Below are 141,569 nucleotides of genomic sequence, written 5' to 3'. Positions count from 1 at the left end.
GGCAGCTGTTGGGCGTCTCTTTTCGGGGACCACGCGGCTTTGGGAGTGCTCCCTTTTGCCACGTGGAGGGTGCTGGGAGGACTATGTGTGTGTATTTGTGGAGAACTTTATATTATTTCAAATAAATAATAAATTCCTTTCCTTTTCACTGATCTCTGCTATTAAGAGATGTCTTTCCCCTAGCTGGTGTAGCTCAGTGGATTGAATGCAGGCTGCGAACCAAAGTGTCGCAGATTCAATTCCCAGTCAGGACACATGCCTGGGTTGCAGGCCATGACCCCCAGCAACCGCACATTGATGTTTCTCTCTCTCTCTCTCTCTCTCTCTCTATCTCTATCTCCTTCCCTTCCCTCTCTAAAAATAAATAAATAAAATCTTTTAAAAAAGAGAGACGTCTTTCCTCAGGTGGTGAACAAAGCGAACCCAGTAGGTGGGGAGGAACCCCCAGAGAAAAAGGGGGAGTCTTTTATAGCATTCAGCCCCCTCACCCCGTCTGTTCTGTAACAAAATGATAAGGGCCGAACACCCCAGCCTGCCTCCTGCACACACGTCAACCTCTAGAACGGCTAAAGGGAGCCGTTCCCTAAGGCCTCCTGTGCTCCGGCCCGGCCTTCGCCACAGCACGGGTGTCCTTTCCGAAGGTTCTCCCTCTGGTGCGTCTGCTGAAGGCCTGACCCCGCTCAGGGTTCAGCCACCGTGAATCTAACCACTCGTCACCTGGTCCTAAAGGGACGGGAAGGTTGGAGACATTCCTACCAGAACCCAAGAGACTCCGTCTTATGCATTTGTCAGAAACTGGGTTCCCCATACCTGAACCTCACAAAGGCCATTTATGACAAACCCACTGCCAGCATCATACTCAACAGTCCAAAACTACAAGTGTTCCCCTTAAGGTGGGGAAGACAGGGAAAGAAAAAGACGAGTACTGTATGATCTCACTCATATGTGGAATCTAATGAGCAAACTGAACTAACACGCAAAACAGAGACAGACTCAGATGGAGAAGAGATGACAGCTAGTTGGAGGTGGGGGAGGTTGTAACAGGGTGCGGCCAAGAGGGGGACCCCAAATAGGGATTTGGAATGGGGTCCAGAACTCAGGGTGTCCAGGAAATATTAAGATGTCCTCACCCCCTACCCTACAGGTGTGGGTTGGGGGAAGGGACACATGGAGCAGGGCCATTGAGAGCTGTTTTGCATAGCAACAGCTTTGCAGCTGACCTCTGGTGTGGTCATTTAACACATCTATAGCCTTTAACTGGTTGCATAGATATGTTAAATAGCTGTGGCCCTGCTTTGAGCCAAGGGGTTGGAAGTGACTTCCACCCAAGATGTAATTGGGGGGCAGCTCCCCTTGGTTACAGCACCTGTGTGAGAGCTTGGAGATGATTGGCTCCACACCATGGAACCATACCTGCCCAGACTCACTATGGCAGCCCAGTAAAGCTAGAGGATACAGGAATGCTGGCAGGTGTAACCGATTATAGGAGGAATCAGAAATGAGGCCGCAGAGGAAGATTGGCGTGGGGATTTAAACCCAGACGCGGCAGCCATTGAAGAGAGACCCACGCAGTTTTGGCAGACTGGAGACCCTCACAGCTTTGTTGGGAGAGAACCACTCGGCTTTGGCGAGAGTGAGGACCATGTGGCTTTGGGGTGCTCCCTTTTGCCATGTGGCTTAGGCAGCAGGAGAGACTTTGCCTGGAAGAAAAGGGGTGAAAGGACTCTTGCTGGTGGGCCATGAGAAGGTGCCACCTGGCTTTGGATTAGCTGGAGATCATGGCAGTGACACAGCTGATAGAGCCGGGAGCTTGAATCACAGACTTCTGCTTTTTTCCTGAGATACGGTACCCCAGATTAGGGCAGAGGGAGAAGGAACGACTGTGTGCATCTGTGGGTACCCTAAAAGACTTTAATATTTTAATGAAGACATTAAGTCACTACTTTAAGTCTGTATAGCTTTAAATAAACAAATCATTTTCATAAATCTCTGTCATTGAGAGACATCTTTCCTCTGGCAGCGGGTATAACGAACCTAGTGGGGGGGGTCCTTTGGGTAATAGTATATCATACCCCTCCTCCTTGACCCTGTTCTGTAACAAGGTTAGGGAGTGGAGGGATTGAGTAAAACTATGAAAGGGCTCATGGACATGGACAGCAGTGTGGTGATTGCTGGGGGGCAGGCTATAAGGGGATTAAATGGTAATGACAAAATACAGTAAAGATTAAATCTATAGTTTCTTGATCCACTCATTTGCTGATGGGCACTTAGGTTGCTCCCAGCACTTGGCCATTGTAAATTGTGCTGCTATGGACATTGGGGTGCCCTGGAGAGCATTAGGCCAGGTGAAATAGCCAGGCGGTGAGGGACAAATACCATGTGATCTCACCTTTAGCTGGAACCTAATCAACAAAAGAAGCAAGCAAACAAAATATAACCAGAGACACTGAAATTAAGAACAATCTGAGAGTAACCAGACTGGAGGTGGGGGGGGGGGCGGGTGGGAGGACGGGAGAAGGATTTTCGGGAACTACTGTAAAGGACACGTGGACAAAACCAAGGGGGGGGTGGAAGCAAGGGAGGGAGGTGGGTTTGGAGGGGGTGGGGGAGGGGTGGGGAGAAAATACAGACAACTGTCACTGAACAACAACAAAATAATTTAAATTTTTTTAAAAAGATTAAATCTAAAATGAAAATAAAGAAATTGGTTTCCCTTTGTCTGGGCCCAGCCTCCACCTCTCGGGCCAAACTGACAGGGATACAAGTGGCAGTCAGAAAGGGAAATTGTTGAGACTCTGTCTTTTAAACCACATCCTGCCGTTTGGAAATAAAGCTTCTTATTTTTAGAATGCCAGAAGAATTGTTCCGGCTTTGCCCCTGCAGTTTTAGTAATGGCCTTGGGCTCTAAACCCTGACCTTGAAAAGAAAACCGTTTACATTTGTAAATGCTCCAGCACTAGGAAGACTATTCTATCTGGGAATATCCAAGGGAGGCTGAGAGTTCAGAATGGGCTTTCTCCTTTCTTCTGAAAGGCCTAATCCGCTGGGCTTTCACAGCGACAAAATCAAACTCTTAACAGTAATTGTGTGCGGGCTCTAGCTGTGAACTTGCAGAAAACCTGAAATTTCATGCAACCAATCCTGTTCTGGGGATTTTCCCACCGATCATCAGGAATTGGAGCTTCTAGAAGGGCGTGGAGGAAATCAGAGCATACGGGCTCTCAGGTGAGCAAACGCACTAACAGAATGCCTTGGAAGTCACCTCTTCTGCCCACACATGCTTGCTCAGAGTCAAGGTTCGTTGGCCGCCCCTGGAGCTCTACAGACACCCTCAGGGGCCGAGAAAACAGACCCTGTGTATTTCCAGTATCTTATGTCAGCCTAGTACGGCACTCCGATATTCTCCTTGTTCTAGAGTTCGGCTGGAAAAGGAAAGGCTCAGAGTGGCTGTGACCCCAGGTGCTCAGATGGAGTGTCAGGTGGGAACATTTAGTCCCTGCTGAGCCGTGAGAACAACAGCAGTCAGTGGGCGGGAGAAACGGGAGGAAGCTTTCAACTCCCCTGGGTTGGGTGGGGGTGGGGAGGTGGGGGGGTGGGGGAGTGGGGGGGTGTATCCTCTCTAATCATTAAAACTGTCTAAATTTAGAATGAGCCCAATCCAAAGGCCACCATCAGCTGGTCACTGAAGATGCCCAAGGGGTGTGATCTAGTGACAGGAGGGGAATCTTTCACTGACCAGCCCTGATACTGGCCGTCTCTGTGGCCGTGGGCCAGCCTCCAAGCATGGCCCACACTGGCCTCGCAGGAGCAGCTTTGGGACACTGGGTGCGTGAAAGGTCCGTGACAGGGGCATTCACTTCTTGGGGTCTCGGACTCCTTAGGAAGTTCTCCCTTGTCCATTTGTTACAGGGTACAGCCAAGAGGGGGGACCCCAAATGGGCATTTAAAATGGGGTCCAGAACTCAAGGTGTCCAGGGGATTTTTGGATGTCCTCACTCCCACTCCCCAGGTGTGAGTTGGGGGAAGGGACAAATGAAGCAGGGCCATTGAGAGCTGTTTTGCATAGCAACAGCCTTGCAGCTACCCTCTGGTGTGGTCATTTAACATATCTATAGCCATTGGCTGGTCGCTTAGATATGTTAAATAGCTGTGGCCATGCTCTGAGCCAGGGGAATGGAAGTAACTTCCACACCCAGATGTGACTGGGGGCAGGTCCCCTGAGTTACAGCGCCTGCGTGGGAGCTTGGAGAAGATTGGCTCCAGGACACGGGGCCACACCTGCCCAGATTCACGATGGCAGCCCAGTAAAGCTGGAAGGATATGACTTCTGGCATGTGAAGCCGAGTGTGGGAGGAGTCGGAAATGGGGCTGCAGAGGAAGATTGGCGCGGGGATTTAAACCGAGATATGGCAGCCATTGGAGAGAGAACCTGCAGAGAAAATCACGGCTATTGAGGAGGGAGAGCCACGCAGCTTTAGCAGAGTGAAGACTCCCGCGGCCCTGAGGGAGAGAATCACCATGCAGCTTTAGCAGAGAACCGCCACTCGGCTTTGGCAGAGTGGTGACCCCCCCCCTTGCAGCCATTGTGCAGGGGGAGAAGCACGTGCCTGCCAGAGTGGGGACCCCCGTAGCTTTAGAAGGGGGAACACCGCCTGGCTTTAGCAGAGATCCCGGCGACTCAGCAGAGGGTGCCAGGAACCCAGGGAGGTCTCCCAGTCGAGATGGAGTACTAACTGGGAATAACCAGAGGACTGCCCGAGCCATGGACTTCTATTTCCTTTCCTGAGATACAGTACTCTGGACTGGGCAAAGGGGGAAGGAAGGAAGGACTGTGTCTGTTTGTGGGGGTTTTAGGGGACTTGAGGATTTTTGATAAAGACATTAGGCCACTACTTTAAGTTTGTATAGCATTAAATAAACATTTCCTTTCCTTTTCATGTATCTCTGGCATTGAGAGTTGTCTTTCCTCTGGTGGCAGACATAACAGACCTGGGGGCTTCTTTCAGTAATAGTATATCATCCCAGGCCCCCCTTGTTTGTTCTGTAACATTAACATTCCCAGTTTTAAGATAAGGAAACACAGGTACAAAGACCTTGAATTGCTTTCCCTTTCAGACCCTGAACCAGGAACCCCACCAGTCTTGCAGGGGAGAGAGGATGGTGTCCCCAATCCAAGTACTGTTGGAAGGGGTGCAGAAAACCAGATTAATTCAAGCGACGCCACGGAGGGCTAAGTCAGCAGCGTCAGAAATGGGCAGCAAAGGAGAAGTTGCTCATGGAGACGGCTCTGGGCTTCCTCCCAGTCAGCACGAACAGGACAGACTTCCACATGCTTCCTCCCACCCCTTCAGGATCTTGCATGAGCCCGGCACATTTGATACACTCATTAGCCACTGTTGATACATTATTATGAATGAAGGTCCATCATTTACATCACAGGGTTCGCTCTGTGTTGTATGTTCTGTGATTTTAACAAATCTGCAAGGACACGCATGCACCACGATAGTATCACACAGAACAATTTCGCTGCCCTAAAAATTCCTCATGTTCCACTTACTCATGCTTTCCTCTCTTTCTCACAAACCCTGGGCAACCACTGTCCATGTTTCTTACTGTGTCCATACTTTTGTCTTATTTTCAGAATGTCATCATTGGACTATAAGTACATAGCCTTTTAGATTGTTTTCATTCCCTTAGCAAATACGCGTTTGTTTCCTCCATAGCTTTTGGTGGCTTAATAGCACATTTCCTTTAATCACTGCATAATATTCCAGTGTATGGACATACCACAGGTTGTTTATCCACTCACCTACTGAAGGACATCTTATGTCCTTCAGACAATTTTTTGGCAATAATAAATAAGGGTTCTTTAAAAATTTAGGTACAAGTTTTGTATCAATGTCAGTTTTCAATTTATTTGTGTAAAAATACCAAGGAGCATGACTGTTGAATCACACAGTAGGAGCATGTTTAGTTTTCCGAGAAACTGCCACAGTTCCCTGGTTCTTTCCTGGCTCGCGTCTAGTCTACAAATGAGCCCATCAAAGGCACTCTTCCGTTGTCACTGTATGTATATATGTATGTATGTGTGTATGTACAGTATCTCCTTTGGATGCTTTCTTAGAAATCCCATGTCTCTGCTTATATGTCCCATCTTTTCTTCTATGTTGGCAACATTTTCCTGTAACATATTCATAATGCCAGCTTTCATGTTATCTGTGAATCTGGTTCTGATGAGTTTCTTGTCTCTTCGAGTGAGCTATTTCTTGCTTTTGGCATGTGTTTTGAACTCTTTGTTGAACGTAGTGTATCAGGTAATAGGGACTGAGGTAAACGGGCCATTCGCGTGATGCTATATGTGAGCTGGTCAGGATGTGGGCTATGGTTAATGTCTGCTGTGGCTGCAGCTGCCTGAGCCTTCAAAGTCCTCTAGGGTAATGCTTTTCCTGTCCTCTCTTGACTTTGGGCTTCTCTGCGTACTCTTCCTCAGAAAGAATTTGTATCCTGAAGTTATTTCAGCTGTAACTCCCTGTTCTATTGGAGCTCTGTTGGTGTGGTGGTAAGATGTCAGGGCTGGGGGGAAGAGAGTCGTGGGGGGAGGGGAGGGAGAGAGAGAGACCTATAACTTTCTGATTCAGTCTCAGTCTTTTCGTGGGCCTGGGTCTCGGGACTCTGATCTTCCCATCGTTTCTTCAGAGGAAGAGCTGTTTCCTCCTGGCCCCTGCTTCCTGCTTCCATCCCTGGCTACGGCATCCCAAACCTAGTGCCTTGAAGCCCTGTTCCCTGATCAGAATAGACTCGTATCCCCTTAGGTGGCACAGGAAGGCTGGCATGGGGAGGAATTCCATTCTTCTATCTGGACAAGGCTGCAGCAGGGTCCTTTCCGAGGAGAATGGGATTTCGTCTCTCTCAGAACCTTGTGGGATTCTTGGATGAAAAGCCTGTGGAAGGCTGGGGAGCCCCAAAGACTGATGAGCTCACGAGTTTCTTACTGTCACACCAGTCCATACTCTCTATCTGGAAATTCATTTAAATTCTCCCATCAGTGCATAGCTCTAGCACCTTCTTTCTAGGTAAGAAAATCTCTGCGTCTCCACAACTTTTAGGTGGCCGTTGTCCCTGAGTTCACATGTCTCTGATAGGTCCAGGAAAAGTCATGGGTTTTTCCATTCATCCTGTGCTTTCTTAAAAGAATGGGAGCAATGGCTTCTAAGCTCTTCACATGTCTGAGCTAAACTCAAAGTCCTTCCTTAATAGGTTTTTAAAAATGTTCAATGCTTCTTTATTTTAATGCTTTACATTGGCTATTTCTTGTGATGCACACAAATCTTTGGGAGGCTCTGTTTTGCTACAGCTACTTCTGTGAACATTGCAAGCGGCAGACTTTGGCCGGCTCTGCAAGGGAAGGACCACAAGCACCCAGCCTCCAGCTGGACCACGCACTCCTTGTTTCCTGACTCGGAGCTGTTCTGACGTAGCCCCCCGCCATCTGTGGGAACCCACACGCCACTTACACGCAATGTCACAGCCTGGAAGGAAAGGAGACTTAAGACCCAGGGACCATCTTTAACTAATAGGGAGGGCAAGCTGATGGAGAAATGTTTTTCCCTTAACTGTTCCAGGCAGATGAGAATTTCAAAAGTCTCCCGGAAGGTCCTGGGGAGACAGAACGCTGGGGCCTGGAGCAGTGGCTGGTTCCACAGCCTGTGTTCGTATTTGCTTCCGTATCTCCGCTCCAGCGTCTGCTCCCTGGAATTCCGTTCCAGACGAAAACCCACAGGCAGGTCTTCATCTCAGGCTGTGCTTTTAGGGAGCCCAGACTGAGACAGAAGCTGATTTACAAAGACGTTCCAGAGATGAAATGCAGGAGCTCAGAATCACACACAGCTGATCATTCTACTTCTAAAAGATACTATGGCAGACGCTGAAAAGCTAAGTAAAATCTGGTGTTCGACCTCTTGTCTTTGCAGCTGGGTGCCTAGGGAGCATACTGGCTTTTGGCGGGGTGGGGGGTGCTTGTATGAAAAATAAGGGCCTCCTGCATAAATCTGTGTAAAATGGATCAGAAAAGTCAAAGTCTGCTCACCGGTGCCATACAAATGTTAATCTGGAACAGCTTAGAATACTGAATGATACGTTTGAAAAGACCATGTACCCGTGATGAGTGACTATAGCGAGACTTACTTCAGCCACTCAACTCAGTAATAAAGACTTGGTTCAAGCCCTGGCTGGCGTAGCTCAGTGGATTGAGTGTGGGCTGTGAACCAAAGTGTCGCAAGTTTGATTCCCAGTCAGGGCACATGCCTGGGTTGCAGGCCATGACCCCCAGCAACCGCACATTGATGTTTCTCTCTTTCTCTCTCTTCCTCTCTCCCTTCCCTCTCTAAAAATAAATAAATTAAATCTTTAAAAAAAAAAAGACTTGGTTCAAGAACCAATGCATCAAAAGGAAGAAGAAGCAGCTACAATATCAGCCAAGTCTGACACTAGAAGCCCTAAACCAAATCATTTCAGTGAAGGAGGAGAAGACCCCCTTACAAACACCCCACAAGTCCCAGCACTGCAGATGCCCATGACAGTGAACCCCTAGGCCTTCTAGCATCAAGCAACCTGGCAGAGCTGGTGCCTCTGTGTGGAATGCATCATGGGATTCTCAGCCTCGTGATCTCCAGCAGGTGTGTCTGGTGTCCCTGATCCTCCCTGGGCCTCCCCCTGGGACACAGGTCAGTTTAGACAGCAGTATGCCTTCCCTGGGGGTGACCACCCCGGCAGTCTGGGTCAGCACGTCATCCCACAGTGCCCTGGTGGAGGGGTGTGGCTGGCACTGACCTTCCGTGTGATGGCTGCTACATCCACGGCTTTTGAGAAAGGTCTGTGGTTCAAATCCTGCCAAACTGAGAGACATTTCCAAATACATTCTATAATTTGAATGAACTGACTCCGGTCTAACCCGACCAGTTATTTATCTTTTCTAGAAGGAGAGATTCCTCTACCTTTCATCGTTGCCTGAAATGTCTGTCCTCTGAGTCTCCTGAGCCAAACTTCAGCATCAAGGACAGTCATCGGTGCCTTCAGAGGAAGAAGCCAGCCAGTGTTCCTTGGGTCCTCGCTTGCCCCAGCCGAGCTCAGCACCAGGAAGCACCCCAACTAAAGTCCCTGTAAACGTTCCTGTCCCCTAAGGGCCATCTTTATTTCTTACCCACAAAGAAAGAAACAACAAACATTTAGAAACATGGCATCAGCAAGAGTGGTAGACCAGGGGGTCCCATCATTTAAACCTCCAGAAAAACAATGACCAATAGCTACTTCCTGGTGCAAATGGCTCTGAGCGAGCTCTGGAGTGCAAGGCAGGGGCTACCGCCGTGCAGTGGAGCGCAGAAACCCCAGATGCCACATGCAACAGCACAGGCAGCTTCTCTCCGGTGTCGGCCCATCCCCCTGTCCCACAGAGCTTGCCGCCAGAAGGGATCCCCTCAGCTGCGAGCTCCCCGTTGGAGGAGACTCAGCAGCTTTACCAGCAAGGACCTAAGTAGTTCTCGTGGCTGTCAGGGACACCCAAGGCTTCTGCCACTAAGGACTCCCTCAGTCTTTGCCTATGTTAATGCCAGCTGATGGAGCTGCCCAGAATCCATGCCACTGAGCCCCTGTAGAGAAGGAGCCAGCTGGGACCCCACCACAGCAGCCCTGGCCCAGTGCATGAACACCCACCCCTACGATGGTTAGGTATGAATCAAATAGACATTGATTCGGTTTGAGCAAAGGTTTCACTACAGTACTACCCATGATGGTGCAGGCCCAAAGGACCCCCTGCTGACCGCCCAGTATTAAAGAGCCCCAAACAAGTCTGCTGTATTTGTCCTGATTTGGAGACACTTTGATGCAATAGGCAAAGACTATATGTAACGACTATAATGAGAAATCTGACCTGCAGTGGTCCTGAGCAATGGCTAGGGAGATGAATCAGGATGGAAGCTGACAAATGGACCAGGGTCCCTTGATTCCACCCCTCACTGGGGACCCAAAGCCTTTGCACCAGGGTGGGTAAAACAGCCAGGAAGTGGAGGGGAGAAGTTTCTGAACTCCTTGATATGGGAGCCCCATAGACTGCAGTGCCCAAATCCATTGGCAAAGTCCTGGCATGGGCTACAGTTAGATTTGGAGAACACAAAGGTCATTCTCCCAAGGAAGGAGTTGATGGGGTTATGAAAGTTGGAGCACTCAAACAGGCTTATGTAAGTAACTTGTGCCTTCTTACCTTAGTGTTTATGGGAAAGATATTCTGTCTGGCTGGGGAATGCTTAACCCACCAAGTGTTGCAAAACCAAAACTGTTGATAAAGTCAGAGTGGAGGCCATGGTTAAGAAAGAAAAAAATTCTGTAATATATTGGTAAATGGACAAAAGAGCTACTTGCCGTTAATGTCTGATAACTGTCTTTCAGTGACTTTCCGTGGCTTCTCCACCTGCCAACCACCTCTCAGCCTCTCCTCTGCGTCCGTCTTCTGCATCTCGATAGCACACCGTCAGCATCATAGAATCTCCTGCTGTCACGCACCTTCCCCTAGGTTTTCAAACATCAAGAAGAAGGAGCCCTGGCTGGTGTGGCTCAGTGGATTGAGTCCTGGCCTGCAGACCGAAAGGTCGCTGGTTCAATTCCCAGTCAGGGCACATGCCTGGGTTGCGGGCCAGGTCCCTGGTAGGGGGTCACATGAGAAGCAACCACACATTGATGTTTGTCTCCCTCTCTCCCCCTGCTTTCCCTTCTCTCTAAAAATAAATAAGTAAAATGTTAAGAAAAGGAAGGAAGGGAGGGAGGGAAGGAGGGAGGGAGGGAGGGAGGGAGGGAGGGAAGAAGAAAAACGATGCCATTGGCCATGGTTGCTTGGGCTCTGGTGGTGAAGAGGGAGGTTAGGGAGAGTTACAAAAGCACTGCTCGCAGGGCATTTGTGGACCAGCTGTCAGTCTGCAGTCAAAGGCTTGCTTCAGAAGGGAAGCCAACAGCATCACTACATGCAGCGTTTGTTTACGTGACTTTTTAAATGAACTTTTAAAAAAAGTTTAGTTGACAATGGACTCTTTTTGGTAGCGCAACTCCCTCAGTGAAGGAAGCAACAACACGTTGATTTGCATCCTTGTGTCGGCCCCTCATCTCGTGGTGGGCTGGCTCCCCGAGTAACTAACACGGAATGAGAGGAGTATAAAGGTGCCAACTGAGCACTGCTCCGTCTGTGCTGTGCTCCAAAAAATGTTCAATGTTCTGCGTTCAGTACTACCTCCTTTAATTCTCACACAGTCTCCTGTATACGCAGTAGGTAACATCATTGCACTATTTTATTCATGCTCTCTGGGTAAGGCACAGGGGAGGTGCAGTGAAGCCTGACGCGTCCCACATGTCACAGCTCCTCAGTGGCGGTCGTGGCCTCCAGCGTGCCCTCCACAGCGCCCCTGTGACCCTGGCTTCTTGGCGCTCACGCTGTGTGTGGCTGGCCCTTATGTCATATTGACATTAGTGCATGGGACCAAAGAATACAGCAGCAGTGATACGGTGTGACTTTCAAAGTGTTATGGGCTGGATACTTGTGTCCTCCAAATCCATGTGTTGGAATCCTCTCCCCACTCTGCCGGTGTTAGGAGGTGTGGCCTTTGGGAGTCTCCAGGAAGGTGGAGCCCTGGTGAGTGGAATTGGTGCCCTTAGGAGAAGACGGTCCAGAAAGCCCCCATGCCCTCTTTCCATGACGTGAGGATGCACAGAGAAGATGGCCATCTGCAGCCTGGACCCTCACGGACACCCACCACGCTGGCGCCTGATCTTGGACCTCCCGCCTCCAGAACTAAGAGAAACAAATTACCATTGTGTAAAAGCCACCTGGTCTGTGCTCTTCTGTGCATGGCAGCCCAAGTAAAACAGGAGGCTGGGTCATAAAACGTGCTGTTCCTCTCTGAGACCGCCTGCTCTGGGAGAGCCCGCTTCCACGTCACGAGGACCGTCACAGCCCTACGGAGAAGTGCACCTACGTGGCAATGAACCGACACTCCTGCCAACAGCCAGCACTGACCTGCCAGCCACGGGAGTGAGCCACCCTGGGGGAGGACCCTTCACGCCCAGTCGGGCCTTCAGGGGACAGCGGCCCTGGCCGACGCCCTGACGGTCACCTCAGGAGAAACCCAAAGCAGGGCCACCCGGCTTAGCTGCTTCCAGAGTCCTGACCCACGTGACCTGTGTCGGGCAATAAATTCTTACTGGTGTTTTAAGTCTTTAAGTTTAGGCCCGAGTTGTTACATAGCAATCGATGACTAACACAGCATTGGCCCAGTCTGGCTCCAGAGTCTGCTTTCCTTGTTGCCATGGAAGAGCATGGGAGCCGGAAGGAGGACTTCCTCCACCTTACATGCTGTCGTGTCGGTGAAGGCCAAGTTTGGGCATCACCTACCATGGTCTGGCCAACACCCGCAGCTTGCATTCCAAACTTGGGAAACACGGGGGTGGGCAAGGCCATGCGAGAATGTGGGGTTGGGGTTAGATACTCCTGGATTCAGACCCTCCCTCAGTCACCTTTCTCACGTTGGGCCTGTCCGGAGGAGAGGCCGTCATCACTAGAGAGACAAAGGACGACTTCCGAGGTCCAGTCTCTCCAGGCAAGGCCCAGAGCGGCGGCAGCTGTGGCGGGAGAGCAGCATTCAGGGACTGACGGGTTTCTCAGGCCTGTAGCTGTGGGTGCCTGTGTGACACTGTCGCTGCCTCAGTGACTTTCAGCGGCGTAGCTGCCGATGCAAAGTGGTCCTTGATCAATGAGGTCGGGTTTCAGACCAGGCCTGGCGTTTGCTTCTGGCTCTCAGCAAAAATCCAGTGGGACCTTTCCTAGGAATATAAGAACTCTCTGTGCTCCCTTAGGCCATTTCACTCCAATGCTCTTCTCTGCAGAAGAATGAAGATACTGTAACAGCAACTGTTTATTAAGTGCCTACTATGAGCTAGTTGCCATACACCCTCTGTCACAAACACTCAACTCGAGCACGGCAGCACAATAGCTACCACAAAGACTGATGAAACAAGCGAAGGTGGCTGCCTCCCAATAAAACTTTATTTATAAAGACAGGCAGCAGGCGGGGCTGGTGCATGGGCCACACTTTGCCGATCCTGTTCCAGACCGCCTCCAGCAGCAGCGGTGTGGGCCCTTCCTCCTCCCCCAGCTCCCACGTGCGCTGTCCCCGCTGCATGTAGTACGCTCTGCATGTAGTGCGCTCTCCCTGTCCTGGCGTCCTGGTCACCTACCCGTCCTTCGGTTCTGGGCTACAGCATCCCTTCCCTGGGGGGAGGTGCTGTCCACTCCTTTCCCCATCGGATCCCCTGCTCTCTGCCTCCCAAACTGTTTCCACTTTCCTCGCCCTCTTCTCTCTTTACTGTAATTATGCGTTTCTGTGTCTCTCCTCCCCGACACTGTGAGCCCGGGGAAGGCAGAGATTAGGTTTGTCGTCTGAATCTGATCTGCAGGGCAGAGCCCCCCTCCTCACCCATAGTAGGCATTTTGTAAATACAGGGGGAAAGAAGGAATGGTGCCACAGAGAACATCTGAGACAGACTAGGGCCACTTCACACTGTGTCTACCCATGTCACAATTTTTCCCTGAGTCTACTTTGTTCCCAGGAAGTGAATTCTGTGCTCGTATACTTGTTAGACTCACAGGCAGTTCGGTCTTGATTTCCGAAGGTAAGACTCAAGATGAGGGAAAGTCTGTGAAATTTGTGTTTAAGGCACGCTCATTCTCTTGCCGCTATCTCCCCGCGATGCTGACCTTTCCATTGCACCTGAGTGTCAGCGGGGTTGTCAGAACATCAGGTTACATTACATGATGCGGCTATTTGTGCCTTTTAAAGGCAAGGCCGTTTCTGAAGCGGCTGCACAGCGGGAACGGTGCCCTGGTGACGTTCTCAGAACCGCAGCGGCCGGGATCGAATCCGGAAGTGGGTCAGCAGGCAAGAGGCACGGGCTTCTGGGCAATCAGTTGCACTGGAAACAGGTCCTCGATGATCTTTCCAGAAAATAAGGAGCCCTCGGCTCTTGGGCGGCCTTGCCTCTTCAGAGCCTTGTATTTGAGGGAGACGCGTGGAATTCTGCCGTGGGAGTTACTTGCCTCTTTCCGGTGTGGAGGTGTGCACTGGCACTTGCGTTGAATTGTGGGGTCAGTGGTTGCCCCACGTAATCTGAGGCTCAGAGGGCTCCCCGGCTGGAGGGCAGCTACCCCTCCTAGTACGGGCCACCCCAGGACCCTCTTTGCAGCAGTTGGATTAGCCGCCCCCACCTTCTCATTGATACACGGCTCAAAGGTGGAGCCAAGCAGCTCCCAGAGACACGGCCAGCCCAGGTGGAGTTCTTCAGGGAAGTGTCAGAAGCAGATGGAGCTTCTGGAGGGGAAGCACTGCGGCATGGAGGCGGAAGGGAGAGGGGACCCAGCCCTGAAGGATGAGGCAAGAGGCAAGGGCTCCTCCACCTGCTATTTTTTTTAAGATTTTATTTATTTATTTTTAGAGAGGGAAGGGAGGGCGATAGAGAGAGAGAGAAACATCAATGTGCAGTTGCTGGGGGTCATGGCCTGCAACCCAGGCATGCACCCTGACTGGGAATCGAACCTGGAACACTTTGGTTTGCAGCCCACGCTCAATCCACTGAGCTATGCCAGCCAGGGCTCCAGCTGCTATTGTGTTGCCAGGAAACAAAGACCTCTTTGCTGGGCTCCTGGCCCCAGAGAATGTGCGATCAGCCCAAGTGTGGGAAAAGAGATGAGAAGCAAGCGGTGCAGACACACGGAAATCAAAAACGAAAAGAAAGTAACACGGTGCTTCAGTCGCTCCTTGGAGAACTTCAGTGAGGCCGTAATCCAAGGACACCCTCCTGGGCCTTTCCTCCACCCGGTCCAGCGTAAACAGTAATGGCCCCGCGTAAACTCAGTTGCAGAGCCCACTTGTCCTCAGACGGGCTGAACTGTCTAATAGGAAGGGGTACGGCTGGGCGGGGACTAGATTCCAGGCGCTGCTCTCAGCGCTGTCCATGCATTAGGTGGCAGCACAGGAAACCGGCATCTTTCTCAGCCAAAAAAAATGGCTCACTGCCAGCACCTTTAGGTTTCTGTCTCACATTAAGTGCTCGGATGCCTACGCCAGTCCTCTAGAGGCTGCTGTTTGCTGGCGTGAGGAGCTCCGGCTGGGTCATAAGCTCGCATCTGCCGCTGCGCACCTTGCGCCCGGCTCCTCCCCCGCGTGTAAAGAGACGACTGCTGCTCCTCGTTCCACGGGCTCCGCGGAGGACTGCGTGAGCTAGTCCACGTGACAGCGCCTGGCACGTGCGCGGTCAGTAAACACCGGTCGTCACCATGCGCTGTCCATAACGCGGTGTTTAAGGTCTTCACTCTAGACGTGCCCTGAGCAGGGACATCTGATTCCTCTTTCCTGCCAGGCACTTTCTCCCTCTCCTTCTCCTTGTTCTTCTGCTGTGACTGCACCCCAACTTCCCCTTCAGGTCGCTGGTCCGCCTCCCCCTAGCCCAGGCTGTAAGCCAAGGACCCAGGTCTCCCCTGGTTATGGAGTTGAAGGGGAGCAGTTTGCCACCCCAAACCGTGATTCCTTGATATACTGATTTTTTTAAGAAGCCAAAGGCTCAGGAAAAAGCTCTTACCTTCCTCCCAAGTGCCTAAAAAGCAGTCAGCTAGAGAACCTGCTCCAGGCGAGGGTTTTCGTCACAGATAGCTACGGCAGAATATGATAGAGGGTGCGACAGACCGGGAGGGACCCAGCCAGGCCCCTTTGACAGAAGTCCTCCCTGTGCCCCCTTATGGAAGGTGGGCCAGCAGAGATCTGCTTACCAAACATCCGCTGTCCATCTCCAGGTAAACTGCCTTCCTCCCCTTTGAAGTTCCAAAGTACAATCCCCCCTCCTTCTTAGCTCAAGGCGGCATACAAGCCTCAGCTGCCTGATTTGGTCTGGGGTCCCAAAGCCTTACAGAGCCCCTGGATGAACATGCCCAATGCCTTTGGTTAGTTTCTCCTGTTGATTTGTCTTGTGTAAATTTTATTAGCACAGCCGGAAGAACAAATAAGGAAGAGACAGGAAATCGTCCCCTCCCCCACGGACTCCTCTTGTGGGCCAAGTGCGTCAGTCCGTGTCTCCCCTGTGTCCTGTACGTCCCAAGGGCCGGCTCGTCCGCTCTTCCTCTGACTCTGCAGCTATTCTGTGCGCTTCCAACAATATTGTTTCACACAGTTGCAGGGGGAGGGGGGCTGTGGGTATGGGAGGTAATTTAGCAGGTTGTTAAGAAGTTAATTGGCTTTTATTGTTACAACCAAAGATCCTTAACATATATATCATCGGAAAGAGGCATTTTAACCTATTCCTTCTAAATAATGAAACTAGTTACCGTACGCTGACTCTCTGTCTGCACCTTTATCGTGTGGTTAGGGGTTTAACACAGCTCTGCAGCGGTGGCTGCCAGGAGCCCCCGCTCACAGACGAAGAAGCGGAGCATCTAGATTTTGGGGCCAGCCCTCCTGTGGCCCGTGGAAAGGGCAGACCTCCGTGGAGTCACGGGAAAAGCAGCTCAGGGACCCGCGTGTAGGAGGATGACGGGTGGTGGTGAGATTCACTGGAGCAAAAACAAAAGGCTGCCCCAGGTGCCCGAGGTCTCGTCCATGGCCAGGTGGCCCAGCTCTGTCTCGCTGCCAAGAAGTCCTGGGCCTGGTGAGCACAGGTGCCCACCAGGAGGGTCAGGCCCGGAGCAGTGATGCCATCAGTCAGCCTGGGCTCTGGCCGCCCAGCACCGCCCCTGCTCCCAGCTGCACTCCGGCCCCACTGGCTCCACGCCTCAGCCCGCATGGCTGCTACGAGGGAGAGCACACACACGCAAAGCAACCTCAGGCCTTCGTGAGCGTTGATGATACCATCTCGGGCTTAGGAAAGGGGTGAGCTTTCTCTTCAAAGAGCTCATCATCTTCTTCCTCATTTGTCGCAAGCTTGCGCTGGGCACTCCCCCTAACCAAATCCCTTTCCTGGATCTTCTGGGGTTTCGTGCCTTTACCTTATTTCATCTTTTCCTCGAATTGTCCCAGGCTAGGCTCCTCCCTCTCAGGGTTGCCATTGCGGTTTCCACTGCACGTGCCTCAAAGTTCTGCCTCGTCATCTGGCTCCTACCGCGCATGCCTCTGCACAGGACTCTCCCCGTTGCTGGTTCTCCCTATCCCGCCCCTGCAGTGATCCCGGCTAACGGGCCCGTGGTCCCCAGGAAGATCGGAAAGCCAACTCTTCCTGCCCACTCGAGGATTAAGTCCCTCCGGGGGAGCATGCAGCTGCGCCCCCAGGAGCCTGTGAAGCTGCAGCTTCCTCCTTAGTCAGGCTTAACGTCTGATTCCATTTGCCCCCTTTGTGAATAACGAACCGGCGACCTACGCTAACACCCCGAGCCGGTGGCGGTGTGTCCTTTCGCAAGGCCACGAACCTCTCTCTCCGAGTCTCAGCATTCCGAGGTGTGAAGTGGGTGGGGTCGGTCCTGCTGCCCACCCACTGGGTGATTTTGAGAGTTCAACAAGATGATGGTGGTTTAAAAGTCCTTTGTAAATTGGTTAATTACCATATAAATGTAGAAGTGTAGTATGATGTCCTCTGCCCAAAGGATACACTTTCATTCCTCTTTCTGGTGCCTAATTGAAGCCATTTGTTCTTCTTTCTACATCATGACAATAATTTTTTTAAAGGAGGTTTTTACGCAAAAGTCCCAACAAAGCTGTTCCCCAGGTTAGTGAGAGTCTTTTTCTCGAAGGTGGTGTTTCACCCCCGTGGATTTCCCCTTCACCCCCTTGCCGGCCGAGTGTGGCTGAAGCTTGTGTTCTTGGCTTTTCTGAACAAACTTGGAACCCCTTCCTCTCCTTGAACTCTCGTTCCCTTCCTGTCTCTCCCCATCTCCCTGCTCCCCAGGCACCAATAAATGCCAGTGGTAACTACACTCGGCCTTATGAGGGCTTTTAGTAAATTAAGGATTAGGCCCAACTTCCTGTATTAAAACCAGGATTCAGATGAAGGTTTTCCAAAGTCTACTAAGGACTGTGTAAAGAGTGAGCAGGGATCGTGAAAACTAGGAATATTATTCCCAAATGCCGGTATTTTTAATAGACAAATTATGCAGGGGATCAGGCTGCAGTGTATTAGCGAAGGATAAAGGAAAATGAGAGAATGGTAAACATTTTAGTTGGGAGCCCCAGATGAACCTCGCCGTTGGCCCATAGTGCCATCTTGTGGACATTTTTGAAACAGGGCTCAGTTTTTTTCCTGCGTGTGATGACATTAGCTGGACTATTCCGAATCGCGTAAAGCATCCATTGGAGCACGCGCGTGATTTCGACAACCCCGGAGAGCACGGACGATCGCGGCTGAGAGAACGCATCCGTGCGTTCACTGATCTCTCAGACTCGCGAGGCGTGGTTGACCCGTGATCCCACGCTTCAGCTTTTTCCCAGTGGTCCTTGGCGATAGCAGATGTTCACGTTTCTTCTCTCTGACCATCCCCCTCCAGCCTCCTTCGCCAGATCCACGTTATCCGTGGAATTCCCAGGCTGTGACCTTCGCTTTCTTGTCCTACGCGCAGGGAGTGCGGTCCTTCACCTCTTCCCATGTTGCATCGCTCACACAGCCCCCCTGGTCAGCCACGGGCCAGGGCACTTCGTCCCGGAAAACGATGCTCAGACGACCATCCGCACCACGCACATACTCTCTGTCGTACGGACACGTGCACGCCCCCGCACGCACGTGCTCACACTGTGTTGCCCAAAATTTCAGGGCGTTCATGAAGCCCCGGGATTAGAAGGTTGGCCTTACTGCATTCCCTGCAGCAGTGTTCTGGAACCCCAGGCTTGTGCCTGCTGTGTCTGGAAGGACTCAGCCCAGATCCCCTGTGCCTTTCTGCAGGCAGCCCTTGATCGCCATACGCCCTCGCTCCTCCCGCTTTACCCAGCCTGCCCTCGCCTATAGCTTAGGCTTTAATGCTGCTGATCCCCTTTCATGAGACGCCTCTGGGCCCATTTCAGTGCTGTCCCCCTTCGGAGCCTGGCTCACATTCCACCGTCTCTGAGAAGCCAGCCCTTAATGAGAGAAAATCCAACTTTCCCTTTCGTTATCTCTGAGACCGTTTTTTAAAAATTCTTGGCATAAAATATTAAAGACTGCCCTCCGTGTACCAATGACCAAGTAGATGGTAAGCGCATCCTGTTTGTCTCTGCAGCTTCCAAAATACCATGGGGGAAGAGCCTTACCTTGTAGCAGTTCCATTAATGTCTGCGAAATCGAAAGACTTGGCTTAAGGTCGCACGCTACACCTTACTGTATGACCACGAGCAAGGGTAAGCTTCCAGCCTTGACTTTGCACCTGTGCCCGGAAGTCTGACAGCTCCTGCAGGCGGGTCCCTGGGAGAGCCGGCGAGGTGGTGTACGTGATGCACTCGGTGATTTCCTGGCACACAGTCGGGGCAAAGTATGTCTCTTGAATAAAAGGAGATGTTCACGGTTCTTCTCTCCGACCATTTCCCTCCAGCCTCCTTCGCCAGATCCACTTTATCCGTGTAATTCCTAAGCTGTGACCTTGGCTTTCTTGTTCTACATGCAGGGAGTGAGTGGTCCTTCACCTCTGGTGGAGGCGTGTGACGGGGAGGAGTTCAAGTTACTGTTTCCAAAAATACAGATCTTCCTATGATCCTGGAAACAAAGAGCTTGCCCCTTCTTTCTATTAAGAATAATGATTAAGAAGTCTCTGCATGTCAAGAACTGAGCTGGGTAGTAGAGATATTCAGATGAATCAGCATTCCTCCCTAATAGGTCCAACCTTTGGAACATCTCAGTCAATAGTGAGACCTCCCCCGGGAGGCGTTATTATACTAAACACATTTATGAAAACAATTTTTAAGCAGTATTTTATGTAGGCCCATGCAGCCGGCTTTTCAGTCTGAGCTGACGGTTGGCAAGAGGAATCTGCTGTGGCTGGTTTCATTCTGGTGGCAATAACGTTTTCACAGCACCTGCAGGTTGTCCATGGTGCAGTTGGGAGAGCACGCAAGTTCAAGGTCAAGGGCGTAACTCCAAAGGACAAGTCCTTTCCCCCAAATCCTGGTGCCCAGGGAAGGACGATCCCCGACCCCTGCCATTCATCTAGGTGCTCACAACTGTTGATAGAAATGCCTTGATGTCCTTCAGCATGATCTTTGTGCCAAAAATTTTATCCATAAGCTTACTTTTTTAATTACATTATTTTATAACGGGAAAAATACTTTCCTGAGTCCTTCCACTTCCCCTGTCCGGGCCCTCCCCAAATGCTGACCCCACTAACACTCCCACCGGCTGGGATGTGAAGGCTCCAGCGTCCCCACGCCTGTGCCTCCCTGGTCGGACTTGCGTTTCCTAGCAACCTGAGCTTCGCCCCCCCAAAAGGTGCAGTGGGGGGTCTCATCGCTGCTGCAGCTGGGCACCTGTGTGCCCACGAGAGAGGCTGGACTCTGTTCCTGCACTTGTAAGCCGCCCGCGTTTTCTGTCTGACTCCCCCCAGGTTTTGACATTGCAATGCCCTTGCAATTGCCCTTGCAATGCCCTTTTCTTGACATGTAATTGTAGATACTAGTCCCTTTCACATATTCTATTTTTTAGGTAGTTACAGGACAGCCGTGGGGATGTAAAGTTCAGTACAGGAAAGGGAGTAGCCAAAGACCTTATACACAGCACCCGTGGACATGAACAAGGGTGGAGGGATGGCCTGAGGGAGTGGGGGGCTGCTGGGTGGAGGAGGGCAAAGGGGGAAAACCCAGAACAACTGTCATAGCGTAAATAAAATGTAATTTTAAAAATGAATTCTATTTTTCTCATTACCTGACAGGTTTATGTTTCACACTTAAGTCTCAAATGATCTAAAAGCCCCCTGCCCCGCCCCCTCTGTGTACGGTGCGAGGCAGAGACCCCCTTAGCTTTTCCGGGTAACAGAATTCCATCTCCAGCACCAGCGTCCCGGGACCCCGTCCTTTCTCCGCTGGTTTGTCTCGCCGTCTCCATCAGGAATCGAGTCCCTGGGCAGCTGTGGCCCGCGGCTTAACTTCCGTGTGACTCCGCCGCCGCCGCCGCTGCCGCCGCCTGGTTCTGCTCCCACACTGTCTGTGTTGCCAGGACCTGGTAGCTCCTAGCAGCTCCCCTTTATCGGCTCCTCTTTAAAAAATAAAAATCATCTTGGCCGTGCGTGGGCTGTTCATAGTAGTTGCAACTTGGAAAATTAGTCTGCCAGCTTTGTCAAAAAATAATACCGAAATCTTTTTGAATTGCATTTAGTTTATAAATTAATTTTAGGGAATGCGGCCCCATTACAATTTGATGTCACTGCATCTGCGAGCATAATGGAACGGTCCTGTGTTCAGATTTTGGTCCTTTAATGAAGCTCTAAATTAGTCCTTATAAACTGTCAGGCATTCTTGACTGAGTAAAATTTCTGAAGAGTCCTGAATGTGGTGTAAATGTATTGCTGTTATTTTCCATTATATTTTCTGGTTTCGTTTTGTTTTGTTTGGTTTGGTTTTTATTTTACTGCTGGTGTAGAGCAACACTACCATTTGAAAGGTGCCTGCTGATATTAGTGATATCTCTTATTAGTTCTAATAGTTGGTGGCACTGTTTGTTACGCAGAGTACTGTGTCATCTTCGCTGGACGGTCTGCACCAGGAGCGGAGGTGGCATCCAGCCCCGAGCTGCCTCCCGGTGAGTATCAGTGGGACAGGGGACCGTGCTCAGGACGGAGAGCCTCGGGACTGGGTGTCGTCCCCAGCCTTCCCAGCTGCCTGTCCCACCAGGCACCCCTGGCCTCTGCCTTAGTTCCCTGATGCCGCCTTAACAAAGTACCACAGATGCGGTGGATTAAATAAAAGAAATTTACCGTCTCGCCGTTGTGGAGGCACGAAGTCCAAGGTCAAGGTATCGGCAGGTTGATTTCCTCTGAGGCCTCTGAGGAAGAAGGAGGCCTCTCCTTAAGCTTTCGGTGGTTTGCTGGCAGCCCTTGGAGCCCCTTCCTTGCAGAAGCCTCACCCCAGTCTCCGCCCTGACCTTCACATGGTGCTCCCCGCGTGTGAGCCCGTGGCCCGCCTTCCCCTTCATGAGGACACCAGCCACACCGGAGGAAGGGTCACCCCGGCGCCGTACGCTCCGTGGGTCTGGACAAGTGTGCGATGATGGGTGTTCACCACTACAGTGTCACACGGAGCCGTTTCCCTGCCCTAACAATCCTCTGGGCTCTGCCTGCCCCTCCCCCTCCCCTCTAACTCTTGCCTTTTTAAACATCTCGATAAACCTTTTTATTTTGCAATGACTTTAGATGTCAGAAGAGCTGCAAAGATATTGCATGGACTCTCTAAACACCTCTCAATGCGTTTCCCTCACTGGTAACTTCTCCCACTGTCACGGTTCTCTGTCAAAGCGGAGAAAGTGACATTGGTGTGTCGCTCTTAATGAAACCCCAGACTTCATGTTTAGTTCGTCATTTGTGTTAGCGTTCCTTATTGTCCCGGGGTCCAGCTGAGGGTGCCACACTGCATGTGGTTGTCACACCTTCCCAGTGTCCTCTGGTCTGGTCTGAGGCAGCTTCCGGTTTGTCCTTGGCGGTCATGACCTTGAGAGTCAGACATTTGGGTTTGCTGGATGTCTTGTCTCGTGATTAGCCTCAGGTTATGGGGCTTTGAGCGAACGTGCAGATGTGAATTGCCATTCTCCTCATGGAAAATTAGGGAGTGCGTGATACTTGCACAGCACCATAGCCTGGGACACGGCGATGGTCACTTCGCCACCTGGTTAAGGCAGCATTTGCCAGATTTCCCCGTTGTAAAGGTACCGCTTTTTCCTTTCCCTGTGTGACGATTTCGGAAGACTCGCTGAGTGCAGCCTACTTTCAGTGGGAGGGAGAGAGAGGGGAGTGGGTAGCAACTAAGCTCCAACTCTTGAAGGACAGACGATCCACATTGATTATTGGGAACTCTCCTCTGTTTCTTGCTCTTTTGATGTGTGGGTTTCATTTCGTTCTGTTTTGTGTCAGCCACACGCCAGCAGTGGTGCAGAGCAGCTGGCTCATACCCGCCCGACAGAGCCTGCTGTTCCATTTCCCGTTTTACAAGCTGGTGGACATATGTTGGCAGCCTGTAATCAACCGTGGTGGGAGGGTTTACACCACAGACATTGGCAAACACTGCGGATCCGGGCTTCCCACCCCCGCCCCTACCCCACTGCCAGAGAACCGGTTGTTAAACAGATACCAGTGCAGCCCTATGTGGTATGCATGACAAATAAACATGAAATGCCCACCAATGCAAAAAAAAAAAGAGACAGTAATTAAATATCACTGTAGACCCTTAATTTCTATGCGGATTGAAACAGAAAAGGGGCAGAACACGCCCTCACTCTGCCACCTCCCTCCTCCGTGGGACCCTCCACCCACGTGGACAAAGAGCTCAGCTGTCCGTCTAGACAGCCTTCCACTGTTTGCTCCCATCGGTGGGTGACAGAGAACACCCTCACACTCCCAGCTGACAATCACTCTCAGTATCGGTATTTATTCATGGCATCCTGAAGGCAAACAGGAGGCCTCTGGATCACGACCATCATCGTGACTTACTTATTGCAATAGCTCTGTCCATCCCCAGGTCCCCAGTGGGTCCCCATTGGGTGGTGCAATGATAGCCACCACGGCACAGGCAGAGAGGGGCTCACGCCACGCAGAGGGACCCTGAAAACAGGAAGCTGGGGGCAGAGGGACATAGTGCCCCTCCACCCAAGAGAGGGAGAGGAATCTGATCCCCTGTATGTGTATGTGCTCCTCTCAGGAGAGAAGGGGAAGGTCCTGGGGTTTTTGCCATTTGGAATATGAATAAATGTCTCCAGCAAGTAGATACGATGGACAAACTGGAGTTTATCCGAAGGTTTCTCCTCCTCTGAGATGCAAACACATAGAGAGAGGATTTCTGAATCCTACTGGAGGGCCCTGGGCTCTGCAATCCTGCTGTCCCTTCCTGGGCCGGTTCTTCAGTCCAAGTCCCCGACTTCTGTGCTCGGAAAGCCCGGCCCACATAGAAACGTAAAACTGCTTCCTCTGCTGTCCCACACCGTCTCCTGGTAAGAGGCAGGTGCGGTGCAGATGCTGAAGTATTCTTTAACAAGAACTAAAAGGACAGCAGAACTCCTTGGCTGTCCTCAGAGTCTGGGGTCCTGCATTTTCTTTTGCTGTAATCCAAAACAGCAACATTACAGTTTGATCAAAAGAGAGCAGGCAGCTGCAAACTCTAGAAGCCTGAAACGGAGCACAGGGGGACTCTGAGGATAGTGTTTGATCTCGTGAAGACGTAAGTAACGTGTCCTTCTCCAGGAAAGTGACAAGCAGATTTGTCAGACGGAGTTGGTGACGTGTCTGCCAGCGGCCACCCCAGGGTGCCGGGAGCCCTCGGACGGCCCTGATCTCCAACGCAGTCTGTGGCCAACTCTGTCTCCATCACCAGGGCCCTTTGCTGACCTCCTGAGTCGGCATCTCCGAGACTCTGGTGCCCAGGAATCCATATTTGTACAGTCTCCTAGGTAATCCCGAAAAACAAGACGATTTGGTACTCCCAGCTCAAAATATTTTTCTGGAAAAGGTTACAGCTCCACCTACAGGCGACTCGAGGTGAGCGGCTAAGACAGCAGCTGGAATTTGAGCTCCTGCAGCCTGCGTACCTGCTGTCTGAGCCCGGGCAGCCTGGGTCTCTTCTCCCCTGAAGAACGGAATGATGACAGTTCCCACCTCATGGGACAGTCACATACGGGATTATTCGAGACAACCTGTAAGACCCTTACAGCAGCGCCTGATGGTGCGTGCTCAGCCAATGTCAGCTCTCACTTCCCACCTACTCTTCCCCTGTGTTTGAGCTCTGACGACCCCCGTCTTGGCCTGGAAAGTCAGAGACTGGCCAGGGAGGACTGCGTGAGGGGCGGACGCCGGGCAGAGGTGAACACTCCCGTCCCAGGTGCTGGCGTTTGAACCAGTTCGCACACCTGCCCTCGTGGTCCCGTCACGGTGAACTCCGTACCTGTGACTCCACAGCTCTGGAATGAATGGCTACTAGCACTTATTTTGTCCATCAGTTTCCCCACAAGGCATCGCCATAGCTTGTCAAACAGTCTGACCGGGGTCAGTGATAGTAGTGCACCCTTTGGAAGTGAGCAAGTGTGAGTTTGCGTGGCTGTGTACACAGCACAAGTTACTTAACCTCTCTGGCACACTCTGGTAGGTACATTCTTCTTTAGCCAATCCCGTATTTATTTTCATCTCCTGTATCCTTTTTCGTTTTGCATGGCCATGGTTAAAAAGCTAGGTGCTCACTTTCCTAACTTCCTTTGCAGCTTGGTGTAGCCATGTGGCAATGTTTTGGCATGTGATTATAAGTCTTCTGGGATTGGAAGAGGCTTCTGGAAAATGTTCTACCCTTCCCATGAAAAACAGAGTACACATGAATCCATACCACCTCTTTCTCCTTCCTCTCACTTTTGACCACAGTGTGACATGGGGCGACAGACTGCTAGTCCTTCCCAATAACTGCCCCTCCTCCTTCTATAGTAGTAGAATTCTCCCTAGTTTTAAATGAGCATGTGGACCACCAAAGTAAAGATGTAATGCCCAGCTTCCCTTGCAGCTAGATGTGACCATATAACCCAGTTCTCTAAGAGGTGTGCCCAGGAGTGACTTATGCATCTTCCAGGCAGACCGTAAAAAGCTAGGGGTGCACCCTTGCCTTCCCTTTCCTGGAATGCGGACGTGGTGGTGCCTCACCCTGGATCTTGTGGACAAAGGTATTCCCCCTACCCAGGGATGGGGAACAGCAGGCTAGAGGGAGCCTGGGTCTCTGACTTTGCTGCTACGTGATGGGCATAATACATACCCCGATGTCTTGTCTAAGACACAGTTTTGGGGGTCTCGGCTACAGGTGTCCAACCTGTATCCCAACTAAAACAAATAGGTTACTGTTGCTGCCACTTCACAGATGAGGAGCCTGATGCCTGGGAGGACAGACGACTTAGACGCAGCCCTAGTCGGAAATGGGCCAGCTGTGCTGGGCCCCTTGCCTGCACTCTCTGCATTGTTCTGTCTCACCCCAGATGCTGTGTAGGTGGTGTGCGTGCATCTGTGAGTGTGTGTGCATGTGTGCACACACAGGTGTGTGTACATACACTTAGATTGCTTTATTAATCTTCCTTTAAAAATTAAAACTTTAGCCCTGGCTGGTGTGGTTCAGTGGACTGAGTGCTGGCTTGCAAACCCAAGGGTCGCTGGTTCGATTCCCAGTCAGGGCACATGTCTGGGCTGTGGACCAGGTCCCCAGTAGGGGGCACACAAGAGGCAACCACACCATAATGTTTCTCTCCCCCTCTCCCTCCTTTCCTCTCTGTCTAAAAATAAATAAACACAATCTTTAAAATAGTAAAACTTTAGAGATTAAGTAATGTTCTAATTGCAGCAGGGGTACTTGGGATTCAAAGATTTTTTTAAAGCCTCCTTTTGTAAGGCGAAGGCGAGGTCTCTAGTTGTGTTGTGTCTTGTTATGCAACCTCCTTATACTACATCTGCTTTACTTAAAAGCAAGCTGCATGCACAGAGAGAGAGAGAGAGAGGGAGGGAGAGAGAGAGGGAGGGAGAGAGAGAGGGAGAGAAATGTGCCCAAATTGCCTTGCTATTCTGAGACATTCCCTTTGGGCATCATTTGTCATGTTGGGGGAGGGAGTACTGCAGAGAGGGGAGGGGCACGAGATGGGTAATCCACACTGCTGGACGTTTAAATAAAATTCCCCTAGACCGATCACATGTGCAGTCTAGACTGTTTTCCTGTTGCACAAGCGGTTCAGAAACTAAGCAACATTGGAGGGGCGAGGATGGAGCAAACTGAGACGCCGGTTTTGCACCTAAGACGGTGGAGGGTTTCGTGGGAGTGCAGTTCCTTCATTCTGCCGTCTGGCGGGGTTCTCCCTGGGATTAATGAGAGCCCAGTGCACACCATTGCCCGCGGGGAAACGGCAGAGGTGAGCCACAATCACCATGCAAACGACTTCAGTAATGGCATAGAGGGGACTGTCTGGTCGCTACAGGGCAGACGACTCGCCATGCTAATGGGGCTCCGTCTGTCTTCAGAGAGTAAATAATAGGAAAATAAGTCCAAACTAATATTGGGTTTGATGTTGCTTGTAATTAGGGAGAAGGATCTGCTTCTGAAATTACATTTCCGTGCAAAAGATAAACCTCGCTGCCATCTCTACCAGACGTAAAACGACTTCGGATGAAAAACAATGGGATCCCAGTGGTTCTGAGATGAGATGCAGGGTTTGAGAAGACACGTAAGCAGTGGAGGGTCCCCGGGCCAGGAGACGGGCATGGAGATAGACAATCTTTAGTTCCCAGAGCTGCCCAAATACACCCCGGCCGGATGTGGCGGCTCAGACCCCGGTCACTGGGGCAAGGGGGACGGGGCAAGGAAAAAGGAAACTACCAGTAAGTCACCCTCCTAAATCCTTTCTGCACCCCAGCCTCTCCTCCGTGACCCAAGTTGGAACCCGAGCTTGCCAACTACTCCTTGTAATTGTCCTCACCCCGTGCGCTCCTCACCTCCATCCACCCTCGCCTCGTGCCCACCCCAGGCTGCAGCAAAGCGTGAGGTCCCCGCCCCCACGCTCAAGTTCCCCACCTTCCACCTCCTGGAGGGAGGGAAGACCCAAGGTCTCCCCACTTCAGAACCTCCCCCCAACTCCGGGCGGCCCTCGGGAGAGCACGTGACCTGAGCTTGGCCAATCAGACTCGTGGTCTCGAGCCGCGGAGGAAATAGAGGCCGTAGGTCCGGCAGCCACGCCTGGATGTTGAGCTGTGGCACCTCCCACGACAGACAAGCGTCTGCGACACCGCCATTCTCTGTTCGAACTGGGTGTTCCGGCTTCCCTCTCACTCTCACCCTCTCAGCATCACTGCACCACACTCCTCTCTTCTGTGATCTTGGCCCGAGTTATTGTTTTCGCGGCTTTCCCCAGAGAACCCCTGACGGATGCATTTCTCCCGAGAAACTTAAGCTGGATCTACGCGCCACCCAGCGGAAGGGCGCGCTGGGGGAGAGGTCAGGCGTGTCCGGCCCATCGGGGCTGTTTCTGAGGATGGCTGGTGGTCGATGTCAGTTGCAAGCGTCCTGCGAGTAGATGGCGTCATTAGAAGCAGGGGAGGTAGGGGGCGAAGAACCCCGGGGTTTGAACCTCGCCTGCGCCACTCCACAGGTGCGCGGCCTTTGGGCGAGCTGCTCACAAGGGAAATGGGGGCGTGGGAATGTGTTGCACCCATGGCCGCCAGGAGAGGGAGGGAGTCACGCGGGCGGGATGCACAGAGCGGCGTCTGACACCCGCAAGCCCTGGAAGCCCGTGGACTGGGATTCTTCGGAAAAAACGGTTCTGGATGTTTCCAGCATGAACATTTTTGCTGTAAACATCTTTGTTGCAAGCATTTTCTTAGCCAACGTTTTCACTGCACAACTAACTAGCCACGAGGCAATTTCACTGTCAACGGTAAAATGATTGCTTGACGGTTTGGTTTGCACCTGGCGAGCAATGTGCCTAAGCTGGCTGTCAGCTGGGTGTCATCTCTCCATGGGTGAAGGTCTCGCAGGTACTCCCATTTCTGTACGTATTCTATAAACCTGAGCCTTCGTAGTGGTCCATAGAGTGAGGAGCAGACCGGCGGTCTTCAAACAGCCGGTGATAACGATTCGGTGTGAAGCCAGGTTGCACCCAGCACTGGAACATGGTAACACATCAGTCTGCCAGTCCTCCCCCGGGCACCCTCATTCCTGCCACCTGTCAACCGGAAAACCAGCCTTGGCCAGCCCGCGAGAGGTGGCTACTCATTCTCCACCGTCTCGGAGAGCAGTCATGATCGATTCTTTAGACGGAAACTGACACCTGTCTTAATAAAGGAAGACGCGGCAGGGAAAAGAAAACGTGTCACGTCGAAAAGATGAGACAGCCAGCCATGTGAAGAAGCACCGTGAATGGAAGGCCTGGAAGCCAATGTATTTTCATTTTTGCAATAAAATCTTGTAAAATGTGTTACTGTTTTTCATATTTTATTATGTCCTTTCTATTGTCTTTTATTCTTGGTCATTTTTTCTTTTACAGCAAAATTGCCTTACAGCCAATTAGTGGTTCGGTGAAAGCGTGTACAGCAAAAATGCTCACGGCAAAAATACTGAACACACCTGGAGAGCGGCCTGCGAGGGTAGGACCTACACTTTGTCAAATAATGATTCAATCCACCTACTTGACAACCGAGTACGAGGAGCTACGTAGCACCCAGTACAGAACCCATGGGCTACACATATTCCCACAGTATGGCCATTATCCAAGGTCATTTTTTTTTTCAGAATTTCTCACTTAAAACTCTATTGAGAGCCTGCCCTAGGTTGACTGCCCTTGTTCCAGGTAGGAAGGGATTGAGCTGCTAAATACAAAAAAGCTACTAGAGTATGTAGGCTCTCCATGTGTACTGCGTGTATTTTTGAACACCGATTCGATTTCTTTCATGTTAAAAGAGTTTTTCAGATGTTTCTATATCCTCTGGAGTCATTTTTGGTACTCTACATTTTTCTACAAGATTAGTGAGCTATTTTTAATTTTTCGTCATAAAGTTGTAAACAGTGTTCTCTTGTAATCCCTTCTGCATCTGCACTGGTGACTCCTTGTTTCACTCCTCGTAGTAATTACCATTAATCATTGATATAAATCCCATTGCTAGAAATTTGACTATTTTGTTAGTCTTTAAAAATAAAACTTGATTATTTTTGTTCCCCATTTCATTCATTTCTCCTCTTTAGTTCTAACTTCTTTTCTTGCTGGAGGTTTATTCTGCCATTCTTTGTCTAACTTGTTGAATTAAATAGCTTTATTTTGCCACTTTATATCTTTTGTCTAAGAGATATATGAACTCCATAAAGTATTGTGACTGCTATGGCCCATTATCTTTTATTTGTGGTGTTTTTATAGGTATTCAATTCTAAATATTTCGTGATTTTTATTATAGTTTCTTTTTTTGAGACAGACATTAATGTATTCCTGTGATTTTTTTATTTAATTTTTTAAACCAAGGGGATTGTTTGCAGTATTGACTGCTGGGTTGGCTGCACACGGCCAATAGTGTATTGACTTTCAGGTATTTGCTGAGACTTTTTTGCGGCTCGGTACATGTTTGTTCTCTGATGGACGCAGGGTGGTTCTACTGAGCCCTCTTTGTTGTACTGTTCAAATTTTCTAAGTCCTTAAAATAATTCTGTCTGCCTAATAGATCAGATTCTGAAAAAGATACGCTTAAAAAAGAAAAAGATATCTTCATCTATCTCACAGTTAGTAAGAATATACCCACATTTCCTTGAAATTCTCTAAAGGTTTAACTGTTTTGAGAACAAGGCTGTCAGGTGCAGGTGAGCTCGGAACTAGTCTTGTTTCCTGGCAAACTGCTTAATTTATTGTGTGGTCACCTTCTTTATCTTTAACACTGATCTTGCTGCTATGAAAAAATATTAATTTTTAATATAATATTAAGCTATTATTAGTCATTACTACTCGTAGTTAGGCTACTATTAACATTGCTGTAACAGCTGTTTTTTTCTTTTACATTATGTAAAAAAGTGTTTCAGGAGTCAGGGCTGGTGGTGGGGCCGGCCCCATGGGGAGGGAGGGCCGCGCCTACGCACTGCCTACAGTCCGGTCTCTCCTTGCCCCGAGAGTCCAGAGCCAGGATGGCGAGGCCCCAGATCCTGAGTGGCTGAGACTTTGCCCATAACCGCTTTTGGGTGTAGCTGTTAGGTGTCTTCTGTGAAGCGAGGGAGGTGCATTTTTGACGAGACTGAGGTCATTTCTAGCTGAGCCACACGCTATGAATTAAGAATCTTATTGCAACAGTGACCTGCTTTCCACATATGGGAAATTTCAAATGCTAAGTACTTTGATGAGAAGTAAACAAACAAACCCCCAGGACGGGGCACAGGAAGGTGGGGTGAAGGGGGGTGCGGGGGGAGCCTGGCGGAGCAGGACCGTTTTCTCTATACAAACATCAAATTAATCATGACTCCCTTCCCCCCAAAGATTCTCCTTTGTATCTTCTATATCTGTAAAAAAACTGAAGCAACAATTTTCAAAACGAAGCAAGCTATACGAGAGGATAAGGCATTTTTTAAACATAGCGTGACTTTGAATTATATTTTAGTGCTCCAAAAGTATAACTATGGAACTTTTCATCAGTTTAAAAAAACACATTATATAAGCCTCCTATTTTCTCGGAAATCTTACCCATGCCACTGTATTTCTATAATGTTACATAGTTTGGGAGCAACCTAACACCCAAGTTCAGATACAAAGGCACATCTGAATCCCTGACACAGTCCCTCCACTGGCCCACTAGGTGGCAGTATAGGATACCAAATAATGGTAGTCCCAGGTGCTAAAGCTGTGAAAAGCTCCTTTCAATAACAAATGTCAGCTTCACAAAGACTCGAAAGAACAGAAAGAACTTCAGTGCTTTTTCATCTTAACTTTAAAGGATGGTGGATCTAGTAGAGGCATCCCTTCCCTCCAAACACTCTATTTTAAGTAAAAATTCTGGAGACAAAACTGCAATGGGTAGGAGGGTCGGACTTTTTGGGACATCTTTTCTTCATCGACACTTAGCTAAAAAAAAAGGAGAAGTCTCCTCTAAGCAAAGAGAGCTTTCGATAGACACCAGCAACCAGGTGTAACGGAACCTTTCCCAAAATCAGATCTTGACTTTTGTTTGGCAGTTAGTGATCTAGAAAAGAAAATCGAAATTCTAACTCTAGGGAAACACACCAACGCCGCTCAGAGATGCAGGGCCACAGGTGGCAAACTGGTGTTCTGCAAACTCGGGGCGTGACCATGCTCTGTGTGGTCTCAGGAGTGTGCGTGTGCACAGGGGGTGTTTTTAAGATCTGCCTGTATTTTCACATGTAACAAGAGGCTGGAATCGAGTGGTGACTCCCCCCACCCCCCATCACTGAGCAAGAGGCCTCCAGTTCCTCCTGTTCCCTATTCCAGCTCTCTTAGTTTGTAGGACTCAGGACTTGAGTTCTGGCTGAGGAAGAATGCACAGCCGAGACTCACATCCAAGCGCGAGTTTATGTAGCAAGTCCCAGAGGTCTAAGGAGTGAGCTGTGGGAGAACTAAGCCAGCCGGACCGTGGGCTCAGGAAACAAGTTATGGAGGCAAAGGGAGGGCCCTTGGAACTGAGGGGAGAGAAAGCAGGGACCCATGTGCCTGGGGGAGGGGGAGGCTCTGCTGGGCTCCAGAGAGAGAGAGAGTGCTGGGGACCCGAGCAGGTGGGGCAGGGTGAGAGCCGCTGCTGGGCCTCTGTCCTGGGGGGGGGCGGTATCTGCTCTCCAAAGGCAGAGATCTGAGCGGAGGTCCCAGGGGAGGACCTCATGGGAATGTTCGTTAGTTTCCCGGGGGTGCCCTGTCAGGGTCCTGGTCTCTGCTCTCAGGCAGGGGGTCACTGGTCATCGCATCTGGTCCTGAGGCGGCCATGGGGTCACTTCACCTGGTTCTGCTGCTTTTCTGGGCCTGGAGCTAAAACGCAGCTGAGGCCTAGATGTTACCTCCAGCTAGACCCAAAATGACTCTCTTAGCTGACGTAAGGCTTTTTTTGTTAAAGATTTTATTTATATATTTTTAGAAAGAGGAGAAGGGAGGGAGAAAGAGAAGGAAAGAAACCTTGATGCAAGAGAGAAGCATCGATCAGTTGCCTCCTGTGCACACCCCGACCGAGGACCAAACCCACAACCCAGGCATGTGCGCCCCGACTGGCGACCCTTCCATTTGCGGGACAAACCCACCCACCTGAGCCACGCTGGTCATGATGCCGGTCAGAACCGCACTGCTCTGAGGGCTTCATGCGAGGGCTTGAATGGGAGTCCTGTGGGGCTACTCCCTGGCCCATGTTTCTCCTCTAAGGGGGTCTTTGTGGAGAGCAGCACCAATAACATGGCACTGGTCTCGTCAAGAGAGCATAAAGTATGTAAAACAAAGTGGAGTCACTCGTGTCAACCAAGATGGCGGCCAGGCAGCCATGACACTTTGGTTCAAGAGGGAAACTACGTAAGCCAGAGCAGACACACCTGGCAAGTTGACACACCTAAGTTACCTGCACGTGTGCCCAGAACAGCAGTGTCTGCAGAGCAGGACCACCCTCAGATAGGCTCCTGGGGAAATTTCCCACCTGCCAGCAGGGGTGTGAAGACACTTATCAAGAGACCCAGAAGGGTGGAGTGCACCACTCTCAAGGGTGTAACTGAGGCAGGCTCCAGACCACTGCTGAGACAGCCGAGCTCCACACACCAGAGTGCTGCTCCACACCACACTGATCTCCCTTGACATCGGCTGCCAGAGGCTCTGCCCTGCTGGACTGAGGACTTTGTCTGCCCTGCTGCCCACCTGGCTCTAGAGACCCTTCCTCGCAGGACGCTGACAACTCCCCTGCCCACCGTGCTGTCTCCCAGACCCGCAGACACTGAGACTCTGGGGCTCAGGTTCGTTGTCCCCCAATTCTCTCACGCGATATTAGTACTGACTGTTTCTGAGTGATTCCTGTTGCTATTAGGTTAGTATGAATTTGGAGTGAATCTGCATTCACAAAAGCCAAGGGAATGGCAGAGTCACCTGTGTTGGCTCCCGGCTATCTCTCAGTGCCCGTGTCACCTGTGGGACTGGTGGCCGCACAGACAGCTCGCCACTTTCAGTTCGTAAGGCCCGGATCAGACGCCCGAGCAGGGACCGAAGGCTGAGTTACGAGGTCTGTCCGGAAAAAGTCCAGCCACTGTTAGTATAACGAGAACGGTTGGTGCAAAACCTGGCAGCCAAGGAGAGTGGGCTGGAATGCACATGCGTGAACAATGACGACTTCACTCTACTAGTCAGTGGGAGTGGTAGACACCATTGAGTGAGCACGTGCACTGTGTGGCCATTGCATTCAAAATGACTGAGCAAACAGAGCAATGAATCTGCATCAAATTTTGCATTAAGCTTGATCATTCTTCCATGGAAATTATTTAGATGATTCAGAAGGCCGCAGCTATGGGCAGCTGGTGATTGGCAGCTTCAGGATGACAATGCACCCATTCATGCACCATGTCCCGAGCAGAGTTTTTTGGTGAAACATCAAATCACCCAGGGGACTCAGTCGCCCTACAGCCCAGATTTGGTGCCCTGTGACTTCTGGCTTTTCCCAAAACTAAATTCACCTTTGAAAGGGAAGAGATTTCAGACCGTTGATGAGATTCAGGAAAATACAACAGGGCAGCTGATGACGACTGGGAGAACTGTGTGAGGCCCCAAGGTGCCTACTTGGAAGGGGACTGAGGCTCCATTGTCCTGTGTACAGTGTTTCCTGTATCTATCTTCTTCGACAAATGCCTCTATTTTTCACATTACATGTCTGGACACTGTCTGGACAGACCTTGCTCAGGAAAGACTGTGCAGCAAACACAACCTCAAGGCCGTCTACCACGTGACTAGAGCCCTGCCAGGGGAGCAGAGGTCAGGGGAGAGTCCAAACCACATGACCAGCGATACAAAGGGTCTGGTGGGGGGGGTCTAACCGTAGAGCCAGCAATATGCTGGGGAAGGAAAGGTCACCCCGGGGGCGGCCGAGATCCTTGTTTTGCCAGTTTTGCCAGTTTTGCCCATGGCTCGGTCCCCCCCCGCCCACCTCGGGCTGTCCGCCCCAGTGACCTTCCGAACCTGGCCCATCATCCCCTCTGCTCGTGTCCGCCTCACTGCCTGCCACCAATACTGCCATTGTCACACCCTTAGTGCGGGTTCACGGGCGACGGTGGCCACCACGCCCCGTGCTGTCCGCACTGGTGCACAGTGAGGACTCGATGCAAGTGCAGGGAATGCTCACTCTCTCCACCCGCACGCGCTTCACGCTCCGATCTATCGCTCTCCTGTGCATCTGCCCTTCTCCCCTTTCCCCCAGTCCTGCGCCCGTGCAAAGACGCCAAAGCAGCTTTTGGTGAATATACAGACACACACCGTGGGGTTTACGTGAACCCCCCGTCGGCCCTAAGCGCCTAATTGCTATGAAATATTAACTGCAGAGCACGTGGCTTTCTCATTTCTAAAGAGTTCCACTTTCAGCCGATGAGCCGGGACCTGGGGAAGGTGGGAAGATAAGGGGGGACACACAGCAGGGAATCTGGTTGGGGGTGTGTCGGGGGCAGTGGGAAAGGGAATCCGGGAAACCTATTCTTTGAGAGAGAAGGGAAGACGGGCTGAAAATAGAGGTGTTTTGAGGAGGAGACTACAGGTGTGTAGCGAGTGGCCTTTACTCTCTGCATAGCAGGAGGTGAAGTGTACAGAGCAAGCCAGGGCTTTGACAGCCGCCATGCGGGCTGGAAAACACGCTCACCACAGGAGGGCACTAGTGAGTCGGCTCAGGCAGGAGTCACCAGCTCCGTTCAGTCTTGAGTCACAATGTGTCCCCTCTGAGAGTCCTGGCTCTGCTCTCTGCCTTTCCCATGCAGACCGTGGGGCATTTTGGAAGGCAGAAGATATATACATACCCTCACACACACATTATGTACCTCTGGGCGGTGAGAACACAAAGGGGCTACTATCTCCGTGTCACTCTATGTTCCGGACTCTTCGCCTTCCCACTTGACATCTCAGCCTGCAGCTGTTCCTCAAGTAGCAGCTGTTTTGCCATCATGGCAACTTTCTCTTGGGAATAGACAAATAACAAAAAATTAGTAATTCTTCCCCTTACTTTACGTGATCTTTAATTTTATGTGTCAATTGGCTGGGCTACAGTGCCAAGATATTTGGTCAACCATTATCCTAGACGTTTCTGCAAAGGTGCTTTTCGGATGAGATTAACACATAAATTGGAGGGCTGGGGGTGAAGCAGACGGTGGGTGGGCCGCGCTGAATCAGTTGAAGGCCTGGCTAGGAAAAGGCCAACCTCGCCCACCCACGCCGGAAGGAACCCAGGCAGCAAGCTGGCTTTGGACTCGAACTGCAGCTCGTCTCTGGGTCTCCAGCCTGCTGCTCTGCACTGAAGATTCTGGACTCACTAAGCCTCCACAATTTCGTAGCCAATTAATTCCTTAAAATAGATCTGTAAGTGATAGATAGATAGACAGATAGAGAGATAGATTGATGGATAGATAGATTTAAAGATAGATTGAAAGGATTAAAGCAACAGAGATGGAGATAGAGACATCTTGTTGGTGTTATTTCTCAGGGCAGCCTTGGCTAATACACTGCAGAAAGGGTACTTTCACACCAGCTGTCTGGTCGGTAGATTTTGGAAGTCGTTTCTGTGAATCAGCTTATACAGCCTTTTCAAACTTCTTTTCCTTGGGAAGGCACATACATGTTTGTCATACTTTCTTCATTTCTCCTCACCGGTTGTCACTTCCAACACCTAACCCTGCAGAGCCCACTGAGTTTTCATGGTATCTAGTATATCCATGTAGATCTTGAAAGGGTTACACAAAGTGTGTTAAAGCATTTATTGGTAACACTTTAAAAAATAATTAATGACCAGGAGCTTATTCATTCCCTAACTTTCCCACTGTTTAAAAAAAAAGTAACTTTTATGCAAAGAATGCAAGGTTTTAACACATCAGTTGAGAAAAAATATTCCTAAAGTGGATTTGAAATTCAGCATTAAATCTCTTGAGAGTGATGAGGATTTGTCGAAATAAAGATGATTAATAAAAGCCCTGGCTGGTGTAGCTCAGTGGACTGAGTGCTGGCCTGTGAATCAAAGGGTCGCCAGTTTGATTCCCAGTCAGGGCACATGCCTGGGTTGTGGGCCATGCCCCCAGTAGGGGGCACACAAGAGGCAACCACACATTGATGTTTCTTTCCCTCTCTTTCTCCCTCCTTTCCCCCTCTCTAAAAATAGATAAAATCTCTCTTTAAAAAGATGACTAATAATGCATCATCGAGAGCTGCTAGGGCTGATGTAATCTGCAACTCACACACACGTTTCCTAAAACAGGCGGCTTTTCAAACCCATGCTCTAATGCCGGTACTTTTCTCACCCTGCGGAGCTCCCAGGGGGGCGGGGCTGTTCCTTGACGCAGCTCAGGGACAGATCGATACTTTCAAGCAAACCAACCCTTGTCCGCGTGTTTAGGACGAGACACGAACGGTGGTCTCGTCCCCTCTAGTTCGGTAGCTGCGTCAGGTCGTCAGCGCCAACACAGCCGCCCCAGATGTGGAAACAGCGAAGGGCTTTGTGCTTGCCGGGAACCGTCTGCACTCGGCTCCGCACGCCCCTCCCCCTCACATCCCCCCTTGGTTTGTGGGGAACCGGTCGGGCACTGTAACTGGCTTTAGGCTTCGCCCGAAATTCTAAGAAACAGGAAACATCCCATTTTTCATCATGTCTACTTTATTTTTTTAATTTTTTTTCTTGGTGTCACATTCATTAGCCCTTTATGACCTCCATGCACATAAACACTGACCCGTGGATCTGAAGTCTAAAGGAACGGAGGAAGGGTGACAGGGTAGAAGAGTGACTCTTCTCTCTTTATGCTTTTGATACGAGGTGACAGACCTGGATGGACGTTATAACCATCAGTACTGTCAAGCAGTTTGTGGGAAAAAGAGGGCTATCTGGGTGATTTTGAGTTTAAGGGGGGGCGGTGATCATTAATCGCTCCTTCTCTTCAGAGTTCAGAACTAATTCAGACCTAGACTCAGGTGCATGGAGGCCAGAACATCAGCCTCACAATCCAGAAAAGCTGGGTTGGAGAATGCGGCTTATCCTGTAGGTTTCCCACGACTTCCCCCCACTACCGGCTCAGCAAGGCAATAAACCCACCTTTGGAACCCCACCGTTGGCAGGCAGGGGCCGTGAACGCACGCTTATTACAGGCAGGCCGACCCCAGAGAGAGGACCACGCGGCCTCCTTTGAAGGGGTCTATGCACAGTCAGAGAAGCTCAGACAAACGGAGATCAGATTTCCCTGCCTTCCAACTCGGAGTGGACAAAGAGAAGAGAGATGCTGACACCCTTCCTTGCATCTTTTTCCTCCCTTCCTCCTTTCAGTGGAGGTGGAATGGGGGGGTACGAAAATGCCCCTTCAAGAGAAAGAACTGAAGCTATGAACACACAGAGAGAAGAGAGAAGGTCCCCCAGGAGTGGGAGCACCAGCAGCATCGCGGCTTCCGCTTGCTAGGAGGGCTGGCTTTAAAATCAAGAGCTGTGGTGGTGGAAGCCGGGCAGGCAGTCAAAACGCAGCCGGCGCCAGGCCGGGAGGGTCTTTGCTCTAAGCCAGGGAACATGCATGCTGTTTGGTCGCACGCTGGAGGGCGGTCCCAGTTGTTGAGTGGGGAAAGAACATGATTACGGCAGTGCTTTAGGAACATGAGGTGGGCAGCGGGGCTCGGAATACATTATCCAGGGAGCGTTTGGAAGCAGGCGATCAGGCACAGGCTCCTGTTTGAAGCAGAGGAACGTTCACGAGTGTCACCGCAGCAGTGGGCCTGGGAGGCGGGTGGCGCTGGCCTGGTGCTGTGGGGTTCACGCCGTTCCTGCCCCACTCGCTCATTACGTCACTCGGCACGGCTGTTGTGGGAAGCGTGTGGCTCAGCGATACACACACTGTGAGGCAGTTTGCGTCCATAAATGTTTGCCAAACTAGCACAGGGAAGACTCTGGAGAACTTGGTGACTGTGCTCAGGCAGGAAGGCCAAGCGGGCAGCCAGAGATGATGCGTCGTCACCTTCCAGATCTGGAATCATCCGCTCACTCATCAAACACCCACGGAGCCCCTGCTGGAGTCCCGGGACCTGCCCCCCGTGCCAGGCGGCAGCAAAGCAGGCGGCAAAGACCGTAGGGAGCTTCCACACTCAGGGCACCTACTCGCTCTACCTCGATAGATATGTAAAGAAAGGAGAATAAAATATCGAGGGGGGAAGGAAAAAGTTGGGGTAAGAGAGCAGAAGGTCAGGGAGGCGCTGGTTTAGAAAGCGCCCTCAGTGAAGCCCCCCTCTGGAAGTGACTTCCAGGCAGAAATGGGGAGGGAGGGAGGGAGGGACCCTCACCGAGTTCTGGGAGGGTGTTGGGGCAGAAGGAACAGTACGGGGAGTGGGCACCTGTCGGGTGTGTTCAGGAGGCAGCAGGGAGGCCTGGGCGGGCGCGGCAGGGTCCCCAGGTGTGGCGGTGGGGTGGGAATGAGTCCAGAGGGCCAGCCCAAGGCCACATCCCGAAGGGGCTCATGGCCTGGCTGGGGACCTCTGGCCATCGTGCAGAGGGGAAAGGGTGGACATCCGGGGACCACAGAGAAGCCACCATACGGGTCCAGGCAAGAGATGACGGTGACTCAGACTCGTGACTTCGTTAGAGAAGAAGAAAATCGGCCAGATTCCCAGTATCTGGTAAGATAAAGAGTGCAGGGTATTTTATCGTATTTGACGTGGAGTGGAAGAAAAAGAGAGAAGTTAAGGGTGTGCCCAAGGTTTTGGCTCTGAGCACAAGGGCAAACCGCTGTGTCCTTCCTGAGAAGGGAAACGGGGGCCACGGGCCAAGAGCTTTGAGGGGACAGCGGACAACGGGAATCGGAGAGACAGGACAGAAAGCCCGAGCAGAGGGTCAGGTGAAGGTTGGAGACAAAAGACAGAGGCCAGACGTGAAAATAGGACAGGCCCGGGAATGAAGGCCTGGAAGTCCACCTTCCCTGCTTTCTCTCTCCAACCCCGTCTCTGATAAACCTTCTGATGGCTCCAGCCGGAGATGTTGCAGGGGATTCTGGAGTCAGGGAGGAAATTCCGGTTAGAGATAAAAATCTGACGTGGTGTTACCATCAGCAAAAGCAGAGAAGACAGGAGGGAGAAGGTGGTTCTTGGACTTACCCAGTCTTTATGGAGAACCTACTACATGTGGAACATTTTCTAGGACCTGGAGATACAGAGACCCAAGACATGGTCCTTCCCTGCAAAGGGCTCACAGTGCAATCGAAATACAAGCAAGGAAACAACCCAGTCCACTGCAGTGTGGTGAGTTCTAGAGCAGGAGTTTCAGGGTGGGGCAGGCGGGAGGAGGGGACACAAGGCGACACAGAAAGGCACCACCTCTAGGAGTTCAAAAAAGTCTTCCTACAGTAGGTGGTATCTGAGGGAGGTTTTGAGTGTTAAAAAAAAAGGGTTGTCAGGCAGAAAGAAAGAAACCCAGGCCCAGGGAGAGGGGAGTCTCTGGTGGAGGGAACGCAGTGAGGAGCACAGAGGCACAGGAGAGCGTGACGTGGTCACGCAGCAGCATGAGGCAGGCGTGACTGGGACGGAGCGCGCTGGTGGGTGGCGGCAGGGAGAGAGCAGCCAGGCCCCGTAGGCCATCCGAAGGGGTTTGCTGGGCGGGAAGCGGACAGGTTCCGTTTCAGAAACGCTGAGCTTGAAATACAACGGGCGCGTGTCTAGAGGATAACAGAACACGAAAGATCAGAACTCCAGGGAGGGTCCAGGCCAGAGCTGTACCCTTATTCCTGTGTGTGTCTGTAGCATTTCAGAGTCTCCCTCATGGAGATCCCTGCTGGTGTCACAGACGTGAATCAAACGTCTAAGGAATAAGGAATGTGGAGGAAAGAGGAGCAGGAAAGGGGCAGGCGTGGGGGCGATGTGCACAGTTCGCGGGCTGGGGGAGAAGGAGTGAAGACAGAGACCAGGGCAGGAGCAAGCGGGCAGGGATGTGTATGAGCCGGAACCGGGTGCTGTCACGGAAGCCAAGGAAAGGGAAGATTCACAAAGAAACCCGCTGCAGGCAACGTCAAACACAGGTCAAGGTTAAAGAAGGTAAAAAAATGGAGGGCAGGTCATCAAATGTGGTGGCCAAATGGTCCCCTGGTGACCGTTTTAGGACAATTTAGGGGAAGGCAGCGAGGGGCACCTCAGCAGCAAGGAGTCCGAGTGCTTGGGATCGCGGAGAGAAAGCAGAGAAGGTGGGCCTCCAGCCTTCATTCCTGAGCCTGTCCCATTTTCGTGTCTGGCATCTGTCTCTTGTGTATCCAACCTCCACTGGACCCTCTTCTCCTGGCTTTTTGTCCTGTCTCTCTGATTCCCATGGTCTACGGTCCCCCCCCATGACGGCATCTCTGCCAACCGGCGAACTCTGAGCTGGACTGTGAATTCCATCAGACCGGGAAGCAGGTCAAAGGCTACCTTGAAGATGTGTGTGCTGTCATAGATCCTATCTAGTGAACACAACCTCTTGAAGAACACCTTCACCGTGGAAGGGTCCCCACCCACCTGTGCACAGTGGTTACCCCTGCGTCCTGGCCAGTAGGAGGTTGCGAATGCTTGTTGATTTTTACCAATGACAACATTTTATTGTTTTATGCGAATGGTGTTGTTGTTGTTTTGCAACAAAAAAATGTGTTGGTTTTCAAATTTTAAATATTTTGGTTAAAAAAATGACACGCTCTCCATTTCCATTCTTCCAACCCGCAGACGTGCCATTTGGCTAAGACCACCTATACTCCTTCTTTCCCTTGTTTTCTTCCCATCAGTCTTTGGCAGCCAGAGTTAACTCAATGGAAACGCTGGCAGACTCTCAAGTTAGATGTCTGTTCTCTTTAGTGTCGTGGCCGCATCTAAATAATTGTTCTCCTATATTAATTGATATCTAGCTTTTATCATTATTGGATCTTTGCATACCCAAGGACCACTTATGCAAATTAAAACAATGACTCCACTCAATAAACTGGGAACAGGAACCGCAGTCACCAGGAAAGTACGTGCAGCCCATCAAAGACCCGTTTTCATCATCTGCTTTTCAGAGACCAGCAGCTGAAACAAGCGGAATCCGGAAGGGAGGAATGGGCCACTTATTCCAATCCCCGCTATTTATAACAGTTATAAACAGCAGGACTATAAAACAAATTAAGTACTTTTCCCCCTGAGCCAATCCATTACCAGGCCATGACAACTTTACCTCCCACTGCTTGCATCGCTCCCTTCTGTCACGGGCTCATTCAGGCCCTGTCTGTCTCTCCGGGGCCACATCAACAGCCTCCCAAGTCTATCTGTCTTCGTGTCAAATACGTCTTCCACATCAGTCACTGGGATGAGCTAATACAAAAACCAAGCCACTGTCTTATTTAAAATCCTGTTGTGACCCTAAAGCCACTGAGAAACGTGGAAGCTCTTTGTCACAGCATGAAGGACCCGTGGTCTCCTGGCTCCTCCCACCGGCGTGCCTCCTGAACCCAGGCTCACGGTCACACTCCAGTTTGGGACCATGGCGTGGAGCTCAGATCACTGCCAGACTCAACTCTCCGCTTTGGGAAAGCTTCATCTCCTCTTCTGTCCCCGCACCCCGATCAGGGCCACCCCAGTCCACGGTGGCAGGGTTCCTTCACATTACCTCTTGGTGGAGACGGTTGGTGCCTGACTGCCTTCCCTCTCAGATGGCCTTTAGGATCTTTGTGAAAATATATTCATGTCCTCCCCCAAACCACAGCACACTGAGAAGTCTTTGCTAAATTGCAGGATTAAGGAAGAAAAGCTACTTGTACACCATGTTCCAAAGTCAAGACATACTTAAATTCTTATATTCACATGAAGGGTGATGCTCCAATATGATTTCCTGCGTTCACCTCGACATAAAAATTTCTACCCTGCCAGGCACCCTACTGCACACGTATAATTGGGTTTGTATAAAACTCTACTCACTACAGATATAAACACACACATGCAACTTAAATCGCCATCTCTCTGCTGAGAAGGTTACTTTACTTTTCTGATGACATCCCTTGATGATATTACTGCTGTTTTACAGGCGGTCTAACAGACCGTCCCCTCAGGTCAGTAGCACTGAGATCGGGTCCTGTCTGACTCTCACTGGAACCCAAAGAAACGCACCTTGTCAATCACCGTTTATTCCTTTCTTCTGCACCGGACTCCTAAAAAGAAGAACAAAAGGAACTAATAATCACGGACGTCCCGGAAAGCACTTTCAGGAACCGTTGAGAGAGCGGCAGAATCCACTGACCTCGGTCACACGAACGCACCACAAGATGCAGCATCTGCAGCACTTAGGGTCCGCCAACCCGCCAGAAGGCAAGGTGTTCGCGCTGGGCCCCGCCCAGCCCTTCCACCCTGCGCGACCCACTCTTGGAAGATCTTACTCAGGTGTCTGGAAAACGGTGACTTCAGGGACAGGCGTTTCCACTGCGGACCGGAGGAGACAAGACTCTAGACAAATGCAGAGCCCTTTGCAGCACGGAACTGTCGGTGGGGCCACGGACGGAGTCAGCCACCCCGCCCGGCCTCCAGCAGCCTGCAAAATCCTCCCCCAGCCTTGCTGGACACTCGCCAGTAGTACTTTTTGAAGTTAGAAGTATCTTTTCTAAATATTTAGGAGAAGCCCTCTTCTCTATTAGCGCTTTTGCTTGTATGGCAGGATACTGTTCAGATCTTATGTCGTGTCTTGTTTCTCCTTCCTGTCCCTCCATCCTGCCCCCATTGGGGCACAGAGGCACCTGTGTGTCCAGGGCCCTGGGGAGCAGATGTGAAGGTAGAACAGGGCAGCTGTCTGTCTACTGCTCACTGCCCCACCCCCACCCCCGCCCCACGCTAGCGGGGAAAGGGCCCCTGGGTCCTGAGAATGAGAGGACCCAGCTCTCACTCCCCGCAGAGAGAAGACTCGTGCTGGGAACGGCCGTGTGGCTGGGACCCAGCATAGACAGCCTGGCCTTGATCCTGTGCTCGCAGAGGCCCAGGGGCACACGGCAGGGAAACAGCCAGCCCCGGCCGCTGTGAGCTGTGAACAAAGGCCAGAAAAGCTCCCACCCGCTCTTTGGCAGGGGACAGGGTCCAGGAGCTGTGACACACATCGGGGTGGGGTGGGGCGGGGCAGAGAGAGCGAGCCCTAGGAAGGAGGGAGGCTCTCCTGCCCTTCCCTTCCCCCCCCCCCCACAGCCTGCACCAAGGGGGGGTCTAAACTTTGTGCCACATTGGCTCACAGGCCATTTTAAAGTAGTGTGCACTGCACACTTCCTTCCATTTGGGGGAAGAAATTTACCTCCGATTCTTCCTCGGTGTACTTAGACACATTCAGACCCCAAGGGGAATCGTGGCTTGGTGCAGGTGCGGGGCGGGGGGGCGGCGGACAGAGCATCTCTGGACCTCGGAATCACATACATGTCACCAATATTCAAAAATCAAAAGGACCTGTCCCCCGCACAGGGCACCAGCGCTGGGGCCCAGCGGCAGGGCATGCGGTGGGGTCAGGAAATGGCAGAGCGGGGGCCGAGGCTCCGAGAACCTGCCAGGTCACAGCAGCTCGGCCGGCCTTTATGTCATTCCTGCGCCCAGGACGAAATTCCACAGAGGTCAGACAAACAGGCCGGGCTCCGGAGCAGCCAACGGAATTGCCTGGCACTTTGTCCTGAAGGGGGAAAAAACAGGAATCAGAACAGGAGTGGGTGGAAGGCAATGCCAGCTAAACTAGGAAGGGGTCCAGAGAGAATGCCCCTTCTCCCCTGTCCTGGAGATTCAGTAGCTCCCCGTGCTGGCTACCGAAGGAGGCGAGTGTCGAGGTGATCCCCGGCCTGGAGCCTAGCCAGCTTCATAAAGCAAAGTTGACCTTTGGAGCGGTGTGAACCGGCAGGTGATAAGCATTGGGATAAACAGAGTGCGTTTCCTACATCCAGGTGGCCTCACTGGGCTGTTCCGGACAAGAAACCGAAGGCCGCCTACCAATCCAGGCTTGTCTAGACAAACTGGTTCCCTACCTCACCCGCCTTTCACGCGCCGCCTTGCGACAGCAAACTCGCCGGGGGCTGGGGGCCGGGGGGCCGTGCGCTCCACCAGGGCCAGAACAGTGTGTCTTCACGCTCCAAGCTCACGTCTGACAGGGAGCAGAGATGGCTGGCTGGCTCTCTGGTGGGCGTGCTGACCGTCGCCCCATTACTGGTGAGCACCCCGAGTTTGCCGGAACTCGTGCGGCCTCGGGACAAGTGGGAGGGGCAGAGGACGGGTGGGGTCAGAGCAGAGTTCTGTGATTCCTTCGATCTGACCTGTGAGCCATGGATCTAATGAGATGTGCTAACGGCGCTCAGCCCCCGCTCCCCCACCCCCACCCCCACCCCAAGCACGAGGGCACCAGAGCACATATGACGCAATGAGCTCTGCGAGGCTGGGGACGTTCTCAGGGATCCTGGTGGGAGATAGTGATGTGAGCTGAGGGGTAATGGATAAAATCCCTTGGCTGAGGATTTAAAGCATTAAGTTAAAAAAAATCATTTTACAAAAGGCGTTAAGGAAATAGTGGTAGTTCAGAGTAGAGCTCTGAGCCCAGTAAGGAGTCAGAGGATTATTTGGGACACCAAAGCGGAGGCCCAGCTGGATGGGCTGATTAACGACGGTTGCGTCTTGGGGCACGTGGCAGCTGGTGACTCCCTGGGTGTGGAGGGACAGGCTCCCACCCCCTGGAAAGTTCTGGGGCCCTCCTATACTTTTTGGGGCCCCATTCTAACCTTCCTGCGTGTTCATCCTCCCCCTCCAAACCACTGCCACGTAACCACGCTCCAGTCTCTCTCCCGTTATAAGGAAATAAACCGGTCAACAAACAAACAAACAAACAAACAAACACACTCCCTTCCCCACAGCCAACGTCGGCTGTGCAAAGGTCCCCACTCACGTCCTTCTCTCTTGCGAGTACTCCCGGCTGGGTGTCTTTCTGCACGCGGGGGATGGCTGCCATGGTGTCGTGGCGTCAGTGTGGCTGCATCGAAAGCACTCGTCTCTGTGCGGGTCCTGCGTGCCCTCTGCGGCAGCCATCCTCACCGGCCACTCCGCTGCCTGGGCCTGAGTCCACGGTAACCCCCCCCCCCCCCGAGGGTTTCTTCCCACCTCCTGCCTCTCCTCGTGGCTGGCCCTCCTCCTCCTGTTCCCTGCCTCCTCCTCTCCTTCCTCTTCCTCTGGCCATTTCTTTCCAGAATGTCAGTGCTTCTTCTAGTTTTTTAGATGCTCTCCTCTCACGCTCTCCACCGGCTTGTGGGATGCCACCCATTCCCTTGGCCTCCGCATCCACATGCAAATGACTCCCAGATCTATGTCCGTCCGACCCCAGACTTCTGTCCAAATCTCCAGACCTACATACGGGTCCCATTTCCCAGACACCTCCTCTTGGCCGCCGACAGGCTGAAGTGTGCCACTTTGAGCCTGTCCCTTGAAGGGCCAAGATGCCGCAGAGTCAGACTTGTTGAAAATGGAAAGTGGACTTGGGAATGGCGTATCATTAGTAAATTTACAAACTGCAAAAATTGTTTCGGGAAAAAATTAGGCTTGAGTTTTTAAAAATGTAAACTGCAGCTGACAACAGCAAAGACGGCAAGTGGTCAAAAGTATTATTTCTTACAAATTGATGAAAAAAACAAAATTCGATACAAGTTTATACGTGCAAAGTAAGTTTGCCATGGCAAAAATAGTGGGCCTCCCAGAAAACTTAGCACGGAAGAAGCTGTGGTCTGTGAATGTTTGACAAAGAGGAAGAAAAGTAAGTGGACAAATGGAGCCTTCATTGTAAAATCTGCACTGAAGAGACTTTACCCTGATGAAAATAATGTTAGTAAAATAAAAATAAAGCAAAGCAGTTGGAAACAGTTTAAATATGTTGTACAGAAAATGGGTCAAGGAATTAAACTGCCCTAATGGAGTTCACCCCGGAGTAAATCTTTGCCACAAAACTCATCAGTCAGTGTTGGTATCATCCTTACGGTAATGGTTATATTCCAGAAAAAAACCCAGCAGGGCCGAAAATACAGGGTGGGCAAAAGTAGGCTTACAGTTGTGAGTACGTGAAACAGAGTTTATTCTTGTATTACTGTTTATTGTATGATTTTCCATACGAACAACTGTAAACCTACTTTTGCCCCACCCTGGATTCGAGAGCTCAAACCCATGGGGCCAGATGTCCTGCCCTGCCCTCGGGCACTTCACACCCCACGGTTTCCACCCTGGACCCCCGCTCCGTTCCCCACTGCACCCCACACCACTTCCCTGTCTTGTGCTTCCTCTTCCTGACGCCTCCCCCTTCCTGACCACCTCTCCCCCACCTCCGTATCTGAGCGTACCGTGCCTTTTCTGGCTCCTAAATATATTCTCACCATCCCATTCCCATTCCATCTCCTGCCACAGTGGGGGTTGGGGGGGGGTGGGCATCACCACATCTGGGCAACATCCTCTTAGCTGGCCCTACCGATTCCCACTCTCAGACCACTCCGCACGCTGTGGAGGAAAAGCAAACTGATCACACCTTCTGTATGGGTTCCCTGCGGCATTTCCGTGTCCAGCCTCAGACCCACGGCCACTGCTACATTGTGCCTCTGTCCGCAGCTTGACTTACCGCCCTCTCCCTGGCTGGAAGGCTTTGCGCATACTTCCACTTTGGACCCTCCCGCCTTCACCCTGACCCCTAGAACCTGTGCTGGTGGACACCTGCGTGTTCTTTGGGACTTATTCCCCAATGTTCTGTTTTCCTCCCTGTCTTTCCCACTAAATTACAAAGTTGTCAGGGCAGGACCATGCCTTACATTACGCACCATGATGTTCTCAGTACCCGGCACTGGGCCTCGTGGGGCAGAGGACCCCTCTGCGTTTTTGTTCAGCTGATGGATAGATCACGTTGGATCTGCACAACCACCCTTCATGGCAGGCACGACAACCTCTATCTAAAGAAGCTCTAAGAAGTGAAGTAACTTGCCCAAGTTCCCACACCAGGTAAGTTAGGATTTAATCCATAACAGTTTCACCACAAAGTGCATGTTTTTTCTACCCCACCATGCAGTGCCTTTTACCTGGATGCAACCCAAACACAGATGTGGAGATGCAATTTCTACAAATGTGGCATTGAGAGTTCATGGGGAAGAATACTGCATTAAAAGTAGTTATAACCAGCCCTGGCTGGCGTAGCTCAGTGGATTGAGTGCAGGCTTTGAACCAAAGTGTTGCAGGTTCGATTCCCAGTCAGGGCACAGGGCTGGGTTGCAGGCCATGACCCCCAGCAACCGCACATTGATGTTTCTCTCTCTCTTTCTCCCTCCCTTCCCTCTCTAAAAATAAATAAATAAAATCTTTTTAAAAAAGTAGTTATAACTGATCATGGTCCTGCAGCTGGAGAGGCACGGAGAACAGGCACACACGGAAGGGAGAGGGGCGGGCAGGGAGAGGGAGGTGAGGGAAGACCGTGTGGGGCCAGGGGTCGGGGCGGAGCAGGGACTAGAACTGGGGGTTAAAGCGTGAGTGAGAGCTTGGCTGGCAAAGCCGGGAAGCAAACGCTGGGCGGACGGAGGCGATGACTTTAAGTCTCCTGCACACCAGTCGCTGCATCAGAATCAGCTAAGAAATTAATATTCTCTCGGAGCGTCGTCGCGACGACAAAGCTGCTAGAGCCAATGTTTTGACTTTCAGGACACCGAAGTGATTAATTGTGTAAGAGTAAAAGCGCCGGTGGAGATATTTCTCAGAAGTACCGAGTGTGAGGCTGAAGGCGTCTTTCTCGGATGCTGCCCCAGTCCTCAGGCGGGCCGTGGTGAGCTCATTTCTTCATGTCTTGTCCCTCGTCAACCTCTTCTGCTGTGGTCCAAGTGCTAATTAAAATTGTATGCCGACGGCCAGGGTGAAAGAAAGCACTTACATTAAAATAATGCGTCGAGATTAAATGGCCCACACAGAGTGATTCCAAGTTGACACACAGCTCTTACCCTACCCTAAAATTCTGGGGGTAGAGGACCAGGACTCGGACTAAATTTAATAGTGTATCCTTTCTGATGTTTGTTGCTATTCAACATAATCTACAGCTTTAAAGTTTACAAAAAGCTGCTTTCAAGCCATCATCCCATTTTACCATCGAAATGGTTTGATTTCGGGTTTAAGGTGAAGAATGCATTGCCTATCATCCAAATGTAGCTGTGCTTCTGTCAAAAACCCCACCCTTTGTCTTAGAGCCTTTTTCTTACACATAAACAGACCACGGTTTTAAAAGGGTTTTTTTTTGCTGTTGTTCTACAAATGTTGTACTGTGATAAATTCTCAGCAAAGGAAGTCGCTGGTGAACGTTCTTGACTGGACATTGGACTTGGATGTGAGAACAAGGCCTCACGCGCGGCGAATGCTCAGCAGGCACAGGCTGACGTTCCAGCTGCCCTGCCCAACCGTGTGGGCGCGCAGAGCTCTCTACACAGGAGGCTGAAAGCTGGGAATTATCCTCCAACTTGGGAAGAAGGCCCGGAGATGGTGTTACCAACCTTCTAGTCCCCTAATCCCTCATTCCACCTCCAGACCCTTCTGTCCAGTCGACGCCCTGGTCACCCGCCATTTGCTCCCCGTGGTTAACCCTGGAAACTAAAACTCTGTCTCGAAGTTCCACCCCAGCACTATGCATTTTCCTGTCTCACTCACTCTGCCCCCACTCCTTCCACTGCCTCAGCCCCACGTTTGAACTCTGCAAGCCCATCTTCCAAGACCTGTTCACCTGCCACTGCCTGCTGAGCCGTCCTGGTCCATCCAGAGCCGAATCGGTGTCTCATTAGAACTCTCAGGGCTCTGCGTCCGTTCCTCCACTGTGGTATTTCCCACGTTGCAACGCGGACAAGAAACACAGTTCATTTGTCCTCGTTACTGCGGGGCTTTGTACAGCTCCTGGCACGTAAAAACCACTCAAGAAGTGTTTGCCGAAGAAACACTCAAGTCTGTTGCTTGAAGGTGAGCAATGTGACATAAACATCACAATTTAGAATAGGATACTTGGGTTCAGCAGAAGAAAAATGTTACGAGTACTGAAAATCTCGTGATTCCGCAGACGAAGGGGAAGGTGGAGCCGATCTAGCCCTCGGATCGGAGCTTCAATGACCAGCAGGGGGCAGTACAGGGTCCTGAACCAAGCCTCCCGCCACCAGGTGTCTGCTTCCCTGCGCTTCTCTCTGCTGTCTCGCTGTCTGAAGACCTTTTCTAGTCTACCGCCATCATTGGAGATTAAATTCTGTGGCTGAGTCTCACACGAATGTTTCGCCCACCTTGGCACGGAAGAAAAACACAACAGATTGGAGAAAACCATCTGTTAGCCAGAGGCAAATGTCTGCATGGGCGAGCCCGCCTGCGCATTTGTGCGGGCCCCGGGGGATCAACGGACACTGCCGGTCTGAAAACACAGCTTAACAAATACAGATTCAGAAAAAAAAACCATTCTCACTGATGCGTTATTTTTTTTTTAAATATCCTTAATAGAAAGAAAACTATTTGCTTTCCAGGGAGAAGCCAGTTACACCACCATAGAAGAGGGCACTCTCCCTAAAATAGCGTACCAACTGGGCTTTCTCCATGGAACATTATTAAAAGCGGAGAAGGGATGCAAATGGCAGAAATTGCAGAGTGGAGATTTCGTTACCCAGTCAATGAAATCAACTCGTTTTTTGTATCTTTAAACACTTACCATGAGATTTTATTGTCGACATCAAGACAAACTACAAACTGTGAAACAGTATTTATCAAGCTTATGAAAATAAAATCAAATTTCATGCAACGTAGTATTGCCTAGGAAAAAGGATATCTAGCTAACCACGTCAGACCCAAAATCCCAGCACTGTAATGTTAAAACTGAATATTAAAGAATGGTTTGCAGCACTGGAAATGGATTTTTGCACAGCTGAGTAGGATGCACAGATGAATGGTCAGAGAGAATGTTCAGAGGTCATGAATTTTTGCAACACTCATGTGTGAATTGCACATGCCAGATTTTCAACCCCAGCATGCATCTGTCGCCAGTGGGCATATGTTCAGGGAAGGAGAATTCAATGTTTGTATCAACTTAGATAAAGCAGAATGAGGAGGATGAAACTTTCCCAAGATGAGAACGTTTGCTGCAGATACAAGACGTTTTCTCTTTACGGCTGTTTTGAAAAAGGAGTCGTAGTATTGCTCTCCTCCATGAAATCGGACACCTAAGTGACAGTATTTATTAACACCCATGCAGAAGAAAAAGGGTAAAAGTTGTTCGTTATTTGAAATTGATACTAAGTTAGAAAATGTCAAAACTACAGAAGAATTTTACGTATAAATATAAACTTAGAATATTGAAAAAAGGGAGGTGGAATATAAAAGGCGAATTCAAAAAAGCAATTTGAAAATTTAAGGCTCTGAACTCACATAAGCAAATTTCTAACACCTAGAAAGCAGAAACCCTAAAAGAGGATTAATTGGAGAATCTGAACATTTATTATGCATGTGCAATGCATTTTGATAACAAAGACAAAAAAGGGAGAAATACTTAGGTTTGCATAGAGAGAGATAAGACTTAAAAAACAGATCTTTATAAGACCCAAAGAGTACATTCACGTTTAACAATCCCAGAAACAAAAAGTAGACTAGAAAACAGATGAGAATGCAACCACAAGAGCTTAAAGGGCACAGAAGTATGGAGAAAAATTACTGTAATCTTGATCCATGCAAGTTCAATAGAAACACTAGGAAAAAAGTAAAAACTTATTTTCAACATCGTGTAAAATCTCTTGATTGCGCACCACTGTTTGATCAGTGGCCCAAAGATACAATAAGTAAGTCAACAGCAGGAAATGATAAAAACAGGGTGATAAAACATGCTGAAAGGCAAAACCCAAAAGCTCTAGCAACGTAAATTAGTGACACATAAAATCTGTTGTGTGAACTCTCAAATTAAAGCCTTTGCTAGCTGGAATTATTTTTTTTTTAAGGATTTTGACAAGTTACCAACAAATTTACTGGAAAGTCTGAGTTCAATCAGCAAAGAGATTTTTGCTAATTAAATGACTAAATGATTAAAACCATTCTAAACATGACACATCTATTTTTTTCATGGGTATTAAAAAAAAAAAAGAACAGTGTTCTTTCTCCACAAAGAGAGAAATCTGGAATGGAAAGCTTGCCCAGTCATCACTGTAGTGCCTTCCTGCAGTATTTTGGAATTTTCCAGAAATTTAAAATCTAATCTAAAATAAGCCTTATGTCTGATCATATATAAAAGATCCTATTAGCCAATAAAGTGTGGATTTATGTTCACGCACTTTTACCATATAAACAAACCAACTTTAAGGTCTTTAGAACAGAATATCTTTTATAAAATATCTCTTTTAACAAAATACCATTTTCAGTAGGTCCTCTTTAGAATGGTTTCAGTCCTATATCCCTGTGCCAGAGAAATGCTTTCAGAAATGAGATTTTGCTCATGGCTGTCTTAGTTGAGTTGTAACAGGTGCATTAGAATCAAAGGCACATTATTCCATTTTGTGCTACATCTCCCAGAAACAAATTGAGTTGATGTCCTTTAGAAACCCACAGAATAAAGTCCAGACAGGATAAAACCTAGTAAGTATCAGTCCAAAAATGGTTGCCAAGAATAGAAAATATTATTACTGAAACTCAGAAATTCAATAAACTCACACAAATTACTGCAAAGGCTTGCTCTGGGCCCAGGGATGTATTTTATTTCTTTTGAACATCAATTGCAAAGCTGTTCTGTTTTTAAAAAAATATATCAACTCTTACTTTTCTCTTTGAAGAAATGGGGAATAAATTAAATTCAGAACTTTTTGTGATTCGGTATATCTCATTTGTGGTTTAGAAAACAGAACTCATGTTCTGCTGAAATAAATGTTCAAATGAGACATATAGAATTAAACTGTACTCAATTTGGCGGTTGAATCGATATTCCGAGAATTCTGTACAACAGTAATCATCTCAAATCCCACTTCAGTTCCTTTGAATGCCACGACAGGGCAGTGTTCTTGGACTTAGGCGTGTCTGGGCACAATCCAGGAGATTTGTTCAAAATGCAGGAACCCTGAGGCCCTGGGCAGGGACAGAACAGGCCGTCAGAAACCACCAGCTCTCGTGCAGAATGGAAGAAGAACTGACAGATAGATAATAGATAATAGGTTCATTAAAGACTTACAGACATTTGATGGGTTGCTCCGTTTGAATTCCCTGTATTGTTTCAGACCCAATTACAAAGTCATTCTCTAATTAAGGATTCCATACATTTCCACGGATACTCAGCGTACAGGCAGAACTAGCCATTCTTCCCCCCCAGGGGTTCAAGAATCTGAAAATGGGTTTGCCAGGGTTTTGTGACAAAATTCTGGAAGAGGCCATCAGGGTGATCGGCCCCACGTTCTAGAGCGAGGCCGATGAAGCAGAGAGCGGCAGCAAGTGTCTCCCGAGGTTGGAAGGCCAACGGGAGAGTGGGGGAGGGCCCAGGCCTTCAGGGTGCCCTCCATCACCAAAGTGCTTAATGTTTGTGTTTTTACTCAGGAAAAGTCTATGGAGCTAATCTCACACATATTTTAGGGGCAATATACTAGAAGTGCTATGAAGAGATTTGTAAATGGTTTTGTGGTGAAAAAGTAAAACTGACTCGGTCTAAATGGCATTCAGTTACCACAAAGGAGAAAGAAAACTGGAAATTATGTTTTTCTCAGTTCCTACTATAGAAAGGTATTGCCCCATTTAGAATCAAAGGCACATTATTTCATTTTGACCAATGAAAGACACTGAAGGTTAGAGTTTATAAGCTTCATAAGATGATTTTCTGGAGCTTGAATCATTATTAATAGTCATGAGTTCAATGTATTTCATTTAGTCTAAAAATCACAATGATCAAATCTTTAATAAAATATAAAGTCACTCCGTTTATTCTTCAAAATTGAATATATTACTCACCAAATTTTCATTCTTTTTAAAACATACTTTGTGGTTTGGTATTTTCAACATACAGTTGCCACACGGTAGGCAGTACGACCAGAAGGTACAAGAATACACAATTAAGATTACATGTGTCAGTTTTACAAACTTTTCATTGAATTTATGTATTCATAGTTATTATATATATTAAGATATAATGTTGAATATACAAATCCATTTAACTAAACTTCTTTAGCACAATGAAAATTTTTAAAAGATTTTATTTATTTATTTTTAGAGAGGGAAGGGAGAGAGAAAGAGAAGGAGAGAGAAACATCCATGTGCGGTTGCTGGGGGTCATGGCCTGCAACCCAGGCATGTGGCCTGACTGGGAATTGAACCTGCGACACTTTGGTTCGCAGCCTGCGCTCGATCCACTGAGCTACGCCAGCCAGGGCTACACAATGAAATTTTTTTTTGTTCTCTGTCATTTACATAGAAGATTCTTGGTTCATCGCTGTCCCCTGTTGAAACTACTTCCCACTAGTGGAGTACGCCTTTCACTAGAAGCTACTGCAGGGACGACGTGCCGACAGCACGTGACTCACTGTTTGCTGAATTAAGGTCTAAGTTGAATTACTGCTCCTCATTGTCATCCAAATCCTGTTCTTATAATTTAACTCGGAATGTTATTTGATGTCTCTTTAATGGTGAAGATTATATGTTTGTGAAATATTTCTACTGTTTTCTAATGGCCGTATTATAAATCTAGGCCTCTTTCTTTTTTATGATGGATATAAAGAACGCTGTATTTTAACTGCCATTTACTTTCTTCAGAGAACAGCTGGTTGTTCTGGGCTGTGTCACTATTTCTTAAGATTATTTGTAACTTAATAGTTTCAAGATTTAGAATACATCCAGATGGACACATTCCTTGGTATCCGTGGGGGATTGGTTTCAAGACCATCCCCCCCCCTACAGATACCAAAATCTGAGGACGTTCAAGTCCCTTAGACAAAATGGCATAGTAGGTGCATACAACCCATTTAGTTGTCTGTAGATTACTTGTAGCACCTAGTACAATGTAAATACTATGTAAATAGTTGTTACACTGTTTCATTTAGTGATCAACTTTCTGGAATTTTTTTTTTTCAAATATGTTCAGTTTCAGGTTGGTTGAATCTGGGATTCAGATTTGCCCAATACAGAGGGCTGGGAGGGCAGATTATAGTTGCAAATACCCTGGCTGAGATTGTTCATCACTTGCAATAGGGTGAATTAACTCAAAGAAAACAACGTTTTATATCCAATAAGCTGATTATCTAATTATCAGTACCTACCCAAAGGAAGAAGAGTGTTTATTAGAAAGAATATTTCTATTAATGCTTGTTTTAAAAAAGCTTTTTAGCATGTTAATATCACTGCAGGGTTGTCTGCTGCACTTTCGTGCAGTTTCACAAAGTGTCCTGTAAAGTAGGGCAGCTCCAGTGAAAAGACCCCACTGACAAACTGCAACCCCCTCAGCTCTCCCATTTTCACGCTGCCCGCTTCACTCTGTCACACCTTCAGTGCCTGGACACCGCTGCTGCTTTTCTCTCTTTGCTGTCTGAAAGGATAGGCACAGCCTTTGGTACACAATGTCTTTCCTCAGGTTTGACAGAGAAAAGGAGAGACATCCATCCCTACAATATAACTGGCTGCCAAATATAACAAAATATTCAGATCTCTTTCCTTAGCTCCTGCTGAGTTGAAGGCAGGGGTGATAAGCCAATAAACGTGGTGAGACAATAAACGGGAACTTACATACACAAGCAGTAAAACCCTACTTCCTTCTTGGCAATCAATACACTGGGATGGGATGGGTCTTAAGACTATAAAAGATCAAAGAATAATAGAGTTTGGGCTGTAAGCAAACTGAGGCCATAAAATTTTCGGTAGCTTTTTGATTTCAAAATGACTCTGGTGATGTGATTAGAGCCTTTGTTTTTGATGGATTGAGGATCCGTTTTGATCAAGTTCAGCCCAAACAGAGGATTTCACGGAGGTCGATCACAGGAATGTTTGGAAATGTAGTCTTGTGAACTGTTCCCTTTTACGAGGAGGGTGAGGAATTTCCAAAGGCACCAGTTCCTCCTTTCACGCGAAGACTGACGGTCAGTTTCCAGCTGCGGGGCTCAGTCCGTCTGGGTCCCCCAGCGCCGCCTCCTGCGCGGCGCTCCGACTGCTAGGGGGCTGCCCCAGCCACGCAGCCCCGAGAAAACAGCCACTCTGATCTAACCCTGCCGCGATTCTGCAACCAGGTGTTCACTAGTGTCAACCAACCCTTAGGGTGTTTTGATGAATCAGCACAAACTCGATTTTTTCACAGCGCAGGCCCTTTACATGTGGTTCTCAAGTTTAGGTCTAGGGGAGTTGGCAGACAGCTTCACGTTCAGGGAGGAATTAGTTTTCCTTTTCCTAATGAAAAGGGTAACAGTGGCACAGGTGAGTTGTGAAGTTGTTACACGGGAAGTTGACCCGCCACCGCCCCCCTCTCTGGAGGGGGCAGCAACCCTGTGGGAAGAGGGCGTCAAAGGTGCCTGGGACCCTTCCCGTGTCACCTTCACTTCCTCCACACCTGTGGCAGGTGGTCTGACACCGCGCTCGGGGCCAAGTGACAGGCCGTCGCTGCAAAGGACGGTCCGCCCTAAGCAGAGCAGATGCCCCGGGTGACGGAGCCCCGGTACGCCGCGGCCAAGAGCCGTCGCCTAACCCTAACCCGAAGGGCGGTCTAGGGCGTCCTGGGCGCGTTAAAAGCACAAAGCACCCCGCTTCTTGGTTTGAGTCCCTGAGGCCCGACGCGTGCCTCCGCGCCCCCACCTGTTGGACAGCATCCCCGAGCTCCTTCTAGCCCAAGTGCTTTGCAAACTGCCAGCGGACACCCAGAGGCCTCGGAATGTGACGGGCGACCATAAACATGCAGCAGGGATGGAGCCCCAGTAGCGGACACACGGGGCCGGGCCCCGCGGGGGTCGGCGATCTGGAGCCCGGCCCCCGCCGCCGTGGTCGCGCGGCCAGTGCCAAGACCGGGCCGGCGGCGCCAACTCACTCCGGGCACCGAGCCTGCAAAAGGGGCCCCGGGCCGGCGGCCGGACACCTCGCAGACGGCGGGCAGCGAGCACAGCGGCCGGCGCCCCGGGGCTCCTCGGCGGATCCTCCGCCCGCCGCCGCCGCCGGCCCGGAGCCCCGGAGGCGCCCGCTCTCCCCGGCCGCACGACCGAGCAGCATGGAGCCCGGCGCGGGGCCCCGGACCACGGAGCCCGCGGCGGCGCGGGAAGCCCCAGCGCGCCACGGCGAGGTCCGGAAAAAGATGGCGGCCGCCGTGGCTGCGGCGGCGGCGGCCGCAGCTTCGTACGCGCCGCTGACGCCAATGGCGCGCGCCGGCAGACGGGCCGCGGATGGCGGCGGCGGCGGCGGCGGCGGCGCCAGCGGCCCGGGCTCCGGAGAGGGGCGGGGCGAGGCGGGAAGGGGGCTGGCCGGAGGCGGAGGCCGGCTGGCTGGCTGGAGGGAGGCGGCGGGGTTAGTTTGCTCTCGGAACATGGCGGGCGTCGGCGACGCGGCCGCCCCGGGAGAAGGCAGCCGCGGAGGCGCGGACGGCCCGGAGCGCGACGGTCGCGGCCAGGCGGAGCAGCCGGGCGGCGGCGGTCACGGGCCCCCGCTGGCGCCTCAGCACACGGAGACGCTGGGCTTCTACGAGAGCGACCGGCGGCGGGAGCGGCGTCGCGGCCGCGCAGGTGAGGCGGGGAGCGACGGCGCTAGGCCGCGGGGTCCGGGGGACGCCGGGCTGCGATCCCGGCCGCCGCCGCCGCCGCCTCCGGGGCCGCCCGGGCTGCGGGCGCGCGGGGTCGCCGCCGCTTCCGCGGCTCCGGCGGCGGCTGACAGCTCCCCGGGCGCGGTCCGCGCGGCCCCGAGCCCCCGGGCCAGGTGCGTTCGGGAGGGGGCTGCAGCCCGGGAACTTCCGCCCGCGGCCACGCCACTGCCCCACGGAGGTCCTTGGGGAAGACCCCTGGGGCATCATCCTCTCGCCCCGGCGCGAGCGTCTCCCAGGTCTCGTGCAGCTCAAAACTGACAAGCTCGAGGCTGATGTAATTATCTCCAAGCCAAGGTGACTTCTGTTGTGTATTTTAAGCGAACTTGAGCCGTAGAAACCTGTTAAGTTGCCCCGCACATTGTTTTCCCCCAGCCGCCTCTAGCAGTGCGGTAATGGCTGTGAAGTTCAGTACTTTTGCCCAGAACAGAAGCATTTAGCACTCTTCAAAACGTTAACCTGTGAACTTTTCCTAGAACGAAACTTTTGCCACCTAAAAAAAAAAAAAAATGGCTGTAGAAGAAAACATGCACGTGCGAACCCTAGTTTGACTGGTTTTCAGCGTTTTATATTATTTCTGTAGCTATTGGACATTCTTGTTTGTAAAGCATTTTAAAAAATTGCACTTGTGTTTATAATGCCGTTGTATATTAGGCTTAAAAGGAAAGAAACAGGGTTTTGAGATGGACGTTTCATTGAATGTAGAGGGCTCACAACATATTTACTCTTACATAATTCTAAGTTTTGAACAGCAGCCAAACTGTAACTCCATTAAATTTCTTCCAAAAAATTGCTTCTGGTGCACAGTACGGGTTTTATTAGCCGTTATTGTGGGCAGTTCATGCAAATAAATGTTTAAGTCATAGGCTTATGCATTGATTGTACAGGGGTATTGAAAATGTAGGAGAGCTTTAATGCCATGAGGCTGATCCAGTGATGATATATTGATTGATTTGCTAATTTGCAGAACTTAGACATAAGTTAGAATTTGAAGAGGTTCATATCTTTGAAAAATTAAGTACAGACTGTGCCTTGTTCAGTCTTTTTCAATTAACCACTTAATCCTCAACTGTGTTTGGTTTAGTTGTCAGTTAAACATTTGTTTGCAAGAGTATTTACTTTCTGAATTGGCAGGGTCTAAGTAAGACAAAGTATTAAATCTCTCAGCTGTCTGTTTACTTACTTAGACTTGAATATTGAAAGTACTCTGCCGCAAAGAGAAACAAATGTAGAGATGTCACTGTAATTTCTTTAAGATACTTCTGAATTTCAGGAAGGTCAACATTACAAGTCTTTTTTTTTCCTTTTGCATGCATATAAAATGAAGTTGTCAGGAGCTTTTTGATAGCTGAGATGTCGGGCTCTTGGGGTAACTCCTAACACCGCTTCCCCAGCCCCTCCCGGATGGGTCGGGATGCCTGGGGCCACGGGCTTCCACAGACTTCATCACACCGCACACCCATTCTTCATCATCGTGGGTCACTGGACAGGGTCTGCTTAACGTGTTTGAAGCTGGGCTTTTAACTCAGTTGCAGAAAGTCGTCATCAGGGAGACATGTCTAGCTGTCGTTGCTGGGGTGGTCCGCACCGTTTCCGCAGTTGCATCGGTTATGTGTGAGGAGAGATGCCATGAGCACACCTGGGGATCGGGACTTCGGTGAGGATCCAGGAGGATCTCAGCTGCAGTCTCCAGCCAGTGATGTTCCATCTGGGCCCCCACTTGGGCCCCTTATTCTTTCCCCGCACTTTCCGTTTCTGTTCTGCCTGTCCAGGGCTCTTGCCATTGCTGGTGCCCACCCTCTAACCTGATGCCGCACCGGTCGGGGCATCCTGCCCGGAGATCCGGATTCTCTCAGGCATTCTTCACCGCCCAGGCTGCTGACTGGCTTCTGTCTTCACTCTGACGCTCTGGCACTGTTCCTTTCCACTGCTCTGTAACCTTTCCTTCCTCTCCTGTCCAGGATTTAGAAAACTGTCCTATGGAGCTGGCCTGGAGTACTCGGGGGGCCTATGAATGGCATCACCCAGTGTCACATGAGAAGCACTTGTCCCTGAATCAACAGTCTTCCAAGCCTAGGGGCTTGCACTTAAGGTGTAGTTGTCCATTTCTTATGTTCTGGTGCTGATACTCCAGTCCGCCTCCCCAGATTAGAGCAGGGTTTGTCTTTCCTTGGGTGTCTTTGGTGTCATTACTACCAGTAATGAGTTGCAGAGTTCCCTTTAGCCTGTCTCCCGAGGAGTTCGGGGTTCTTATAAATAAGACGTGCGTTGGCCTGTCCTGAGAGCCGTGGGCTCCATAAGTGCATGGACAGGTTAGGTGTTTATTTGAACCCTCCCCGTCAGAGGGAAGTAATTCAAAACATAATGTTTGAGGTTCGTGGTTTTTTTACACCTGTCCCTATTCATTTGTAGGCTTAGAAGATGTATTTCAGTATGTGAATATTGGTCTGTGTATATACAGCAGTATATATCACGCACATACACCTACGTCGGGCGTAAGCTTTCTTGCTGTTTCTCTCGTCAAACTCTTCTGACCACCTGGTTCTCTGAACTTCCTTTCAGTTTGTCTGTTGCCTGGCATTGGACTGGAACTTTCGTCAGGGACTAATGCTTACACCTTCACGTGGTTAGAGGTTGCTGTCCCACTCCTCACCCCTGTTTCCATTCTCTCTCGCACAGGGGCCGTTGTGTCTTTCACTGGGGGCTTACGTGGTCACCGGTCTTGGACTCTGGGTATAGTGGTCATTCGGAACTGCTGCAGATTCGTCTGTCATTTTTTTGTTTTTTCCTACTCGTAAAAATACTTCCAACTTCTATTGCCCTTTAAAAAAAAAACAAACATTTATTTAACAGAAAGAGGAAGTAATGTACAAGTGAAAATATGACTGACAGTTTTTTCCTACTTGGTAAGAACTCCTCAGCGCTGATGTTACAAACAAAAGGCAAGTTCTCTCACGGGCATGGTTACAGCAGGTAGACCATTAACACATTTATACGGATGACTGTTAGAGGTGACACATGTGGGAGGGAAACTGTCTGTGGCTCTCACACTCCACCGCTGTGCTTTTTGACGTAAGACCAGATACTAAGGTCTTCGTTGTGCGTGTTCCCCATGTGCCTCTCCTGTGGAAGTTCTAAAGGGGAGAGTTTCCGTGTAGCCATATTCCCATTTAGGCATTAGGTCTACCCAGGCAACCTTGGGCCAGCATTAGGCAATGTGTTCTTGGCCGGGTCGGTTGTTGAAGCGCCGTGTTGACTCCAGGCTTGCCTCACACTCTTGGGCATGTTTCACAACTCCACCACCGGTAGTGTCTGAAGTGTCTCACTTGGCCGCAGTGGCGGCGGAGACTTTACAGTGGAAGGCTCGGGGTAAAATAAGTCAGTGTAACACCCTCGGGTGAGGACGGCACCGTGCCTCTCCCGTGCAGGTGCGGGAGTGCGCGGCGGCCGGATGGGTATTGCTCATAAAACCAGAGCCTGGAGAAAGGTGTGGTGGACAGCGTTGTTTCTGATAGTAACGGTAGCGCGGGGCCCTCGCCTGTCCCTTTTTAAATGGCGACTCTCCACTTCCACAGTTGGAGCTCGTAGCCCTGCTATTCTGCTTCTCCTCTCTGCCCCTACCCATTCCAGACCCATGGCTTTCCCTTCCAACAAATGAGCAGAGGCAGGAAGAAAGACTGAGACCCAGAAAAGCCCATTGATCTCTTTTTTGAGCAACTCCCACAAAAGATTTCAAGTAGGGCAGAGGTTTTTACTGTGTGTGCTGCCCGTCTCTTATATTTTGTGCAATTACAAACTCAGGTTCTTCCAGGTAACATTTTTATTAGAACATGTTTTCACTTAACCAATCCTCATTCTCCATTTAGTGTCTTACATAGTTATCCCCGTGGCCCCAGACTTACCCTAATGAACGATTGAAGGCTGTGATTCTGAAATTATGTTCTAGAATCAATGCCCGACTCCTCATTTACAAAGGAAAGGAAGAGGAAAACCAACGGAGAAATTACTTGGGGTGACCCCGGATAAGGCACAGTTAACGTCTCTTCTGAAAACCCGTCGCTCCGCCTTTACACTGTCCCTGGCTTTACCGAGGTAGTGCATGTGTCCAAGCAAGCGGGGAATGCCATTCGCTCTGGTCCTCGGCCGGGGCGGCGTCTTGGCCTCTGTGATCACTAACCTCAGCCTAGCAGCTCAGTCGTGGCCCGTTCCGGGACCGCTTGCTCCAAGGGCGCCTTTGGAAAGGCTCTGTAGCGCTGGCTGTCCGAATGATGTTGTTACAGGCTTATAACTATTCTACCTACTCTTTACTTCCCTAAACTTAAACAGTTTGGGGTCTTAAAAACTGGAACGGTAACCTTTACTTATTTGACTTCGGAGGGCGGAATCACTGTCGTATTGATTCCTGGTCAGCTTTGCACAACGGCGTGCCTCTATTTTGTGTAATGCACTTACGTTTACTGTTTCAGGGTAACTTCAGTAAAGCTTTCTAAGGTTTTACATTATTTAAGACTGGAGATTTGCATGTCTCATAATATTTTCGTAACAGTTAACCAATATTACGTTCCATCCTTTTTAGTGGCTGGAGCTATTTTAAGGAAGCTATATTTAGACATGCTACTGAATGTATAAATATGTTGTGATTACTCATTACTTTCAATTAGCACTTTTCTACCCTGGCTTCTTATTTCTATCTCAGTAGATAATTTAAGATAATATTTTTCTTTTAGGAATGAGGAAGAAACAGTTTTTACTATACTTTTTCTCAATTTAAGATAGTGGATCACAGCATTTCTGTGGTAGGAGATGAATATTGATTAAGAATACTCTGGACAAATTGATTTAGGTTTATGATTGTTATTACCTTCCTTATAGTAAATATTCACAATTGGCAAAACTGATTTCTTCTAATGTAGAAGCATTTGTTAATATTATAATTAAATGATAAAATACTTCTACTTTTAAAAGACTTTTACTCAGTGATATTTGTTCTTGGTACAAATTGGGCAAATGAACTAAAATTAGTTGGCATGTAAAAAGTTAAGTCACTGTTCAGAAAATAAATATAGGTGTTATTCTATTTGGGAAGAATTTTGCTCTTAAAATATAAAGACAGATGCTTGGCATAACAGATGAGAGTGACTTTTGCCCAGAAGAAATAAAATGCCACCACAGTATGGAAAAAGTAAGGGACACTTAGCTAGCAGAGCTCTCGAAGAGTGGTACCCACAGGTTAAAGAACAATAGCCTTCCTAAATAATTAGTCAGGTACCTATACCCCATATCACAGGACAAGTAAGTGCAGAACGCTAGCAAACCACGTTTAAGAAAACAGAAGCGCCAAAACCGAGCTACACTTTGGGACGGAAGGTTAAGTAGCGCCCTGCAAAGTGTGCCCACGGCCAGGGAAGGCGGGAGTGGACCCGGCAAAGCAGCAGGCCAGGCTGACTTAGCATCTCAGGCCACAGGGCCAGCTGCTCCCTTCCTCAGTGTGCATCACAGGGCTGTTCCGATGGCCGGAGCCAGAGGACTGCTCGGTCGGTCATCTTCTCTCGCGAGACTGTCAGACCATGATGGGTGGTAATTAGGGGGTCGGGGAGAGGGCACACCGGCTTGGGGTTCAACGATGCAGGTCCTGTTCCCAAGTTTCCCCTCAACTTTTCAGTGACTTTGGACCAGTCTCTTAACCTCTGTGAGCCTCAGTTTCTTCATTTGCAAAATGTGAACACCATTATCTGCTCTCCACAGCTCTCAGAATTGTGAGGATTTTTTCAAGTGGTGTGTGTAAGACCTTCATAAACTGCCTCTCGCCATAAAGAGGGGGGCCGCTGATCCCTTAAAGAGGGCCAGTTTTCCAGGAGGGTGGGAGAAGGAAGCTTTTGAAGTATTTCACTGGTGAAATGTGGTTCTTTTGTTAGTGTTGCATTAATGTATCTCATAAAACCCTGCCCGTGCCCATTAGTATGGTGTTACTTGTACACAAACACTACAGACATCTGGAAGACACAGATACATGGTACCTGCTTTCAGAGAGCTCCGGGGATGCAGGGAGCTGACTGGTTAACCATGGGACTTCTTCTAATGAAGAAGACTAGGACTGTGGGAGCACAGACGAGGCAGGATGGAGGAGGACCCAGTTGTCCAGAAAGAGCACAGTGGCCTGTTTACAAAAGCACGAGACAGTGATAGAATAATCGAGTGTCAGAAAGCACACGTCAGGGATCGACAGCTTGATCTTTGAAATCTGCCTCTGCCGCCTGCTTCCTCCGTCCTCCTCGGTTCCTTCATCTAGAAACTGGACATCACAGTAGACCCCGTCTCACAGTTTTGAGAGCTGTGCGCTCAGAGTGTATCGTTATCATTTGATTTTTAAGGGCTTATTTTTAAATTCCTCATTGTGGAGTGTAAATTGGTGTTTATAAGTGAAGTTCGTGCATTTCTGGAGGTGGAATCCTGACAACACTGTTTTATTTATAATATAGTGGAAACACTTTCTGAGGTTTATGCTGTAAAACTGTTTTGCAGAAAAGTGGTTATGCAAGTCATACAGTTAATGAAAGTTACTTGTCAGATGATCTTTCATGCATGGAAACAGGGTTGTAAAAGTAGCGTCAATGAACATGAGGTAACCACCAGCTAGAATTGGTTACTGTGTGGATCTTAGGAAGTTAGTAGTAAGTCATTGAGGACACGTGTCACGCTTTGTGATTTTCCTGTGCTTTCACATAAATCCTCTCTCAGTCCTTCAGCCATCCCATGGGAAGGCAGGCGCGTACCAGGCGTTATGAAACTGCTCTAGGCCTCAGTTTCCCTTCTGTGAAATGGAGATCATGACCAGAGCAGGGTCACAGGACTGCCGTGCGGCAGAGCTGGTGCCAGGGCCCCTCCTGCTGATTTCTCATCCCGTGCTTTCTCTGGTGGGCCGTGACAAAAGTCTTACCATGGTCAAGGCTCAGCATCTCTCCTCAGCATGGCCGACACACCGGCAGGCTGCCCAGCTTCCCTCCCTACACTTCCTGTGGACGGCACGAGTCCGGCCTGCACACGCCAGGGCACTCTCCGGCTGTGACTGCATGGGGCGGAGGTTCGGGTACTGGTTGGGTCTCCCTCGACGGTTACTTAGACACACACACACAGTAGACGCCCCTTGTCTTCAATGGCTGCTGTGCCCACGGAGGCACCAGGAGCTTTTCCTGTTTTCCTGGCTTGCTCCCCGTCTCAGACAGCTCCGTCTTGGTCCCGGGCTCTCTTCTGAGGGTCTTCTCCATCTCCGCCTCTTCTGGCTTCTGATTCTGTTTCTGTTCTCTGCCGCACATCTCTGTGATCGTCCTTCCTCCTCTCTGATCCATATATCATCTTAGCAAGCATTTGCCGAGCACCTACTGTGTGCTATGCCCAGAGGGCACAAAAGTAAAGCAGAAAACCAGACAAGAAAGTGAGTATAAAGGGGCCAGGGAAGCACAGGCAGAGGTGACGCCGTGGAAACTGAGCAGGGGAGGGTGGGTTCACCCGGGACCCTCGGGGACGGCTGCACGGAGCAGGCCGTGTCTGTGCCCGCGTGCCTGCGCAAAACCGGAAGGGGGTCCTCGGGCCAGTGAGCAGTGTGAGCCGACCGACCGACGTGTTCACCAAAAACGGAAAGTGGTGTAACTGGAGATTTGTGACCCAGAGATCCAGGGCAGGCAGGTGTGAGACGCTGCTGAAAAGATGGCAGTGGCCAAGTTGCAAGGGATCTGGTGTCCTCACTGCTGAGATGTAGGACCTTACCTAGAGGTGACAAAGAGCTGCTGAAGGGTGTCCCTGGTGTGTGAGCTCGCCGACTCTCTGGGAGGCCAGGGCAGGGCTGAAGGGCGGGCAGATGGAAGAAGGGCGCGCATCCAGAAGCTCTCGCAGTGACCTGCGGACAGAGGATGGGGCCCGTGAGGCTGGAGTCGGGGAGGGAGGGGAGGCGCAGTGTTTCCCAGCAAGAATCACTAGGGCTTGGTTAGAGGAGAGACACTCGGTCAGCATCGGAGCTGAGCTTCTAGCATAGAACTGTCTGCTGATGCCATGAGCTGCAGTGGGGTTGCGGGTGGGGTGAGGTGGGGGAGCCACTGAGCTCGGCTCTGCAGGTAAAGGCGTCTGAGGGATTTCCAGGTGGAGTTGCCCAGGAGGCCGTTAGAAACATGGGTCCAGGCTCAGGGGCCAGAGCTAAAGATACGGTGACTTCAGCATTGAGAGGATGGTTGGGACCTACAACCATCCAAGGAAGGTACGTGAAGGGAAAAACAGAAAAAGAGAGACAGGAACTGAGGATGCATTCGAGAGTACCAGCCTGCTGGGGTGTGGTGAATAGAGCACTGAAAAGCAAATATTTAGGGGTGAGGCAGCGGAGGAGGGTCCGACAGAGACCCTCAGGATGGAAAAGTCGGCCACAGGAGAGAGAGTGGAGAGAGGAGTGCGGCCGGGGGGGCAGGGGCAGGGAGGCGTAGGGGCACTGCGGAGCAGGTGCCTGCCGCTCAGGGGTTCCGTGAAGTGACTCCGACCTCCCTGGCATCCGTGACAGTTCGTCTGAGTGCAGGCTCTTCTGCTTTCTGCGTGTCCTGTTGCTTCTCCGCTGGTACGTGAGACATCTGGTATTTATAGACACCTGCCAACTGGGACACCCTTTTCTCTCTGATCGGAAATCCAACTGGACAGAGTGTGAGGGCGATTTTTGCCCTCTCACTGCTTTTGGCTTCTCTCGTTTGCACTCAAAGGCCTTCTTTTCTCCCCTTCGGGCAGCAGACCTTGTTCTGGCTTTAGCCAGCCCGCAGCAGACTAGAAAGTTCCTCACCAGAAGTTGCCCTCTGCACAGACATGATTGCACGGAGGCCTGTGCATCGAATGTCTGTGTAGACAGTGGAGTGCCCGTCTTGTGTACCGGCCACCGTGCGCGTCCCGCAAGTCGGGTGTTCACGGCGCACGCGGTGGTTCAGCCCGTCCCTGCGCTGGGCTGCAGGGGGCGGGAGCCTGCCCACCTCTCCATCTGTTCCAATCCTGGGCAGCTTCCGAACAGATTATGAATCCGGTATTTAAGAAATGTGCGTGCGTAATGATGATTATTTTTGGGAATATCATCTAAACATAAGCAAGCCACTTGACTCGATGCTCAGAGAACTAGCGATCTGTTTGAAGTGCTGGAGGAAGTAAGCTGTTGTAGGCAGATTAGTAGGTCAGCCTCTGAGTCTTCCGAAGGGCTTCTACTCTTTTCCCCGTGCACGCAGACTTAGCACTCCCACAAGACTCAACTCCTTAGGTAGATAAACATAAACGAAATCACCGTCCCCCTTCGTCATTTTCGGGAGGGGACACCAGTACTGCATTTGGTAAAAGGACCAGAAGGCCAGCTCAGAGCAAAGAGGACAGTTTGAATCCTGTGGCATCCTGGGTTCTGGAAGAGAGCTCGGCCTCCTGGGAGTGGGGGGTGTGAGTAGGAAAGTACGTGTGAAGCCAAGGTCCTGAGGGTCACCGGGGTGATGGGCTGCTGCGAGGAGTGCGACAGGACGGAAGTGACCGGGGTAGGCCTTGGCAGCCTGGCTTCTCATCTCGGGTGGGCCAGCCGTAGCCCAGTGGGGAACACCGACCCCATTTGGCCCTGCGTTGCTCATCTGAGACGAGGTGACTCTGGCTGAATTTGTTCTGGAGGGGCCGAGGAACCAGGGGGCGGGTGGGAGATCCAGGGAGAGGGAGGTCCTCCAGATCCGAAGTTCTGCTCTGTATGACCTAGTATATGGTATAGTCGGGCGTTCAGAACGAGCTGGCCTGAGGGGGGTGTGCCTCAGTAGTGCATGGGTTATTTTGAGCTGAAGGCAGCCGAGACCCTGTGGGCTCAACAGAAATTTCTGTCCCCTTCCCCCCCGTGCCCCCACAACCATCTAGAAGCATTTAAACTAGGGGCCTGGCCCATGATAAGAGTTACCACCAGAAATACTCTTAACCTGTCTGCGGGCAGGGCAAGCTCACAGTTACTGAGCACGTGCAGTTACCTCCCAGAGCCTCGAGGTGCCTCACCTGAACCCCAGCTCGGAGTGTCTTGTCTACCTTATCTTCCCCTTTTTGTCTCTGAGCCTCTCATGTACGCAGGGGTTCCCACACATATGTAGGTGATTGAATTTGGTCATTTTCTCTTACTGATGTGTCTCATATTTATCAGATTGTTAGACCAGCTGATAGGACCTTGAGGGCAAAGTGTCTCCCTCCCCCACGCTGTGACCAGCACCACGTCGGTGAGCCTTCACCTAGAGAAATGGCGCCATCAGGCGCTTCTGCGGGATCCGATGCTGACGAGGTTGTACCAGCATCCGTGTCCTTCACCCAGGATGGTTCTTGGGCTGAAGCAGCGCCTGTCAGGCGACCTGACTTCGTTTAAAAAAGCATGTGTGCGTGTGTGTGTGTATCCATCCATCCACTTTATGTACACTTGCTATGTGCTCTTTTCTCTTGCCTTCATAGTTGTGTATGTTTAACCAGTAAGACCCAGGGCTGCACTCTTGCAAAATACTTTTCCGGCTATTCCAGCTTGTAGTGATTGTGCCTTCTGTATTTCTGTTCAGTTTTCAGTTTATACCACAAAGAGCAGCAGTTTCTCAACAGTGTTTGCTAGTGATTTATGCACGGTTCAGTTTTGGGGACAGAGTTATAGATGACTTTATTTTAATCTGTCATTGTTACTTAAATGTGTTACCTGTGGCCCCAGCTAGCATGTAAGTTCCTTGATAAATACTGTTCTTTTGTTTTGTGTCATTTTCTTCTCCTGTAGAGCTTTCATTGTTGAGGTTCCTCAGTGCCGAACTTACAAGAGGGTACTTCCTCGAACATAACGAGGCCAAGTATACAGAAAGAAGAGAAAGAGTGTACACTTGTATGCGAATACCAAGAGAATTGGAAAAGGTACCTTTTTTTTCTATTACCAGACATCATTTTAAAAGCTATGTCAATGTGTTAATCATACCAAAAAAAAAGTAGTGAACAGCTTGAGTTGAGCTGTTAAATCATTGGAAACGTTATCCTAAGGAATTAAATGTATCGATTGGGGGAGTAGGAATTCCCGTACAGGAAGAGGCCTAAACAAGTGTATTTTTCAGTGTGAGATCCAGTGATTCTTAACTTGTGCTTCCTGTGAGACCCACCCCGTTTCCGTTGGTGTCCCCCCCACCCCAGACCGCTCTTCCAGGGGCAAGCTCCACCTCTGCGGTTCCCTTCAGTTTGGTGTTCCTGGGAGCAGCTGGTACTTCCATTCAACCTGACGAATTACTTAGTTACCGCCTTTGTGAAGGCCTCGGTTTCTCACAAAGCCCTCATATTGGGAAACACAAATGACAGTCTCTTCAAGAGGAAGGTGGCTCAGTGCACCGGCATCACAGAGTGTCGAGTCGTAGGGTCGGCGTGGCCGTCACAGCCTGGAGTCCTCACAGTCCGCGCTGCCTCGGTCGCCTCTCGGTCTGTCCAGACCACAGCCTTCCTCTGCGTTGCTAGAGGTGGTGACTCTGAGCACTTCTAAAATTTCTTACCACAAGGAAAGAATTCAGAAATACTTCCACTTTAGCTATGTGAGAACATGTTTTTGTAGCTGTAAGGTAACATAAAACTCACAGTTCAGTCACTTCCTCAGAATCATACTCTCTGTTAGAGCAGCTGTCCAGAGAGTGTTGTTGGTTTGCTTCGTCCTGTGCTGCGGTGATGTCCTGTGTGGCAGTGACGTCCTGTGTGGCAGCCACGAGAGGCAAGGCGAGGCAGACAGGGAGAAGGAAGGGTCATCTGGTTTGGCCGGTGTTCCTTTATTTCTGACAGTCTGCCAGCTCAGGGGGAGGGCCCGAGTCGGGCAGGTGTGCAGTGACGGCCGGAGAAGTGTTGCTTTAGGTGGGTTCTGGTGGCGCGCCCCATGCTGGAGCTTTAGGAAGGCCCGGACTAGGGGCAGGTGCAGAGAGCTGGGGACAAGCGCAGGTTCTGGGAGAGAACACACACGGCAGTGGGCAGTGGGCAGTGCGAGCATTTGCTGCCTTAGGTCAAGATCATCGAGTGTGCTGGGTTGTTACTGCGCTGTTGCTTTTCTTGGGGGGTTCCTGGGCCCTGGGGGGAGCCAGGGGGCTGGTCAGTGAGAAGGGTGAGTGGGTGGGGCGCTCTCTGCAGCGCTTCCTTTCGTGTGTGGGGAGTTTACTTAAGGTTTTGTTGGGGGGGGGAGGGTCACGTCCCTTCTGTGTGCAGAGTTCTTGTGTTTTTCTTAAAACACACGTTTTGAAAAGCAAGGCTCACTTTCTCCTCCAGCAGTAAGCAGCGAGAGGGAAGTGCCGGGCGCTGCAGAGGCAGTTGGGGGGGGGGTGCTGCTGGGGCTGTGTTCTCGCCCAGGGCCGCGTGGCCGACCACCTTCCGTCTTGCCCACCTGCTTTCTCCAGGGGGACTGTTTTCTTCACGTTTGAGCAGCTCTGGGACCCACTGCTCTCCTGGGAGAACACGAGGGGTTTGCCTACACACCGTGGCCTCGCCCAGGGGACTGCTGCACAGGGGGAGGTGTCTGTTTGACCCTTTTTATGACCCCTCCTGTGCTGGAGATACTGAGGAGTGGCAACATCCCTCCGCAGTTCTGTCTCCTCATCAGAGGCAGGTCGTGGGCAACATCGAAATAACAAGCAGGTTTCTGAGTAGCTTTCTCAGAGAAACTTGTAAGCATTTCGTGTGTGGTGTTGTGGATGTTAAGTTGTCGTCTGGGGGAAATGCCTACAGGTCTTGGTGAGACTTAAGTGTTAGTCAGTGTTTTTCAAACTATGGTCCCTTACAGGGCCACTGATGGGTGATGCGTATGGTTAGCTGCAAACCAATTAGCACTATTTTTTTTTTTAAGGAAAAAAGTGTGAAAGTGCACTTTTTAGCTGTACTAAAGGTGGTGTGTTTTTTTTTTTTTCGTGAAACTTTGGTTCCATTTGTATGTGTGTGAAATATCTATTGTGAGAAAAGCTGAACTAACTCTGTTCATGCACAGCTGTTATAATTTTCTAATCCTTTTTCCCATGAAAGAGGGTTTTGGGTTTAGGCCTATTTAGGAAAACTTGATTTGGTCTCTTGGAGCAACACTCTAGAAGCTTTATTGCTTCAAGTACATGAAAGGAACTCATATGTTTCAGATTACAGCAATTTCTTCTTGACTTCTAAGACGAAGTGAAACCTAGAGGGAAGGTAGATTTCAGGTTAATTCCAGGCTTAAATATCTTTCATAGCAGCATGAATTCACCCTGATTCCCCGAGGGCCTGTATTTCACATGAGTAGCATCTCACCTCAGGCTTTCATTGTAAGAGTTGGGAGACTATCTAGACCTTCATGTTTATCTAAATTATTTTTTTTGGTTTCCCTTGGGTCTCCATTGTCTGTTGTAACACATAACACCTTACTTGGTTTTGTTCTTGTTTTTGGTAAATGTTATGGCATTTTCACCTAGCCTTTTGAAGGAGAGAAACTTGGTAATTACAGAGCACTTTGCTTCTGCAGGGATTGTAAATACTGTAATACATGTAATTAATGTTCATACTTTAAAGTGAAGAGAAAGGTCAATTCAATATCTTTTGTTGAACCTGTTTATTAATATAAACAAATCCCAGGTTTTTGTCCAAGGGCTAATTTTGACATCTGTGTGAATCTAAAACTGCAGGAAATAAGACAAAAAAAATGCTCATCAGAGTATTTTCTAAAATAGCCCAGTATTATATAAGTGCTAATTTAGAGAAATACAGAGAACTGACTCACTCATTTATTTATTTCCCCTGTCGTTGTTTTGAATACTTACTGTGCTCCAGGTACTTCCACGCTGTGGAAGCACAGAGGTGGGCTCAGGACTGGCGAAGGTAATGGCAAGGTGATGAGGACAAGATGGAGATTCTGTCCGTGAGTCATAGGGTGTAGGCATGTGCACAGGGAGTGGGTGTGTTGGGAAGATCCAGGCGTGGAAATTGCTGGGTCCCTGAAAGAAGGGACAGGCACGTTGGAAGGATAGGCTGGGCCCAGGCCACTCGAAGTGGTCAGACTGAGGAGTTTAGACGGGCTTTGAGAGGAAAACTACTGAAATAGATTTCTCAGGGATACTTTCAGCTGTGGGCGAAACAGAATACCTGACAGTTAGCTGTGTATGTAACAATACCTAACAGTGGCTTAAACAAATGAGACTTTTTTTAGCAAGTCTGAAAGAAGGAGATCTCAGTTGTTTCAGCAGATGAATGAAGACGGCATGGACTCAAGCCTCTTTTCTCTCTCTGTTTTGCCATCGTTGGCAAATTCGCTTTTGGCCCCTTGCTTGTTGCCTTTTAATAGAAAGATGGCGGCTGCAGCCTCAGGCATTGCTTCTGCATCATCATCAGAAAGAAGAGAGGGACAGTGCCACCTTTCTGACTGTCCCTTTTTTAGAGATTTAAGAGCTTTCCCAGAAGGGCCCCAGCCGTCTTCCTTCTGCTTAAGTCTCACTGACCAAACTGAGCCATGCAGCCATCCCCAGCTGTGTGCGGACGAGGACTGTGAGCGTTGTGCTTTCCCACCAACAGGGGAAACACCTTGAGAACGGTGATTGCATTAGCCGTCCCCGGAGCCGTGCTTTCGAGACATTAGTGTGGCCGTGTTCCACAGGGGCCGGAAATGAGAGGAGCAGGGCGGTCCCTGCATCGCCCCGTGCGTGCGCTCTCTCTCCAAGTTCAAGTCGACTGATTGATGTGTTTACCCCTAAGAGACTTCCTCCTCATGTTAAACACATGTCAGATGTCAGTTGTGACTGTTAAGAAGCCTTTTATCAAAATTACTTTTTTCTGTGGTTCCGTGTTTATGTAACCTTGCCTATTATAAAAGTTAAAATTAAAATGAAAATACATGTTTTGACTTTTTTACTTTATAATTCTATGCTTTTTAGCAATCCCTTATTTCATTGTTACTGTGCTTTGTACATTATAGTTATTTAATACATTCTTTAAAAATTGAATTCAATTGATTAGTATTAAACAGAACTATTTAGTTTTCTTAAGAATCTAGTGAATTTTTAACTTTAAATTTGTCAGGTTGAAGACAGAGGTACTGCTGTAGGTATAGAATATTGTTATTTTTAGGCGTAAACTATTGTTGTTACTGAACAAGAGAAAGGTTCCTGTCACACAGGGGAATATGCAAGGTCAACATCAGTGCCTTAGCTTCTCATCTCAGGCAGGCAGGTCATAGCCAGGCGGCCTGACCGAGGCCTTGTGCCTCCTGTGGCTGTGACTTTGCCTGAGACTAGCAGGTCGGACAAGGTCATCTCAGGGGGCTGCTAGTCTGTGAATGGGTTTGCTTACAAGGCACGGGGGAGCAGGAGTGAGTGACAAGATCCCCGGAAGGGAAATGCTCCGTAATAGTGGAGGAGCTTAGTTCGGCCTGTTCGAGGGTCAGAGCGGGTAACATTTAGGAAGTGTAATTCACGACGTTCCTTTCAAACTAATGAGCTTAATCAAGGTGTCACATAAAACCTTTTGATTGTTTCTCACCACGCGGTGTGTTCCGAGGCTGCTGTCATGGTCATTGGTTCACCTTCTGTTGAGTGGAACAGGCCTGGGACTTCGCCGGGAAGCTAATGGAGGGGCTTCCTCGGGCCCACATGGGCTGGCAGGACTTCTTGGACGTACCGCCCAGTTTCTGATTTCATGAAAACACCTTTGGGGCACTGTCCCTCTAAATTCTCGTGCTGTAGCCCCTGTCGGTGACACACCCAGGCTCAGGTGTCCTGCATAGCGCAGGGAGCAGCGAGGTGGGGGATCTGCACCACCCAGAGTCCCCGAAGCCCTGGCTGGCGTGCTCCTGTCCCTCTGAGGTGTGTTGCCCCCTGCTCGTAGAGGTGGTGACAGCAGCGTGCCTGTTCCTTCTGCACCTGCCTTAACTTTCTCAACTCCAGGGCACAGGGCCAGTTTGGCCGCAGCACCGGGAGCCCCTTCCGGAAGCTCACTTAGAGGTTGTGGGAGCATGGCCCCGGCATCCAGGGCCTCCTCGGCTTGGTGCAGGCCCTGCTACCTGCTGGGCATGTAGAACCCATCACATAGTGCTAGGACAGGCCAGCCGTGGGGACCGCAGGCCTCTGCCCCATTCACTGATATATTTGAAAGACAATTTGTGGACTTGGCACTGTGGGGCTATGTTACCTCTTTGAATCAGTGACTTATTTCTGTCACATTAGCTTTGGAAACAGCCTTAAGTGTCTTTTCTTCTTTCTTTCCATTTGCTGTACCAGGCCGTTGTGATCTGTCACTCAGACTCTGTTCTTATCCTTCTCAACCACTGTCCCTGCTGACTCCCCGCCTGCCCAGTCTGCCGTGAGGCGCGTACTGGTCACGCCCTGAGCAGCAGATGTGCGCCTGTGATGGTAGCCTGCGGCAGTTGCTAAGACCTCTGATCCTTACTGTGACTCAGATGTGCCCTAGGGCCCCAAGAGCACAGCCAGCCTCCCGCGCCCTTCCAGCCTCTCAGCGGGAGCGTCCCAGCCCTGCCTGTCCCTTGCAGCATGCCAAGCAATGGGCCCTGCCTCCAGGATCATTGGGAGGATTAAATAAATTAATGTGGGTCAAGTGTTTACAAAATAACAGTATTCAAACATGGAGTGGAATTAAGAGAAGCAAGACAATCTCAAGACCTTCTCATGTGTGTAGGGAATGGGACCAGAATTTTGCCGACTCAAAACTACCTTTTGGGGTTGTTGATTTTAAGCTGGTTATTAAGAAACAAAAGACTTAGAACCTTTCTCCTTCCCATTTTGCTGCCTAAGAGAGTCAGGTGGAAAGGCCTGCTCCAGACAGGGAACCCTAACACCCACGGTAGCGTTGGGTAGGAAGGCTCCGGGCAGGGGCCTGGTGCCTAGACCTCCCCCACCTCCGCTGTTTTTGCGCTGCCCAGCACAAAGGTGCCTGATACACGTGTTCCACTCTTCCTCAGATACCTGTTAAATGCCTTTCCTTTAAAACCTCAGACCCCCGCCCCCCTTCCTCCTCTGTCCACAATGGCATCTAAACCTGAACTTCCCAGTACATTTCGGGTCTCACGTCTTAGGAATCCTCCCACCACGTGTATGTGTAATAAGTGTTGTGTATTTTCTCCTGTTCATCTGCCGCTGTCAATTTGATTGTTAGCCCAGCTAGAAGAACTCAGAAGGTGAGAGGAAAAGAGGGTTTTGGGGGGTCTCCAAATAGTCTTTCTACATATTACAATTTGGTTTATTTATTTACCTCTAAGAAATGTATTCTTTGTGTTAAATATAAGTTGTAATTATTATAAAGCCTTTTATCAAAATTACTTGTTTTTCCACGGTTACATGTTTTTGTAACCTTGCCTATCATAAAAGTACCTGGCGCATGGTGATCCCTTTGTTCATCTTCTCCTGGAGCGTAGACTTCCTGGGGACATGAATTTTTGAATTCAGGTGAAAACAATTATTTTATTATAGAGATGACCTTGAATCTGCAGTAATTGCTTTCAAAGCCAGTCACTTGTAAGCTTTCCTGTTGGTAACCTATTCTCCTTGACATTGTTCTAATCACAGACCCCCGCATGTGAGTTTGTCGAGAACTTCTGGAACTTAGGACAAAGATTTGCGCTCCTTAGCGATTCACTGAGGGTGATTTCTGCCCCTCTTGTGTGATTATCTTCTGGCCGCAGCCTCCCACTTCCATTGCACCTGTGCACACTCTTTGTTTGGGATTCTGCTCCTCCTCACAGTGCCCGGCAAAACCTAGTGCCCATCTTCCCTCCTGTGGGGGAGATCTTTGCCGACTCTGTGCCCCCGTCCTGTGTGCACACTCCCCACGCCCCCCCCCGCCCACGGCACAGACCCACTCTCTGGGCCAGTGCTTCTTGGGCGCGCCATTCGTCAGGCACCAACCCCACGGCCCGTGTCCAGCTCACTCGACTGTCAGTCCTGGGAAAGGTGTCCTTTCCCAAGACCTTTTGTCCTCTTGTCGTAGAACTGAGCAAGGCACGCTCTCTGCTTGTACAGCAGTGGACCCAGAGCTTTACAGAAAACAATGGGGGAGGTCTAGCCACCAGGCCCCTGCCCGGAGCCTTCCTACCCAACGCTACGGTGGGTGTTAGGGTTCCCTGCCTGGGGCAGGCCTTTCCACCTGACTCTCTTAGGCAGCAAAGCGGGAAGGAGAAAGGTTCTAAGTCTTTTGTTTCTTATGGGAAATGCCCCTTCCTGCTTTGCCACTCCTGTCCAGCTGGCTTTCCAGACCAGCAGGTCTGGACAAGCTGGTCCTCGACTAGCCAGCAGCATTTGGTGCTCTGGTGGCAAGATGGCATTCAGAGCTGCCAGAAAGGGAATGCCAGGAAGCCTATTTCAGAATCATTGTACTGTTTCAATTTTAACCATAAGGTGGTGTTTATTTTGAAATTTGACAGGGCATTAAAATGAAGGCAGGAGATTTTTGTGGAAAAGGTTAACAGGTTTTTTTAGAAGTTAAGAAACCTCCATTTCTCATAGACAGAGGCTGGCATTTTTATTTATTTCTTTGGAAGAGCAATAGTAGGTTCAAAGGGAATGTGGCGAGAGCCGCTTTGTGGCCATTTTCACTGGCATGTGATCTTTTGTTGACTTACAGGGTTACAGAATTACTGCCATTGTGTACTTTTCTTAACACTGAAATTCAGATGTTAAAAACTCTGCTACCTTGTTGTAGCTTTTAAATACATATGGTGCCAAGGCCAGTGGCATGATTGAGGCCGGGAGGAGGAATGGCAGGTGTCGTCAGTAGAATAGGGCTTTGGTTTTCGAAGCCATGCCTTTTGCAGACCCGATGAAGTCAGGCCCTGCCTCTTCTGCTCACGAACTTGGGCAAGCCCCTGAGTCTCTGCAGCGTGGACGTGACGGTGGCCTGAGGCCATGCCCACAGGCCCACGCCCAGCAGCGGCCAGAGCGTGTCTGTGTGCCCAGCACCTGTGGAAGACTCATTCTGACGCTCTTCCAGACAAGTTCCCCGTGAGAAGAAAGGCCAGTGAACATCTCCATCCTTGGTTTTCACTTACACTTTCTTTTATTCCAAAGAAGAATCTCAAGAACTGCCATATTAATTAAGCAGAGGGTTATTTTGAAATAATTATTTTTTCATGTAAATTTTTACAAATCTCTGCTCTGAAGAGGAGTTTTACATTGAACAGCCGCAATTTGTAATTCCACGGTTTTCATGCATTTTCGTACAAAGACGTTCCCGCTGCTTCCAGGGCAGGCGCTCTCAGCAAAGCCCCTCAGACCCCTGTGAAGGGCCCTCACGGCCTGTGGTGGCCGCCCGGGGCGGGACGGGGCCCCAGCGGGCTGGCCTGCCTGCCTGCCTGCCTGCCTGCCCGCCCGCCCGCCCTGGGCCCCACCTTCGGACAGTGCGTCGTCCTCGCCCTTCAGTGGGTCATGAATGTGGTGAGAAGGAGGAAATAAAAAATATCAGCCTGTATTTCATGGAGTAAAAGTTAGTAGGTATTTAGCAAAACTTTTGGGGGGGTTGAGTGCACGTATAGGTGTGCATCTAGTGAATTACAGTGTAAAGTGTATCTCTAACTGGGTTGTGGTCAGAATTTGAATCCTCTTCTTTGGGTATTAAGCTTCTTTGCAAGACTTTATCTAATCTTCTTAAAACGGTGAACGTATATTTTATTCAGCTGTCACAGTCTCTGTCACATTAGAGCCGTACTACGTGTTTGAGAAAAAAGGAGGAACAAATTGAAGAATGACTGTTAGTCTTGGAGAGTTTTCACACAAAGCCTTATGTAGCATTTGGTCTCCTGTTCCCAGGAAAATGGGAAAAGCCCGAAACTCCAGCGTATGATTTCTTCTTGAGGTATTTGCGTTATGCTTTGGTTCTCGCCATAGTTGGGTTTTCTGCTTCCTGTTATTTATGTAACACCCAATTTAAAGAGGTGACATATGCGTTATGTGGCCTCCCCCAGAAGATTGAGATTCTGTCCAGCGAGGCCCGTGTTCCACAGGTGCGCAAAGCGAGGTGGCCTGGGGTGGTGGCCCCGGTCCTGGAGAGGGGGAGAACAGGACAGTGGGCCCAGAGGGTGACAGTGACCTGTAGCACAAGGCCTCCGAGTCAGCTAATAGGACAGATTCCGCCTGTGACTTGAGGAGGCACATTCCAAAAGCATTGTGCTGCTTCAGTTTTAACCACAATGTTGTTAAACATTGAAATTCCAAGTGTCACTTAAAGGAGAAGAGATTTTTGTGTTTCTCAAAAGGGAAACAGAGAGTGGCATGTGACACTTTCTTCCTTTCCACTCACGGCTCGCAGACTTCAGGGGCACCTTTCGTCCGATGTTACTTATGACTGCTTGAGAACTTCGTAGTTATTTCGTCCAAATAAAAAGGAAATAGTAATTGCCTGTTTTATCAAGGTGCCGTGCAAATTAACCAGTGGTGCGAAAGTACACATTATCCCCATTAGTAATGTATAGTCACAGCTTTTAATTCTTAATAACACATTTTCAAAGCTAGCAATAAATATTAGTATGTGAAAATCTCGTGGCTTTTGTAAGTTTGAGTCATTAAATGTCTATTATTTCTGCATTTTTAATGACATTAGGCAAACTGGCAAAAGACGAGTTAGCACAAAGAAAATTATGTTCACCCCTATGCCTCATAAAAATAGTGGGTAAGATCCTGGGCAAGCCTTCAGCCTCCAGCGCTGAGGTGTCCTCTAGTGTTCAGCAGGGGTGAAGATAACCACCTGCAAGAGCCGTGGGAGGATTACGCAGGAACCACATATCCGCTTGCCTGGAGGACCACCAGCAGGGGGAGATGTTCTCTGCGCAGCCCCGTCACAGCCCCGGGTCGCCCTGTGCGTGCGATGCACTGGGTCGCCATCTCGCGGGTGCCAGGCCCACACCCAGCGCCGGGTTTTTCACCTCCTTCCAGGAAGGATGGATGTTTGCAGGATTGCATCGTGTTCACTTTTCTGGACATTTTCATATTTCCATTTGTGGAAGTTAGAAGAGTGCAGTTCCATGTGAGAAGGGTGACCCAGGAGCTGGATCCCCTCTCCACATTCCTGAAGCCTGGAGGTGTTTCTGTTGCTTGCGCCTCGTGTGTTCTCACATCCACGGGTGGTTTCTCTCCCCCAGCGCAGTTTCTTACGTCTCAGTCCCTGTGTTCCTTCCGTGTTAGCGCTGAGGTCGGTAATACCAACAGCCCCAGGTGGTCCGGTAGGTGGTCGGCAAACAGTGTGAGAGGGTGACTGCTTGCCCACTGAGCCCACTGGGCTGGCCTAAAATTAAGGGGAAGGGCCGGTAGACTGTAGTTATGTTATTCACCATAAACAATGCTAACGTGAATTCCTCTAAGCCACGGACAGGTGGCTGTGCTTGTATTCTGCAGGAAGAGGTTATCTTCACAATCCCTTTCCTCTGTGCTCTTGCTCGAGCTTCCTCCCCTGGAGAGCTCCCTTCCTCACCCCCACCCAGTCCGCCCGTCCATGTGGCAGTGGTCCTCACCTTCTCAGGTGTTTTTAAGGGTCTCCTCTAATAGGGAGCTCTTCCTGCATCTCCCTGAGTTGGCCATTTTCTGCCCAGGGCTCCACTGTTTGCCCCTGTGTCTTTCGTTCTGCCACAGCGCCGTTACTGCTGCCTCGACCTGCTCCGTCGGTGGGCCAGCATCTCTGCTGAAGTTGGAGTAAGCTTGCTGAGGGCAGGAACCCCATCCTGGTGGGCTGGGCGTGTGACTTGGGTCATATGCGCAGCTGGGTGGATGCTGGGTGACCGAGTAACATGTTCGTCTCCATGTGTCAGATCACCAGAAAGACATCTGCCTACTCTCCCTTCCAGCACGCTGCTTCCTAACGCACACACACTGAAACAGGGAGAGGCTTCTCAGTGACGGGGCCGGGAGTAATACATAGTGACCACTTGCTGTCTGTGGGCGGTGCTCAGTCTCCTGCAACACTCCTGTAAATGTGTAAACAAGGAGCTGTGCAGAGCTCTGGCTGTGCTGACAGACTGGATGGCCGTGCTGACTGTCAGGGACAGAAGGCCAGAACGTGTAGTCCGAGCACTGACAGTTGTTTAGCGTTGTGCTTTCTTTGTGCTTCGAGAGTCTCGCTTGTCGTAAAAAAAAGTTACATGTGGTTATATATGAGAAACACTTTTGAGACATGTTGCAAAACATTGATAAAATGTGTCCTTCCTCTTCGAGGTGTGCTTTAGTTTGCAAGGGCTGCTGTAACAAAGTACCCTGGCTGGGTGGCATAGAATTGTAGCTCTGAAGCTCACAGCCTCAGCAGGACTGGTGTCTTCCGAGGCCTCTCTGTGTGGCCTGTGGCCAGCTGCCTCCTCCCTGTGTCTTTGCATCATCCTCCCTCTGTCCACGTTTCTTCTTCTAATGAGGACACCAGGCATCCTGGATTCACACCTGCTCTAAGGAATTCGTTTTAACATATTGATCTCAGCAAAGACCCCATCTCCAAATACAGTCATTCTGAGGTCCTGGGGATTAGGACTTCAACTTACGAATTTGTTGGGGATGCAATTCTGAGCCAATGGTGTGGATTTAAACTGTTTCATATATGTATGTAGGACAGTGTGTTGACAAAAGATACATGAAGTGTTCTGTGTGAGGGCAGAGATAGCATGCTGTGTTGTGTATCTGACATACAGGAAGTCACTGCTCTTACAGTGGCAGGGCTGGGTGGTCTGGGTGTGGCCACTTCTCCAAATCATCAAAGACTCCACCCTCCTTCTATGAAATATAGTCCCACATTTAAAGAGTAAAAATGTATAATGCTACAGAAATAGGAAGGATGTGGAGTGAAGTTAGAATTAAAAAGTTTTACATACAAGTTGTCTACAGTATCTTTAAAGTTTGAGAAAATACTTACAAAGCCACATCAGATCTTTAGTAGCTGTGGTCAAGGGCAGTTGTCTTTTGAGTCATTGACTTCTGTACTTGACTCCTGTTGGTAGTAAAGCAAAGGCTCTGGAAGGAGAAGTACAGATTTGCACTTTGAAAAAGGATTTTTTTCATTGAAATATGGCTATTATACACAAGGAGAACTATTACTTGTTTTTTTCCCATGGCTAACTTATGCAGAATGAATTTCATACGAAATTTAGCAATTCCTTATTTAAAATTTTCATCTACAAATATTTAAAGAATATTTATGTTTTGTTTTCTTCTCTTCTTTAAACCTCCAGCTCATGGTTTTCGGCATCTTTCTGTGCCTGGATGCGTTTCTGTACGTGTTCACCCTGCTTCCCTTGAGAGTGTTCCTGGCCCTCTTTAGGCTCTTCACGCTGCCTTGCTACGGCTTAAGGTAAGTGTGAGGTCACTATTTAAATGTTTTGTTCTTTTTACTATTGATAGTTGTCAAACTATGTAATCACATGGATGGGTTTTGCAGAATAGGGATAATTCGTACACTTTCATTCACACTTTGGTCTTTAAACAATAAATTAGTGCTGTTCATCTTTCTAATGAATATTTTATGTCTGCTTAACACTCGTACTTTGCATACCACACTCATGTTCCGAATGCTTTGAACCAGAACCTTGCTTTGGCCAGTAAACAAATGTTAACGGTGCAGGAGGTGGTGCATGGGAACAGCAGAAAGGGCTTGGGCCTGAGAATTGGGCCTTGTAGATGCGGTGCTACCTCGCCCTGCACCTTTGTTTTCCTGAAGGCCCTTGGCCACCTGGGCATCCTCTGTGCAGCGAGGACTGGGTTCTAGGCAGGGGGGTGGGGCAGGGGTATCAGAATCCCCTAAGGAGCTGTCACTGCAGGGATTCCTCCTCCACCCCTCTTGAGAATCGTTGTATTTGTGGCCTGGGGAGCCATAGTGACTGATTACAGGTGAGACTCCCTCTGTTTGGGAGAGGGGACCACCATTGTCCAAGTGGGAAGCATCAGACAGCCCCCCCAACACTGGTTAGCTGGTGAGTCATGGACAACTACTTGACCTCGCTGACAAGCCTGTTTCCATGTCAGTAAAAAGGGATATCAGGAGTCCCGCATCTTTTACCACAGAGATTGGGGGATGTTAAAAAGAATAGCTAGCCTCCTGCCTGGTTCCCAGTAGACAGGAACAAATATTAATTTCCTTCCCTTTCTTCTCTACCAGAACTAGGAACAGTTTGATGAAAATATGAAGTTTAATGTGAGTTTTGATGCTCTCTTGGGCCTGAGCTTAGAAGATGTTCAGTTTTCCAGTTTTCTTTCTTTGTGTAGTTTCGTCAGCGTGCCTCCACCCTGCACAGCCACTCCCTGTAACAGTGTCCCACAGTTCTCAGCGTGGTTGCCCAAGTCACACTTCTAACATGCAGCACTTTCCTGAATACATTTCTTTCCAGAAAGCCTTAAAATGCTGAAATGGACAATGTGTACAATTTTATTTCACTATAAAGTAGGTGGCTATTCCATGATATCTAAAAATATGCCTAATAAAGTTACTATCAACAACTTAATCATAGAAACTGAGTTACAAAATCATTGGTCAATATACAGAATTATATGTTGGTGTTTTTTGAAGACTAAAGTCATGGACATTCTCGTTTAAAGTAGTAAAAGAGCATATACTTGATATTTAGTTAGCTGAATCACACACATGGTTCCTTTAAAAATGAGCCCCACTCAGTCTAATGAGAAAGGAATTCTTCCAATATGTGTGAAGAATTCATTGATCATTATGATCACACTGGGAAAAGAGTAAAAATTTTTTGCAAGATTACACAAAGTAAAACAACTATAAGAATTAGTATCATATTGTTATATGTGATCCTTTTCATTCTTTAATCTTACTCTCTCAAAATGAAAGAATTGTTACATATTTTGTTAACTATGTGTTAATCAGATGGGAGAATCTTTTTAGGAATTTACCATCAACTTTAAGGTATTCAGGTACATCCTTTATACTGTTGGGGGAATTTTTAACAAGTTTTATTCCTGTTGACAAGCCTCGCTTTAAGACCTCTGTAGCATGAGGCTTTGAGGATAACGAAGGCTGCCCTCCTGTACTGTTTCCTTTATCACTACGGGAGCTCAGTGAAATCAGGGCTGTCCAAAAGCTACTACGACATTACCGAATGTGAACCTTCACGTGTGGCTACACAAGGTTGTGTGGTTACACAACAAGGGCGCGTGGTGAAGCCCGGGGAAGCGACCCGGCGTGAAATGACGGATGCCGTGTCGGGATTTTCCGCCTACACGGTGGGCTAGAGTACTTTCTAGTTATTCTTTGACCAGCAGTATGAGGCAGATTTGGGTTTGAGCCGTCTTTGAGTGAATGGTTTTTAAAGAAACATGTTCCGTGTGGCGGAGGCATGATGCGCTGCAGCGTCAAGGATCTTTAACCCAAGGCCGCTCTCCTTTTGGGTTTCTCCCTGGGGCCACTGGTAGTGCGCAGTGGAGCTCTCTGAGTGGCCCGGGGGATTTTCCCGAGGGCCTCTTTTTTAAGGCTCTTGTCTGAAGACCCATTTTGTTGGACAGGCATCTAAACTGTGTCATTTCTATGTGTCCCTTGTCACCTGGGGAAGCAGGGTACCAAAGTAGCACTGGAGAAGTCTTTCATTGTTTGTCCTGAAAATTAAAAGAGGTTCTGCAGGGAGCCGGGAATCTCAGTCCTCCTCCCATTGGCTTTGTTGCGAGAGGCGCTTGGTCCCTGGACCAACCTTCCCTATGTACTTCAGGGTAGTGTCAGCATATAAAGTAAAGATAGTTGCTTTTGCACTGTACTTCTGTGCACTGGTGTACTTCTCAATCTAAACTAATTTCAGTAACATTTAAAAGCAAAATTTAAGTCTTACGTTTTCAGGGGTTTGTGGCTAAAATGACACTAGAGGGCAGCATGCCACACCCTAATTTAAGGCCCCAGTCAGTTCCCTGGGCAAACAGTTCTTGCTCTTTCTGCAATTTGAATCAACTGAAAAATTACATTTTATGCCATCACTAATAAATATGTGCTGTATATAAAATGTGAGATGCAGTTAAAATTGTACAACAGCTTCAGCAATTTTAAACATTCTGTGCCAAAGCAGGCCAGATTCCACAAACACCGTCTACTGTTTTAGCCTTCACATGCTTTAGCAAAATTGGGTAATTCGGGTTGCAATTTAGGTCTTCTTTGGCCAATTTAGAAAACAATGCCTTTTTGAGCATTATTTTTTATTAACGCCAAATTTTAAATATTTCAAAATTAAAATATGTGAAAATTATATTAACAAAGCTATTGTTAATATTGTCTAAGGACTTTCAAATATTTTAGGAATATAAAAATACATTTTACTTTTACAGAGTTTTACTATTATTCAGAAAGAGTCAAATTCTGCCTTCTTAGAGCTTTTCTTCCAGCGTCCCCTACTCCCCTTCCAGCTAGCGCACTGGGTGTGTCTGGCCTGTGGTGCGTCGCGTTCCCTCTTCTCAGCCAGCGAAGCGTGTGCTTCCCTTCCATCCGACTCTGTTTTCTCAAAGGGGTGAGAAGAAATTGAAGAAACCAGCAAAGAAGTTGATGATGTTTTCTTTTTCTTACTCTCCTTTCTGTTAAAAAAATTCTTCTATTAAAAAAACGTTAACTCTCCTCCTTGTCTCTTAGTTCTTGAAGTTACTCCCCAGAAATGGGGAGGGGGGAGATTCGTCCCCGTTATCCAGAGGATGGCAGGAAAACAGCGACTCTGTGTGGCCCGGCACTGTTTGTGTCCGTGCTCCCTCCACAGTAGGGTCTTGTTACTGCCGCCTTTCATGATTGGGATTAGTGTCTTCGCCTCGTCTCCTTGCAGAATTCTGTCTGATGCAGCATTTATGAGAGACTTTTGAAAGCTGACAGCCTTCCATATTTTCTGCTTTAGAATTTATTCTTTGAACCTGTTTCTAAATGTTCTGCAAACTTGCTGTGGGTCTGGGTTTTTGCTTGGGTACAAGCAGACAAGGACTCTCTGCCCTTCCCGAAGGCCGAGGCCAGTGCCTGAGGACCAGGGTGAGTCTGCAGCCCCCCAGGGACACCCCACCTTCATCGCCAGTGCCCTACTGGGGGGCATTCGCCAGCTTTTGGCTGCCAGAATATTGTTCACCTTAAGATGTTGGCAGGGTAATTAGCTTGACTTGGCAGTTGAGTGTGTTGTCTGCAGAAGATGCACTGCTTGTACAAAAGGTTTGCGTCTCTCCTTCGTATCCTCAGGAAAACTGCATTGAAAACTGCTCCTACTGAGTGAACAACCTTAAACGTTCTTTGCCCCAAATATTCTTACGATAGACTAAAATAAAGACATACACCCAGATTCTTTCAAAGCAGATTCAAGTAGGTGTTTCTTCCCTCTTTCCCAGGTAGGGTAGTGTCTTCTTAAAAAAAACATTCCCAATACTTCTTGAATTAGGATAATTTTTTAAATGATGAGGACATGGAAGTCAGCATTAAATTTTGATTCATCATATGAGGCATCCATGTGTATTAGAAGAATAAAAGTATTTTGTTATGCTAACAGAGGTATCGAACCTAATTTTTCTAAATTTACTTATAAAGAACCAGTTGTATAAATATTTTTAATTTGTCTGACATTTTTGTGACTCCTCTTTCCTCCTAAAACTTGTGACTTCATTTTGTATGTTGGACTTCAGTCACATTCGAGTTAAAAATTGGGGGCTATTACAGAGAAAAACGATGCCATCTGGTGCCAGCATCTGATAGTTACTTTTGAAAACTTTTAAAACATTTCAGACAGTACTAAGTGTAGAGTAGGTTTAAGTAATAAATGCCAGAGTGTTTTTCTCTTACTCTAGAGCAAATAAAATACATGCAAGCAGATTTTCTGATGATCTTACCCTGGTGTTTAGGTGTAACTTTTATGTGAGGCTTCTGAGACTTTATTTTTTAGAGGCTACAGTGTCTTTTTCTCTTGAGTGTTAACTTCATAGAAAAGCTCTTATCTCCGAGAAAAATTATGAATTGAAAGTGCTTGAGAGTTTCTTAACCCATTGGATTTCCTCTATACGCCTTACTTCCTTCAAGATGGTTCTACCTAAAACTCACTTCACGAACACACATACACACAGATTTTTCTCATTTTAGACGTATGCCTTGGTTCTGGCCCAAGTGATTAATGCCGCCCTGGAGCACGTGTGGGGAGAGCTCTTGGTAACTTTCTCTGGGGAAGCAAGTCTGCCTGCTACTTCCTCTCACCAGGGCTGGTCCGCGCAGCCGATCTGTGGAGAGCAGCGTGTTTGTTTCTTGAGAGGGTCTTCATGACGTCAGGTGGTGCTGTCCCCTGTTTCCTCCGGTGCCGCTCTAAGCAGCGTAGCAACATGACAACCTTCTCTCTCTCTTTCTCTCTCGTGAATCAGACCGAAGGGAGGAGTTCTCTCACTTCCTTTGTAGAATGGAGTGCGGTGTCACAGGGACTCCTTGTGGTGAGTAGACCCTGATTTTTCCTTCTGTTTTCTTGTCCCAGTCGACAGAAGTTCAAACAAGTATTAATTGTAATGGGGGGAAAACGAGCCTAGGCAAGCATAGCCATTTGGGAGGGGACATACACTGCAGAAAATGCGGTTCCCTGTCCTTACCTGCTGGTAAAGCAGGGTCCACGTTTACAGGGTCTGACCATGACCCACCTACTGTGGGAAAGTCACTCCAGAAAATGGTCTTCCGTGACCCACATTGGGCCCACATTGACAGCAAATAGCAGCAATACTTACCCCACCGCCACAGCAGTCAGCTGAGCCTGGTCCCTTCCATGCACACGGTTTTTATTTTCTGCCACTCCAGACACCGGACGTGGCTTTATAAGACGAGCTGGTTTTTCCTAGTGTAGTTTGAAATTATTTTAAAGCCCAAGGAAAACTTAAATCATTCCATTTAAGCACTTCATATTTTACCATATGCCATGAAAGCAAGATTGAAAATTTTCAGTTTTTTAATTAAGGAAAATATCTTAATCTCAATATTTTTATTCTAATTTAACTTTAAAATTATAAAGGGATTTATGTTTCATAAATGAGAACCATATTTAATATTTTACATTTTTTAATTTTAGTAAGGCTTATATTTCTTTACTCTTCCCGTTATACCACAAATAGCTTAAAATGTTTAGAGAGAGAAGGAGAGAAAGAAAGATCCAGCCTAACTGTTTTACAATGAAGCATCTCGTGACTTGAAAGTTAACGAGGCAGGGTTATCCCACTTCTCCTGCTCATTTGTGTTGCCTGCCCTCCCTTCCTGTCTTTATGTCTGGGGCCAGCTTTTGCTGGTGAGCATATCACCTTCTGCTGAACAGGGGAGGAGAAAGCCTTCCCTGCTCATTTTGTCTCCAACACCATTCTGTTCCCATAAATCTGTGAGCCTTCAAAACGCTGGGAACACTTCAGTTGGTATTGTGCAAATCTAATGGAAGTGTTTGAATGGGTAAGAGATAAAATTTAGAAATGTAGAAAATGTGGTTTCTGGAAGAGCAGTTTAACTTGAAAATTTGAAACGAATTTAAGTCCTGTTGAATACGTTGTTTAATGTTACCTATATTAGGATAACTCACAGCCAACCTGCAAATTAGATTAGTGAGTTTTTCACTCTGTTCAATAGCTTATTCTACTTGTTTCTGAACTTACGGGGTTTTCAGCATTTGCAAAATGAATTGCCAGTAACTACTGTTTAACAGGCATTTGCAAGGAAGAACTCTGGTCTGAAAGTATTGTTCAAAAGCCAATTTAGAGTTGATTGGCAGGGCTGTGGATAAGCTTCTTATAGAGTTGGAAATGCTTATCAGAGTGTCATCTAAAAATACCCTGGCAGAGAAGCAAACAAGCACTGGGCCTGGTTCAAGTTGTTGCCAACCAGGTGAGCAGTCCTGAGGTCAGGTGTGTTCTTACTCGGACAGGCTGTGGCACATACTCGTGTCTGTAGATGCTGCCTTACTTACAAACAGTGTTTTATTTTTGCAGCTTTCCTTTTTCATTAACAGGTACATTTATATGAAAATAGGACCCTTCTTCCTTAAGAGTTCTGCTTTTATTTTTTATTGGAATAGCACTCCTTATTTTGAAAATCAGAGGCATCTCTGTAGCAACGAGTTACCCTAGAAGGTTTTCGCCAAAGCAGCGAGAGAGCTCAGAAAGCAGTGGATGCAATGGTCTGTGGTCCTGTTGTTTTCTTTTTGGAAATAAAGAGCAAGAATGATAGTTATATTCGCGTTCTTAGCACAATAGGTTTTCCAAATGAGAAGACAATACAGTGATAAGTTATATAGTATTACATTCTGCTGACAGATGAAAGGGACTGAGTAGTTGGTTCTTCTAAGTTTAAAAGGTCTTTTGCAGAAAAGCCTAAAATGGTAGGTGGTGGTGAGGAGGATGGCGGTGAAGAGCGAGCCTTCGGGAGCCGGGCTGCCCAGGCCCAGCTGCCAGCCCCTCCACCTCGTAACTCACAGCCGTCCAGCTGCAGGCGTGCTCTTGACCACTCTGCCTCTTCTTTACGGCTGGGTGGTGAGAGTCCCCTCCTCGAAGGACGGTGGGGAGAACTAGGGGACGTGTGCAGAGTGCCCGGAATGGGTCTGCCCTGTAGCTACTGGGTTGTCGCATAGCCGACTCCAGCCTTTCTATCGTCTCCACAGTCTGCTTTAACCCTAGGCCAGATAGAGCTCATTGAAGCTATTTATGCGGAATGTTTAGGTTTTCATTTATTATCGTTTTGGTTCAAAATGTGTGTTATTTGGGGGTATAGGTTTCCAATGTTGGTCATTCTGATTTCTAACAATGACCATGTTAAGCACAGTGGCTCTTCCCAGACACACCAGCGCACTGGTCTTGTGCCGCAGCTGTTTGTAAAGGAGCACAATTAGATACATGTATTGTGTAGCGCTTCTCTGGCAAGTAAAACTGCTTTCACTAGGATCACTTAACCAAGTTGTTGCCAATCTAGTTCCAAAATCTCTAGGTACAGTTTTCTGCTTTAACGAGTTGTCAGAATCATTTTGCTAATTAATGCGGATTCGGTAATGCCATCCTACTCTTCATTTCTGTCATCTTCTTTAGTTCATAAAACATGACCTGTGGCTTTCATACACACAGAGGCCCATGACTGTGGGTGACCTGTGACTTTCAGCATGTGCCCGGCTGGGCCCACACTCCGAGAAGGGGGCGGGTGGTGCAGCCTCCCCCGTCCCCTGGCTGGACCACAGGTGACTGTCACACACGGGCCAGGGGCCCAAGAGCGTTCGAAGTGCCTCCCCTCGTTGTGTGAATTTAAAATATGTTTATTCCAACTCTCCACAACTATAACCCCTCTGCCATTTTTGACCTTGTGGGGAGGGCAGGGAATGAAACACCTTGTCGTCTGGATAGACCCCGGCAGAGGTCTGTGTCCTGGGCCGGATGTTCGGAGGCAGCAGACGAAGTTCAGTCTGGGTTCCCGGGAGAGGTGGGGGCAGAGACAGGACGGCAGAGGCCGCTCCGCTTGCCCCTGAGGCCACTTCTGCAGAACCTCCACTGCCAGGAGTGAGCACGCTCCGCCCGCCCGGCGTGTCTCACTCGTCCTCCGACGTAGACCGGTTCCGACCGGGTCTCCCTTCGGCCCGGGAGTTCCGGCGTGTCGGCCCGGCGCCTTCCCACGCACTTCCGGGTTCCTGCACGCAGCCTTCCCAGGACGCAGCGCGCCTCCTCGGGGCTCCCGCCCAGTCCGTCCTCTCCGCGGACGGACAAAACGACTGGAAACCGCCTGCAGTGCTCGTGGTAGGGAGCACGGACCAGGCTCCGCGGACTGCTCCCCAGTGGCATTGCACCGTAGCCGTTGTCTCGGGACTCGGCAGCAGCTGGGAGGCTCCCGGCGCCCCTGCCGAGCCCCGCGGGCATCTCGGGAGGGAAAGGGCCCCCACCTGAACGTGGACGGGGTCAGGAGAGCGCGCCAGGGAGGAGGCCGCTCCGCACGTGCAGGGCACGGGCGAGGGCGCAGCTGGCGAGTGAGTGCCCTCAGCGCCCCTGCGGTGGTGGGCGGAGCTGAGGACGCTCTGCCGCTCCTAGGGGAGGGCTCCTCCGCTCACTGCTGGCCCGGCTCTGCCCGCTGCCCACGGGGAGGCCGACGTTCCCGTTCCCGTCCGATGGGGTCGTCCTGCCGTGGCGCGCAGCGGGGAGGGAGCTCCCCCCACCCTTGGCACAGGAGTTTGTGTCCGGTGACAGAAATCTTAAACTACCGTTCTCGTGCATTTTTTGCTGTGTCTTAGTAAAATGTTTCCAGGCGCGATGTGGGTTCCGCTGTTCACACTCTGACCTCAGAAGTAAGGAATGATTTCTGTTCGTGTTAATTAGAGGAAAACTGTTTTCACCTCATGTCCCAGAGGACTAACTTGCGTAATCTAGAAGCAGTTCTGCCAACCAGTAAGGGAAAGGTATGAGAGAGAACGCACAGAAAATACAAATAGCTTAAAGACCTTCAGAAGATGCCAGTGTCCCGGTGAGAGAAAGCGCCAGTGCACGCGTACTAGGCGCCACTTTTCACGCGTGGGGACGGCGAGGGCCCGGAAGGGGACCGGACAGCGGGCTGACGCCCGTGGGCCGCAGGCTTTCCCTTGTGCTTCCAGCTGGAGCGCGAATCGGTGCGACCCCTGCAGAGGGCAGTTTAGCTGCCGCTATCAAAGTGTCTCGTGAGCATCACCTGGAAACCCCGATCCCAGGAACTTACCCTAGAGGCGCACTTTCGTGTGCGAAGTGTGACATCCAGGCTGCATCGCGGCTCGCAGTTGCCGAAGCCTGGGAACGCGCCGGCGTCGCGCGACCTCGTTTACGGCGCCTCCGCGCACCGGCACGTGACAGCGTTGTGGAGGTGCAGCCTCCCCTCGCACTGCTGTGGTGCGCCTGCCGTGCTGTTACACAAAAAGTGCCACGAGCAGAGCGGCGCGGAGCGCGGACGCTGTGTGACAGGCCAGTCCTAGGGCTGCAGGGCGTCGTGACGGGGTTCGAGGCTTATGTCGTCACCTTGGAAACGCACTCTCGCCACAGATACCTGCCCGCTGTGCCCGCTGGTCAAGGCTGCCCACTTCTAATGGTCATTCTGGTTTAACATGTTCACACTGCTGAGTGGTCAGTTATGTACATACATATACATTCCTCATTCGTTTGAAGTGTGTAAAAGATCAACCTAACTCTCGTTACCATTGTACATTGTATGCCAGTATATGTCCAGTAAAGATTCTTTGTTTCAAGAATGTAGAAAGTGGAAGTCGTGTTTTTATTTGTTCTTGTGTTGCAGGGACAGGCGCTTGCTGCAGCCGGCCCAGGTGTGTGACATTTTGAAGGGCGTCATTTTGATCATTTGCTATTTCATGATGCACTATGTCGACTACTCCATGATGTACCACCTGATCAGGGGGCAGTCGGTCATCAAGCTCTACATCATCTACAACATGCTCGAGGTGAGGAAGGGCCTCGTGTGCCCGCCCGGTCAGTCCAGCCCCACCTGCCCCAGCTCCAGTAGGGTGCTTCCAGCCTTCAGGGCTTGTCTCGTCCTTGTCTCGTGAAAATGCAGATTCTGCTTCTGCAGATCTGGGCTGGCACTAGAGTCTGTCGAGCAAGATGCACCTGTGCAGCTGGTCCTGGGCCACCGTGGGTGGCAGGTCAGGGCAAGACATGCCCCCAGTAAGTAAGAAGGGACCTGCTGCCTGGATATTTCTGAGTCATGGCCGCCTTGAGAATGTAAATTGTCAAAAGGCGGGATAATTCGTTTTACATGTTCATTGGAAACCCATGTCAGCTTTGAGCTAGAACTTTAAAGGTCCTGGAGAAAATGTAGGATTGTATATATGTTTGCTGTAATAGATTTACATGTTGATTACTTTGAATTTTCACATAGAGCAAGTAAACATAAGTTTTCCAGTATCTCTAAGTACTTAACATTTTATACAGTGTATCTCATTTTAAAGTGGTCAGCAGGTGGACATCTGCATATGTACAAAAACTAACAGTTACACAAAGCAAAACATGCTTTTTTTATGGGCAGAATCTTAATGTTTTTTAAACATAAGCTACACTACGTTATACATTTTTGAGATTCAGATTACATTTTTCTATCCTGCATTTTAGGAACACAAGTAAGGTCTACCTGTCTTAAATTAGCCAGGAAGGGGTTCTCCTTTTTCTTTCTTTTCTTTCTTTTTTTATTGTTCAAGTACAGTTGTTTCCATTTCTCTGCCATTGCTCCCCCACAACCCACCAACCCCCACCTCCAACCCTCAGTGCCCACCCCTCAGTTTGCCCACGGGTCCTTTACACATGTTCCTTAATGACCCTTCCCAGGAAGGGGTTTTTCCTAGTGGGTGGGCAGATGGGATGATGGGGCAGCTTCGGGCCTTTCTGCTCTGAGGCTGCATTGCCCAGTACCTGAGGGCTTCCCAGCTCGCCACAGAGGAACTCGAGCCATCCTGGTTATTCCTAAATTCACGACTGAGATGATTTCACACCAATCCCCAGCTTCCTGACTGTAGCTCAGTGCCCTGAGCTTGCTGTGCCCCACCGATGGGATGCAGGCAATGGGTGTGAGGCAGAGTAACCATCTTGTTCTCCCCTCCCCCTCTCAGAAGGGCAAGCCCGGCCTCATCTCTCTCCTCCTGCCATTGCAGAAGGAGGCTCTGTGTGCTGGGGCCCTGCTGGGCTCCCTTACCGCCTGCCTTCCAGGGACCTGCAGGTGACAGGGACTCTGCCTGCCCCCGACTTCATGTGTATGCCTCCTGGTTCTCAAAGCCCTCCACAAGGCGGTGTTGTTACTGTTATAATGGATAGGTCGAGAAAAAGGGTCCGAGAATTGCTGATCAAAGGGTTTCAGTACTCTTCACTCTGGACGGCGGTTGGTGGCGTGGTTTAAGCACAATGGACGAGAAGTCTGGGCTCCTGTGCAGAGAGAACCCGCCTGCGGTCCCGGTTCTTCTGCACGGGGCTGCCGGGTGCTGAGCGTCTCTAACCCCCAGTTTCTCATCGATAAGCTGGAAGTGCTGGGCGGATTGTGAGGACTAAATAAAGCAGCACAGAGAAAGGGCTCAGCACACTGCCAGGCACGTGGTAAGAGCTCCCCAAACGGTAGCTGTGGTATTGTTCCTTTGTTCGGTAAATCTGTGCCGGTCCCTGCATGCAGAGAACTGTCTCAGACCCTGAAGATCCAGAGGCGAACAAATCCCACCTCTCGGAGCTTATATTCCCCCGTGGGAGACAGACAGTAAACCAGGGGGTCAGGAGCAGGAGGTCCGAGGAAGTGACCCAGGCCACGATGAGAAGACCAGGTGGGGCGTTGGAGACTGGCAGCCACAAGAGGTCGGACGGTCTTAGAATGGTCTTAATTTTAAAGGTTAATTATTGTATAAATGGAGATCTCTAGTATTTGAGTTGCCTCTGAATCCTAGTGACATGTTTAAATGGGATGTTAAGAAACACCTTTTCACCAATTTTTCTCTTCAGGTAGCAGATCGTCTGTTTTCATCATTTGGCCAAGATATATTAGACGCTCTGTACTGGACAGCAACAGAGCCGAAGGAGAGGAAGAGAGCCCACATCGGGGTGATCCCTCACTTCTTCATGGCTGTTCTCTACGTCTGTATCCTTTCAGACACGCAGGAATCCCCGCGGTCACGCGTAGCCTGCGTTGTTTTAGTCAGTTCACGGTTTCTTTGATTTACAGGTGTGTGTGTGAATCCTGAATATTGATGTGAAATGCCTGCTCTCTCTTGAGAAATTAGTTATAATAGTGATTGTAAATTGACTTAAAGAGCTTCATGTATACGTGTTGCTTTGAATTACTAAAAAATAGTTCCAGCCTCAGTGTAACATTGTGTGGAAGGGTTTCACTTAAAGGTGTTATAGATATTCTATATAAATCTGTCACTTTTTATACTTATTTAGAATTTTTTTAAGTTATCTTTATGCCTGTGAATTCTTTGTTATAACCTGGACTGAAAAATGTTTACAGTCCATCTAGAAGTAAAATTTGAAATTGGTTGGGAAGAATTTTAGAGGTTTTATTCTCCCCTTGCACCCTCATCTTAACGGTTTTCTTTTGAAAAGTAAAAGCTTTATTATATATAGTGTGTATGTTTGCCCATTCGTTTGTATTTACACACGTGTGTACCTCCAGCAAAGTCCCGTGTGGGCCATATGTGCGCCCGTTTATGTTCATGTACACGCACCCGTGCCTACACTGGGGTTCCGCGTGGGTCAGACCCATTCACAGGGTGTGTCCTGTGATTTGTACTGTCTCTGAAACAGTGATACTTGAAGGAATTGGATTAATACTTGGAAAGTTAAGGGGCTAAGTGGGAAGATTTCTACAGAGTAAAAGCTTGTTTCAAGTATAATGGCAAAAAGTCACTGTTTTAATTTAAGTAAACTGTTCCATGTGTAATATGAATATAATTCTGCAACTTGTGACTTCTTCAAAAAATGACATATGAAGAAGAATCTTAAGTATCAGGCAATTCTTTCCATCTTAGACTCCCCATTCCCCTGAAGGACCAGAAGGGGAAATCACATCCAGACTTTTACTTTGTGTTTTTTTCTATTTTGGAATGCAAATCATCTTAATTCAGAATGTATATTGCTAAGTGTCTTCTTTCAGCATTCACCATAATTTATTCCATTCCGTTAACAAACTTTTTAAAGGGCCTGTTTCCCAAGCATTGCAGCAAATGCCAGAGAACTGGGAAGAGCCAGACAGCCGAGGGCCGGGGCTCGCCGGGCACATGAAGGGGGCGCGGGTCCGTTTCTGTGCTGGTGCGTCTCACGTGGGTGGCATGCCTCCCCATCCGGGCAGATTGGGGCCAACTAGTAGAAAAATTACAGCGAATAAAGTACTTACACAGAGTCATCTTGCCCCTCATTATTCACTTTAAAAATTGTGTCGTATTGTCTATTAATCTAACATGACACAGGCGGGTTTTTTCCTTGACCCCACTCACTGCCAGTTCTGCATGCAATCCTTATAATGGTGCAAGCGACGACTCTCAACGTGGCGTTCAACTCGCACAACAAGTCGCTGCTCACCATCATGATGTCGAATAACGTGAGTAGGAGAGTTTTCGCGTGTGGGCCGTCGCTCGGGCACTTCCGCAGCAGTGTTCTGGGTGGGGTAAATGTTTCTTCTGCATGTTAGTTATTCAGGAAGTTGTATGTGTATTGTGTCCATTTTTAAAACTGTTACAATGATAAGGGTCACTTCTCTTTCTTACTATTTCAGTTTGTTGAAATTAAAGGAAGTGTTTTCAAGAAGTTTGAAAAGAACAATCTTTTTCAGATGTCAAATAGCGGTATGTACCATGAGATCCTGCTTGCAGCCTTCTGCAGCATTCCTTTGCAGTTCATTCTCAAACTCGGATGTCACACTCCCTGCTTCTTTGACTTAAGCTGGGCTTCCTCTTACTCTCTCAACATCTTTACTAAGTTTACTTATTATTTTGGTTATTGCAATCTCAGGATGTTAAAGATAACAAAGGCTTACAAACATTTATATAGCTCCCTACTGTACTTGGAGAAACTTCTCATGAATCCAGAAATTTCTTCGTGGGAGATGACATTACTCCATTTTATAGATGTGCAAACTAAAACAGGGAAAGCAGTGTGACTTCGCCAGGGTCACTGAGCTCCTGAGAGCAGCACTGTGGCAGCTCAGACCCCTCCCAAAAACGAGCTCAGAGCCCAGCTACCCTGGAAACGAAGGTGCTGCTCCTAACTGGAAAGAGTTTGGGAATTTAGGGAATACACACACAGAAAATGCCGGCCTGTTTATAGAGACCAAGGTTTGGCAGCAGAATGAAAGCCATTTCATTTGCTGCAGAGCAATAGGGAAAGGAGGACATAAAAGAGAAGCCAAGACATTTCGAGGAAGGACTTCAGGGTGCACTTGAAATGCAGAGGCTGCAGGGGTCCCGCCGCTGAGTGGCAGGGTGGGGCGCAGAACTGTGAGATGCTAGAACATTAGGGAAGCGACGGTTGGGTGGGTGCAGGCTGCGAGGCAGGCTGCTCTGTGAGGGACTGTGCTGGCCACGGCCCCACTGCTGCGTAGGCGCAGGGTGCCAGGCTCACTGCAGATGTTGTTGCACTCAATTTCACTTCTCGGTTCCGTAGTATCTTAGGCTGCAATGAGAAAATAGCTTGTAAAGCGAAATGTGTAAACTAGCTTCTAGCAAGAGTTTAGGTGTTTGCTTTTATTAAATTCATTTGGGCAAAGATGAGAGTATTTAGTAAATTATATAAATGTTATGAAACCTACCCTGATTTGGTACCCCCCACCCCCCCAATTTCTACATGTGTCTTAAGAAATGCTTTTGTAACACTGTTCTTTTAGCGGAAGGGTATATCAGGTCAGCGCCTGTACACTTGCTCTTTACCAAATTGCACATGCAGTGTCCTGCTTTGCAGGGGCGTTACATTTTCCAGTCCTGTATTTTCCTTTCTGCTTCGGTTTTTTTCTTTTTCTAGATGAAAATAGTTGTCATATGTCCCCAAAGGCCATTGGAGGAGTCTGACTCAATATGAGCAGACTGATGGTTTGAATATTTTTGAAATTCTGTAGAAAAGTAGAATTTTCATACTGGAATTTGTGTTAGTGAGAGAAGTAAATGGCTTATCAGTGTAGCACCATTCTGTGTATGAGATAGTACGTTTATTTTATAGATACTTTTTTTTAAGTTGATGTGGGGTTTTTTTAATATATTTTTTAGATTTTTTTTTAATTTATTTTTAGAGAGGGAAGGGAGGGTGAAAGAGAGAGAGAGAGAGAGAAACATCAATGTGCAGTTGCTGGGGGCTGTGGCCTGCAACCCAGGCCTGTGCCCTGACTGGGAATCGAACCTGCGACACTTTGGTTTGCAGCCCGCACTCAATCCACTGAGCTACGCTAGCCAGGATGAGATACTTAACACATAATGTAATAATTACATTCTCTGACTAAAATTATTTTATATATTGTACTATTATTTATATGCACTATGTATTCATATGTTGAATTTTTTTCAGATATTAAGGAGCGATTTACAAATTATGTGCTTTTGCTAATAGTCTGTCTAAGAAACATGGAACAGTTTTCTTGGAATCCAGGTAAGTAATTTTTTACAACTACAGTGACTTCTAATTTTACTCTTGAACCAAAAATCATTCTTTTACATGGAATGGAATGAGCATTGCAGAAAACTTAAAGCGTTTTAGCTGCCCCTTTCCAGGTATCAGCAGCACCTGCCTCAGTAGAGTGGGTTGGTGTGGTGGGAAGCCAGAGCATGCCTGCCAGTCTTTGGCCCATCCTGCCCCATCCCCACACATTGGCCCGTCCCCACACACCGTGGCTGCAGCTGTGTCCTCACCGGGCCGTTGGGCCTTCCTGAGCACCACAGCTGCCGGCCTCCTTATTTTTGCTCACTCACTGCAGCCACACTGGGGTTATCTCAGTGCAGTCAGATTTTTTGCATTGTAGGAAGGGGTTCACCAGAAGAATGTCTGTTCTTTCCTAACATTAATAAGCATTTTGAATAATGACAAATTAAAGAAACATACTGTAAAGCAGTAAATTGTTACTTATATACATCCCTGAATCGAGGTTGGTCAGTTGCCAGGATTCCATGAGTTTTCACCCTCCGTCCATCTGGCGGAAGTTCGCCGGCTGTGCACTGTGGGGCCACCACCCATGTAAAAGGTGGTGGCCTGTGTTAGCACTCGCAGGCTCGCTGAGGAAGCAGACAGGCGGTCACAGCGCAACCCGGTGATGCCGCGGTGCACTTGGTGGCAAACGATCTGAGTGCTCGGCTCTTGCAAGTAATGGAGAGTTTCTCAGTGCCTGAGGGTTTCGTAAACCTTGTGCTTAAGAAGTGACATCATGTTTTGCATTTTATTTATTACTTGCACACCATGCATGGTGTAGGCATTTAATAACTTCTAATTTATTTTGGTTCAGTGCTAGTTTCCAAGTACCTGTGAAAAATCAGAAACATACAAAATGAGATCTGTGACCTTGGAAATATGTGTCCAGAATTATTTTCTTATAGAAACCATAAAGTCAGGTCACCCGATTCCCCAACCCTGAGCATGATGTCAGACTCCTGACACGGCCACACCCTCCAGTCAGGGTCGAGAGCCCCACCCTGTATGTCCACCAGGCCCCCAGCCGCCAGGTCCTAGGTCGTCACAGGTCTGTGTCGGCATTTCTCACTTGCTTCATGCTGTCCCACTCCTGTGTCCTTCTTCAGGGATCAGGAGTTTATCTGTTGCGGTTCTTGTCAGGCAGTTGGTACTGAACTCGCACTTCAGTAAATTGGAAGGCGAGCAAACTTGACGAGTTACATCAGTATGACGGTGAAGTGAGTGGTTGATCTCCATCTTGAAGTCGCAGTGATCGAGAGGGGAAGTTGCTCGGCTGACTCCCTTCCCTCTGAGGCCGCTCTGGGGTTAGAGGAGCTTGTAAGGAGCCTGCGTGTTTCATTAGCCACCCACCAGTGGCCCCGGGGTGGCTCCAGGAAGGGAGGCGGAGGGCCTGCTCACACCGGGTCCCCTCCAGGAGCGCGTGGCACAGAGAAAGTACAGAATAAACGTGTCGAAGGAATTTTTCCTCGGCTTGATTAAGTATAGTTCCTGTGATAATTTATTGAATGCGAGTTCTATCTCTATTACTATTGTTTGTTGAGAACATTGCAGTTTTGACCTGTGAACTTCAGATTTCAGCGTTAGCCTGTGATGTGGATTCGATTTATATTAAGCAATTTAACTGTTTTTCCCTGTACTTTATAGATCATCTCTGGGTGTTATTTCCAGATGTCTGTATGGTGATTGCATCAGAAATCGCTGTGGATATTGTAAAGCATGCTTTCATCACCAAGTTCAATGACATTACTGCAGATGTATGTATCTTCATAACCAGTTTAGTATTTGATGTTGACTTCTATTTAATATTATAGAGTTGTAGGATAACAAGTTTAGGTTTATTGCATTTATTATTGCATTATATTGAAGATAATAGAAGAGTACTACTACTTTAAGAATTATAATTTTAAATTTCTAAAAAGCATTACCATACTGAAAGTATAATAGTTCAGCATTAAACAGTTCTGTTTCCACACCTGTGGGTGCAGGTGCAGCCTGACTGGTGGTTGTGGTCAGAGCGTCACTAACTCAAAATCATTATAAACTGTTAATACTACCATCATCTGTTGACTTAAACTTTGAAAAATCACATTGTTTCTATTTAAAACATTGGGCTATCAAAATTCAGTTTTGTCTTGCTCAGCATCTATTTTTCTAAGAAGGCATTGTTATTATTATTGTATATGGAGTAATAATTTTTAAAATGTTTATTTAATTTAAAATTTCCAAATTATTATATACAAGGTCTGTCCAGAAAAAGTACAGCCATTGTTAATATAATGAGAACAGTTTGTGTGACATCAATGTAACTTGGTAGTCAAAATGACTGAGTGAGTAGAACAATGAATCTGCATTAAATTTTGCATTAAGCTTGAACATTCCTCCATGGAAACTATTCGGATGAATCAGAAGGCCGCAGCTATGGGCAGCTGGTGACTGACAACTTCATCACAACAACACACCCACTCATGCATCACATCTCAATTTTTGGTGAAACATCAAATCACCTGGGTGATTCACCCCCCCACACACACAGCCCAGATTTGGTGCCCTGTGACTTCCTGGCTTTTCCCAAAACTAAAATCACCTTTGAAAGGGAAGAGATTTCAGACCATTGATGAGATTCAGGAAAATACGATGGGGTAGCTGATGGTCATTGGGAGAACTGTGTGAGGACCCACCCAACCCAAGGTGCCTACTTGGAAGGGGACTGAGGCGTCATTGTCCTATGTACAATGTTTCTTGTATCTTGTATCTTCTTCAATAAATGTCTTTATTTTTCATATTAAGTAGAGGATACCTTTTGGACAGACCTCATATATTAGACTATTTAAAATAGCTACTATTCCCAAAATTGTAAATTCTTGGGATTATAATCATTGAGTACTTTATCTCTCTGTGAAAAGAAATCTTTAAAAGGCTTATAAACATAACAGTTGGGGGAATCGAGGCTGTTTTATTCTTCTTAGTGGGAAAACTAATAGAAAATCACTACCCAGATGGCTGTGTGGCTAGTAGAACCTTTTTTTCTGGTTAACTATTGAACATATTCATCTATCTACAAAGTTTCAATCTTCCCACTATGTATATTTGTACTATATTACTTAATATTGCATTCTTATTTGTTTTTAGGTCTACAGTGAATATAGAGCCAGCCTTGCTTTTGACCTTGTTAGCAGTCGACAGAAAAACGTGAGCATTGTATCAAAGACATAATCTGAAATTAACTGATGGTGGTTTCATTTAGCAGGAAATGCTGGTTTATGGGAAAGCTGTGTCAACTTAAACTTATTACTTATTCCTGTTCTTGACACTAGTTTTCACAAATTAATAAAAATAATAACTACCATTTAATATAAACAGGACATGATTTTTACAGCATTGTAACAGTGATGCAACTTTGTATTTAAAACTTCTTAAAAAAACCTTCTTACGAACACATAGATTTCCAAATCATTTTGCTAAATCGTATGATAGATGCCAGGTGCCCTTCCTCGTGACCTCACCTGTTTAGAAAACATGCCAGTGAGGAGCGGGTGGCACTTCCAATGCGCGGCCCGACCCCCACGAGCCCTGTCCCCTCTTTGTCCAGGCGTACACCGACTACAGCGACTCCGTGGCGCGGAGGATGGGCTTCATCCCTCTTCCCCTGGCTGTCTTGGTGAGTCCGTGCGCTCTTCTCTTTTTAAATGATGCAGTGCCCACCATTGTGGGACATTAATGAATAGAGTATCAGTAAGTTTATTTCAAAAGGACTTGATATAAAAATGAAAGGTAAGACTTGGGAGTTTTATTATCCTTTGGCATTTGAGCCATCCAATAAATAAGTGATATTAAGGAACTGTTTTTGTGTAAAGGCTTTTCTAGCAGTGAGAAAATTTTTTTTGCCTATTCTTTTGCCAAATTTTTTTTTTTTTAATGGAAATACCTGGTGGCAGGCGTGGGCCTGGCCACTGTAGCACATGCTGGTTGGAGTGTAAGTCGATCTGGCATTTCGAAGGGGCAGTTTGACAGTTTTACGGAGTGACTCCAGCTCTGGGAACTCGTTCTAAGGAAACAGTTATAAAAGGCACACGATGATTTATAGGCAGAGTTATACCTTACCATGGCTTTTATAGTGAAAATTTGGAAACGAGTGAAATAGGTTACATTATGGTATTCTCAAGTAAAGAAATATTCTGTATTCATTTTCCAAAGTTTTTTCAATGAAAGTTTCTACTCTTATATTCTGGATTGTATATGTTTCTGAATAATAGCACTGAAATTTACTAAATCAACTTGAAAAAGTCATCAAGTTTATATCTTAATGAATTGCTCACAGTAGCCTTGTAAATGGTTACTGGCCACCTCGGGCTCTAACAATTTTCACTAAGAGGGTTGGCTGGCTGCACTTGTGTTTGATTATATCCCTGGTTTGCTGCCTGGCCTCACATCAGAACAGGTGCAGCCATCTTCTCCACAGAGGTCATCTGGAGCTCTCACTTAAGGTACAGTCTCAAGGAGTCACCCAAGAGATGGCTGGAGAAACTGCAGGTCCCAGCAGCTGTGGTTTAGACCAGCTCGCCTGGCTGCTGCAGAGGGCCGGTGACTAATAGTTTTAATGTCACTTAAATTTCAGTGCAGCTGTCCGGATAACCGCACCCTAAGTGTGTTCAGTTACTTCAGTAGTTTATGACAAAATAGTACAGCTTTCTTTTTCTTGGGAAAAGGAACTCCTAAAATTTTGGTAAGAGGGAGGATTTTAAAGAGTAAAATAATTATTTAAGCATTTAAAAGATTGATAAGGTAGAATATTAACTTTCTCTATGTTTGTTTTCTATAACCAGAATCATGATACATATAGTGTGAGGGTAACCAAGATAGCCTGGCCAATTTCTGTTTAAAAGGATTGGTTAGATAATTGTATTTGAACGTGGCTCTGGTTTGTTAAATAATAACTATCTAGGGACATATTTGTCAGAAAACTCAATTCATGATGAGTATGGATTTTTATTTAAGTATTTAAATATTTTTTTTGTCTTTAAATGTTTTTATGTTATTAGACCAAGATTTAGGCTTACTTAATAATTGACAAAAAACTTCTGGAAAACCAGTATTTTCATAGCGATCTGGTGGGTGTTTTGTTTTTTGTTTTTTAGGGGTTTTTTCAGTCCTTTACTCTCAGACCTCCAAAGTGGCTCTGCAGCTTTGGCAGATGTTTAGGAGCTTTGAAGAATATACCGAGGCCTCAGGAATCAGTTTTTTAACTAAGGCCCAAGGGAGGCAAAGCTTACTTCTAAATGTTACCCCGGGTCCTACAATGAGTTCATACCCCCAAAAGAGTAAAAGAAATCATGTATTAAGTTCTCATGGGAGTGAGGCTTTGCATGTATGTGTCTTAAAGTTACCTAAAATACGCTAGATAAAAACGAAGTCACTTGAGCCTCACTGGATGTGGTCATTGGCAGACCTTTCATCTGAACAAGTGAAGTCCTGGAGCCTCGTGAACTTGCATCACGGATGCTAGTGCAGCAGGCCGCTGCCCCAGTAGAGGGAGTGATGCGGCCTTCTGTGCCAGTTTTCTCCAAGTGAGACTTCACCGAACACACGACAGCCCACCCCTCTGTTTCCCCCAGTTGCTCTTTTATTGCCAGCATTTTAAAAGTATTGTTTAAAATGTATCTTATGTTTATTTAAGGTATAAAAGTAAATTATTTGATGGAAACGACGTCACTAGACAGGGTCACTTATTTTCCCCGATTTCCCATTTCCATGTCACGGTTCCCCTGGGCCCTGACACAGGCCCCTGCTGTCTGAATACAGAGCGCTTCTGGGAAACCTCGAGGAGGCCAAAATGGCATGAATCAAAGCAGCAGTTGATGTGAATTTGTACGTCTCTGTTGTTCACCAGGATCAAAGTGCTTAATTACGTCCAGTTATACGCTTAATGTAAACAGCCTTCCCAGCTGCCTTGGGCTTCCCTGACACCTGAGGACGCCCCTTGCTAGCAGATGCGCAGAGTACACTGAGGCGAAGCCCAGGTGCCCGTCCGGGGCAGCTGCGGTGGCCTGAGGCGCAGGGGCTGAGCGTGGTTCCCTGGGAGGGAGCAGTGCAGCCACTCGAGGTGTCCAGCAGATAAAACCTTGCAGGTTATTTTTGCTTTTTGTAGTAAAAGCAAACTTTGGATGTTTTCAGTTAGCAAAAACAGGTACCAATGGAGGTCTTTTATGAAAGCAGAGTGGTGTAAAGTGACCTTTTGGAAAGTAAGGAATACCTGTATATGGGCACGTTGTGAAGCCAAAGCTATAATGTGTACATATATATTTTCCGGTGGCAAATCCCACCAGATTTGTTCATCAGGCTTCCCAGGGTAATGATTTTATTGCTATATTTCTATGAGATAAAAAAGAAAATAGGTGTTTAACCTCAACTAACCCAAGGAGGCAGAAATTTTTTATCTTTATGTAATTGATTTTGTAATAGTATTTTTTTTTTAAGGAGTAAAAGCATCTTAAGTTTCCCTTTTCTTTCTGATCTCTGCAAGTCATGTTTGAGAGGTGGGGAATGTCTTAAATAGAATCAGAAGCCACAGGACCCAAAAAGCAAGAATAGTGGAGATGCCCACTAAATGGTTCTAGCTGTAGCAGGGACACAGGTAGCACAATGAGTTCATTGGTGTTTTCCAAAATAATTTTTTACTTTAAAAATCACCTGAATTGCTTCTCTACTGGGGCCAAGCAAACGTGTCATTTATGAACTAGGAATAATGTCTGACTTCGGAGTCAGTAGTTGAGCGTAGCATGAGCCACGAGCACCCAGGTTTGCCTGAACAGCCCACACCCTCTGCAGAAGCTTTCACAAGCTGCCGCAGTTCGGTATAATCGGCAGATCTAGAACTGCCTGCCTACTGGGATTTAGACAGAGGCCATGGGTGTGTGCCTAAAGTGTTAAAATCAGCATAATGACTGTTTCAATATTAACTAATAACTCTGTGGTTGTGTTTTGTTTGTGTGTTTTTGTTGTTTTGGTTTGTTTCTGGCTAGCTCATCAGAGTTGTAACAAGCTCAATTAAAGTGCAAGGAATCCTGTCTTATGCCTGTGTCATACTCTTCTATTTTGGGTAAGATGAACTGTTCTTGAATATGTTTTTGGTCGTACAGTAAAGTATACGTGCAAGAGGCAGCTGAGTCATAGTGCACCCACGCTCTCGGCCCGGGGCCCCCAGACAGCCTGCACCTCCAGCTGAGTTTGGGACTCCGCTGAGCCCTGCTTGATGTCCATGTTCTGCTATTTGCTAGTAGTGTTAATAGCACTTTAGATTTTATTTTAGTGAAATTACTTACTCAACGCTCTTTTTGCTTAGGAGTTGAGTTTTCCCATTTTATTTAGTAAAATAAAGTCTGCCATTGCATTCAGATATTTCCCTGTGCTCAAAATCCTCTGAGTTTCTACCGTGTTTGCCACGTTAGAGATTCAGCATGCACAAGGTCTGCATCTCAGAAACCAAAGAAGAGGCAGAGGTGTCGTTTCTCCGCCCGTGGCTGGGTCTGCGCTGGCTGCAGCGGAGCCCCGGGAGCTGTGCCCCAGGCGTCACCTGCAAGGGGCCAGACCTGCGTCTCAGGAGGAGAAGAGTGGGGAGGGAGCGGCGTGAACGACTGCAGCTGTGGAGCCCCTCAGGGTCCTCCCTGGGCAGGGGTCTGCTCCCCAGAGACACCTGGGCTCTTCCCATTTCCCACTGCGTGTGCTTCCTGCACTGCTCTGTGCCCCACACCTGGCGCGTGGCAGGTGTCACAGGAGCCAGGAACAGTCACTTGTCAGCGTCTCAGGGGCATCGTGAGTCAAGAATGTGCTTCCCAGCCCCCCCCGCCGTCCCCCCCGGGCACTCAGGCCGCAGGGGTAATTTCAGTGGCAGCGAAGCAGGTTTAACTTTGATCACGTGTGTGGCCATGGACTGTTTTCCAGCCTTTCCAGCCGAATGAACACATAAATGCTATTACCATATTAAGGCAGCCTTTTTTGATTAAAGAATATGAGATTCTCCCTTTCAGGCACAGATCCTCACACGGCCCTTCAAAGTACGGGCACTGTGCCTTGGTCATCAAGCAATGTTGCTGTGCTCGCCCCCATCTTTGTCTGACAAGCTTTTAGTCCAGTGTTTCCCTTTTGACATCAACACACCAGGACGGGACGTGTGTGTCTGCTGTGTCGGAAAACCTCTGTTTAGCTACAGTTGCCTGTGCATAATTCATCAGAGTGGGTGTGCTTTAATCGGCATTACTGGAAATTCACAACCTTCCCTGCCACCCCCGCCCCATGTCACCTCACCCACTGTTCCCTTCTGTTGACTTACTCTGACTACCCCGTAACAGGGTAATAACAAAAGGACCCTTCCCTCCCGCAAAGACTTTCTCAAAGCCACCTGCCTGCCTGTGAAGGCTTCTCTACTCCTGAACCCCAGCAGGCCCAGGAGTCTCCCTTCAGAAGAAACAAGTCAGAACTCAGCCGGGCCTCCCGACCCCCGCACGCCCAGCCTCTTTCAGGCCGTTCACTGAGCCGTGGGGGGAAGGATCTCGGCCGTCCCTAGGTACCTGCTCAGCGTCCTCAGAGAGCAGCGTGCACTGCCAAGGACTGCTCCCAGCACTGGTCTGGGGACCAACCAAAAAGGACACGAGTACCTGCCTTCGTATCACTGAAGTTCCAGTGGAGGAACAGGCAACGACCAGAAAGAGAAATCACTGTAAAGGGGCAGTTGGTAGCAAGCATCGGGAAGAAAAACATGACAGGGGCGGCTGCCCTGCAGAGAACAGCCGGGGAAGCCGCTGTGAGCTGCCTTTCCATGCAGACGCAGATGCAGGCATGCAGACGAGCAGTGGGGGTGGGGGCAGAGGGGGTGAGTGAGACCCAGCAGCTGTGGGAGGGGACAGCCCCTGGAAGGTTCTGAGCAGAGGAAAGCCAGATCCCCTCAGCTTCTTGCCAGGGCCACGGGGGCTGCTGCGCAGAGACTGGACTGGAGCGTGGGGAGAGGGGGAGCAGAGGCCAGGTCAGGAGGCTGGCACTGCCATTGCAGGGCATGCCACCGTGGCTGGAGCTGGAGTGGTGAGAACTTGTCAGCCAGCGGTAGACTGGAAGTGGAGCTGGGCGGGACTTGCAGATGAATCGATTGGATGTGCAGCGTGAGGGAAAGAGAAGGATCGAGTGCGATTCCAGAGTTTGGAGCCCAAGCCACTGGGGCCGTGGAATTGCCACGAACTGTGGTGGGGGAGCCTGTGACATACACACGGGGGGCTTGTTTTGTGTTTTGTTTTGGGGGACCAGGGCTGGCTCTAGTAAGTCTGAAATCCCCCAGGCAGTGCCGAGGAAGCCGTGGGAGGCGTGGTGTAAGGGTCACCGAGCAAAGCTGGGGCTGGGGTGGGGGTAGGTGGGGAAGTGTGTGCCCCCAGGGCCTGTCGCCAGGCAGCTGGCGAGGCCCTCGGTGTTGCTAAGGGCCCCATGTGTGAGGAGGTCCCAATAGGGAGGGTTTGTTTTTTCCCCAGGAGTTTTGCCAGATTTGTATCAATACCTGCAAATTTTATGTACCTTTGGTCTAGAAGTCTGACTTCTATAATTATAGCTGCTAGGAATCTATTTTAAGGAAATACAAATTGAACATAAGTTTTCATAATCAGAGACTTCTTAATGGAAGAAAAATATTTAAAATTACCTAAATATCCAGAAAGTAAGGGCTTTGAGGGGCTTTGTTATATGACAACCCTTACAGTGCAGTATTATCAGTCCATTAGAATAGTGTGACTGAGGAACATTAAATGATAGGAAACAGTATTCGTCATACACTGTCCATGCAGACCAGTAACGACGATAGTGAAGTAACAAGATCGGTTGACCTTTCCGTGTGACCGGCACTGCTCTGAGCGCCTGACCGGGACCGTCCCTTTATGGGTTGGCTGGTGAAGTGCCCCGGTCCACAAGCATCTCAACAGTGGCCTTAGTGTGGGAGCTCAGACTCAGCCCCCGGCCCCCCCCGCCTCGGAGGGGGCCGCACGGAACTGCAAGAAAGCACAGCAGAGCGGCCGAAGGTGACGCTGCAGGTTCTGCACGGGCTGGCGCTGGCGTGTGGCTCCCTGAGCTATGTCATACGGGTTTCTTGTCCACCTGGCTTCACCAGAAGCATTGATTTTGTAATGCGAGGAAAGTGTTGAACAGTTTGGATAAGACTGCTAAATGATGTAAGAAAGAAAGAAATGTCCAGTAATTAGAAGCTGTAACTTTTAAAGGGTGTGATTTCTTCTTACAATGAGAAGTAAGGAACTGGTCATACATTTCCCCCAGAGGAAGCCTCAGGAGCTCGGTGTGGGGGTGTCTCGGGCTTGGACCCTCCGCCTCCGGGGTCCTCCTCTCACCCTGGTGGCAGGGGCACCCACAGTGAGCGAGGTGAGTTCCAGCAGTGGTCAAGTGTCTCTTTCTGGTTTCAGGTTGATATCCCTGAAAGTGCTGAATAGCATTGTGCTATTGGGGAAATCCTGCCAATATGTGAAGGGGGCCAAAATGGAAGAGAAGTTGTTTAACCCTCCCCCCACCGGCACTCCCAGCAAACCGCCCGGCAAACCGCAGAGCAAGTGTAAACCCTCTCCAGGTAGGTGCCCTCCTCGCCACACCTCCGGGTCACGTTCCGAGGAGTGTTCGAGTGAACTCGTCCCCCCGGCACACTCGCCACCACGGCCCACGTAGCAGCGCCTTCAGGGTGTGATTTTACCTTGCTCAGTGGCTGTTGTCAGCGTCCCTGTGTGGGTCGTGCCCCCGATGCGCCTCAGGCAGCGCTCTGAGCTGTCACGTCCCTTCACTGTGCAACCGATGGTCACCAGACACCCACTGCGTGGGGTCCGCCGTGGGAGGAGGGGGCAGCACCCGCTCCAGAGTGTCAGAGAGGGGGAATGAGCACCCTGTCAGGTGGCAGTGACGAGGTGCTGCAGAGAAAACCAAGGCAGGGTCGGGGAAAGCGGACACCCGCCAGCCACCAGGAGACGCACCTTCCAGGGAGGTGGCCAGGCAGAGGGCCAGAGGGCCATGCCAAGGCCCGGGGTGGGGACTGGAGCAGGCCTGAGAGGCTGCGGGGCCCCAGCTCAACCGGGGCCCTGTGGGCAGTTCTGAGGACTGTGGCTTTCACGCCATAGGAAGGGGCTGATGCAGGGCTTGGAACAGAGCGGGGATGTGACCCAGTAGACACTTTAAAAAGGTGATTGTCAAGCTTTGTGAAAAAATAGTGAGGAAGGGTAAGCCCAGAGACCAGGGCCCGGGGCAGGCTGCCTGGCTCGGAGCAGAGGTTCGTGGTCTGAGCGGGGGCGGCTGACCGGATGCCGGAAGGGCCTGGAGAGCCGGGGACCTGCGGGTGCGGTCGTGCAGTGAGAGGAGGCGGCAGCAGTTAGGGAGGACCCAGGGCTCCTGGCCCGGGAGATTTGAAGGGAGAACAGGGACCCTGACTGAGTTTTTGTCGTTAGATGCCAGTTTCCCTTTCACACGGGTGTTAGGTTCGCAGGACGTTTAGTTGCAGGGGTGTAGTCGTGAATGCACGGAGCCGCTGCGTGCCTGCACGGTGCGAAGGCAGACACGGCGCGCTTTCAGGGCCTCGCAGACTGACGGGGGGGGGGGGGGGGGGGGGGGGTGACGCGGGTGGGTAATTCAAACAAGGGAGTGAGCTTATCAGCAGGAGAGGGCCCGTCCCTTCCTGGAGTGGGCGCTGCCCAAACTGAGTCTGGACGGAACGGGGGAAGTGGGCCGGGCGAGGGTGGGTGCCTGGTCCCAAGGGAAGAGAGAGGCCCGCGCTTGCCGTGTGTGCGCTACAGGGAGCTGCTGTGAAGTGGTGGGGGGGGTTGGAGCCCCACTCGGAGTAAGTTTTCGTTACAAAGAACATGTGAGCACTGGCCGCAACCTGGGGCTGCGTGTGCTTCAGCCTCCTGGCTGGTTCACAGCGGGCCGCGTGTGTGCTGGTGTGCTAGGCTCCCGCAGTCAGCTCCTAAGCACTCAGCGTCCGTCGTGCTTGAAGGAGCCTCCACACCAGTGCGGAGGTAGAGCCCTAGGCACAGGTCCCAGGTCGAGGCCCCTGGATCCGGGACCGTGTACTAGGAGGGAATTTCGGATGAGTTGTCTGAGCATGGGGCCCGGAGACCACGGGCCAGAGAGCACCGGGAGCGTGTTGCACAGCAGGCAGCGTGGGCCCCGATCAGAGACGCAAAGAGGTCCCAGCTCTCAGGCCGGCGTGGTGTTCTTCATGTTTTAAAAGAAGCAGAAGATGGCAGCCGGGGTTGGGGCTCAGGGAGGGCAGGACGGAGGGAGTATGCGGAGACAGGCGGCTGGCGGTGGGCGTAGCGCAGGCCAGCACATAGTGGGTCATCCACCTGAAACACGCGCAGCCTGTGGTGCATCTGCTTCACCCCCAGCAAGCCGCTGCCCCAGGGACGGCACAAGCGGGTCTGATCGACGGGGCCAGGCCCCAGCCCAGGTGCCCCCAGGCCGGGCTCCCGGACCCTGTGGCCCCAAATACAGTTTGGGGCTTGTTTATTGGTTTGTGTTTGCCTCAGATGAGGACTTGCTGCGGGTGGGGTGCTGAGTCCAGCAGAAGTGGCTGCAGTGAGAGCAGAAGTGGCTGCAGTGAGAGCCGGCGCGCTGCAGGGCCTGCTCAGCCCTGACGCCCGGGGAGGAGCTGACGTTCCTCCTCCCGGCCTGGCAGCAGGCGGCGAGGCCCCGGGGTGGGAGGGACTGCTCATGTGGGACTCCCGCTCCTTCCAAAGCCGGGCGCGGCGTCATTTGTATGAAATGACTCCCGTGACCCCTGTGTGAGAGCGTGGGTTAGCAAACACAAGTGGCGTCGCCTCCGGGTATCACCGTCTGAACTGTGGCTGCTGGTGCAGCATGCCGTTTGGTTGCCGTTCCCTCTTCCCTCAGGGCCACCGCGCTGGTAAGCGCATCGCGGTTCTGAGCTTGGGGGCAGCCCTTCTTGCTGACTGACGGTGACGGGTCTGTGTTTCCACAGAAGAAAACCTGTCTGCCTCCGTCACCAGCCAGCCCAGCCATCAGAAGGACAGCGTCGTGCCGCTGCTCGTGACGAGCAGTTCTGACCAGTTCCTGACGACCCCCGACGGCGACGAGAAGGACATAGCGCAGGACAACTCGGAACTGAAGCACAGGTCCTCCAAGAAAGACCTCCTGGACATAGACAGGTTCACGATCTGCGGGAACCGGATTGACTGAGCTCCGCGGCGCCGCGTGCCGAGCGCCGGGCCCTGGGGCGGCCGGGCTGCGCTGCCGGGCGGACAGATGCGGAAAGTGGCACTTAAATATTTATTTAAAAACTTAAATTATTAATGGAAAGCAAATCTTAGTACCTTCCTTCCAGTGATGTGGTCTGGTCGAAGGTGAGGTCATGGACCAGCAGCCACCTCCAGCCTGGACCTTTGAGGGTCCCCCCTGCTTGGAGAAGCAGCAGGGTCACTTCCGGCCCACGGGAACCACCTCAGAACCACTCTGCTCTGTCAGTCCGTGCTTCCAGAACACCGAACTCGGCCCCGGGGTCCCTCCGGTAGGAGGGCACGCGCCTGGGAAACTGTGACGCTTTCTCCGAGACGTGGCCTGTCCCGGCTCATGCAATTTCCACGAACCGTTTTCAAGCTACTTGCTCTGCCAAAGCATTTAAAAAAAGTAATTGAACTCAAGTCAAGATAAATGTCCTCACCACAGAATTATCCTTGAAGATGTATCTGAATTATTCAGAATAAAAGGCTACCTTAAGTAAGACACGATGAATAGTAGCGTTTTATAGGGGGAAAAAAGCCCTAAGCCAGTTTGTCTGATTTAAAAAATGTTAATCAATGAAGGTTATGCATCACCGAGAAAATGTTTCATAATTTTTCAGTGTACTCTAAAGCAAAATGTGACCTGTGTGTCGTTTAATCACAGTGGATGAAATAGAAATTACCTTACCAAAAGGTAGTTTTTATACTGAAAAAGCAGAGCAGCGTCAATGTCAACGGACAGCCAACTGGTCTCGCTCTAAAACTAATTGCTTCGGCAGTTGTTGCAGTTCAGAGGATTTGGTGTTGGACAGGCTGCAGAGCTGTCCGTGTTCAAAATGCAAAGATGCTGACTGTGACGTGAGCTTTCTGAGTGACAGGTTTAAAGTAAACAGTGAAGTGGGCTGAGCGGCACCGTCTGGCGTGGGCTCACCCCGCGCATCAGTCCTTCCGTGTGGAGTGGCCGGGGTGGGGGGGTGCCGTGCCTGCCCCCGGGGCCCGTCTGTGCTCTGTGGGGCCGGGTCTGCGTGGGGACGTGTGACCGTCCCGTGTGCCTGTGCGGGGTCAGGGCAGGCGTGTGTTGGGAGAGAGGAGATGGGGTGTCCGGGGTGCGTGGGTGGCTGTCTGAGGCTCTTGTGTATGGATGTCAGGAACAGCAACCAAAAGGTGCTTTTTGGTTCGAGGTCAGGATTCCATGTCTGCTTACTTACTAGTTTGTGGCCTATATCATAAGCAGGTTATTTTCCACCACGTTTTATCTTGAGAAGCCTTTCTGCATCTTTCTGAACATTTCACGGCATCTAGTGCCAGAGTGTCCGGGGGTCACTGTTAACTGTTGTTCCCTTCAATGTTTTCATCGTGAAGCTCAGCTCCTCTGCCGATGTTGCAGGCGTAGGGTACGCAGAGGTCCGTGTTCGGTGGTTGTCTGTTTCCTGGGTGAAACGCAAACAGGCTTGAGTAAAGCTTTGTCTTGTTTATTCGACACACGAAAGTGATTTCCTAATGTTTTGCATTAACTAAAGAAATCTAAAGATTAGTGTTCGCATCGGGTAAAAGGAAATAGTACAGAAATACTCTTGTTGGCCGTGACGTATTTCAAGTGAAAAATGAAAAGACTATTAATTGCTTTGTCTATGTTTTAATGACGCCCCAGTTTAGGATTTTTTTTTTTTCATGTTCTCCACTAAAAGTGTCCATGGCGAATAGGAATAGTTTGGGGGAAAACTTTGCCAAACCTAGCCCTAACCAGAGCAAAAGTATGATGGTGGCATATCTTTCAGTTCAGCCCGAATTACTCTGTTACTGTGCTGTCAATTTCACAAGAGTTTCATTTCCTTCACAGAAAATATTGGGAGTTTGGAATGATGTTCATTTCTGCTGTCAAAATGGCATTCAGTACTAATTTTATAAGTGCATCTTGTGTGAAACTCAATAAATTCAATTTTGTAATCTTTTTTAAAAAGGTCACTGAATTTATTTTGATGACGTTTACTGTTACATTTGGTGGAGTGAATTTCCCATTCTATAAGAATTTATTTCTAATTTACAAGTGACAGGACTACAACAAATCTGAATTATTCTTTTGGTCTTGATGGTGACAAAAATGTTTGATTTTTGTCTTTAAAAGAAAAAAGCCAGGCCTTGATCATAGACCATTTAATATCTGTTAGCAAGGGGAGGTTCTTGCACTTTTCAAGTGTTCTGAATGTCACAAATACTCCTTCCACACCTGGGACTCAAGTTCAAGGCAGTGCTTCGGTTTGAACATGTGAGACACGACCTAGGTCAGACTCTTACTGGCTTTTCCTTTGGAATCAAGGTGTAAACACTAAGGGTCACTCAGGAGCCTGCCCAGACTCCCTCTGGACCGCCGAGTGTGGGCCAGCACATGTACTTGACACTCTCAGCACACGTCCATGGAAGACACGGGTCACACTTAGATGCGCAGACACTCTCCTTCCGCCCTTGGTCACTCAGCAGAGAGGGACGTACACTCGCAAAGCAATTCAAAGCCACGACATTTTGATGTGTCTCAGTTTTAGCTCTTCTTTCAACGGAGAGTTATTAATCACCTGTGTATCAGGAGTTGTAAGCCTGGTTCTTTTCCTATTGAATGGACTAAAGATAAGATGACCATAGAGCCGTTTCAAGGGCTTCTATCAAGCACAAACAAGAAATTGCGCTTCTACTGGAGACACTGGTGGTGCACGCAGATACAGGGGTAGCCGGGCACCAGGCTGTCCAGTCGGGGACTGGGCTCCCGAGCCCACCTCGCTGTGCCGTGTGGCCAGGTGACTGATTCTCGCCAAGGGGTGGAAGTGGGAGGGGCATATGCCGTGACAGGTCCCCTCCACCTTCTCTCTGCTTCCCACCGGCTGGAACTCGGAGCAGGTGTGCCCTCACCGCAACCACACAGGTAAAAAGCTCAGCACTCACAGGAGGCGGGAAGGAGCCTGGGTCCCCGAAGGCTCCTGCAGAGCAGAGGTGCCTGTCCCCTTGGAACACTCAGCTTTGCCTGTACCCAAGAGAGGGAGACAGGCCTTTGCCCCTCAGCCACCCAGTGCCGAGGGCCTGTTCCCGCCCTCATCCACTGCTAGGGAATCTGAAAGGGCCTCTTGGGAGAGCTTTACATGAGTGAGGTGTTAGACCTGCCTCGCTAAAACACTGGCTTCTGAAAGTGCACGCGGGCTCACACTTACCATTTGTTGTTTCTAGGGGAAAAGAGAGGTCACTACGCCCCACTTACTCCACGGGCGGTCTCCCAGCGCCCTGGGCCATCTCCAACTGAACATCAGACTCGTTCAGAATTGACGAAGTCCCGTTGGGCGGTGCACTCTCCCCAGCAGCTGTGCCTTGCCCCTTGTCTCTCTGGAAGGTCATGTGCACAGCAACAGAGCACAGGAGCCTAGCATGTGAGCACGGGGAGGTGGAAGCCAACGGAGTTACTACATACGTCAAAAAAAGCAGCAAAGAGCCCTGGCTGGTGTAGTTGAGTGGATTGAGTGCCAGCCTGTGAACCAAAGGGTCGCCAGTTCGATTCCCAGTCAGGGTACATGCCTGGGTTGCAGGCCAGGTTGGGCCCCCAATAGGGGGCGCATGAGAGGCAACAACACATTGATGTTTCCCCTCTCTCCTTCCCTTGCCCTCTTTCTAAAAATAAATCTTTTAAAAAATAAAAAATCAGCAGAGATGCCATCTGGGGCTAGTCTGAGGCAATGGTGTCACACAAGTGACTGCTGAAAAGACTCCTATGTTCTGGCTCAGGGTGACCTGTGGCATTGTGAGTGTCAGACGCTGAGGCAGCTTTAGATCTGATTAAAGGGGAGCGTGTGCGGTTGAGAAGGGACGTCGTTAAAGACGTTGGCGTTCGAAGGGAGCCTCGGTGTCCGGAAAGTTGGCTCGTGCGCAGCAGTGCCGGCAAGCATGCCCTCACTGCCCTGAGTTTCAGTAAGAGAAGGTGGTCGGCTCAGACAGCCAAGTGGGGGAAGGCGCGTTTAGGTGCCGTGTGGTCAAGTTGCATTGGAAGTTGATATGAAAGAAACAAAGAAGCAGCCTGGCTCTCCGCACGATGTTTTTTGCTTTAACTTGCAACTTTTTTTAAAAGATTTTATTTATTTATTTTTAGAGAGGGAAGGGAGGGAGAAAGAGAGAGAGAGAGAGAAACATCAATGTGCAGTTGCTGGGGGCTGTGGCCTGCAACCCAAGTATGTACCCTGACTGGGAATCGAACCTGCGACACTTTGGTTCGCAGCCCGCGCTCAATCCACTGAGCTACGCCAGCCAGGGCCACAACTTTTTCTTTAAGCACGTGAAGAAACTAAGGGGTTCTAAAAGTATACTCAGCACCTTTGTAAGAAGACAGTTCCAGAAGTGCAGAATGTGCAAGCTCTGGAAGGGTGAATCACCTGCAAAGTGGGTCATTATCTCTGAAACTGCAATTATTTTCAGTAACCATATTCTCATTTCATTTTAGATACGCCTGCATAAGAATGTAAATACTAGGGAAAGTTTAGAAACACCATAAAGTCGGGGTTAATGAGGTAAGTGCAATACGATAGAAAACGCATCGGTATCTCTTCTTGGGCTCGATTTAACAGACATTAATTGTGCAGTCACTGTGCAAAGCACAGGAGTGAGTAAGCGAGGCGGTCGGCTCACGAAGCGTATCTGTAGTCTGGTGGGGGGGCTGACCGTTCAACCGGGCGATTCCAGCCCCACGGGATAAGCACTGCCGTGAACACAGGGCCTGGTTGTGGCGGAACATCCGCTGCCCATGGGCTCCACCACGTCACTGCCCGCCGCCTCTCGTGTGGAGCCTTGGCATCTTGTGCATTTCCTGGCACGTGGAGGCAGCCAGTATTTACGGGACGAATAAACATGGGACCCGTTCTCTGCTCCGTTCCAGGGGAAATTGGAGGGGGAGGGGGCAGGGGCCTTACCAGACGTCCTGAACTTCACCCTGTAGGCAACAGCGGAGAGCTTAAGTGGAAATTTTCTTAAATCCTCACCTGAGGACATTTTTTATTGATCTTGGGGACAGTGGAAGGGGGACAGCAGAAGGGGGTGAGAGAGAGAGATATTGATGTGAGAGAGAAACATCACCCTTGCCTCCTATACATGCCCCAACCTGGGATGGAACCCAGGAGCGAGATATGCTCCCTGACCAGGAATTGAACCTGTGACCTTTCGGGTGTACGGGACAACGCTCCAACCAACTGAGCCACCGGGCCAGGGCACTTCAGTGGAATTGTAAGTTGGATTGTTGTAACTATCCAATGAGAGGGTACATGGAAAAAAAAGAAAAAAACTACTTTGTAAATTATAAGTGCTATACAACTTGTTCAAGATCACACAGGTGGCACCACCAGAGCAAAAACTAAACCCCTTCCATAACTGGAAAACCGGTGCTCGCCACGCCTGTGCTGTAGACCGCTTGCAGGGAGAAGGGGGAGCCCAGGCCAGGAGACCCCTTCTGGAGGCAACCACCATCATTCGTGCCGGAGTCAGAGGACTCAGGGACGTAGTAGGGTAGAGCGGCCTTTTGCATACCGGATGTCTAGGATGTTCACCCCTCTGGGATGTCAGTGCAGGGACGGCGGGGGGGGGGGGCGGGGGGCAGCCAGTATGTGCTTGTGTGACCCTGCAAACCTCCGTCTGCTCATCTGTACATTGGGTGTAACGCCCACTTCTCAGGGCTTTGGGAGGAGCAAATAAATTGAATGCATCTGAAACTTGGTTTACAGATGCTGGAGCACTGTACAAATCTCAGTGGTGTTGCCCATCCTCGCCCGATGCCTCCTGTCTACATTAGTGGTCCTCAAAGGGTGGTCCCTGGGCCAGCAGCACCCCACCACTGGGGAGCACGTGAGATATGCAGAGGGATTCCCCCCCCCCACCCAGGCCCGCTGAATCAGAAACTCTGGGGGGGGGGGGGGCCCAACCGCCTGCTTTTTCAGCCCTCCCGGAGATCCGCATGCGTGGTCCAGTCTGAGACCCACTGGCCCAGGGCCATGGCTCTCTGGGGTCTGGGCCCCGGAATCCCGATGCCAGAAACAACTCCCTCGGCTTTGCCCAAGGTAAACAGTGGAGGGACAAAAATAGAGTGTGGGGCCAGAGCTCTTTAGCATATGTCTACGGTTAAGTTAAAAATCTGCATTTTCCTGATATCCTTTGCTCCAGGCCAGGCAGCTGGGATAAGGCAGAGCTGGGGCTTCCAGATGCTCTCTGACCTCGGTGCTCCACCCACTGCGCCCTCACCGTCTCCCCGTCCCGCAGCCCTGGGACCTTTCAGACCAATCGCTCAGAGGCTGCGTGAGGCTGAGAAGCTCTTTCTTCAGCAACCAAAGCTGAAGAAGGGGGAACGGCCGCACCGTCCAGTAAGTGGTGCCGTTGAGCCGGGGACAGAGTAGACAGGGCAGAGGCTCCTTCTCTGCATGACTTCTACTCCACGGGGGAAACCAGGTGACGCACCTGGGAACAGGTGCGTGTTGCGGGGGGGCGGGGGAGGGGGGGTGCCGCAGAGGAAATGGGGCAGTGTCACAGGGCCGTGATGCTTCCCAGACACTGGACGGTCAGAGCAGGCCTCCGAGAGGCAGTCTGTGGGTAGGAACCTGGAGTTCTCAGCTGCTGGGCGGAGAGTGAGCAGGGTGGATTCTACGAGCAGAAGAAGTTGGGTGGTGCTGGGGGACAGGGCAGTGGGGACAGTCGGACTGCAGCGTGAAAGCAGAAAGGGGTGGACAGCAAAGGTCTGGGATAGGTCGCTCAAGCCCAGGGCCAGGAGGAGTTAGAATGTTGCTTTTTTTATGCTGTGTGTAAAATGGGACACAGGGCAGCCGGTGTGAAATGAGGGCACTGCTGGTGTGGGGCGGGGGGGCAGGTGTGTCTTTCTGGAATAACCTGGGCTCAGGCAGCCTGCAGTCACAGGGCAGTGTCAGAGGCCCCCCTCCCCTTCAGGCTCACCCCACTCTGCCGTCCCCTGGAAAGGCAGAGCAGCAGCACCTGCAGGGCCCGCCCACCCTCCACCCTCCACCCTCCACAGGTGGGTGGTGGGCGGCACAGACAGAACAGGATTCAGCCAAGACTTGAGCCCTTTCATGTGGTCACCGGTCACCGCAGAGCAGGCAAGGTCGGTTTTTGTCTGCTCGCTGGATGCCGGACCGTGGTGATGAGGGACCACCACATCTGCTACCTTCTGGGACGATCCCCAGAGGCAGGTGGGATCCGCCCACGAGCCAAGGTGGGAAGCCACATTTCCAGGAGGGGGGATGAAAGGAAGGAGCAGGAAATGGGGCTCAGCCCCGCACCCCCAGCTAAAGCTGCAGATGGGAAGCAGCTGCTGTTGAGGTGACATACAGCCATGCACTTTCAGGTTCTCTGCTTCTGTAACTGATTCCCTTGCAAACATAACGGATGTAGATGCACTGTTCACGTCTCCCTCAAAGAGAACACATTTAAAAATGAGGTGAGTCCCAGGATGATGGGACTGCCCTGAAGGGGTTCCAACAGGGCACCCAACCTCTGTCCTGCCCAAGTCCGACCTCTGTCCCAGCCAGGGCAAGCTGACTTTTTTTCCTGTTTTGTTAAAAATTAATTTAATGTCATTCTTAAGTACAGCTGACATACAATATTATGTTCGTTTCAAGTGCACTACATAGTGATTAGAGATTTCTGTACCTTACGAAGTGGTCCCCCCAATGAGTCTGGTGCCCACCTGGCACCAGGCATGGTTATTTCAGGGCTCCCGACTATACTCCCTGGGCTGTGCTGCACACCCCTGGGACTGTTCTCACAACCGGCAGCTTGTGCTTCTTGCAGCTGCTTTCCTCCTGTATCCCGGGTACGTTGTCCCCTGGCTGTGGCTCGAAGGAAGACGGAGAACAGTAGGGGTTACGATAACAGTGTTTAAAGCAGTATGTACTAGACGTCCTCTGCAAATCATCGCACGAGGCTCTTTTAATTCATTCCTCACTTTATCTGCACAATGCCCCTGCAGGGCCCCACTTGACAGATGTGGAAACCGAGGCTCAGGAGGCTCTTAACAGCCACCCAGCTAGGAACAGAGCCAGGAATTCACGCCCGGTCCCTCCGACGGCAGAGCAGCGGCCCTGCCCTCTGTGCGGCGCACGGGCACGGACCCCAGGACAGCGCTGCGTGAGAGCCCTCAGCAGCGCGAGCATGATGTTTCGCTCTCTAACGAAAGCACACAGATGACAAACGTCCCGTTCCTTCCGACCTCCTCCAGGCTGGCATTTCCCAAACCCTGACATGACTACGATTCTCCATTGATTGGCGTCGCCGAGTGCTATTTTTAGAACTTGGATGATGAGTGGATTGTTCTGGTTTTGCTGCTTAGTGTGGAATCACCAGTTTTTTTGTTTGTTTGTTTGTTTTTTTCTTCCTAAGGAACCATGACAGCGGGAGACATCACAACGTGGGTTTACGTGATCCCTGGCACTTTGAAAATCGTCTCCACCTGGCTGGCGTAGCTCAGTGGATTGAGCGCAGGCTGCGAACCAAAGTGTCACAGGTTCGATTCCCAGTCAGGGTACATGCCTGGGTTTCAGGCCACGGCCCCCAGCAACCGCACATTGATGTTTCTCTCTCTCTCTCTATCTCCCTCCCACTTCCCTCTCTATAAATACATTTTTAAAAATCTTGAAAAAAAAAAAAGAAAATCGTCTCTGCATGGTGACAATTCATTCATCCAGCAAGGTGGGTGCCGTAGGGTCATGGTGTCCTTGTACCAGCAGGAGACTAGGCCCTGGTCCCCAGTCATCTGCGTGCAGGGCCAGGACCGGGGGTGGGTGGGTCCCCACCATGTTGGGCGCGGACTCGCTAAACACACAGTCATAACGCGCCGACCCCACCCTAAGCAGGGAGGGCGGGGGGCACACTCCGTTCCCACCTCGAGCAATATAGCAAATACCACAACGCAATTTTACGAAAACGTGTATTATTTCTTGTCCTCAGTGAATACACATTAGTTACAGAGAAGTCAGAAGGGTATTCACATAAAGGGAGGGGAGGGGAGAGGATCGCCTATAATTTCGCCATCCAATTTGGTATATGCTCCTTCTTTCCAAATGCTTTTGGTAATAGGTACGCACGCACGTGAGTTTCTGCGTGTGAACGCATCTCAGTGAGATGCTACACGGTGGTTGTCACGCGCTTCACTTCCCCCACAAGGACTGGAATTCCCTGTACGATCGGACCCTAATTTATGTAAGCAGTTCTTTTTGTTGGGCATTGGTCTGATTACTTCTTTAGGGTAAATTCCCAGAGCTGGAGTTCCTGGGGCAAAAGCGCCGCTTGACGTCTGGTGTGAGTCAGGAGACCGCCTTCCCGAGGGGCACAGCGCGTGAGTACGACTGGAGCCCCATGGTCTCCACAGCCCTGGTTGGATGACTGTCGCAATCCCTGCCAACCTCCCGGGGGGTTTAAAAAGCATATCTGGGCCCTGGCTGGTGTGGCTCAGTGGACTGAGTTCCCGCCTGTGAACCAAAGGGTCGCTGGTTCAATTCCCGGTCAGGGCCCATGCCTGGGTTGCATGACAGGTCCCTGGTTGGGGGTGTGTGAGAGTCAGTTAATGAATGTTTCTCTCACACATCAATGTTTCTTTCCTTCTCTTTCTTCCTCCTTTCCCCTCTCTCTAAAAATAAATAAATAAAATCAAAGAAAGAAAGAAAGAGAGAGAGAGAAAGGAAAGAAAGAAAAGAAGAAAGAGAAAAGAAGAAAGAAAGAAAGAGAAAGGAAAGAAAGAAAGAAAGAAAGAAAGAAGAGAAAGAAAGAAAGAGAAAAAAAAGAAAGAGAAAAAGAAAAGAAAGAAAATCACCGGCTTAAAACAATCAGCTACCTGGAACAAGATCAGAGTTCCATCAGCATGGAATGAGAGCGAAGGCGGGTGTCAGGAACACCCAGCACAGGGCCGGCCTCAGACCTGCAAGGCTACATGGGGTGTGGAGGGGTGAAACCTGGGAGAGGCCTGCGAGAGAAGGTGGGGAGGGAGGAGAGTGTCCATCCTGTCGCCGTGTCTGGCTGGGAGAGTCCTCTGAGCCCCGCCTACTACAGATGACCTTGACTCCCAGGCTGAGGGAGAGGACCCTTCAGGGAGTGGCTCACCTCGGGCTGCTGTGACAAATCACCCAACACTAGCCGGCTTAAACAACGCACATTTATTTCTCAGTCCTGGAGGCTGGAAGTCCAAGCTCATGGTGCTGGCAGACCTGGTCTGATGAGGACCCTCCCCCTGGTCTGCCGTCTTCTCGTGCCCTCACGTGGCAGAGAGCAGAGAGAGAGGAAGCGAGCTCTCTCCTGTCTCTCAGGGCCCCGAGATGGTTCATTTTATGTGTCGGCTTCACGGGGCTAAGGGGAGCCCAGGGAGCTGGTAAGACATTTTTTCTGGGTGCGTCTGTGCGGGTGTTTCTGGAAGACCCATTAGCTTTTGACTCCATAGACTAAATAAAGAGATCAAGTCCTCACCAGGGGGGTGGACACCATCCAGTCCATGGAGGGTTTGACTGTAACAAAGAGGAAGGAAGGGGGAGCTCTCTCTGTCCCGGAGCTGGGACCCCCACCTCCTCCTGCCCTCAGACACCGGCACCCCTCACTCCTCCTGGGTGTTGGGACTCCAGGCCCTGCACGCACAGCCTCCCCAGGCCTCAGGCCCCTGGACCAGACTGAGTCAGAGCCCCGTGTTCCTGGTTCTCCAGCTTGCAGACAGCAGGTCTTGGGGCTTCCTGGCCTCCGTAACTGCGTGGGTGAATTCCTACAATCAGTCTCATGTATCTGTACATCTATCGGTCTGCTTGTCTGGGCAGCCCTGAAAGTACAGGCATGAATCCCATTCACGAGGGCTTCACCCTCAGGGCCTACTCCCCTCCCAAAGGCTCCACCTCCGAGTCACCCCCTCCCCACCTTGCCCTGGGGGTTCTGATTTGGTGGGGCAGAGACTCTTCCATGGCATGACCTCTGTCTGGCCCGGGAGCTGAACCTGGGTCAGAAGGGGGAGATTGCTCCTTGCAACGCCCTCTTGAAGATAACCTCATGGTAATCAATAAACCAGTACCCTCCGCTGCCTCCCGCTGGTTTCTGGAACAGGCCCTTGTCCTGACCTCGTCGACATGTCAAGTGATTTCTCGAACCTGGTAGCATTTGCGTACTATCCCCCCACCCTGGACCCTGTTCTTTGGCTCCGGCGGAGAGCTGCAGACATTCATTCCATCGGGCAGCTGCCCGAGCTGTGCCTCCTATGGAAGTTTCTCTTAATAAACACTATCCATTACCCGATCAGAGCGCCCAGCCGCTCTCTTCATCTACCCTGCCCTCTGCTTTCCGAGGTGGGTGTTCGGTCCAGGGATCTTCCCTTGGGTGGGTGTGCACTAACAGATCCCAACACATACATTCGGTGGGGCACAGGGAGGGGACACAAACATCCGGTCCCTGACGTGGGCGGGAGTCCCCAGGCCCCCACCCTCCCCGCGGCCTTTCTTCCCGGAGTTCACTTTCCCAACTAACCGCAGGCTGACCCACCCCAGGGCTGTGTCTCCGGTTGTGCTCGGTTGCACGACTATCTCTCTGCATTCTTTTCCTCCAGTAGCGTACATTTTCCTAATGCCTTTCCAAGTGCATGGTCGTCACAAACGCTCCACCAAGGTTCTAGTTTAAACGCATCCTCTGGGCATCTCCTCCCGACGGCTTTGAACAGCGGTCGTGGGGAGCGTGAGTCATCTCCGATGGAGCCCCGGTGTGCAGAGCCTCTGTCGGATCAGGGGCAGCCCCCGGGCCGCAGCACTCGTCCTTCCGTCGCTGTGGCCCCCGTCGCTGAGGACACAGCGGTTGGATATGAAACGATCACCCTTCTGTCCAGACTGGATACAAAATCCGCACCCCCCAAAGGAGGGCTTTGCTCAGGCTTCTTTGGGCTCAGAAATAAAGCATCTTTGTTTTTACCAGTGTTTCTTCTGCGTTCTGCTGAAGGAGTGCTTCACCAAGTCTTTGCTCGTGTCCCATCCTGATGTTTTCGTGCACGTCCTGGCCCCTGTCCGTTGGGGGTGTCAGCTCCCCTGTCATGAAGGTGGTGGTCAGTGCTGATGGGCAGGAAAGGGGCCCCATTCCCATGATGCCTTTGGGGCTGTCTCTGTAAGGCAGAGACTATCTAAGAGGGCATCATGGGTGCTGCAAAAGTGGGCACTCCCTGAACTTAAAGGGAATCCCAACTTACTAGCCTCTTTCCTCATTCACAAATTCAACAAACTGACAGGCAAGAAGAGTCCCCCCAAATCACTCTTCCTGCAGTGCTTGTGAGCAGTAGCCTCTGAGACTCACCGAGGTGTTTACTGAAATGATGCTGCGCTCAGTGCAGGTTTCTGTACCTACCTCCCGTCCTTGGGAGATGGCGGGCCGGAAAGAATTAGCGGACAAAGGAACACAGTCTCCGTTCTCGGGCAAAGCTGGGCTTCCCTGGACCGAGAGCTGAGAGAAATAAGTGATCCTGATGTGAGGGTAATGAAACCTTTGTACTGTGGTCAGACGTGATGCTTTCTGGACTGTGTTCTCATCAATTATTTAATGGTGGAAATCAGTGTAATTACTCTCATTTTTCAAAGCAGGAAAACAAGACCTGGCCAAGGGAGGCAGCCAGCACTCTCCCTCTGGCTGGGTCTGGAGAGCAGACTCATGCCAGCACAGGTCTCGGACCCGCAACCACAACTTTGCCCCACCGTGTCCCCTGAGGCGAGCACCCTACTGCCGTGCACATTAAATTCCTATGACTTCCTAATTAAAACAGCATTCATGAGCCCTGCCCTCTTAACAGAGATGACTGCTCTTGACGTAGAGTTTTCTCCACTTTGCAAAACGTTCTTTCTTTTACTTCCAACTCCTAAATTAGGCCACCTCATAGCCCCCAAGCAAGCTGCTGGCCCAGTTTGAAAGCTGTGGCTGCCCCTCAGTGCGGAAGTAGGATTCTCACTGTGAACGAGAACCTTCTCTCTCTGTATTCATGTCCTCAGTTTCAATTCACAGGGGCAGGCTCCCAGCCGCTGGGGGTCGTCCTAGAGTGGGCCGTTTTCCCTCTCTGCTGTTCAGACCTGTGAAATGGGCTTCACGATGGGGCCTGCTCCCTCAGTCTTTCTGTGCGTTCATGAACCCAGGCAATGTCTGTGGAGCTCTCGAGTCAGGTACTGGCCCTTACTAAGCACTCGACAAATATTCACTGTTTTATTTCATCCAGAATTTCTTCTAAGAACATGTGATATTTAGCACAGTGTTCTTTCTACTGTAGGGGTTCAGAGCGAGTCATCCAAGATGTGCTTTGGTGGCATTCGGATTATTTTGGGCTAAAGACAAACCACCTGAGACCCTGCAGGCCCAGGAAAAACTTCTGGGTCCCTGCCCTTTAACTGCCTAGAAGAATTTAAATTAGGGGCCTTGCCCCTGATAAGAGGTTATCAGAGGTAACCTTTTACCCACCTAGAGGCCAGGGCAAACAGCCAATTCCTGAACGTCTACCTGCTCCTCTCATTGTCCTGAGGCCACCCTCCCTCCCGCCCCGCCCCCCCAGCCCCGGAGCATCCAACCGCATCCCTAGCTCAGGACGTCGAACACAGGGTCCGGGGGAAGAAAGGCCTGCCTGAGTGTGGTTGGCAGGGCGGTAATATGGGTGTCATAACTTATAGTTTTAATTTGAACATTTCCCCTAAAATGCCCTATGGGGTGCTTGAGTAGGACAGTGTTATGTTGCAGAATTACACGCTTATGATTTTGTAATAAAAGATGTTGTAATAAAAAGGGGGCATTATGAGCTTGGGCTGAGAACCAGGCATGGCAGGTTCGATTCCCAGTCAGGGTACATGCCTAGGTTGCAGGCCATGACCGCCAGCAACCGCACATGGATGTTTCTCTCTCTCTCTCCCTTCCCTCTCTAAAAATAAATAAATAAAATCTTTTTAAAAAATGGGGGGGCATTATTTGTGCCAGACACCCCCCACCCGCGCCTCCCATACATCTTGTCTCCCCTTTTGTCTCTGACTCTCTCATGTCTGTGGGGTCCCGGGCTCCCCCACCTGTGTGGGGCCCCTGATGTGCGTGTGTCATGAAAGTTGGTTATTTTCTCTTGTTAATCTGGCTCCTGCAGATTCAATGGTCCCACCAGCGGGTGGAGGAAAGTTTCTTCTTCCCCCACAGTACTCACGCGAGTTAAGACGATGCCTAGAAGTGTGGAGTGTTCATCTGCATAGAAATCTGTTAGGATATTATTGACATAGAAAAATGTTGACAGCATATTGCTAAGTGGCGAAAAACAGACTCAAGCACTGGAACGTGAAACGGTTTCTATAAAAAGTCTTTACAAAGATTCCAAGCACCTGGGTCAAACTGTTGAGTGATCGAGCGTGTGTGTGATCAGACTCTGAGTGATTTTTTCCCCTTCATGAAACTTTTTTTAAAAAAATAGGCCTCATTTTTAAGAACAAGTTTAGTTTCACATCAACACCGTGTAGAAAGCACAAAGAGCTCCCGCGTGCTCCCTGCTGCGCCCCACACCCACAGCCTCCCCTCACTCCATCAGCACCCCCACGGTGTTACAATCCATGATCCGACACGGACACATCCGGAGGCCCCGAGTCCATGGAATACACGAGGGTTCACTCTTGGTGCTGTGCATCCTGTGGGCTTGGACAAGTACGTAATGATGCATGTCTATCCTTATAGCAGACAGAATAGCCTCGCCGCCCCCCAAAATCTTCTGTGCTCTGTTTACTCACCCCCCACCCCCATCACCTCTGCACCCACTGATCTTTTTACTGTCTCCCTAGTTTGGCCTTTTCCAGCGTGTTAAATAGTTGGAATCATACAGTATGTAGCCATTTCAGACTGGCTTCTTCCACTTAGCAGTATGCATTTAAGGTTGCGCATGTCTTTTCATGGACATTTCTTTTCAGTGCTGAATAGTATTCCACTGTCTGGACATACCACAGTTTATTCATTCGCCCACCCGCTGAAGGACATCTCACTTCCATGTTGAGGTAATTATAAATAAAGCTGCTAAAACATCCATGTGTAGGCTTTTGTGTGGATATAAGCTTTCATACATTTTTCTAAATAATGGCTCTACTAGACTATAACTGACATACCATACAATTCGCCCATTTAAAGTGTACAATTCCGTGGTTTTCAGTATAGTCCTACAGTTGGGCAACCATGGCCACTACCAGTTTGGGGACATTTTTATAACCTCAATAGAAACTCTACACCGGTTAGCAGACACTCTGCAGCCTGTCCAGCCCAGCCTTTGGCCACCGCTAACGTGCTGTCTATAGATTCACCTGCTCTGGACATTTCACATAAGTGGAACCATGCACCACGTGGCCTTTTGAGACCTAGCACGTCTTCAAGGCTCACCCCCGCAGTAGCACGCAGCAGTACGTTTTTGTTCCCACTGCTGAGAAACCGTTGCATGGCGATGCCACATCTTGTCTGTCTCGGTATCAGTCAGGGGAGGCTGGGTTGCTTCCACGTTTTGGCCGTTACAAATAACGCTGCTACAGACACTCACGCATGAGCTCATGGGTGGACTTGTGCTTTCATGTCTCTGGGGTAGATCCCTGAGACAGGAAATGCTGAGTCATAGGTTTCAGCTTTTGAGGAACTATCAGACCATCTGCAAAGCAGCTCCACCAAACGCAGGGTCGTGACTTCTCCCGGTTCTCACCAACACCATCTGTCACCTGTCGTTTCTACGGCAGCCATATGAGTGGGGCAGCAACTGGTCCTTATGCAGTGTACGTCTCTGTTTTCCGATGAGTGTGTGTCACTTCCGTAGTGGTGAGGGACGTGTTACTCAAACAAACCAGAGAAGTCCAACACCCCGCTGGCCGGCATCACCGTGAGCAGCCACAGTGCACAGCGATGCAGTTGGTTGGGGACATTGGGTGAGTTAAGTAGGGCGTAAAGCATCACGGTCGGCCTGGGGAGCTCTGTGATGTGTCGTCCCTGCTGTCCTCTGAGACCCGGGTCCCTCCGCAGTTCCACCCGTTTGTCTCCCCACCCCTAGGAAATGCAGGAGAGGACCCTTCTCCCTGGCTGGACCCTGGGTTTGCCTCTCAGTCACTCCGGGCTGGGTCTCCTGTCGCTCTGCCCCATCCATGCCTGGTGGGCAGCAGGACGCCTCACACGGACCAGACGGACGATCTCTCGGGTATTTCAGGAAGGTGCTGGAAGCCACATTGGAGCTTTACCGGGTCCTCTTACAGGGAACATGACCCTTGGCAAGGCGCGAGCCCTCACAGAAAGATGAGGTTCAGTGCTACTCCCTTATCCCGACCATGCCGGGTGCAGTTCAGCTCGGTACTTCCAACATTGCCAGGGTGCCCATGCGCGCTGGGAACCGGGCTCCAGGGGGCGCTGTCCAGGTGGTTCTCACTCCTGGTGGCTCGGAGATAACCGTGTGTCGGGGCTTACTTCCCTTTTTAAGTGCAAACCCAGTGCTCTGATCGTTGTCTGTGTAGCCCGTGACAGAGTTCAAGGCCACAGTTAGAATGGCAGCAGTCACCATGAACTGAGGACCTAACGCCCTTCACTCTGCTCGCTGATCACACTCGTCTTCACCCTGTTCCACGCAGCAGCTTCCTCGTGGCTCCCCCCTTCCTCGCCTTCCAGCAGGTTGCAAGAAGCTGTTTCTCACCCAGTTGGTCAGTTCTGCAGTAATATGGAGGCCGCTCCTCTATTAATCACGTCTTTTGTTTTGTGTGTTTGATGCTTTGACATCTCAGGGCCTTGTTGACTCTGGAGGGGCTGCCCCTCCCACCATTGGCTAATTCGAGCAAATGGTTGGCCCGACACTGTGTCTTTCCAAGGCAAACCAGCCAATCCAGAGCCCGTACCCCCCACACCCTCTTCTCTAGGCCCTCCCACCCAGTTGGATGGTGTCTGGCCAAGCACCCACCAGACAGCTAGGGACAGCCCCTGGGTCCCGCAGCCCACAGAAATTACTCACACTCGCCCACCCCAAGCCTGCTCACCCCGCAGGAAGTTCCTTCCCGTGGAAAACGTGATATAGGCTCTTGTGCACGCTTCCCGCTGTTTCCCTCGGCCTCCTGATGGCCTGGGCCCTGTGTGGCCCTGCCTAGCACCCTGCGCCTGCTGTTTCTGGGGCTCTGTGAGGACAGCATACTTTCACGACAGCCATGTCCGTGTTGGGGTGTCTCACCATCCCCGACGAAACAAATCCCCGCCGCTCCAAACGCCTCTGGAAACCCAGTCTAGAGTGTGCCCCCAGCCCTGCCCCCGAAACATCCTGCACATAAGGCGGTAAGCACCTGATTTCCTGCTCTCGCTCTCTTTTGGCCTAGAAACCGTGAGAGGGTTTGGTTTCCTGCAGCTCGCCCCGCCGCCTCCAGCACCTGAGCCCTCACACGCCCATCCGCCCTCTCTGCTGCAGGCTGCCGCTGGCCCCCTGGCTCAGCCGTTGGCCTCTCTCTGTCAGCTTTTCCCCAAACACAGACTGTTGCCCTGGCCAGTAGGTGACCTTTTCTTGGCCAGCCTCCAGGCAAAGCTGCTGCCTGAAAACGTGTTTTGGAATTCCTTGACGTCTGGATCACTTCCCGCCGCGGCCCGGGCTCCAGGTTGGGTTTCAGAGCCCCGAGAAGAGGAACGCGAGGCTGCAGAGGCTGAACCGGGCGTTCTTTCCCTGTCGGGGGCGAGCCCGTGGGGTGGCGGGATCTCATTCTGGTCCTTTTCGGGACATAAAGGATCTCCAGCTCAATCTCAGCTCGAAGTTTGTTTTTCCTTTTCTTTTTTGTTTCATCTCACATCTCCCTGAAAGCAGTGGCCCTGCCCCCGCAGGCCTCGCTGTGTCTGCCCCCCCCTCCAGTCGGAGTCAGGGGGAAGCATGGGTGGGGCGGGGGTTTGGGGGGAGAAGCTGTGCAGGCGAGGAAGCCCCCCCCCTTCCACTCCTGGTGCAAGGCCGGGCCCCTGACGCCTGCTGTGCGGTGGGTGCGGAAGGCTGTCCCTTACATCGATTTCCTAGGGCCGCCATAACCAAGTACCACAAGCGAGGTGACTCAAACCAACAGAAACTCCTTTCACAAGTCTGGGAGCCGGAACTCCAGAATCACGGTTTGGGTGGAGCCACAGTCGCTGCCTCTGACGTCTCTCAGGATGCGTCCCTCCTTGCGTCTGCCTGGTGACTCCAGGCGTTCCTTGGCTGGAGGTAATGTCCCTCTTGTCTCTGTGTCTGTCTTCACCTGTCCTTTTCCTCTGTGTCTGTGTCCACACTGCCCTTTTCTCATCAGGACGCCAGTCGCAGCACACACGACTCCAGCCTGGCCTCGTCTGAACTAATGACAGTAAGCAACCCCCATGCCCACATACGGTCACATGTACAGGGACAGGGGTGAGGGCTTCAGCAGGTCTTTTTTGAAGATAGAATTTACGTATAAGAGCCCCTTTTCTACTCTCTCCCTCATGGGCTGCTTTTGTGGTTCTTCAGAGCTACCCCCCTCTGCTCAGGCCCACCCTGCCACCCCCTGACACCCGACCTCTCTCGGCTCCTTCTCATCCCTTCGTCTCCCACCCAACAACGGTTGACCCTGGAGGTCTCCTCGCCTGGCAAGCAGCCTTCTCGGGCGGGATATCTCCTTGGCTTCCCTCGGCCCACAAGAAAACCTACACACCCTTGGCCCAGGCAGCCGCAGGGGACGCGGGCCGCGCCCCTTGCTGCCCTCATCCCTCAGTGTCACCCAGACTGCTCCAGAAAAGGGGACGCCACTTGCCCATGGCCTCCCCCATTCAGGAATGAGTTCAAGCCCCAACTCAGGGTGGTCACCACACTCTATCCTGGTTCCGTGGCAGCTCGGGAGACAGGCCTGGCTGAGTCAGACACCGGCTGCCCTGCTGGCCCTCGCCACCCCTCCCAGGGTCTCTCCCCCTGTTCTTCCCCTTGTTTACGCTGAGGACGTTACTTTTCTCTCTCCCCCCTCAGGAGAGGAGGAGAAACACCATCACGGTCTCTACACCTGCTGGTCTGCTTGAAAGGATGGCTTTCTCTGCTCCGTTTCCGCTGAATCACCTGAACGGGGAGCGGGGGTCACAGGTTCCTGCAGATTGGAGCATTACTGCCAGGATACCCACCACCTCCTCTGAGAACATGGGAGAACCCACTGCCGTCGGTTTGGGAGATGCAGGCCGTCTCACCGGACAAGACAAGTCTCACCTCGTGTCCTGGAAGACCAATGCCATAGCTGGTCCCTAGTGAGCACCCAGTAAATGGCAGTCTGGGAAGCCCGAATCCCAGCACCGGCACCCGCAACGCTCGGCCGCTTCCTCTCCGGCTACGTCAGCAGCTCGAGGCTTCAGGAAACTCTGCGCTCCTCCCAAGCATGCTCTGCTGGGTGCAAGCACCGAGTCCCTCCTCTCTCCGGGGCACTGTGCCGCTGCCTCCCGGGGCCCTGAATCTGGAGGGATGGGGATCGGGGCAGGTGTGAGTGACACAGGCAACGACGACCTCCTCATGCAATTGTGTCCTCCAAGGGGGCTTCTCCGATTGCTTAATCTCGAGGAGCACAGCCCTGCCCAGACGCTCTCTGCCCCCCTGCCCTTCCTAAGAGCGCTGCAAAGCAGTTCTCCCCACCTGAAGTCGTAGTAAATTACAGTTTGTGTGTTTCCCTCTCTGGGGAGCTGGGCCCTGTCTGTGTTTCCTGCAACATCCAGGATTTACAGCAGAGCCCGGCATGTGGTGGGTGCAGTGGGCTGAGCCGTGGCCCCTAAGAGACGCGTGCACCGGAACCTGTGCCTGGACTTATCTGGGGAAAAGGTCTTTGCAGATATAACTAAGGATCTTGGAATGAGATCATCCTGATTAGGGTGAGCCCTAAAACCAATGACAAGTACCCTTACAAGAGAAGAGCAGGGAGAAGACACAGACAAGGAGCCCACAGGAAGACAGAGGCAGTGTGGAGGGATGCAGCCACAAGCCAAGCAAGGCCTGGAGCCACGGAGGCTGGGAGAACTAGGGGAGAAATGTCGAGATCCTTGGGAAGGAACACAGCCCTGTCAACACCTGGCATTTGGCCTTTGTGCCTGCAGAACTGCACAAGAATAAAGTTCTGTTATTTTAAGCGACACACTTGCAGTAATTTGCTAGATACCCCTGGAAAACTAACACAGCAGACATTCAGTAAGTGTTTGCTAAATGAGTGAATGAATGAGTGATGAATGCATGCATGCATGCATGAATGAATGCATCATCCACTGCAGCAAAGTTCAGCTCCCCTTCTGTGGGATCCTGGAGAGCCCGCTACGTCCAGAGGTCACCCCTAAAGGAGGAGTAGGTGTCAGGGCCACTGAACATAAATCCCAGCTCTGCGCTAAGCATCAGTTCCCACTCCTGGCCTCAGCCTCCCAGCTGGAAGGTATGGTCTCTGAGGTCCACGGGGTCTCCAGGGTTTAACAAGAGCACTGCTGAGCCTGAGAAGATTCTCCAAGCCACTCCCTGCAGGCCCCAGATCGGAGGCCTCAGCTGGCGGAGGGCCCTGGGACGTCCTCCAGAGTGGGGCACCGGCATCGTGCCCAGCGGTGGCAGCTGCTGTGTGTCTGCGCCTGCCCACCCTCGGGGCCCTGTGGTTACCTCAGCAATCACCTCCCTCCCCGGACTCCCTGCAGCAGATGGGACCCGCTGGCTGGCGTAGGGCTGGGTGAATTTTCCCCTGGCTGGGAAACAAAACCTGTGCGTCTCCAAGGACGTTATCTCTAGGTCAGAGTAGGGGGCGGGGAGTGGGGGAAAGTGGCTTAGGGAAGTCACCTCAGTGCTGAAGGCTCATTTCCCACTGAGTGGGTGCAGGGAAGCCCGGTGGTGTGGCCATTTCTCCCAGGAAGACTGGCTGGCTCCCCAACACAGAGAGTGGGGGCTATCTTGGGAAACTAGTCAAGATCTACAGAAATGTATCCATAGGCTCTGTCTCTGTACTCCCCTGAGAACACTGCTAGGCGGCCCAGTCTTGGTTAATTTCCGCAGACTTGCATGGGTGTTAAAAGAACTCAGACCCGCAAGTATGGGAATTTGAGCTGACCTCAATCTTCTGACCTTTCCAGTGACTGGTTCTTCTTGGGCAGCTGCTGCCCGTGGAGTGACGATTGCCCTGGGCCTCTGGGTGGAGCCAAAGGTCACTGGGGCACGTGCAAGGGCATGTGAGCAGCAGAATGACCTGTGCGACCTTGGGGAAGTTCCCAGAGCTCTCTGCCTCAGCACACTCATTTGGAAACCGGAGCTCCCAGTATCCACTGTTCATGCCTCCTCAGGCACCCAGGCAGCAGGGCTGTTCGGAAAGACTTCCCGGGAAAGGCTGTGGGGTACCGGGAAAATGGATGGGAAAGCTGGGGGAGGAGCTTTGGTGTGCAGTAAAGGGTTAGCTTTCACCAGAGAAAGGTATGGCCTTTGCCTCCGGTCTTGGGAGCTACCTTTAAGTCCTTGGGACGTGCTGCCCGACAGGAGAGGCTTTTTCACCTGGGGCAGTTTGGGGCTGTGCCAGACGGTCCACCCTAACAAAGTGGTCTCGGGTGGGGGCCTTGGGCCAGGTAGCACCAGCTCCCCCTCCAGATGGGGAGATAGTGAAGTCAGACAAGCGGGTCATCAGCTGTGTCTACGTGGCCGAGCTCCCATAAAAACCCTGCCACCAAGGCTTGGGCGAGTGCCTCTGGTTGGCCACACTCAGTGTGTGTTAGCGTGTGTTGTCACTCACGGTCTGGGAGACGAGAGTGCTGTCCGTGACCCCGCCCGCCGGGGGAGGACAGCAGAGGCTGCTGCCTGGAGCTGTCTCAGACCCTTCCCGCCGCCCCCTTCTTGTTGCAGATTATGATCTGTGAGCTTTTGCTGTGATAAACCACAACTGCGAGTGTGACACCTTTGCTGGGCTCTGCGAGTCCTCCCAGTGAGCTGTGGAACCTAAGGGAGGCCTGGGGGCCCCGCAGAGCCCACATTTAGAGAACGGATAAGACAAAGGAGGGCCCAGTGGCGGAGAACGCCAGAGCAGGTCCCGAGGGACGGTGGGATGGGCCCCCACCGCTGGTTCCCCGGACACTCACGGCGGCTCCTCCCACACCCTCACCTCCGCCCCTGGCTCTCGTGTCCTCCACCAACACAGGCAGGTGTCCCCAAGGACCCTGCATCTTGGCACCACACACTCCAGACCTGAAATCCTGGTAGGGAGCATCTGATTGGCTGAGTCTGCATCACGTGCTTGCTCCCTGGTTTCCTCGGGGCTGGAAGAGAATTTCTGTGGTGGGAGGGGACCAGGCGCCCATCTGCATGGACATGCTGGGACATGCCTCCATTCCCCAAACAGGAGGGGATGTTCTGGCGCAGAGCAGCCAGGAAAAGCTCCCCGCTCTGCATGAGTTGAGCGGTCAGACCATCTCAGAAACTGCTCTGTGAAATTAAAGAACAGAAGGGAACTGCTTAGAAGTAGGCCGGCTTCATGGACGTGTCACCTGCGCAGGTGCCCTGGACCCCACCCTTGTTTTAACATCCTCCTGTCACTGTCTTGAAATTCCTAATACTTTCTGAACGAGAGGCCCACGTTCGGTTTTGTACGAGGCTTTGCAGATGAGGTAACCTGTCCCGTCTGGAAGGTGTCAAACGCCACGGAAATGCAGGGGCTGATTACATATAACCTTTGTTTTACTAGCAAATGACCTGATCCATCGAAGTTGTTTCCGTAGCTGCCTCTTGTTGTTTCCGTGTTTGTTTTGACTTAGAATGAAAGTACCACCTGCCCCACTGGTGAGAGTGCCCCAGAGCAGCCCCCTCTGTGGTCACCGAAGGCTTCCTAAACCCCACGCCCACTCGCCTGCTCCGCCGCCGCCACTGGTCACGCTGACTTTGAATTCTCGGCGCCTCCGCTTCATTCTCCCTCCCACCCTGGACCCGCGCCATCCCGCACGGCCCTGGTCTGCCCCTCTCTCCAGCTGCTGCTGCTGCTTCTCTTCCGTTGGCTCCATCTGCTCGACTTCCTCTCTGCCCTTCGACCCTGGACGTACCCCCAGGCTGAGTTCATTCTGGTGTTTCCTCTCCAGGTGCACCAGTGTGCTCTCGAGACTTCCAGCAGGTCTTGTCTGCAGAAGCTCCCAAGGCAGCTGCTCTGACTGGTGTCACCACAGGGCTGCCTGGGCGGGTCCGAGTCTCACACCATCGACTCAGGCTACCTCCTCTCTCGCTCTCCCGATTCTGCCCACGTGACCATCAGCCTTCTAGCTTGATGGGTGTCAACGTTCCTGCCTTCATATTGTTATCAGACCTAGTACATGTTGGTCCGAGACATCACTCCTATGGGTATTTCCAACAGGGCAAAGGGGAGGTATCAGAATTTCTGGGCAGGGGGCTGGGGTGGGAAGTTATATAAGTGAGCAAAAGCTCTCTAGAGCTTCTATTAAGAGCCCCCAAAAGGACATTGACTCTCTGAAATTCCAGCCCCCCAAACTTCCAGTTTAGAATCACTGCCCAGGGTAGGCAGCCACCTGTGTATTTGTTATAATATTTGTTCAGCTGCTGTAACAACGTCCAAAATAATCAGAGAGACGTTTCTGTGTCTCTGACAATATAGTCTGTGCGGATACAAACCAGGTCTCGAGTAGCCAGCCCGTGACTGTCAAGGACCTCGGCTGCTTCTCTCATCGTTCCAGTCCTCGGAGTGTGGCTTCCAACCTGTCCTCCGCGCCCTGGCGATCGTCTCTACCTTCCAGACAGCAGGAGGGCGAGAAGGAAGGAGGGCATGGCCCCTCCGAAGCTGGGCAGGCCGTTCTGTTCCCCCTCCGTCGGCCAGATACCTGAACTGCAGGAGACAGTCTTTATCCCCCACCCAGCGCTGACCCCAGCTAAACACGGGATGTCCTGTCCCTACGGAGCTAGTGTGAGCGGGCCAATGGCATCTCTGTCACAGCCACACAAATGACAGTCTTTCTCGGACTTCCCCGGTGTGTGGCAAGGCAGGAAGTGTAGCCTTTGGCTTCTTCCGTTGTCCCCTCTTCTGGCCTCCAATTCAGATGTCACGTATTGGAGCGCCAACGTCCTTCTTGGGTCAGGTGTCTATCAGGGTGGGAAAAGAAAGAGCTAGAAAGAGCCTAGGCTATGAGGCCCATCGAGTCCTCACTGCCCCTGAGCAGTCCACCTCCCGACTGCACCACGAGAGAGAGAGCCATCCGTCCTGGTTAAGCCACCGGCAATGCACGTTGGGAAGCTGACCCTAAGGCCTAAACAGCCCAGATGGGAAATGCGTCGCAGGCACAGCAGGCACACCCCAGTTGCAGTTCTCCCGTCTTTCCGTGAACTGAGAGATGGATGCATGCACGCCGCCACCGGAAGTGCTGGGGGACGCTGCAAGAGGGCTTGAAAGAGAAAGTGGGATTTTGGCAAAACGAGTCAGATCCAAGGCCCATGGCCCAGAGGGGAGGACTGGGGACCTGGAAACAGTCTGGAAGCTGGTATTTGAGATCCTTTCTAACCCAGTTAATACGCTTTTTTGGATGGGAAAGGCCTGAAACTACTCTCCAGGCAGAAGGATTATTGTCAGTACAGTCGCACTACAGCCTGGCGAGGCTCAGAAACATCGGGATAGCAAGGGGTGTGTGTGTGTGTGTGTACGCACTTGTGCTTGAACGTACCAGGGTGTGTGTCCGCCTGAGTGCGTGTACGTTCCGGAAGTGTACTCAGTATGTCCCGGCCAAATTCTAAATCGGCAGAAGGTAAGGTCAGTCTTTGGTCAAAGCCAAGGCAGTGCTGAGTAGTACAATCACCGAATGGAGTTCCAGCAGCGTGCGATGAAATGGTTCTTTCTGCCGTGAGACTGCCTGGTCCAGTTATCTCCTAACCAGGTGCTGTCTCCCAACCAGAACAGACTCAGGGGTACCGGTCACACTCCCCAGCCAGCTGGGCATTCGGCAGGGCCAGCAACTGTGTGTGCAGGGAGTGAATGAATGAACTGCTTCCCAGTGGGGGAAGCTATGACCAGCACTCACACGCTGTAGGATCAAAGAAAACGGCAACCACTGGGATCACACTTTCAGGATCAAGGCCTGCAACAAGCATTCTGATGAAGCTTTCTGCTGATGTTTAAATCTATTCAAGCAAAAATCTTTCAAAGGTATTTAGGCACAGCCAACTGTTTTTTACCACTTCCACGCCCTTCATCCTAACACGAGCCACGTGGTCTCACGCCCGGCCGCTGCGGCGGCTCCCAGACTATTCTCACTTTTTCCAACTGACTTCCCTGTAAGGGGCTCCGGGGTTTCCTGTGTGGACACTGGGCAAGAGAAACCCTGTCCTCGAGGGACCCCAAACCAGTGTGTCAGGGTGGGAGCCCGGAGAGCGGGGAGTCAGGGTCTCTGCTCCTGGACGAAAATCACGGAGAATAAGATACACGAAGCCCTGGTAACACGATTTGAGTCACTGGATTCAGCTGTGCCGGCACTGGCCCCGTTCTTCCTGAACACAAAATCACCAACTTTCCTTTGTGCTGAAACTCCTCTGGAGCCAGGGTCCTGCCACTGGCAAACAAAAGGGTTCCAACCAGTGTCATTTGTCTGTTTCCTCATTTGCCTGTTGTGAAATGAACCAATATTGCATAAGAGCTTTGTGTGAGTATCAAGTAAAATTATTCTTTGTCATGCACCCCCCGCAAAAGCACTTCATGAACTAGAGTACTTTTGGTTGCAGAAAATAGAGCGTGCGACCTGCGTGAAGCCATGGCTACTCGGAAGTGTGGTCAGCACCACGTGGAAGTCTGTTAGGAATGCAGGTTCATGGGCCTCCCTTCAGCCCTACTGAGTTCAAATCTCTGTGTTAGACCAAGTTCCCTGAGTGATCCTTCTGCACGCTGATGTCTGGGAATAAATGACTTTAGCAATAAAGGGTTTCTTATCTCGTATAACAAACAGTACAAAGGTGGCTGGCAGCAGGTTGTTTAATGTTATTCAAGGATCTGGGTGCTTTCTACACTGCTTCATGGTTTTCTGGCTTTTGTGTTCAGGTTTATTTCCTGGTTGCAAGACGGCAGCCTCAGCCTACAGCTGAGCACACAGCACACCTGCATAGGACCACACCCAGGAATGGAGGGGCAATTTCTCCTCACATGTTTTCACCGGGGAGAAAAGCCTGTCCCCTGAGTCCCATAAAGGGTGTCTCCTTTAGCTCAGAAGCTAGGGTTGCATCCCATGCCAGTGTCTACATAAAGGTGGTCATGGGAATAAAGTGACCATTAGCGGCTGAGGCTAAGACACCCTCATTCCCTGTGACCGCGGAGGAGCTAGCCCCCCTGAGCACATAGGAGAGAGACTACCCAGACCAGGTCAGAGCGTTGCCAGAGGGGAGGGACAGCTGCGGGATGCAACCAGGAAGGTCTGCCGCTCACCCGTGTAACAGGAGAACAGTCGGAAGATGGAGCACTTGTGTCGCTTTGTCACTCTGATCCCTCGATCAAAGTGAAGTCCCAGTGCTGGGGACCTCCTCCATGTCTTGGGAACTTCATCCACGGGTCATGAATGACAGAGATTTCCCGAGGTGCACCAGATGAGTTTTGGGTTAGCTAGCTCAGAAGGGTCAAAGGAAGAGGTTGGGCGGCCAGAGGCCACCAGAGGCATCACATGTCCCACAGGTCTATTTGGTGTGGGCTCTCCAAGCCTTTCCCATGGTCAAGGCCATACCCACGCACCAACAATGGGCCCTTTTCAGGGCAGCACATCGTAAGAGTGCGACATGGGCTTAGTTGCTCCATCACCTGCGGGGTGCCTGACATGCTCAAGGGATAGGTTCTAAGGCATAGTAATTTCCAGACTCATGAGGAAGGGTCACTCAGAAACCAGGAGGCCCACCTGCGTCCAGGTCAAGCCCCCAGCTGGAGGACAGTTGGAGTTTGATTGAGGGAAGGGACGTCCTGCTTTCGGACCCGACTCCTATCGGACCAGCTATCCGGCCTCCCCTGGAGGCCAGCCAAGCGGCAGCCCCCAGATGGGGCTTGGTCAGTGGGCATCCCCATGTCCCGTGGGCTGCCAGGCCAAGGCCACCATGCGGGCCCCTAGTCCCAGGTTTCCCAGCAATGAGGAAGCAGCTCCTGCTGGGAAGTAGCTCATCTCTGGGAGGTCGCCAGAAAGACTGGGAGTAGCAAGAACAAGCATGCTGTGGAGGGATGCAAGCAGCAGCGGGAACCCTGGGTCCCTGTGGTTCTCCAGGCCAAATTATTTATGATGTGTGTGTTGGGTTGTGGTTTTAATTAGCATCCTGGGAAAAGGCGGCAGCCTCACAGCCCTCCTGTGGAATCTCACAGAAAGCTCTATGGACCCATCAAATTGTTTTGGTAACAGGATCAAATTCACGGACCATGGTGAGCTGGCGGCGCAGCCGGACGGGAGAAGCCCGGCCCTGGGGGTCTTCCTTGCTTTATCAGGCCTGAGGCGTGTGCCGTGGTTTGGGAGTTGAGATGGCGCGTGTAAGGCTAGACCAGGTGTCTGGCTCCGGGCGGGCTGCAGACGGAGCATCTGGCGAGGCGCTGCCCGAGGGCCCTGTGCAGTCTCTGAGCAGCACCGGCAGCAGGAACCCTGGGGCCAGCAACGCCGCTGCCACAGCGCTTCTGCCCTGCTCTGGTTCTGGAAGACCTTCCTGAGCGTCTGCCGGGGCAGCGAGGGGTTGATCCGAGCAGCGAGCCGAGCCGCGGAGGAAGCACACAGCGGCCCGGGCAACCCGGAAGGCAGACTGAGCAGCACGGAGGTGAGGGCCCCGGCCACGTGATTCTACATCCCAGATTAGGGGCAGGTCGGAGACACACGCCTGGCCTGCCGAGACGAGCAGCCCTGCCCCCATCTGTGTGACCCTGCACACACTTCACTTCCCAGCGCCTCTGCTTCCTTCTCTGTGAAACGCAGCAATGATAATGACCTAGCATAAACGGGCCCTCGGAATCCCGGGAGACAGATGCAGAGTGGTGGTTGCCAGGGGCTGAGGGTGGGGGTGGGGGTGGGGCAAATGCAGAACAACAGCTTAGTGGGAACAGGGCTTTCTTTTGGGGTGGTGAAGATGCTTTGGAGCTGGATAGAGATGGTAATTGTGTAACACTGTGGATGTACTACATGCTGGTGAATTGCCATTTTATGATGGTTATTTTTAGGTTAACTCTATGTTATGTGAATTTACTTAAATCAAAAAAAAAGAGAACAGGGCTGTACCCCTAGCATACTCCTGTTGAGCGGCTTCATCTGCTGGAACGACCCTCCTTCCTCTCCTCCTCACCGCGGGAGCTTCCCTAGACAGCTCCTCCCCCAAGGATGCTTTGTGTGTGACCCGTCAGCAGGGGCCAGACCCCCACCGTGGGGCCCACTGCCCCTGAGGAGGGGGAGACATCTATCAGGCCCTTGGAGCCGTGAGGGCCTTTTCTGGGTGACAGGCAGGTCTCCCCCACCACGCTGTAGGCCACAGTGCCATCTGGATTCATTCTGGTGCAGGTTCCCCCACCCAACCCCCCACCGGGGCCCAGTAGAGCCAGGGAGAGTGGCCGGTCAATGAACGATGTGCCCTTTTATGAACTTCACCCCCATGATGTGATGAGGTCGTTCAAGGTGAATTATTTTCCCGGTTAAGGCCCCTCCGTCCTTCGAATCTGTCTTCTGTGTCTCCCTGGGCATAAAATTGGAAAGCTAATCTCATGGGGTTTACAAGATGGAAATGAGGAGGTAGAACTGGGAAGCTCCCCAGCAATCTCGTGGTCTGGAATTTTCTCCCTGCTCTGCTCTCCCTGGGGAGAACCCACAAAAGGTGGCGGGGTGTGGTGGTCACGCTGGATCTGCGTTGTGGCCTGGTTGGTGACCTCGGTTGGGGGGGCCCACCCTGATTCCTGATTTCAGCCAGACTTTTGGGGAAACCGGATTGCTGAGAGAGAGAGAGATCAGAGGCCAGCTCCACATGGTGTAGAAAGGAAGGGAAGACCCGGGTTTTCACTCTCCTCCTTCCTACTGACAGCGCTTGATACCCTCTCGGGAAGAACTCTATGGACAGAAACAGAAGGTCATGTTTCAATCTCAGCTCTGCACTAACTAGCTGGGTGACTCTGGCTCCCTCCTCTGCTCCCTGAGCTTGGGTTTCCTTGGCTCTAAAAGGAGGAAATAAGAGCGGCCGCACATCCTTAAGTTCCAGAGGTGACCCAGCAGGCCCCTTGGAGGGGGCCAGTCACACCCAGATCCGAGTTGTGATGACACCAGCGTGGGAAAGGTGGCAGCCACCAAGAGCCAAGCATTTTCACTTGAAAATGAAAATAGAAATCTCCTGTAGCCACCTTGTTTATTTTCCCAGGGTTAAGCTCCCTGGGTTTAAAGAACCAGAACCTCCCAACAAGTTTTTTTGCTGACTTGCAATGTGAGTAAGAACACATGTTCCGGGCCTTTGTTCCTCCTGGCTGCCGGGAATTGGACCCGAGGAAAAAAAGGAATTCTTCTGTCCCATGTGTGGGTCTGGGGAGTGGACCGGCACGGTGGGCACCTAACCGCAGATGGGCAGCGGGCAATCCAAATCTCACACACACACACACACACACACACACACACCCTTCTCTGCCGACCGTGGCTCGAGGGTGCAGGCTGTTCTGGGGATGGGGAAACGCCAGGGCTCCTCAGGACCCCACTCCTCGGGGAGAAACAGCTCAGTGCAGCGGGAAAGGGCTCGGAAGCCCAAATCCCTGGCCCTTCACGGATATGGGGCCCCCGAGGGGGACAGGCAGCATCTCTGACCCTCGGTTTGCTCCCGTGGGTGTGGATTCATGTACTAGAGCTGCCGTAACACAGTGCCACTGACTTGGTGGCTTCGATGACAGAAACGTATTGCCTCACGGTTCTGGAGGCTGGAAGCCCGACGCTGACGTGGCGTTAGGGCTGGTTCCTTCCAAGGACTGAGGGAAGGATGGGGTCACGGGCTCTCTCCCCGGCTCGTAGCGGGCCACCTTCTCCGTGTCGTTTTTATGTTGTCTTTCCTCTGTGAGTGTCTGCCTCTGTGTCCAAGTGCCCCCTTTCGGTAAGGACACCAGTCATCCTGGGTCAGGGCCCACCTTAATGGCCTGTCTTATCTAATTCCCCGTGCAATGACCCATCTCTACATACGGTACATTCCTAGGGGCTAGGACTTTAGCGTGAATTTTGGGGTGGGGTGGGGACCCAATTCAGCCCACAACAAGGTGGCTGTGACGGTGATAGGAGATCGGGCGTAAGGAAGGGTTCACAAATGAGTTCCCTTTACTCCCCTGGAGGCAGGGACAGCCTTCCTCTTGGGGGCATTTCTGTTGTCCTCACCTTCCCCGGGCAGGCGAGGCACCTCTTGGAGGACTCTTGAAGCAACTCTTGGAGGAACGGGTGAGAGAGGCGTATTCCTGAGGTTTGCGCCGCGCCCTGTGTCGTGGACATGGGCCGAAAGCTCAGCCTCAAGTGTCACAGCGGCTCAGAAACCTGCTTCAGTGCGTTCTTCCAGACCCGTTCATGCTGCCCCGAGTGCCAGGCCTCTTCACTGAACAAGCGGTCTGGAGCGGTGGCCAGAACCCCAGGCCCAGCGGCAGGCTAGCCGGCCTCCCAGTGCCCCGCCGCCGCTCCTCAGCATTAGCGCTCTGCCAAGGCCCAGTAGCCTCGGGAATCGAGAAAATGCATTGCATACTTTGTGTCTGGAATATAGTACAATCTTGACTTACATTTATCAAGTTTACATGTACTCACTGTCTGTCCTCTGGTAGGTGGCATGTCCTCTCGTGGCCTCTGCCTTCCTGGCCGCCCACGCAGGCTCTGCTTCTTTTGTGTCCCTTTTGAAGTGTCTCTTTTGGAAACAGGGCAACAGTTCCGTAGCCCAAGCCATGTCCCCATCCTGGGGCTACCAGGTCTTCAGGACATCCGCAGTGAGCCCACCGTGCCCCTTGAGCCAGAGACCAGCTCCTGCCCTGGGAGGGCCCGGCAGGCAGGCAGGGTGCGGGCAGGAAGCAGCCTTGCCAGGCCCCCAGCCCCCCGCTGCAGTGGGGAGCAGAGATGAGCTTCGGGGGCAGGGACAGACTGAGTGCACGTACGCCAGTTGTGGCTGTGAGGAGCCCTCTCACAGCCTCGTCTGTGCCCTCGGAATGACCTTGAGAAGACAGTGCTCTGATGTGATACTGGGGGCTCCAGTTCCCCGGGATGCTGCACAGAGTCTCCCATAGGAGTGGACATCCCTGATGTCAACCAGGCAGGAAGAGGAGGATGCTGGGACAGGAAGTAGCTTGGAAGGCAGACCCCGGACTAGGAAGGAGTTGCCGCTTTCCCTTCTGTGGGCCTCTCTGTGGGGACCCGGACCCCAGGGGTAGGGGGGAGATAAGTGTTGTGAGCAGTGGCCACTGCCCAGAGGAAGCCGAGCCAGACAGAAGGCACTCTTGGGTGGCCTTGAGGGTTCTGAGAGCAGCCATGTTGGTGACAGTTGTCAGTTAATCTGTTTATGTCCCTGCGGTGCTTCCAAGACCCCCTGTAAAATCTTGCTGAACAGTCCAGCTGGGTCTCAGCCGAGCTGGGCCCCATGGAGGGAGGGGTCTGTGTTCAGGGTGAGGTCAGAGGGCAGGAAGAACGGGCGGGGCTTTGTGATGCCAGAGGTGCGATGACACGGGGAGCCCCACCCCCACCCTG

General features: G+C 50.4%; 1 protein-coding gene and 4 long non-coding RNA genes across 6 annotated transcripts; 4 read left to right on the top strand and 1 right to left on the bottom strand.

Moving 5' to 3' along the window:
* Positions 1–37,508: 37,508 nt before the first annotated feature.
* Positions 37,509–43,549, bottom strand: LOC123815859. Its single transcript, XR_006785183.1, has 3 exons — positions 43,239–43,549; positions 42,973–43,013; positions 37,509–39,495 (listed from the first exon to the last, which is right to left on the bottom strand). It is a non-coding gene; the product is annotated as an uncharacterized LOC123815859 (long non-coding RNA).
* A 10,682-nt stretch (positions 43,550–54,231) lies between these two features.
* TAPT1 (transmembrane anterior posterior transformation 1) lies at positions 54,232–111,879 on the top strand. The gene is made up of 14 exons (XM_045834288.1): positions 54,232–57,539; positions 68,391–68,521; positions 80,784–80,902; positions 90,803–90,965; positions 92,998–93,133; positions 94,497–94,594; positions 94,769–94,838; positions 96,547–96,627; positions 98,305–98,414; positions 99,790–99,849; positions 100,250–100,318; positions 103,680–103,756; positions 107,106–107,266; positions 109,661–111,879. The coding sequence occupies exons 1-14, from the start codon at positions 56,723–56,725 to the stop codon at positions 109,876–109,878; spliced, it is 2,310 nt and encodes a 769-aa protein (XP_045690244.1). The 5' UTR covers positions 54,232–56,722; the 3' UTR covers positions 109,879–111,879.
* Positions 111,880–115,789: 3,910 nt separating this feature from the next.
* LOC123815861 lies at positions 115,790–118,616 on the top strand. The gene is made up of 3 exons (XR_006785184.1): positions 115,790–115,993; positions 116,097–116,293; positions 118,320–118,616. It is a non-coding gene; the product is annotated as an uncharacterized LOC123815861 (long non-coding RNA).
* Positions 118,617–125,685: 7,069 nt separating this feature from the next.
* LOC123815847 lies at positions 125,686–127,483 on the top strand. Its single transcript, XR_006785181.1, has 4 exons — positions 125,686–125,845; positions 125,968–126,124; positions 126,422–126,604; positions 127,265–127,483. It is a non-coding gene; the product is annotated as an uncharacterized LOC123815847 (long non-coding RNA).
* Positions 127,484–127,490: 7 nt separating this feature from the next.
* Positions 127,491–130,034, top strand: LOC123815846. Of its 2 annotated transcripts, XR_006785180.1 has the most exons (4): positions 127,491–127,689; positions 127,942–128,124; positions 128,207–128,260; positions 128,896–130,034. It is a non-coding gene; the product is annotated as an uncharacterized LOC123815846 (long non-coding RNA). The 2 variants fall into 2 exon arrangements; XR_006785179.1 differs by having other exon boundaries at positions 127,491–128,124.
* Positions 130,035–141,569: the final 11,535 nt, after the last annotated feature.

Source organism: Phyllostomus hastatus, unplaced genomic scaffold (assembly GCF_019186645.2).
Source record: "Phyllostomus hastatus isolate PE091 unplaced genomic scaffold, TTU_PhHast_1.1 phas_contig_196, whole genome shotgun sequence".
Taxonomy (NCBI): Eukaryota; Metazoa; Chordata; class Mammalia; order Chiroptera; family Phyllostomidae; genus Phyllostomus; species Phyllostomus hastatus.
The sequence above is the reverse complement of the archived record's forward strand: the minus strand, read 5'-3'. Positions and strand labels throughout refer to the sequence as shown.

Excerpts from the sequence above, each read along its gene's own strand:
- TAPT1 (XM_045834288.1), top strand. The coding sequence starts at position 56,723 with ATGCAGCAGGGATGGAGCCCCAGTAGCGGACACACGGGGCCGGGCCCC. Across the intron at positions 90,966-92,997 it reads TCATCTACAACATGCTCGAG|GTAGCAGATCGTCTGTTTTC; the intron begins GTGAGGAAGGGC and ends TTTTCTCTTCAG. Across the intron at positions 94,839-96,546 it reads TTTTCAGATGTCAAATAGCG|ATATTAAGGAGCGATTTACA; the intron begins GTATGTACCATG and ends AATTTTTTTCAG.